The sequence below is a fragment of the Ochlerotatus camptorhynchus genome, unplaced genomic scaffold, assembly GCF_037179485.1.
Source record: "Ochlerotatus camptorhynchus isolate MF236.1 unplaced genomic scaffold, CSIRO-AGI_Acam_v1.1 ptg000209l, whole genome shotgun sequence".
Lineage (NCBI taxonomy): Eukaryota > Metazoa > Arthropoda > Insecta > Diptera > Culicidae > Ochlerotatus > Ochlerotatus camptorhynchus.
Window position 1 is genome coordinate 996,597 of NW_027040699.1, and position 143,834 is coordinate 1,140,430.

A 143,834-nucleotide genomic window follows, 5' to 3' on the forward strand; every position below is an offset into this window, starting at 1 on the left:
CCTATTAAATACGTGCCATCTACAAAGCAGGAAGTGTACACGCAGTACCAATATACATTTTATATCGGTACTACGTGTATGCGGGGCTTGTTGTAAGTGAAAGTAACCTCGGAATTGACGTGAGTGACCAGTCATTCTGAAATGGGTAACTGAATCTCAACAGAGGTATCACCTTTCAACTTCCGAGCTAAAATTGCAAACATTTTTCTTCCATAAAAAACACTGCCGGACAGTGGAAGTAGGATTGTATATACATACATACATACATACATACATACATACATAGGACTACGTCTGTGATCTCTATATGGGGGTACACGTTGTGAAAACTAAAAATGGATCATGTAACGAAATTATGAAAGATTTTGAACGTTAATAACTCAGCTGCTCCTGGACCAATTTCAATCATTTTATCACCAATCGATCAGAAATATATTGACTGCTAAAGTGGTAAATGTCAAGCATTGTTCAAAAGCGTGGAAATAACTAACAAATCCACCAATTACGTACAAGCATATACTTACCTTACCAATCAGGCTAAGGCCTTGTTGTCCTCTGCTGTCCGAGAAGTCGTCTCCACTCTACTTGATCCATCGCCACAGTTCGCCAGCCTCGTAGTCTGCGAAGGGTCCGCAGGTCACCTTCTACTTGTCGATCCACCTTGCCCGCTGCGCGCCTCTTCTTCTTGTTCCTGTTGGGTCGCTTTCTATAACCATTTTCTCTGGGTCGTCGTGCGGCATTCATACGACGTGCCCAGCCCACCGTAGTCGCCCAATTTTTGCAATGTGGACGATGGATGGTTCTCCCAGCAGCTGGTGCAATTCGTGGTTCATTCGCCTCCTCCACGTTCCGTCATCCATCTGCACTCCACCGTACATGGTACGCAACACCTTCCGTTCGAAAACACCAAGGGCGCGTTGGTCCTCCACGAGCATAGTCCAGGTCTCGTGGCCGTAAAGGACCACCGGTCTAATCAGCGTCTTGTAGACAGTCAACTTCGTGCGGCGGCGAATTTTATTCGACCGGAGCGTCCTCCGGAGTCCAAAGTAGGTACGATTCCCTGCCATAATGCGTCTTTGAATTTCTCTGCTGGTATCATTTTCGGCGGTCCAATCCGTCTAGCTTCAGCCTTCAGTCTGATGTACGTTTCCGCTATCATCTCAAAGTTCCTTGCCATAATGTCAATGTCATCGGCGAAGCCAAGGAGCTGGATATCGTGCCACTCGTGTCTATCCCAGCTCTTCTGATCACACCTTCTAACGCGATGTTGAACAGCAGACACGGAAGTCCATCACCCTGCCGTAACCCCCTTCGAGATTCAAAGGGACTCGAGAGTGTCCCCGATACTCGAACAACGCACATCACTCGATCCATCGTCGCCTTGACCAATCGCGTCAGTTTATCCGGAAGTCCGTACTTGTGCATAATCTGCAATAGCTGATCTCGATCGATTGTGTCGTATGCGGATTTGAAATCGATGAACAAATGATGTGTGGGCACGTTGTATTCGCGGCATTCCTGCAGAACCTGCCGAATCGTGAAAATTTGGTCCGTGGTAGCTGGGGCACCCATGAATCCCACCTGGTATTGCCCCACAAATTCTCTTGCATATGGTGACAGACGGCGGCATAGAATTTGGGAGAGTACCTTGTAGGCGGCGCTCAGCAGTGTGATCGCGTGGTAGTTGCAGCAATCGAACTTGTCGCCCTTTTTGTAGATTGGGCATACGACACCTTCCATCCACTACTTCGGTAATATCTCCTCCTCCCAAATCGTGGCAATTACCCAGTGCAGCGCTCTAGCCAGTGCTTCACCACCGTATTTTAATAGCTCACTTGGTAGTTGATCTACACCAGTTGCTTTGTTGTTCTTCAGCCGACCGATCTCCTCCTCAACTTCTTGAAGATCAGGGACCGGTAGCCTGTCGTCTTCTGCGCGTGCTCCAAGGTCTGTTTCCGTGCCACCTTCGTTTTCTGCTGCTTCACCGTTGAGGTGCTCGTCATAGTACTGCTTCTACCTCTCAATCACCTCACACTCGTTCGTGAGAAGGTTACCGTCCAAGTCCTTGCACATATCGGCTTGCGGCACGTATCCTTTGCGCAAACTATTTAGCTTCTCGTAGAACTTCCGTGTGTCGTTTACGCGGTACAGATTTTCCATCGCCTCGCGATCTCGGTCTTCCTGCTGACGCTTCTTCCTTCGGAAAACCGAGTTTTGTCTGTTCCGCGCTTGTTTGTATCGCTCTACATTCAATCTCGTGCGGTGTTGCAGCATTCTCGCCCGTGCTGCATTCTTCTCCTCTACTAACAGTTTGCATTCTCCGTCAAACCAGTCATTTCTTCGGTCCGGGATTGCAGTACCTAGTGCCACTGCAGCAGTACTACCTATGGCTGAACGGATGTCCCTCCAGCCATCTTCAAGAGAAGCTGCGCCAAGCTGCTCATCCGTGGGTAGTGCAACTTCCAGCTGATGCGTGTAGTCCTGGGCAACTCCGGCGTCCCGGAGTTGCTCAATTTTGGGTCGCGGCGTTCGACTTCGACGTGTGTTATGCACCGTCGAGAGTTTTGAGCGCATGCATACTGCAACTAGGTAGTGGTCCGAATCTATGTTCGCACTGCGGTACGTGCGGACGTTGATAATGTCGGAGAAGAATTTCCCGTCGATTAGAACGTGATCGATTTGGATTTCTGTGTGTTGGTCAGGTGATCTCCAGGTGGCTTTGTGGATATCCTTGCGGGGGAAAAAGGTACTTCGAACTACCATACCCCGGGAGGCTGCAAAGTTCACGCATCGTTGGCCGTTGTCGTTCGAAACGGCATGCAGGCTGTTTGGCCCGATTGCCGGTCTATACATTGCCTCCCGTCCTACCTGAGCGTTCATGTCGCCGATGACAATTTTGACGTCCCGTTTTGAACAGCCGTCGTACACCTGCTCCAGCTGCGCATAGAACGCTTCTTTCTCGTCGTCGGGTCTCCCTTCGTGTTGGCAGTGCACGTTGATGATGCTGTAGTTGAAGAAACGGCCCTTAATCCTCAACTTGCACATCTTCGCGTTGATCGGCTGCCAACCAATCACGCGTTGGCGCATCTTACCCAGCACTACAAAGCCGGTTCCCAGCTCGTTGGTGATGCACAGCTCTGGTAGAAAGTAGCCGCTCGATGCCCGCTTTTCCATACCTTTTGTCCCGTCCTGCAAAGTTCCTGCAGTGCTACGACTTCGAAGTTGCGTGGTTGAAGTTCGCCATAGATTAACCTATCGCAACCCGGGAAGCCGAGCGATTTGCAGTTCCATGTTCCGAGTTTCCAATCGTAGTCCTTATTTCGTCGCGTAGGTCAGTGCCGATTGTTCCGATCCGTATTTCTTTCTTCGGTATTTGCAACTTTGTTTTTTTTTTCAGGGCGGCTTGTTGGGCCTGCCCCAACCCCCTGTCTCGCCGGAGGACCATCGTGCACAGCTCTGTTTAGAGTCCCACGCTGGCACTAGGACGGTGATCAGCCGCTCCTAACATGGAGAACAGACGCCGTTTTGAGCCGCACCTCCATGGTGAGCAGACGCTCAGGTTTGGTGAAGCATTTCCTCTATCACCGTACTATGGTTACCGCGCCAGTGTTCGCGTCGCACCTCTTCACTTTGCTATTGCCGGACTGGCAACATTGCCCAGACTACGCCACCCAGCTGTGTCCATGTTTCAGCTGGTAGTCTTTTGTTATCATATGACTCGAGGAGGCGTGAAGTAGGAACTTGTGACCAGGGCTAGGTATTCCGCTCCTTCCAGGTTGTCAACTCACCATTTTGTAGCCCATGCCCACGTACATGCATATGCTGCTTCCCCAACACAGTCATCAGAGAATTCTCGATGAACATTTCAAATGGTCCTATCTGCTTTGATCGATTCTCTTCACTTTCTCTTTTCATAACCACTGCTATGCATACAGATTTCGCGCTAATTCTACCACATAGTTTGATAAAGGAGGTTGTTATCTAGCACCCAAAACGTCAAATACAACAGGGAAAGGTTTTGCAGCTGCGTTATTGACGAAAGAGAAAGTCGATGAAGAGAATCGATCAAAGCAGATAGGACCCTTTGAAATGTTTATCTAGAATTGTTAGTGGCATTCGCCTCCGATCTTCGGGTGTGTGCAAATAGGGAGGATTCAATTGCGTAACATTTTGCACACTCATCGCTATATTTAGAACCACGCGCCCCCAAAGACCACACAAAATGTTCTACAGAGGTGTAATCTTGTAACCAAACTTGAAAGCAGGGGAGCAGGGTTTCGTTAATAACTCGACGGCAAACACATTCATTGATACGTTTGTTGTTCTTGATGATTGAAGAGCATAGCAGAAATAGTGCGAAATAGGTTAGTGAAGCCATGGTCATCAAAAGAGGAAATCGATGAAGAGAATTTACTTTCACCCCTCTGCTTCTAAGCTCATTAATTCAGTCGTCGTCATAGCAATGAAAACTAGCATCGCACTGCTTCTGGTTCTTGGGTTACACTTGTTGGTTGCAATTCTGCTGTTCGACATTTTCGAAGGACCACAAAAAAACATGAAATTGCACTATTTTCTAGGGATGCCTAAAAGTCCAATTATTCGATTAACGATTAATCGTAGAGATTTTTCCATTTAAATATTTATCCGCGTAACCGACATCCCTTCTAATGTCTACTACTGATTTAGCGCAGTAGAGAAAATAAATAAAAGTACTAATTTATCTGAACAGGCATAGAGAAGAACCATGACGTGAAGCAGGATCATAAATTCGCCGAAAAAAGTGTTAAGCGTCTGTCTGCTAAAGGCTAAGATTTGCCAACTTGTTGAAAGAAGGAGTTTAAAGAGAAAAACTAAAAAAGAGAGGAGCTTTAGCTGGGTGGACACTGATATTCTATTGGCCGTTTCTATACAACACATAATTAAGCGTGGAAAGCCACAGCAGATGAAGTGTATGATAAAATACCCAAAATGGGTGAGGAATGATTTTCTAGCTTACGAAAAATGATTATTTATCATGTCCGATTAACAACCGACAAAACCGTAAAAAGGGGCGGAACCTACGCTGATATGACCATAATTGTTGCTTTCGTCAATACAGTAGCTGACCGAAGATCCTCCCATTTGATGGTATCGTTAGCATCTAGTGTTTCGTTCAATGTCCAGTGCCGTATTATTTATTGAATCGCATCACAGGCTTTCCCTGTGGTATCTTTGCATCGCTCAGGTGAATCACATTTCATCGTCATTATTATCTTCAACATTTTGAAGACGACAACTATGACTCGCCGCTCAAATTCCTATTCCTACACAAAACACAAGCTCCTGCTGCAGTTGATAAATAACATTTATTATATAAGACCACGTAGTCCTATGTCACCATTGCGTACAACCCCATAGTCCTTGTAGTTTTTATTTTCTAAAATTTATACAATTATGAGCATAGAGGGAATATGTCATCACCACATCGATTCTACGCCCAGATGGTCAGAAAAAAGGTCTTGTGGATATACGGAATGGGGCCTCCCTTAGCTCAGTCGGTAAAGTCACAGCTACAAAGCAAGACCATGCTGGAGGTGGCTGGGTTCAATTCCCGGTCCCAGTCTAGGAATTTTCCGGGTTGGAAAATTTCTCGACTTCCCTGGGCATAGAAGTATGATTGGACTTGCCATACAATTATACCAAAGCAAAAATGGTACAGGCATCGAAAGCTCTCAATTAATAACTGTGGAAGTGCATCTGGAACACTAAGTTGAGAGCACGCAATAAGCTAATATGCGATATGCAATAAGCTTGAAATGCGAAGAAGAAGAAGAAGAAGAAGAAGAAGAAGAAGGATATCCGGAATAACCGGGAAGAGAAAATGGTCCATTCCTTTAACCCATAAAAACCCGGAACCAAACTTTTTATTTTCAAAAATTTGTATCCCATCCACAGGACCTCTTTTAGGCCATCAGCGAAAGCAAGTTTTTTTTCAGATTGCATATTTTTAGATAAAACCTTCACGAGGTTATTTTCTAGACCCAATGCATTTGGGGAAACAAACTTTGTTCGAATAATACGCTAACACAAAAATTACAAAATTATTCAAAAAATCTTCCGGCGACCACATTACAGAATCGGTTCATGTCACGAAATATTGCAAACTCTGCATACTTTTCATGCAAATCTGTAACACAATCATACATTTCCCGGTTGGGTGCAAGGATTGAAGGCAAAGCCTTCTTGCGTTGATTGTTTATGGCTTTATCGAACGTGTCTTTGAAACAATCTACAGCATCTCCTCCACTCTATATTCTTGACGATGTGTCAGCCCGACTCCTCACTTCTAAAACCACCCCTCTCATCCTCAAAAGCAAACAAAAAACCGCGGACAGGTCGCAGCCGTCCGAGAAAAGTGTCGTGTGCTATTTTCGGACCAGGAGAAAAATGACGATATGAGCTAAAAATAGAAAACCCCTCCTTAATGGCCCACGGTTGTTTATTTTGAAAATGTCTATACGATCCAACTCGGTCTGAAAAAGGTGTGGATAATTTTATTCGCGATGAATAATTTCTGCCGCGAACCGAGTTTCCCGTTGTTGTGCTATACCCTCATACCTATACCTACATCGGAATAACACGAGTTGCAAATTACGTAAAAGCAATTTAAATGAGGCAGAAATGCGGTAATGCGGGGTTGTTTGTGTTGCTCCACACTCGGCTATAGAGAGGCAGAATATTACTGCATCGGTCAAGTGTCAGCAAATTAAACAGCAACACAAACCACTCGCATTCATCCTCGGTGTGGACAGGTTGACGAGGATGTTTTTTTTTCTTCAGTTTTTGCCGGTCGAGTGCGGTGCCATTTAAAAGTAGTAAAACTATGCAAAGGATGCTCTCGTTAGGGGAAGTATTGTCACTATTCCCGTCGTTATGCGAGAAATGTTGAACTTTATTGAAAAATAATTATTTGCTCAATGCTCTCAATGTAATCCCAGTACTGTTGACCTAGTTTGCACCTGTTGGTCGTTTACCTGTCATCATCGACGAGCAACAAGTTCGCCTCCGCAAAACGAGTGACACCGCTGCAAAGTTACTCATCACAGTAGGTCATTCCACAAGTCACATACTTTTGACCACATTTTTGCACCAATAAACATTTTTCCGAGCGTAACCAAAGTAAAAAAAAGCAGCTATCGACTGCATCTCTTCAACCTCAGGTGCGCGAACGTACATGTGCAAATCATCACCAAAGTCACGGAAAGGATAAACGATTTCTAAGCTCGTTCGTTCATTCGTTCAAAGTTGCTAGCACCTCCAATTAATTAGCTGTATTCAATTTAAATTCCATTGCCCGAGACAAATGCTACCTGGCTTGACTCGGTGGACTGTTCGGAGAAAAATGGGGTCCTATTTATAAATGATAGATTTCCCGTTATTTTGCGCCATCCAATCGCTCATCACTCATCCAAGTGTGCCAATGCAAATGTCCTCCCGGTGTGATCGGGACGGGAGCTGGATCCAAGTGTGCCAAATTTTAAACAAAATTCAAATAGTTTGCCATGCTCCGCCATTTTTAATAACAAGCTTCCCGCTTGCTTTTCCAACGGATCGCCGTCGGAATAGCACCCGTTTGGATGCCGCCAAGGGAGAGTAAAAATAATTTTTCACACCGCGCGTTGATGGAAGCGAATATCTGACGCTGAGTTGAGGGAGGGACTACTTTGAAAGTGGAAAACATTGGTATCTATCTTTCCTACCTGTTTAATTTATCGCCATGATGGTTAGCACACGGCACACAGCAGCGTGGTTGATGTGGATCTTTCAAATCGAGAACGAGTGCTTGGAGATAGTAGGAAAAAAATATTCATCAATACTTTCCTCCGCCCACAACCGCAATTATCGGAAAAATGTGTTTGTATACGCTATAAATACCGAAATGATGTGATAATTGACATATTGGTTGTATTTTGTTCTACTGATTTTGCGTCTGGATAAGAATATGTTTAGCAAAATTTCTTAAAGTTAAGGCTTTAAGCAATACTAACATTTAAAACTAACAAAAATGACACTGCAACACGCAGTTTTAAAGACCTACCCGAAGTGTACCTCCTTACCATCATTGTATCGATTCTGACACCGGGTTGACAGTGAATGGCCCGCCGCAAAATTTTAAAATCCAGATCCTTGTAAATTTTTCTAAGCCCCAAACTCTTGAACATTTTTCAAACCTGACATCTAAAATATTTCTCTTTTATTTTTGTAAAGTTTAAAGTCCCAGAAACTTTAAATTTTGTTGTTTGCCCAAGATAAATGTTTTTCAAAAACATTGGATTCCTATTTTAAAATACATTTTTTTTTAATCGAAGCAAATACACCCCAAGTAGCGAAAAAATAAACGAATTTCACATTTTATCGCTCATAATTCCACAAAACTTCGCATAATAGGGTGTCGTTTCAATGATGACAAATTAATTCCTTAATATTCCTTGATTTTCCAACCGTTTCCTGAAAAAACAGTGTAGAAGTGATAGTAATAAAGGAAGTCCAAAAATCACGTGAATCTACACTCAAAATAATCTACACGTTGAAGCTACGTGAAAAATCACGTAAGCTCTCAATTTTTCCTCTCCTCTAAATTTTACGTGACTCACGTAGAATGTATGTGATGTCCCTAGAATTTCACATGGAGTTCCTTTTTAACACACCTACATAATCAATGAAATGTACGTGATTTTCCCATAACACTGAGTCTATGTTCATTTCACGTAAAGCTTATGTGATTTCAACATCTAAAAAAAAGAGTGGTACGTACACTCAGAGCGCTGCAAATCATGGCAGCACCATGATGTGCTTTTGTTCGGTATTCGGTAGTGGCAAGATGTAAGTATAACTATATGGATTATTTTATTCTATTTAACAAAAACAAACTGTCTGTTTCATTGTGCTCAACAGAATGATGTCAAGCTGTCCATCAGTTTCTTCCTCTAAGGAAAAAAATATCTCGGCTCATCTCTATGATCGTCCAGATTGTTTGTGCTGTGTATCGAATGAATATTTAAAAAATCAATGTGGTCTATTAAGAATATTTGAATAAATTAAAGAAATATTATTAAATTATACAATTATGAATACAGCAAAGATTGTATCTACATATTAAAGAAATATTTGTACAAACAGTGTCAAAATATTGATACTAGAATCCTCCAATGAATGTCACAAACCAAATCACGTAGCTTCTATAATCCTGTGACGGATAAGCTTCATGAAATGAGTGCCACTACATGAGAATCACGTAGCTCTTATGTGAAAAAAACGATGGAAAAAATCTAGATACGTATGTTTTCACGTAGCAATTACGTGAAAATTTTTCTGAGTGTACAGTTTTTCTACTGTGCATTACTGTAAAATTATAACTTTATGGTTGGATTACTAAGTAAATTATAAAACTCGTCATTTCAGGGCCCGAGGAAAACAACCCGCGATACCCGTTAGAGATGTCTTGGTGAGCCGAGATCTCGAATATTTGAATTTAATTTATGTGTTTTTAAAACGGATAGATCTGAGGATTTAGTAGTTAGTGTCATCTTTTTTTTTTTTTTTTTTTCCTTTGTGTTCCCGTAAGTCGGAACAAACACCGTTCTTTTCAGTTGCTGACTTAGCAGCTTTAAAGCTGTAATTTATTAAATTATATAATTAGGATCAAATTCAAGGTAAGTAAATTAATCTAATCTTACATTTTCGGTATTATTCTTCCTTTTATCTCCTGATCTTCGGTTAACCTAGGAAGGACGAGTCCAAAATAATCTACAGGCAAGTACAAATCAATTAAGGTCCATTTTAGGTTAACAATTGAATGACAATAGGGTAAGTATTAATTTTCAGGTAACATACCTCGTAATCATTAATTTTCCACTCACTGCGTGGCACTATTATAGCGGACTTTTAATAATTAGCGATCTGTATAAAAAATCTATTAATAATCAATTACTTATAACTAATAAACTCACTTAAAACCTACGGATATTCAATTCACTTAACTAAATTTACAAAGAACTTATGCAGAAGTGCAAAACAATTCAAAGCTGCTCACTATTCGATGTCTATGTATTGTTTACTACCTCTGTCATTCCGTTCACTTTATCCGGCATTGGCGTTTCGCTCGCGAGGGTTCGGTCAGTTGGTTCACCAACAACTCGCCGCAACGAGGGGTATCGGCGACATTCCCCGACCCGTGAACCACTTCCGTATCCGCAGCGACTTTTTCTGTCCTCTTGTCGTTGCACTTAACGTCCAGAACTGCTAGCTTCACCGCAGGTCTAGCGAACACTCCCCTAGCTGTCTGCACCGTAGCACGCCTCACCTGCCCGGATTTGTCCGGAAAGGTCTCCAAAATACGTCCACGCTCCCATCGATTCCTCGAATGCTCGTCGACTATCACGACTAGATCGCCAGGTTCCAGCGGCTTTACCGCCTCGAACCATTTCGTTCGCCTCGTTAGCATCGGGAGATATTCCCGCACCCATCTGCGCCAGAATTCATCCACGATGTGCTGCGCAAGCTTCCAGCTGTCTCGCAGGATGTTTCCGTTTACAGGATCGGTTGCTGGTTGCTTGATGCCGGTTGATCCGTACAGCAGAAAGTGGTTTGGCGTGAGTGCCTCTTCGTCTGGTGCTTCCAAGGGAACGTAGGTCAGTGGACGGGAGTTGACAATAGCTTCCGCATCCAACATAATCGTCTCCAACACCTCGTCGCTCGGATGTCGTGGACTATCCAGAATAGCCTTCATCGCCACCTTCACGGACTTGACCATACGCTCCCATGGTCCTCCCATGTGCGGAGCTGCCGGAACGTTGAAATGCCACTTGGTATTTGCATTGGTGAATGTGGCGGCGCAGTCCTCGATGATGTTCTGGATCCTCTGTTTCTCCTCTGATAACTGGCGATTGGCACCAACAAAGTTTGTGCCATTGTCCGAAAATACCTCCAACGGTGCTCCCCGTCTGGCTACAAATCTCCTGAACGCCATAACGCAGGCGATCGATAAAAGACTGTGGACCAGCTCTAGGTGGACAGCCCGTATAGTGAGACAGGTGAATAGACAGATCCACCTTTTCACCACGCTGCGACCCACTTTGACTTCGAAAGGCCCCATGTAATCCACGCCGACGTACGTGAACGGCCGAATAAATGGTGTTAGGCGTACCCTCGGCAGTGGCCCCATCAGTGGTGGCACAGGAACTGCTTTCTTGACCTTGCAGTGCTGACAACTTCGGCTAACTTTTCGTACCAGCACCCGAAGGTTGGGTATGTAGAACTCCTGCCGTAGTTCATTACAGACTGTTTCTCCGTTGGCGTGCAGGAACCGTTGGTGAAAGGAATCCACCAAAAGGAAAGTGATACGATGATCTCTTGGCAGCACAACGGGATGTTTCGCCGCGTATGGAATGTGCGGTGCGCATCCGATTCGACCTCCTACCCGAACGACCCCGTTTTCATCCAAAAATGGAACCAGCGAGTGCAGTGAACTTCGTTTTCCAACGCTGTGACCATTTGTTAGCTCGTGAACCTCCTCCGAATACGCCTGCGCTTGAGCCTGGCGCCAAAGTGTCTCCTTTGCTTTTACGAAATCATCTCGATCGAGGCCTTGCCGTCGACTTTCTCCGTACATAGTTTGCTTCCAGATCCTTACCGCACGGTGAACGTTGGCCATCGTTCGGACTAGACGACTCCATCTCGAAAAGCGTTCAACGACAACTACCTCGTCAGCCGTTTGATGTACGGCTACCATACGAAGTTCTTCACTTGCCGCATCCGTTTCGGCCACTAATACTGCTGATTCTCTTGGCCACTGCTCTTTTGTATCTCGTAGGAATGGTGGGCCTTGAAACCAACGGTTATCTGGATCGAACGATGGCCCCGAATTCCACTTGGTGGCATCGTCAGCCACGTTGAGCTTTGAGGGTACGTAATGCCATTCATCCACATTCGTGAGCGAAAGAATTTCACCAACCCGAAAAGATACGAACTGATGGTATCGGCGGCTGTCCGATCGAAGCCACGCCAGAACAGTAGCTGAGTCCGTTCATAGAAAACGCTTCCGAATGTTGAGAGTGAGCGCCGAACAAACGTTTTGCAGCAAACGTGATCCCATCATGGCAGCCTGAAGTTCCAGGCGAGGAATTGAGAGCGCTCGAAGTGGTGCGACTTTAGTCTTTGCTGCTACCAACGAACACCAGCTACCTCCGTTGACCGACAATCGCAAGTATACTACGCATGCACATGCTGTGACACTAGCATCCGTGAACACGTGGATTTCTATTTCGTCAACTTCCTTCGGCAGAAGATTCCCGAAAAAGCAACGAGGAACTTCCACTTCATTGATTGTCTCGTATAGTTCGATCCATCTATTCCATAGATCGTGTAGCTGCTCTTCTATGGGCTCGTCCCAGTTGGTACCCGTTCGCCAGATCTCTTGCATTAGGATTTTGCTTTGTACGACGAAGTGCGCAACGAATCCCAACGGATCGTACAGCTTCATCACGGTCCGTAGAACTTGCCTTTTCGTTGGAACCACCCCGTTGCTGCCCAAAACTTCCTTGAGCCCTGTCTGATCGAAGGTGAAATGATCCGCCGAAGGGACCCACACCACTCCTAAGACGCGTTCGTAGACTTCATCCTTATCTAGGTTCAGCGACTTGCAGGCTGACGATTCAGTCTCCCCTAGACGATCGAGCACATCCTGCGAGTTAGACAGGATTTTGCCGAATTCAAAGCCTGCTGCTGCGTGGATGAATTGCACTTGTTTGACAAGCTGTACTGCTTCCTCCACCGAGTTGACACTGTCGAGGAAGTCATCCACGTAGTGGTTCTTGATGATCGCGTCTACTGCTCTGGGATATAGTTCCGCGTAGTCGAGAGCGTTTTTGTTCTTAACGAACTGCGCCGTGCACGGAGAGCTGGTTGCCCCAAACATCGCTACATTGATTACGTAGACCTGCACTTCATCCTCTGGACTGCTACGCCATAAGAAGCACTGCGACCACTTGTCTGCCTCCCTAATCAGGATTCTCAGGAACATTTCGCGGATATCGGAGCACACCGCAATCTTGCCTTCCCTGAATCGTAGCAAAACTTCCACGAGTGATACGAGAAGATCCGGACCCTTTAGCAGCATGTCGTTGAATGAAACACCACCGACCTTTGCAGCAGCATCCCACACCATTCTGATTTTGTTCGGTTTCTTGGGGTTCGTTACCACCCCTAACGGAAGGAACCAGACTCGCTCAGGGTTCGTTTTCTCCAGCTCTTCGGACGACACCTTACAGACGTACTGCTTCTGTTCGTAGCTCTCGATTTGCTCGTTCACTCTTCTGCGCAGCTCTGGATCTTTTGCCAACCGTTTCTCCAAACCTCTCAACCTGCTTACCGCCATTTGAAAGCTATCCGGGAAGTTTACGTTGTTTTTACGCCAGAGCAAACCCGCCTCCATACGAGTTCCTCTCCGTACCGTTGTTGCTTCTAGGATGCTGCGTGCTCGTTTGTCCTCCTCGGATTCAAGCTGCTTCGTCACAACGGCGTCCTCAACGGCGAAGAACTTTCGCATTGAATCGTGTAGATTGCTGTTACTCATCTCCTCGCAGGCATGGACGTTCAGCTGTTCAATTGAACCTTCGCTTCCGTTGTTTCTCCCATACACGCACCATCCCAATCGTGTTTTGGTTGCTACTGGTTCGCTGCTATTGCCTTCACGATTCTTCAGACTAGTCAGCAACCGTACGTGCTCAAGACCGATGATCATGCCCGGTTTGGCGTTGACATAGCTGGCCACGGGAAGCCCCTGCAAATGCGGGAATGTATTTGACAGCTCTGTGTAGTGCAACGTTTGACTTGGAAGTCCTAGCTCGTGTACTGTTCGTACGTTGCTCAGTTGAAAAGTTTCCTTCTTCCCAGCACCGGATATCTTCACGCTCAACCTCTTCGATGTCTTTTCGTGTCTACTGATCTTTCCGGTCCAACTCAGCCACAGGTTGTCTGGTTCACCTTCGATACCTAACTGTGCTGCGATTCCTTCTTCTAGCAACGTCGATGACGATCCATCATCCAGGAACACGAAAGTTTCGACTTGCTTCCCATCCCCGTATAGCGTAACTGGCAGATAACGGAACAGAGAGAACGATTTCGTGTGGTGATGATTATGGTGAACAGTCTCGCCTGACTTTGCGCCGTCGGCAGCATCGTTGCGACTACTGTGCAGCAGCATATGGTGTCGAAAACGGCATGCATCCACCCCACATTCCTTTTTTGAGCGACACGGCCACTTACGATGCGGTATCAAGCACAATCGGCACAAGTTCTTCTGCCGCATTGCCTTCCACCGGCCTCCGATGTCCAACGACTTGAAACTGAAACAGTTCAGGATCTGATGGCCGTCTTTCTCGCAGTAGGAACACGCTTTTGACGTACGTTCTCCTTCTGGACTCTCCTTCTTCAATACACTTGGCGGCTCATTCGCGTGGGTGAACAGCTTCTCCTTTTGCTTCGTCTTTTCCACCCTAGGCTGTTTTTGGTAGTTTTGGGCAGAGTCCACTCCAATGCTCAGTTCGGAAGCTAGATTCACCAGTCCCGACATGAAGTTGTTAAACGTCGCCAGGTTGACGTGAACGAACGCCTGCTTGAAGGATCCCCACTGCATCTTCAGCGAGGTGGGTAATTTATCGATCAACTCCTGTAGCAGCATCGGATTCGATAAATGCGCTTGCTGATCTGTCAGAATAATGTGATCGACGAGATTCTGAATAACAAAGCCGTAAGTGACAATGGTGCTCAAGTTATCCGACTTCGGTGGCGGAGCGTTCCTCACCTTCTTCAGAAGAGAACTTATCAGTATCTCTGGCCTTCCGTAGAGCTTATGCAACGTTTCCATCACGTACGGAACAGATGCGGGTAGGAGCAGACGACTTCTAACTGCCTCCAATGCTGAACTTCCCAAACTGCGCTGCAGTCTGGCTAGATTCTCGGCGTCCGTGTATCCGCAGACCTCCGTCGTGTTCTTGAACGAACTATAGAAGATAGGCCACTCCTCCGGATCCCCTCCGAACTTGGGTAGCTCTCGTGGCATTACCTGCCGAGCTGCCAATTGGGCACTAGTTGGTCCTGTCGAATTGACTGAATGATTGATCCTAGTCCCGTCGATTCCCAGCGATGTTGGTACTACTGACGGTGTTACTTCCGACCTCGTTACTGGAAATGCAATACTTGTTGCTGGATACGGAAACGATACTGAATTCCCGGGGAAAACACCAGGATTGCTTGGAATTCCCGGAAACAAACTAGCAGTAGTTGAAGTAGGAAGCAACGGTGGATATCCGGGTGAAAACTGGAACATGGGGATGTTCTGAGGCATAACATCTCTGATCACGTCTGTTTCTAATGAATTTTACTATTCTAAAACCACTATCGCAATTATTATAATTATGATAGTGTTTTTAGAATAGTATAATACATAGGAAACAATGATTTTCCAAGAATACGTGCAAAGGAGCAAAATATTAGTAAAAGTTTACTTGTTTCCAAGCAAATATTAAACATTTAATTGAATATGTAAATCCACCATTAGTCGAGCAAAAGCCCCATACCGCAGCTATAGAAACTATACATTGTAGCTGAAAGATTTTGAACCCATGCTACACGGATCATGTTGTTCGTAATAATCTTTAAATTTTGTTGTTATATTATTTGGTATGGCATTACAACCAATAACTCAATGAAGAAAGCCCCTGATTTTCCAGTAATTAAAAAAAAAAAATCAGGTGCACTGCCTACCTGTTTTTGGCAACACGACCCCATCAGCTTTTAATTTCCTCAGAAATTTACTGGTGCTTTCTGGAAATTGTTTCATTAAATACCACATGAACGTCTAACACATGAAGAATGGTCCAGTACCATCTCAAATTGAATAAAGCATTCGATACATTTTATAGAATGCAAAAAAAAAGCATAAATCGTGTGTTGCCAAAAACGGAAAGGCACCGCATTTTACTAAATTCACAAATTTTAAACTTGGTAAGCGTCAGGTAATCAGTTTAAGCAGTAATCGCGATGTTACTATCACAGACAAACAGACGTAACTCTTTGAATAAAATTATCTTCAAAACATAGTACCGCCAAACATAGGACTGCAGTAAAGACATCTCGTGGGCTTCTCGCGGAAAACAAGCTTGCTCGCTGATTCGCAAACAATGTTGCATGCAAGAAAAACCGAATACATAGAAACGTCAAAGTGATCCGATGCCAGCGCTGCGGCGAGTAGTTCGCGAAAAGGATAAAAATTTAAACCAATCGTTAAATGCGCAAACGATGATCCAGAAGGAAGAGCTACGTCTGTTTGTCTGTGTTACTATGATGATTGACGCTATGTATCTGGCCACCACTTAGTGCCTGTGGAATTGATTAATGTTAACCGTGATTACCGATATTGTCACTACCGAAAACTCCAAACAACTGTTGCAATCATGTTGATTGCAAAAGAGGATGACCCTGAGGGTGACCTAGTTATTACTGTCGCTGGTGATTGAAAACTCTTGCAGGTAATTGGACGGAGTACTACTATCTGCAGGATGGATCCGAGCAAAGTCTTTGAATTCTAATCCGGCATCTGATCGTCTAGTCCAATGGATATGATAATTTCATCCTAATCAAAGCCAAGATTAACGACTGTCAATAAAGTGCGAAATCTACGAACTTTTCAGTCTCGGAGCAGTTAGTATTGCATGACATGTTGACTTTTCCGAAGATGGGAGAGCTTAATATCATGCCGCAGACCTGCATGGGAGAACAAGACAGTGGCCTGGGCAACAGTTGTACGTGGCATGAAGATGGGTAATTATGGTGTTTTGTATCATTCTCCCAGTTCTAGTGACCAGCGTTTTGTTGAAGTTTTAGAGAACTGGCTTGAGACATTCCTTGATTCTAGTAAATTAAATATATTGGCTGGTGATTTTAATATTAATTGGCGTGATAACCATAATTCGAATCATTTGAAGCGTTTAGCTGAGTTTTTTAATTTAAAGCAAACGGTTAATGAATATACGCGTATTTCCAGGCACAGTAGAATTTTAATTGACCACGTTTATTCCAATTTTGATTCCATTTGTTCAGTTACGGATACTGATTTGAAAATAACCGATCATGAGACTTTAGTGATTAATGTCTTAGACCATGTTAACGATAACGATAATTTTGTAAAATTGAAGTGCTGGAGGAAATATTCGAAGCAAGCTGTTTCAAACCTTGTTGAGAGGAGCGTGGATTTTCCAATCGCAGCCGGCAACTTAGATGAATCTAAAGCTGTTCTAACGCTTTAAAAGCGTTTACTAATCAACTAGTTGAGCAAAAGTTTGTTTCTTTGAAGAACTTGAACAGCTGGTACAATTTGGATCTTTTGCGTCTTAAACGGAAAAGGGATCAATGGTACAAAAAGTTTTGTAGATCTAATAATGACAATCATTGGACTAGGTACACAATCGCGCGTAATAAGTATTCACAATCGATAAAGAAAACTCGTTGTGAATATGTTCAAAGGAAGATTGATCAGCATCAAAACAACAGCAAAGAGTTATGGAAAATTTTGAAATCTTTATTAAAACCTAGTAATTGCAAACCGCGGTCCATAACTTTTAATGGCACATTAGAACAGTCAGAACAAGTTATTTCAGCTAAGTTTAATGATTATTTTGTAGACAGTGTTTCATTGATTAATCAATCCATTGAATTGGTCGATGAACCTGACGAAATAAAACAGCCAGTTAATAGTAGTTGTAGATTTGAAGTTTTTCACCCAATCACATTAGATGAACTTAGAGTTATTTGTTTTTCATTAGGAAAATCGGCTGGAGTAGATAATGTTAATGCTAGAGTTATTCAAGATTGCTTTCATGTCATTGGCCACATCTTGCTGGACCTTATTAATGAATTATTACAAACTGGACATGTGCCACAAATTTGGAAGGAATCCTTAGTGGTCCCTATTCAAAAAGTTGCTGGAACGATTAAAGCCGAAGAGTTTCGTCCCATCAACATGTTGCACACATTAGAGAAAATTTTAGAACTTGTTGTAAAAGGCCAGATGTTAGAATATTTAAATAGTAACTGTTTGTTGATACCGGAACAATCGGAATACCGGGAGGGCCATTCTTGTGAAACAAGAATGTTGCTGTTTGTTGCTGTTTTTTTGGATCTTAAACGCGCTTTTGAAACAATTTCTAGGCCCTTATTGTTAAGATCAATCAAGCGCTTTGGAATTACGAGTACTGCATATAAATGGTTTGAAAGCTATTTGTCTGACAGAAATCAACGGACTGTTTTTAATGATTCTGTTTCCAGTCCCGTGGGGAATAACCTTGGAGTGCCCCAGGGAAGTGTATTAGGGCCCCTGTTATTTATTATGTATATTAATGACTTGCGACGTGTTTTACGATTTTGCAACATTAATCTTTTTGCAGATGATACTGTGTTATTCATTGCAGCTAAGGGCTTAGATGATGCCGTTTTACACCTGAATGAAGATTTGCGTTCTCTAAGTAGATGGTTGAAGTATAAGCAGTTAAAATTGAATACAAGTAAAACTGAATTTATGGTAATTTCGCGGAATCGAGTAAATGAGAACGTATCTGTTGTAATTGATGATGAGACTATTGATCGCGTTCGTGAGATTAAATATCTTGGCGTGATTATTGATGACACACTTAAGTTCAACTCTCACATTGACAATGTCATCAAGAAAATTGCCAAGAAGTATGGAATTCTATGTCGACTGAAAAACGATTTAACTTTTGCCAGTAAAATACAGCTATACAAATCAATCATCTCTCCACATCTTGACTTTTGCCCTTCCATTTTATTTCTGGCCAATGCAACACAAATATCGAGATTACAGCGTTTGCAGAATAAAATAATGCGTTTGATTTTGAGATGTAATAGATTCACTTCCTCAACTTTGATGCTAGACGCCTTACAATGGTTGTCGGTGAAGCAAAGAATTGTATATTTGACTATGGTGTTCATTTTTAAAGTAGTAAACGGTTTGCTGCCTCGATATTTGTGTGATCGAATTGAAAGAGGAAGTGACTTTCATAGATATAATACTAGAAACGCGGTTGAAATAAGAACACCACATTTCTTGACTTGTGCTTCACAAAATTCATTATATTATAAAGGAATAAATGTTTTCAATTTGATGCCTAGACATAGCAAACGTTCAGCAACACTTACAGAATTTAAAAGACACTGCATTTCACACGTTAAAACTGTCTTTTGAACAGTTATCCAGTGATTTTTTTTATGAATTGACAAATTGTGTATCTTGACGAAGTTATCTCTAACGGATTATTTTATATGCATAGCTGTCATAACGACTTTTTAATAATTATTGTAGCACTGAAAAAACTATTTCTGTTCGCCACGAGGGTGATGATGTCAAATGTCTTAGGGAAAGCCGGAGTCTACAAAATCTCTTGTCCCGATTGCAATAAAATCTACATTGGTCAGACGAAAAGGTCTTTGGAAACAAGGTTTAAGGAACACATCGCAGAGGTAAAAAAGGCTAACAAAGAGATGGATAAAGGACTTCATTATGCATTTAAATCCAAGGTTGCAGAACATATCTTCACAAAGGAGCAAAATTTGACAAATGATAACATTAATATCCTGCGGAGTGTATCTTCGCCTTGGAAACTAGACGTAGCAGAAAGCTTAGAAATACTTTAAAATAGACCATCAACATTGCTTAATGGAGATCAAGGAAACGGATACTCGAGACTCTTTAGCATGCTACCTAAATAGTTATTAATTGTTTAAGAGATTGATAATCTTATGGCATGATCAAGCAGCTGTTCTGTGGGCAACACTGTATTCTGCAGTGTGACTTAGTAGCCATGATATTTGTGCTCTATTCTTCGCACCAGAAACACCAATGTTGCCTGCTGAACAGTTGAATGAGCATAATCATAAGACATTAGTGACTTGAATCATTAATAACTTTTGTTCCTTACATTTGATTGAAAAGTAGTTATTAACAAAGTTGTAGCTGAGAAAATTTGCTACAATCACTGCTATCATTTTTAAAAGCACAGTGATGTGGTGAATTGTTAGATAGATATTAACAAAAACATAAGTTTTCCCATAGTAATTCCCATATAAACTTGAAATGGATTGTGCAAAGTCAGTTTCTTACTGAAGTAGTTCAAATTTTGGGAGGCTAAGCAGGACCCACAGGAGCACTGTGAAGCGAAAATTTCAAATTTTGCATCAGTCTAATAAGCAATTATAACGGAATTAAAAGGCAATAAATCAACACACTCAAAGCTCTTCACAAATATACCTATATTGCAATTAGTATCATAAATACAGTAATGTATGTATTGCTTCATTTTCGAAAAGGGTGAATACTTCCGTTATGGTTGTGTGTTCTGTTATGTATTCGGTTGTGGCATTTGGGAATACCATTTATCAAGGTGCGTTGAGATGGAGTCAGGTGGCCGTTATGGAAGTACTGACCCTAAACAAAATATACCTTAGATAGGAAACTAATCACAGAAAAGTGTTACTGCTAACACTTAAGGGAAAAATTTCCCCTACCTGTTAGTAATGTTAGTACAAGTGGGCGAGCTACCAGTTGCGCCAAACCGACGATGAAATGCATTGTTTACCATACGTCCCTTCGAAAAAGTAATCGGAAAATATTACTTTTAGGCTGAATCTCGTGGGAAGAATAGGATGCGGGGGGTCCGCATAGGAATTCAACTAGGCCTTAAATATGTAGAATAAATCTCCCCATTTTGTTTATTTATTGTTAGGGGCTGTTCATTAACTACGTAGACATTTAAGGGGGGGGGGTTGACATTATCTACGGCCCATACAAATTATAAAAATTATGTATGGACAATGGTCTACGCTGGGGGAGGGTGATCAAGAATCCCAAAAAACTGTCTACGTAGTTAATGAACAGCCAATAGTGGAAGTTGTTATTCAACCAGTACAAATAGTAATCAGATCTTTGATCATATGTTTGCTAATAAGAGAATTTTAGTGAAGAAAGAAAATTCAATAAGTAATGATAGGATGAGGCTGGTCAGGAACTTGTTAATTGTTTATAGTAGGAGTTCGGATTGTTATGCAATTGTCTGTATCTGGTAGGGGGGTATTGTAGCTTCTCAGTGGTATTAGGCTATTAACACTCCGAATACGGTGGTTAAAAAACTTTACGCTGACTACGATGCCTCCAAGAAATGTGTAACGGCAAGTTTGCATTGACATAACAAAGCCATTTCCTGATGAATTTAAAAAAAAATGTGGTACTTCTAGAACTACTACTTATTTTGATCGTGAAAATATTTAAAATAGATTCGTCTACTTTCTTTTAGAGTGAAAAGTGCGTTACACATTTTTTCAAGGTGTGTTTATGGGTTTTGCAAGTGGCTTAAGATCTATAATTCAGATTAATGAGCACAAATGTTCATTATTATCCAGTAAACAATAATGGCTCCTATACCCTAGTAGCACGCTTATCACAAATCGGTTGTGGCAACTTCTATACAACTTTTGTCAGTCATAAACAAGTTGCTGCAACTTATTGTGGCGGAAATGTGCTAGTCGGGTATATGGATCCTGGAGCCAACAGAAGATCCATAACATCCGTAAAAGGGGTCAATCTATGAATCCTAGAGCTCCACGGTTTTTTTTTTTTTCGAAAATGTTTTTTGGAACTGTCATATATAAATTTATTTTGGGTCGTGACATAAACATGTACCTAGAAGGCCTCCAGAAGATCTAGAACATCCATAAAAATTCTCAACCCACGAAACTGATCCTAGAGTTCCACGATTTTTTCGAAATCATTTGGAACTGTGATATAAGAAATAATTTGGGGTCATGACATAAACATGGACCCGGATGGCCATGGGGCCTTCCTCTGGTAGGTTCGGAACATCATGTAAAGACGTCAAATCAATGAAACTGATCCTAGAGCTCCACAGTTTTTTTCAAAAGTAGGAACTGTGATATGAGAATGAATTACCTCTCTTCGGTCCCAAGCTAATCGATGCACCCCTCGAAACATATGAAAATTCACGAACCCCTCATTTTATTTGTCAAACTTTCATAGCGAATCAAAACAAACATAGTGTAGTACTAGAATGGAGTACGTTCATCGGTGTGCTTGGCACCGATAGGCTATTTTCTGTGTGAGCCAATTTAAAATCGTTAGTTTCCACCCGTTGGTACCAAAGCTGAGCCAAAAAGTTGAGCGCGTTTCTTCGGGACCTTAGGGTCTTAGAGTTCCCTCTATGCTTTAACTGCATATGTGTGTCCACGCACATTTAGCAACATAGTTGTATTCGTGCAACCTGGTGATGTGGAGATCTAGCCCTCACGTGTATGTTGATAGAGGGGAAAATGTAAACATTTCAGAAGATGATGTAAAAAACACGGAGTTCTAGGATCAGTTTCATGGATTTACCACTTTTACGGATGTTCAGGATCTTCCAAAGGACGGTCCCATGGTCGTCTAGGTCCATGTTAACGTCACGATCTAAAATGGTTTCTTATATTACAGTTCCAAGTGTTTACAAAAAAACCACTCAGCTCTAGGATCAGTTTCATGTATTGACTTTTTTAAGAATATTCCTGATCCTCCGGATGACGATCCCTTGGCCATGTTTATGTCACTACCCTAAATGTTATCTTATATCACAGTTCAAAGTGTTTTCTAAATCACACGGAGAGCTCTAGGATCAGTTTCATGGATGAACCACTTTTACGAATGCTCCGAATCTTCCGGATGACGGTTCCATACCCATGCGGGTCCATGTTTGTGTCACGGTCGCAAATTATTTCTTATATAACAGTTCCAAATGTTCTCGAAAAAAAAAACCATGGAGCTCTAGGATCAGTTTCATGAATTTACCACTTTTACGGGTGTAACGGATCTTCCGGAGGACGGTCCAATGTCCATCCGGGTCCATGTTTATGTCACGACCCCACATTCTTTCTTATATCACAGTTCCAAGTGTTTTCGAAAAAAAAAATCGCGGAGTTCTAGGATCAGTTTCATGGATTGAACACTTTTAGGGATGTTCCGGATCTTCCCGAGGACGACCCCATGATCATCCGGGTCCGTTTTTATGTCACAACCCTAAATTATTTCTTATATCACAGATCTCAATGATTAAAAAAAACCACGGAGCTCTATGATCAGTTTCGTGGATTGATTACTTTTACGGATGACCCGCATCTTCCGGAGGACCGTTCTATTGTTTCCGGGATCTATATATAGGAACCATGACCTGGCTGATTATGAACATTTTTGCTCTTTAATCTATATTATAGATCTAAAGCCACTTGCAAAACCAATAAACACCAAGGGGTAAGTCACTCAGCACATTGTGCCGGAATTATATTCTACACAGCTTAGGCACATCCATCGGCACATTTTTGGCTTTTCTTCGACACAATCTCGTAGGCATTAGATTGTTGTAAAATAAAAAAAGGGGGCACTGCTGGAAAACTCTCATTGAAGTTGTTCAGAACATTACGTGCTGTTTGACTGTATGTTCAGGAACATCTTCTAATTGAATATACCAGAGGAACTCAGACCAGCAGTTCACTTATAGATCTAGAATTTGTGGACTTTGTATTAAATGCAATGGACAGAGGTAACCAAGTAGAAGCTCTATATACAGACTTCAGTAAAGCGTTTGACAGAATTGATATCCCAATGCTGATTTTTAAATTAGAAAAAATGGGAATTGAGATGGAGCTCATCACCTGGATTAGATCGTATTTAGTTGATCGCCAGCAAATTGTAAGATTCAACGAAAAAACATCTAAGCCAATTTATGTCACGTCAGGGGTTCCCCAGGGATCGCACCTAGGTCCTCTTCTTTTTATTTTGTACATTAATGACGTCTCTCTTATTTTAAAAAATATCAAGGTACTTATATACGCTGATGACATGAAGCTATTTTTAGAAATAGGAAGCGATAACGATATGAATGTGTTTCAGAATGAAATAAATGTTTTTTACAGATGGTGTAGTAAAAGTTTATTGAAACTTAATATCAAAAAATGTAATCTTATAACGTACAGTAGAAAACTAAACAAACAAAATCTTTGTATTACATTAGGTAATGAAAATGTTCAAAAATGTGAAAATGTAAGAGATTTAGGTGTTATTCTAGATTCTAAATTGACATTTGTGGACCATTATAACACAATAATACATAGAGCAGGCAATATGCTTAATTTTATAAAACGTTTCGGTCTCCACTTTAAAGATCCTTATACAATTAAATCACTTTACGTTGCTTATGTGAGGTCAATTTTAGAATATTGTAGCGTTGTTTGGTCACCCTATATGAAAAAGCATGAAGAACGAATAGAGTCAATCCAAAAGCAATTTTTATTATATGCATTACGTAAGTTAGGTTGGACGGCTTTTCCTCTCCCGTCATATGAAGCACGTTGCTTGCTGATCAGCATTCAAACATTGAAAGAACGTCGGGATTACGCAAAGATTTCTTTATTAAACAATATCATTTCGCAACGCATTGACTCAGCTGATCTATTGTCAAGGTTAAATTTGTATGCACCTTCCCGACAATTACGCAATCGACAGTTGTTCGCAGTAGATCGCCATCGGACCAATTACGCTAAATTTGGACCGGTAAATCAGATGATGACTGTTTATAATCATCATTGTGAAATGATTGACCTAAATATGCCCTCAACAGAATTAAAAATATATTTCAGAACCCTGCGAAGTCATAGAACATAAGTCTTAATGTTAATATGTAGTCTACGATTTGATTGATTGACGAATAAATAAATAAATAAATATTCATAATACGAAATGTAGGTTCTAGAGTGGACTCAAGAGGAAGAGGCAGTTAAGGGTATTAATGGGGTCTTAATACCCTTAATTTAAATAATGCTGCAACTCACACAAAACAATCCAAACGCAATGTTGACGTAGGACTACGTGATCTTATATAATAAATCTTATTTGTTAACTGCAGCAGGAGCTTGTGTTTTGTGTAGGAATAGGAATTTGAGTGAAGTTCTCTCTATTCTTTAGTATGACGCGCTTGACATAGATGACCCACAGCAAGCTACTGATTCCGATCAATAGCGGTGTGGTTTCTTCCTCCTTCTATAGATGCTCGTGTGGGCTGCGGATGGAATTCAACTTTGAAACCTGTGTTAGGGAAATCGCTTTTCGCAGGTAAACGATGATAATTTTAGCTATTAGAGCAACAGTTGCACATTCGTGCAATTTCCAATAGCGACAATTTGAAAAATTGTTAAGTCTTAAATTTAACAGATGCGTAAAAATATTTCTGATCAACTGGTGATAAAATTATTGAAATTGATCCAGGGGCAGCTGAGTTATTAACCTTCAAAAAATTTCATAAATTTCTTACATGTTCCATTTCCGGGTTTCACAAAGTGTACCCCCATATAGAAATCACAGACGTAGTCCTACGTCAAAAGTCTATTCATTACCCTCTAAAGTCGGTCTCCAACAATGCTCCCCACCAGTTCCAACTCTTTCCAGCCGAAAGACTAGGTTTCTGGTCTGTCTTTGCGGGCATTATAAAACACTAAAACACAGGACTTTTATTACCCTATGGATCGCAAAACACCAAAATTTCTCACACCCGCCACTTCCCGCGTCATCCTCAATCCAATTTATCCTTGCGATTTCAAACCAAAACATTCAAGGTGTCAGAAATACCGGGTTGCCGGGATGGGTATTTTACAAACAATCGCAGCTTGCTCTATGACCGGCACAATCGGCATACTTGCGGAACACTGAAAAAAAAGATGACCCAAAATTGGTGTGCGGAGTGACCTACCCCTTGATAAATACACCTTTTAAAAAGCGTGTAAGGGAACATACATAAATGATGCTCCCTAACGACTCTTTTCACTTTTAAGAAAGGAGACGAACCTCTTTTCAATCTTATTACTATTTATTATAATAATCTCCAAATCAGAGCTGGTAAATATCACGGCCGTCATGTGACGATGAGAAAACAGGTCCTCTCACTATCACGAGATGAAACTACCTATCATTAGCTTTCTTGTCATTCTTCAATGATCAAGCACTCATGAGAATTAATTTTTATGCGGTTTGACATCACCATTTCTAACTGATTTAGATGAATTTAAGCAAACAACCGTATGTAATCGGTTGAGTGAATATATTATTAAAATTTCTTCGGTACAAGTAACTTAAATAGCATTAAATGACCTTGTAATTACGATGAATTGACAAACTTACCGTTACACGTTTTTCGGAGGCATCGTATTCGATGTGTTAAAAGGCATTGAAGTTTTAAAAAATTCAGAGAAGAATAACTATAAAATTCTGGTAAACATCCTAAGGGAGTTCTGACCAGGATTCCAAGCTAATTCTGAGATAATTTCCTAATTAAGTAAATTTCAAAGGATTTATGGGAAGAAGAAAGTTCAGAATTGAATTCCTAGATAATCCTTAGAATAATTCCATGAGAGCTGAGAATAGAATATCGAGAGAATTTCCAGGTGATTCTAAGTAGAATTTTATAGGGATCGTGAGGAGAATACCAAGTAAATTTGAAGAATAATTCCAAGAGAATTTTGACGAGAATTCAAAGATAATTACTAACAGAGTCAACAGGGTGTTGTGAGGATAATTTCAAATATAAATAGACTCACGAGGATTCCTGGATAGAGATTTCTAGTCTAATACTAGGATTCCCGAGGAGAGTTTTGATTAAAATTTTGAGAATATTTTATAAGGAATTGAATTGTGGGGATAGCATTAAATTAAATCTAAGGAGGATTCCAAGGAAATTCTTAGGAGAGTTTCAAGGGAATTCCGTCGATAATTAGTTCCAAGGGTATTTCTTAAGAGTTTAAGGAGAATCATATGATGATTCTAATCAAAACTCCAAGGTAATTAAGAAAAAAAAAGTTTGTTGATTTTAAATAGGTTAATATTAAACCATTTCGTGCACAGTTATATCCCCGTTTTCTTGGTGCGCTGCCACCCTGATTACTACTATTTTAGTTTAAACATCACACAATTAGCGAACTCCCAACTAAGCAGCCCTAAGAGAAAGCCCCCAACGATTGAATGATTACTGTAAGTAGTATGAATAAACTAATATTTATTGTTATTCAATCCTTGCAATAATAGTGAATAACACTTAGATCATGTTTTTCATACTTAAAATTTCCTGTAACAAAATGTTTATGCTCCCACATTCCTCAAAACAAGCAAAGAAAACAGCTTCCCAACCGCTAGCCGAAACACCTTTCCACCGAGTGTGAGTGGTGGAAAAATTCTGTTCGTTCCCGTGTGCACCGGTGAGTTTCGCTTTATTTTTAGCCCGTCGCCGCACTTTCGATCCGGCCCCGAAGGCTGAATATGATCCGTCTGAGAGCATGAGTGGTAGCTGTCCTGCCATGCACCGAAAGGTGAGTATGACCGGCCGACGGACGTACGGCCGTGTGCGTTGCTATTTTTCGGCTACCTCGCACTACTTGGCAAAACAAATTCTGCATTCCAAAACTTCTCACCATAGCCGTAACGTGAAATGCTAAGCCCGGTGCATTCCATAAATTATGCGTTGCTTATACTTTGAAAGAAGAGCAGGCCGTTGGGAAATATATTGCATAGCTCCATGGCTTGCTGTGCGCTGCTACCAAGTGATGAGTCAGAGCGGGGAAAATACGACTTCACTGAAAGATAGACATTTCCATTAACTATTAATCCTGTTCGCAAAAAAATATATAAAAGCTAACAGAGCGATTACATCACTCCATCGGGTCAAAAATAACTCCACCGACCAGCTCGTGGACGTACAATTTACCTGCGCTTTCTAAAATTAGAATGATGGAAAGGCGAAATCTCTTCCATGAAAAAAAAAAAAACTCAGATCAAGGAAAAGTGAAACCCATATCCATTTGGACGAGAATTACGATATGCGTTGCTTCCTTCTGCTTTGATGTTTTTTGGTGATTCTACAGGTGATTTTTCCATTCGACTTGAAACCTGCACTGTAGGATTAAAGTACAGTAATCCTCCGAATACCGCGGTGGGTGTTATTTCTCCATCCAATTGAGCTGATTTGTATGAACTTTTTACCTACTGAAAATCAGCTCAGTTGGTTGGAAGATAGCCGAGAAGTTGCGTGAACGGCACCATCCGCCGCACTATTCGGGGGATTCCTGTATAGCACGAGCAGCACGGGAAATCGCCGTGGGTGGTGAAGAACCAGCTAATGTGAGATTCCACAGCTACAGCCAAAGCCTATTTAGATTAATCCAAGACATTTCTCATTTTCATCCCACAACCTCTCCCCCTCCCGCCCCGACACACTGGTTTTCAGCGTTCGTGTTTACTACAAATCGTTTCGATGTTGGTAGGGAGGATGTGTCACCCATTATCGAGCAAAAGACTCTTCTACCCTTCACCGTAGGATAAAAGGTTAATGCTTCCGTCGTTGTCGTCGTCGTCGTCGTCGGTCGGGAGCAATTGTTTACATATCACTCGCCAAAGTGGTGGTTGGAGATCGGTTCTCCGGGGTTTGACATGTGAGGATTACCAGTTAGTAATGTCAGTAGTAGCGACATTCGATACGCGATTTCAGAGCTCACGTCCACCGAACCGATGGCGGTGATGGGGAATTAGTCACATCAAAATGTCCATACATGTGATGGTTTTCGCTAGACAGAAGGGAAATCGTCATGCTCTCAGGATTTAAATTTATTACCGGTGTGGTTTTCGTGGTATACTGGTATACAGCGAATAGCAAATAGGATTGTGTGGTTTCTTACATTTACTCACCTTTTTTCCGACTATGGTGGACGGTACAGGAACTTATTGTGGGAACATTCGTTTGAAATATAATCTAAGCTAATTGCTGCATTAATTTTGAAATATTTATGAGAATTCAAAAATTCTTTATTTTGCATCGATGTTTTGGAAATAATGAATATGTTTCGGAACATTTAATAATTTTCTAAAATAAAAAAAAAGGTGACACCATCCTCAACATGCGTTCTAATGTTATTTTTACAAAGTCGCACTTAAGAATTCTACAAAATTTACAACACCTCAAATTACGATGAAGGCCATATTAAATGGGTTTAAATATTTCGAAAACCCAAATAGAGATTAAGGTCAAATTTGGGGTGAAAATCGGGTACCAAAATTTCAAACACCTAAACAGCCCTCAAATCGCGATTAAAGCCGTATTTACGGAGTATGCTGAGTTTAAAGGTTTCCTAAACTTCTCTATGATATCCTTTTAACACTCCAGCGCCCATAGCCACCTATAGGTGACACCTGTTTTTTTTTTTGCCTATCAATACCCAATTCTTAACTAAACTTGATAAGACTAGTTGCAACTGATAGCTATACTAATCTACTTTCATTTGCTCTTAAATGTTTCAGATGGGGGCCACCGTGGATCTGTTCCCAGTAAAAAAAAGACCATTTTGTATCTTTAATTGTAACAGAAAAGCCAAATTACTTAATAATTCTAGCTGAACTTGATTTGCATTGCCGTCAGAAGTGCTTGACATTTTTCAGCTAAATATATATACAACAATGGGGCACATCAAGTTCCGGATAATCCGATTTTTTTTTTTTAAATTCAAAATTCCCTCAATCAGGGCATCAGAACAAAATATGATTCATAAAATATCTGCAAGAAATTACATGGCCGTACGAACGTTTTTGTATATATTTGGCCAATCTTTTGATGTAAGTTAAATTAGGGTGGTTCCTAAGGTTATTGAGCTAAACTTATTAACTTTTAATTTGGTTGAGGAGATAGATCACCATAATGTTCGACAAATTTATAGAACAATTTATTTAAAGAAACTTTGCTGAAGATACAAAATTACTATGTCTAATACTTTTCGTGTTGTACTGGTTTTAAAAATGAAACGTAGGGCGACCCTTTAAAATCAGTTTTTATTTACATTAACGTTTATACACAGATTTCTCGTAAATACTTTTTTCTAGACTTTTAATGGCGCATATTTTTGCTGAACAATTTTAATTCCTATCTCTTTCTGTGGGAGAGTTATAAACATTATATTTTGAAAAATATGCTATCACCAGAACGTTATAATTCAAATAAGAGTTAGTGGATGTTAGTGCTTATTAATGCATTTGATAGATCATGCGTTCATTGATATATTGTGTAAAAACTAAGATAGACGATCATATAATTTAAGTTTTAAAAAGGGTGCATTTTTATGGTAACCTTTAATAACATTTCAACTTAAGGAGGTAGCAACTTGGATTCTTGAGGAAGAAATATGCGCACTAGATCTTTCAAAACCATGAGGTTTTACTGTTTACTCATCATATTTCATCATTACAAATTTTGAGCAATTTAAAAGACCTTGGCCGTATAACTTGTTTCCCCCGCACTCCCCTATATGTTCAAATCAAAATTCTCTTTCTCTAGGATATATAAATGGCAATTCTCTAGCAAAATTGAAATACGAATTGAAGCTTACTAATTACTTTTGCCAAAAAAATAATGCTTGGAGATATTAGGCTCATTTTATCTTGATCAACCTTAATTGTCCAAAAAACAGTTTCTTCGTATTTCTGTGCATCAATATTCTTGATCACTCAGAAAATCACCACATTTAAAATTTAACAAATTTAAATAAAGCCATGACCATAGATTTAATTTTACCCCACAATCCTCTATGTAGTCCACCATAATTTAAATTAATGTATGAACTACTGAATTTAAAAGTGTTAACCGTGCAACTACTTTCACCTTATAATCCTTTATGTATTCTTCCCTGCAATCCCCTAATACTTCATGTTTTATAAAAGTATAATATTCGAAAACATAAACATTGTATTTTTTGTTTACTCATATTTTTCGAAAACTAACGTTGTAAAAAACATTTTCACCAAGAATTAGGGAAAAATGGGGTGAAGAAGCCCAAAACATACACTAGGCTCTTCGGCGAATGAAGCCACGCGCAATCGATTCCCCAGCCTTTTTACCTTCGGAAAAGTCATTTTTCATGGCCTTAAAACAGCGTCCTGTTGAAATATTGAATTTTGTGCTATTGTTGACCCGTTTTTACCGATAGTGCAACGGTTTGATAACAGTCTTTTCTCCTTGATAATTGTCTCCAAGTAAGCCATGACAAGCTCACACAGGAAGGAGGATAGGGGGCCCCTTTTGTCTGCTCGTATAAGTTACCTCGGAAAGAGAAGTAATACTCTTCCATACAAAGGCGGGTTACTTTATCGGTTCCCTTATATCCACATGAGGGTTAAGCTTAATGAAAAAAAAAACATTACATATAGAATAGACTTTATCGGATCAGATTTGAATCGGTAAAATGAACCGGATTACAAAAATCGGGTTATGGGTGCTCAACTGTATTTTGTAGGAAATCACACATCGCAAAATTAGCATAATGAATGCATAGCATATTAAATTGCATTTACCGGTTCAAAACCGAATCTGTAAAATGAACCGGTTCACAAAAGCACAACAGTGGTGCCAACAATTTCCAACAAATAAAAAGTAGGGCGTAGGAGGGTTAAAGAGCTATAAATTTCTTTGAGAACGTTTTAGATATCTCCAAATTTATCTGAAGTTGCTTTGCAGTTCCTGATGATTCCTAGAACATCCTTCCCTGAAGTGTATTTCTGAAGTTCCCCGTAACATCTCTGAAGCTTTGCTAAACTCCTCTGAGGTTCCCTAGACTACAATTTAGTTCATTCATCTTCTCTGAATTTTTCTGGGTTTGTTTTTAAATCCACTTATCTTGGATAAAATTTATTATACTTCTTAAAAAATATCTAAGTTCACTAAACTTATCGAAATTCTCTACATATCTCTTAACTTCTCCGAACTTCTGAGATGGTCAGGTAGCTTATGAAAAGCGCAGCATACTTCAGAGATCCTATGTATGCTAGAGATGATCTGCAAACTTCAGATCTGTATCAGAAGATTTCGGGAGGATCCAAAGAGCTTCGGAGGTGCAGCCCTGGTAGTATTTGATAGAATTGTAGTGACTTTAGTGACTAAAATAATGACTTTAAAACAATAAAAAGTGATACAGTTGATCGGAAATATTATAAATATATAAACGCTTTGAGAAATATTACAAACTCATTACCCTCTATGAGCATTTTTCAAACTTCTTTAAAATAAAACAAATGATTGGAGAATCCTATACATTTATTTTCGAAAAATGAGTATTAATTGAATTATCAAGAGCACGGTTCATTTCTAACCTCCATTTTCTCACACAGTACATCTTTATTTGCCTCTATTTTTTTTTTTTTGAAACAAATTATTTACTAAGGTGAATTCAGGTTCAGATCGCAAATTGGAATTCGGGATGTTAAACATTGAACATAGAAATTTATTAGGGAGACAAAATGTGGCGCAGAGAAAAATGTTCAAGGTCTCAAACTTAGACACATTTTGACAATTTTAAAGATCTCGAATATGGAAACTTCTCAGAGATAAATTTTAATAACTGTGGAACCTAGGCAGCTGTTTTAGATCATAGTCTTAGAAAAATTCTCATTATTTAGTAACGAGCAAAATTTCTCCACTTCAAAATATCACGGACATAGAACATTTCACGTGCGTTTATGATTTAAAATCATGAATATGAAAAAAAAAAGATTCGTGGATACAATATAGAGATATTGGATATTTTAAATCTGGAACTCAGAAATTCCCGATCTCTAATAAAAACAAACTCAGAGGGCCTGGAATAATTTTCGATATATAAAAATGTAAGTTCACAGTCCTAGAAAAATTTGAATGCTTCTGAAAATAGAAAAGATTTCATGATCACGGACACATACATCTTTCTAATATCTTGGCTTGAACATTTCTGGATTCCGGACTTGTACAAAAATATAATTTGATTTACTTAAAAACGAACTCAAGTTTCTGCTACATAGTGTTTCGATGTCTGGACAGATAGGGTTACGGTATGTAATGTGGGTCTAGTCCTTTCATTCGGCCTATCACGCAAATAAATAATTAATTAAGGAATATTACACAAAAAATAAGGAAAATATTGATCACTGATGGTTGATAAATGTGTACCACACACAAATCAATTTATATCACAACATTTCAATACATTTTCAGCTCTCGTAAGTAATAAAACTGGTTGAGAATATCACAATGTTCGGAGTTTTTAGCCGCCATGACTTATAAGGTTAAGATGGGAAGGTTGACTGACGATCATCAAATGGCCTGATTATGGCATTTATTGATTGGAATTACCTGATAATACACACTAGACGTAAAACTTACAGTTGCTGTTTGAATATTTTATGTTTATTTTAATTGTTTAACAACGTTTTCACAAGTAAAACATGGACCCAACTTTAGGGACACATTTCTTTTCTATGTTCCTAACTATGGCCCATGAAATTCATTTGACAGCATATAGCAATAAGAGTAACGTCAACAATGTTGTTTTGCATTTGGATGATAAGGAACGAACAGGAAGGGAGATTTTTTCTGCCAAACCTGTATAATGAACATCACAATGTTCTGATTTAGATATTCTGCGGTCAAAAGACGATAAGCGAAATTTTTAATTTTTAATTTTTAAATTGAGTGATTTAATGTAGTTTTCGTAAAATTTTCTCTAAGAAATGTTTTGAGGAATGAAGAGCATTAAGTTAACAGTGATAGTGATAAAAAAAAATACATCAGAAAACGTTACCAAGAGCGTTTTTTTGAGGATCAAACAAGATAGGACGAAGTTGCATCCATAAATAGACCCAATTTGGGGACAATAGACCCATATTACATACATTTCCCTCGTGAGTTATTGTCTTAAAAAAAGTAAGTTTTTCAACTTTTCGTGGTTTCTGATAGCAAACGACATGATAAGCATATCTAAGCATACCATTTAGCAGTAGAATATCGTTTGCAGGTAAATTCATTGATGAGTTATGATTAAAAACGTAATCGATGGCTGCATATTAGACCGAGGTTAGGGACGTATACCCTACTAATGCTACCGATCTTCAACGATTTTTCAAAATTAAGATCTTTGAAAAAATCTTTAAACATTGAAAAGTTTCCTAGACTATTTTTCAATATCCTAGACTTGGAAAACGTTCAAGATAAAAAGCCGGGATATTAGAACCACAGTTTATTTTTTTTTCGAAAGCTCAGAAAATGTGTGAGATCAAAGGCAATTAAAAAAAATGAAATTGTGTAATCTTAAAATGTTAAAAACTCTATTGTAAAAATATGAATGATTGCTCATAACACACATTTACCGTATGCGTGATAATGTTTGCACCATTGAGCAATGTCAAAATTAAAAAAAAATCTCAAAAATTTCGTTTTCGAGTTTTTTATTTTTTATTTATTCAACGGGGGGATGTTTCTCAGAGTCTTAAACTATGTTAATCATCGATCGAGTTTCCACTTGCTGGAGTTACGGCCTCCACATGCTTCCGGAATGCACGGCAGGTTCTAATAATGTAGTCTGGATCCATTTCTCTCCAAGTACGGGTCAATGTTTGTCTGAGACTTGCTGTACTCGGGTGGCGTTTAAAACAGGCCTTGGCCTTCATGACGCGCCATATTGAGTAATCCAGCGGATTAAGATCAGGGCTGGATGGTGGCCACATATCCTTCGCCCAGAACGGAAGATGTTCCTGCAACCACTTCTGAGTGCGGTTCGAGGTGTGGCACGGAACCCCATCTTGTTGAATTACAACATTTGGCTTCGAACCGTACTGTTCTTTGATCCACGGAAGAACATATTTACTTGAAATCCCGATTTAGAACCTCCGTGTTGACCTTGTCGCCTTCTGGAATGAACACCGGGTCCCTTTTTTGCCATCGGAAGCCACTAAAGGGTGATACGGTCAAAATTTGGTCAAGGGAAAACGCGTGTAAATCGGTGAAATCGTTTGTTTAAAAAATCAAATTAAATTTCTTTTTCAAGTTCAATTAGTATAAAATTCAGGAAAAATATTCAGTTAGGCTTCCGCTTTTCCAAATCCGAATTGCCGGGCCTTACGCTTGACCCCTGCCATCAGATTTTGTACAGCCACCTTGTCCACCTTCTTCGCCGCAGAAAGCCAGTTTGCCTTGAACTGCTGCTCGCCCTTAGCAGTTTTTTGGTCTTCTTTAGGTTCCGCTTGACAATAGCCCAGTATTTCTCAATTGGGCGGAGCTCTGGCGTGTTGGGAGGGTTCTTCCCAGACAACCAGAATGCACGTATATTCAAAGTTGTTTTCGTGATATACAAACATATATACAAACAAACAAGTCGTATAGAATGCAAATAAATGGCTTATACGTACAAAAGTGGAGGCCATATACGTGCATATTTTCGTTTAATTTTAAACGAGTTGATTTAACATCATATGCGATTTGATCTGTAATAACAAATCCATTTTGAAAAGTCTTACGATGTAATCCGATTAAATTTGTGATACAGTACGACGGAAAAAAAGTCATCGCATATAAGTCGGAAATTTGCATTCTATACGATTTAACTTAAACATAATGCGAGGTATGCCATTCTAATATGCGATTTTGACTTAAACTGTAGCAATTTACGATACTGTCTGTACATTGTTATACGACTTCTGGTTGTCTGGGTTGTCCTTGGGAACCACCTGCACGTTGTTGGCGGCGTACCACTCCATTGCCTTTTTACCGTAATGGCAAGATGCCAAATCCGGCCAAAACAGTACGGAACAACCGTGTTTCTTCAGGAAAGGCAGCAGACGTTTATTCAAACACTCTTTCACGTAAATTTCTTGGTTGACAGTCCCGGAAGCTATGAAAATGCTGCTTTTCAAGCCACAGGTACAGATGGCTTGGCAAACCAGATATTTCTTTGCGAACTTTGACAGTTTCATGTGCTTGAAAACATCTGCTACCTTTCCCCTTCCTTTTGCCGTATAAAACTCCTGTCCCGGAAGCTGCTTGTAGTCGGCTTTGACGTAGGTTTCGTCGTCCATTACCACGCAGTCAAACTTCGTCAGCATCGTCGTGTACAGCCTCCGGGATCGCGCTTTGGCCGTCGTATTTTGTTTATCATCGCGATTTGGAGTCACTACCTTCTTGTAAGTCGATAGTCCGGCTCGTTTTTTGGCTCGATGCACGGTTGTAGACGATATACCCAGCTTATTTGCGGCATCTCGGAGAGAGAGGTTTGGGGTTTCGCTTGAAACTACCGGCAACTCTCTTTGTCGTCTCAGCGGCTTCCGGTTTTCGATTTCCCCCCGATCCAGACTTCCTGGCTGTCGACAAACGTTCCCCAAACACTTTAATTACATTTGTAACGGTTGATTTGGCAACTTTTAGCGATTTTGCCAACTTTGCGTGCGAGTAGCTCGGATTTTCGCGATGCGCGAGCAAAATTTTGATACGCTGCTCTTCTTGCTTGGACGGCATTTTGACAACTGAAGAGTGAATTCCAAAATCAAAATAGGAGCAACATTCTACACACACACACCTTCAAAATGAGGGGTGTTCAGGTTTTTTAAATGCAAAATTGAAAGAAATACGTCAAGTTGATATTGACCAAATTTTGACCGTATCACCCTTTAATCCAAACACCATAACGCTAGCAGGATGCTTGGTCAGATACACGTTATTGTGCTCGTCGGCCACGTATTTTACCGTAAGAGAACTGATATACCGGTCGGTTCTGGAATTTGATACGGGATCGACGGTAAACATGCTCTCGTCGGTGCACAGGATTACCGGATTTTTTCGCTTAAGGAAGTTCAAGATTTTCTTGCATCGTTCGACTCGTAGCTCTCGGATGCGGTTGGTAATCATGTGAGTTTTTTTCCGTGCCCTCGACTTTGCCTCGCAATCTTCCTTTACGATCTCCGTGTCGTAAAATCACTGATCCCGTGTTCCTTTGCCATTTTCCTTATTGAACGCACTGGATTCACCCGAATCTTCCTTTTGATAGCAGCGATAACCCTCGGAACCCGAGTTGACCTCGGACGACCTGTGGCCACCTTCGCGGATAGTTGTCCTTTCTTTTCTCGGTTTAAAACCCTTTTGACGGTCCACCGGGACACTCCCATGGCGATTGAAATGCCTTTTTGCAACATTTGCGCGTGGAACAAATCACGAATACGCTGTCACTTCGTCATGGTGCAACGGTGCAACTGTCAAACTAAGTAAATCATTTTCTTTTATACACAGCCTACTACGGGATGAGCTATAGGTTACGTGCATGCAAAGAAAACCAAGGAATTGTATGCACAGGTGAAACGGGAACCTTATGTGTACGATGGTGCAAGCATTATCACGTATACGGTATGTAAATCGGAGAAGGTCAAGTTTTTCGTTATTTAGCGTGGAACTGCTCTATTGGTATCAAGTTAACCAGAATTCGGTCAAAATATATACACAAATATTTTGAGATTGCAATCGAATTCCTGTTTTAGATTCCTCGTTCTCCCGGTTTACCCGATTCAGTGGCCACCCTGCTAATTTCTAGATCAAGGAGTTGAAATAAAAATTATAATATTAGTGATTCTGTTAAAACCATTGAGCCGATGGAAATTCTTTTTACGCTTATTGGCCATCAGATGTAACTACTGTTGTTTGTGGTGACATCTGTCAACAATCCTATCAATCCCTTTCACAGACTACAAACTAGAGTAGCTTTCACTGCAAAACATGTCTGGTTTATCTATGTATACTTTTAGATTCGAAGTCCGTTCTTTTTGGCATACTCGGGACAAAAAATTTGTTCTAAACCCCGACCCTAAAAGGATTTTCCGCCGGGCTTTGAAAGTATATTTTGTGTCGGGCTTTGAAAGTATCTTTTGTGTCGAGTATACAAAAAAGGAGCAACTTCGGATGTTAAAGTAAGTGCATAAATAAGCATTTTCAGTGCCAGGTAATCTAATCTGAAGTAGGTGAGAGAGAAAGCACAAATCGTGTGTCATCAAAATACATGGCATGTTGAGAGATTGAGCTCGTGTGTGTGAGAAAATTGTGTGAGTAACAAAGTAGCTTACTCTCTTGGTAGTAAGGTAGAAAGTAAAGTGTATGGGAATGAACTGTTTTATTGATTTTACACTAAATTAACAAATAAATTTAAAGAAAAAGTTCCAAATAAGCTCGATATTTAGTATCACCAGTGTTGCGAAAGTTCGCGATATTTCACGAAGTTCTCCAAGGGAAAAGTTCGCGAGTCATAGTGATTTTTGCGAACTTTTCCATCACTGAGTATCACTATGTACTTGCCCACGTAAATTCTTGATAACTGCTTGCGAATATTGGAAATAAAAAAAAATCTCTTTTCTCTCATACTGGATTTCAACTAAACCTACCAAGGAAATAGCGCATTCTCGGAGAAAAGTTTTCATGGGAACCACTCAATTAGACAGTTAACGTTACCGTCTGTTCGCAACTATTCTAGCCATATTTTACACGCTGATTTTGAATGAATATTTCTAAAAAAAATGTTATCAAATTAAGCAATTCTTTACTCTGTGTGTGTATTCCCTCTAGCCCCCACTGGCCGGCATTGTTATTATGGAAGAACTCTCTCTACAATGTCGCATTTATGGTCATTGTAGACAGCTTTAGTCCGGGAGTTGCAGATCCAGCAACCCATTTCAGAAGTCAGAGTCACGCCCATTCCGAGGTTTCTTTCATTTACAATAAGCCCCGCATGTATGCATCACCGTTATCAAATGGATATTGGTCTTACATACACGCTTCCAGGTTCGAATATATTCTTTTCAAACCTGGCACGTATTTAGTTTGTTTTTTTTAATTGTAAAATGTATTTGGACTGGTCTCACCATGTTAATTTGATCCTCCAATCCATGGGTTCCGTAATTTTGATTTTCTCTAAGCTTTGCATCTCATTTCGTGATGCACCTTTAACGAACACAAATTTTCTTGCATTGTCATGGTCATCTGGGAGGAGGTTCGCGTGAAGTGCTTTTCCCAGGAACAGTTCGCGACCACCAACTGCCACCCGTCCAGTATTGGGCGTATCCAGCTCGCAATCTCCGACACCGGCGAGAGACCAGCAGCCGAGCACTTTTGCAAGCGGAAAACTTGCTGATTCACGGCAACCCCAAAACTCGCGACGGACACATAATCAACACGTTCCCGGGCTTATTCACCAACCGGACCGATCTCTCAATAGAACTACACGCCAAAAGTGCAGCATCCGAACTCGGAGAACCGGACTCCCGACACCGAACAATGGAATTGAATCTGCGTTGTATATTTTGGAGGTTAGATTCAAGTTCAAGCGAGCCACTCAAGGCAAACACAGGCAAAACACGATATATCACTAAATGATAACTGTATGAACACTTGCACCTAAATTTCAGCAAACAAATCAACAAATTTAAAGCCAAAATGTATTTAATTCGCTGACGAAAAATACGCAGCAAAAGAAAAACACGTCAGCTTTCAAGCGCGGCCTACTGCGATCTCAAATTAAGCAATTCTTTACTCTCAACGTAAAAGAGTGACTTGTCTGAATTTTAAAAATAGTGACTTTAGTGACTTTTTACAGACTGACTTGAAAATACTGACCTAGCCACTAAAAAGTGACCTGCTACCAGCCCTGCAGGAGTTTAGTGAGCTCTGGACAAGTGCAGTACATCTTAACAAGGACCAGCGAACTCCTAACAAGGTTGTGAAAAGTTCTAAGAAGGGATTTCAGGAGCTATAAAATATTTCAAATACATTCTGGAAGCTTCAGAAACGTTCTTAAAGCTTTGCGAACTTTCGGAAGATAGCATAAAAACTGTGGCCTTAAATAATCAGAGCATAAAAAATAGCTTCTGTTACCGTTTCCAAGATACTTCTTCTTCTAGTTCTTTCTTAACTCTCCTTATAATGCGAAGGGGGATTAAATTGACAAAAAAAGGACATTTTGTTGAAAAAACTTGCTTTTTAGTGACCGACTTAAGAAAAGTGACCATTGTTGGCGAAGAATGACCTACTGCTGACCCTTTTTTTTATCTGATATGTTTTCCGTCGATCTTGATTTCTGTGCCACCAATGCTACCGATTGAATCACAATAAACGATATCAAAATAACTAGCACTTTTTTATGCCAATTTGGTGTTGTTTAATTTCTAAAAACACGGGTATGTTTTACACACCATCTGAAAGAGCTTCGTTATCTGAGTACAACGATATTTTATCGATCCTATTCATCTTCATCTCGATTATTAAATCAAGATTAAAACATTTAATTTTTGACGCCAAATATATTAGTTGACAGTTCGCTCCCATACAAAGTTCCACCGAGGGGCGCTAAGATGGTGATTTTTGCTAATGTAATCGCACTTATTTAAAACAGTTCCAGTGCACCAAAATTGATGAAATTTTGAATTTTGGTTCCATTTGTAATACAGATTACGAATATTAATTTACCCCAATACCCCTGAGCAACCCAATTAACCACTTCATTCGAGCAGTTAAAGTGACGTTTACTACCACTCGAACTGTGAAATAAAACATTATTTTGAGATTTTTTCTTCTAGAACCACGAGAAAAGTAGCCAACATTTGTGCGTTTCATAAAAAAATAGAAATTAGTTGGTCCAGTTTTGTGGAATTGCTGGTAGAAAGTCACGCCAAAACTGCTTGACAAAGTGGTCAATTGCACAATTTTTAGGTGATAAGGATTTAATTTGATTGCAAATGCAGCAGGTTCAATTGTCGCTGGCCCTTGTCGGAATTTACGAAGAAGCAGCTCTAATCTCTAATTCGATGGTATTTCTGGTTACTTCGATTTGCTTGAAACAAATGTCTCAAGTTTGACGACGGTGAGGAAGAAAAAATTGCAATTTTCTTCACTTTCTTATGGAAACAAGCGTTCAACAATTTATGGACTAACTTAGAAAGCACCGAGATGAATGTATTGGGATTCCGAGATCTTCCCTACATGCAGGCGATCTACGAATTCCTTTGATTGTCTGATGGTTAAGTTTGATATGATCACCGCCTCCTTTCAAAAAAATTTCCCGCCTTTGTGTCCCAGTCTTATTATCCTCATGGTTCTGTGCTACTTGCTCCTGCCCAGCCAGCCTTTGGTGAACCGTCCGAGAGTAGTATCTGAAGGAGGACTAGCTCCCTACCTAGATCATTTCAATCGAAATTGTTACCGATTAACCTTGAGCCCGCCACGAATAATTGGAACCCAATACTAACTTAAATTTACTGCTGTTTAAAATGTAAATTCAAAAAATTTTGATTTTCGATTCCGCTCAGTGTCACACACGACTGAGCCTAGTAAATAAACGAACTTGTTAAAAAAAAACAACATAGGTCCGTAAAACTTCTGATTAGTCCGTAGAATTCTCTATATATCCGTAGAATATCCGAAACGTCCATAGAACTTCCCAAAAGTCTATGGAGTTTCCGAGAAGTCCATAGAATATCCGATAAGTCCCTATAACATCCGAGCAGGCCGTAGAGCTTCCGAGAAGTCCGTAATACTTCCGATATGTCCATAAAAGTTCCAAGAAGTCTGTAGAGCTTCCAAATAGACCGTAGAACTTCCTAGAAGTCTGCAGAATTTTTGAGAAGTTTGTACAATTTCCAAAAGCCCGTAGAATTTCCACGGATCTTCCGAAAAAAAAACCCTTGAACTTCCGAGAAATCCGTTTAATTTCTGTGTATTCCGTATTAGAGAGGGTCTAGTATAAGAGAGGAGCAGACTGGCTGGTCTTGAGCCAAACGAATTGTCAAAGCCGTTGCCAATCGAGCACTTAAAATGACGTTTACTACCACTCGAACCTTGAAATAAAACATTATTTTGAGATTTTTTCTTCTAGAACCTCGAGAAAAGTAGCCAACATTTGTGCGTTTTATAAAAAAAATAGAAATTATTTGGTCCAGTGTTGTGAAATCGCTGGTAGAAAGTCACGCCAAAACTGCTTGACAAAGTGGTCAATTGGCAGTGCTGCTAGAAATCACCTAGGCATAGGTTGCCAAGGCAGTTTGTTTTGAATCCGCTCCTCTCTTATACTAGACCCTCTCTAGTCCGTATACTATCTGAGATGTCCGAGGCATTTTCGAGAAGTCCGTATAACATCCAAAAAGTCCATAGAACTTCAGTTGTTTTGTTTTGTTCAATGCACGATTTTTTTCACATCGTTCATTGAGAGGGTAGGGGCAATGATTGCATTACGTAACAGTGTTAACGGAGGTCGAGGAAAATGTGAGAATTTGTGACAAGGGGTTAATTTTGGCCAATTTTCGCGTGAAGTAATTAATGGATGCAATATAAAAATATCTAGCACTATGCCAATTGCACCATTTTTAAGCAATAACGATAAAATTTGATTAGCAATGAATTCGATTCTCGCTGGCCCTTGTTCAAATTTACGTAGAATTAGCTTTTACCGCTAATTCGATGGCATTTCTCGTTACTTCGATTTGCTTAAACAAATGTCTCAAGTTCTGTTGGTGCGCCTACTGTGATGACAGTGAGCAAGAACAATTTGCAATTTTCTTCGCTTTCTTACTGAAACAAATGTTCAACAATTTATGGACTACCTTAGAAAGCACCGAGATGAATGTATGTACAAGTGCAACCACCACTCAGCCACCATTTCAGGAGACGCTGTGTGTTGGTGGCACGTCTCCTGCCTAGCTTTTCCCGGTGGAGTGAACGGGCCCACCGTGATCCGCGCGTGAAAGAGAGCGGAGTTTCGGGTGGTGTTTTTGGCCGTAAAAAGAAGTAGCGTGCCGTGTGCAGCCCGATACATAGACTACCGAGTGCACGCTACCCCATTCAATCATTCGAATTACGACGCGGTTGGTAGTCGGAGATATTTTCCCGTTTTCATTCGAGGCGTTTAGGACACAGCGATAGTGAGTAGGTTTCCGGTGGTGTTGGAATTCCAATAAGGTTTTCGCGATTCCAAATTCCGTCCAACCGATCGAATCCCATCCGACGGCGTCAAGGCTCGATCAGTCTTCAAGGATCTCTCGTCTCGATACCATCGGGTGCAGCTTTGCAGTGCAATTTCGCAACTCTTGTGTGGTGTAGCAGTCAGTTTCTTGCCCTCCAAAGAATCAATCAAACGAACCAACGCAGGTTGGAATTTGCATAAGGAGAAGAAACTTTTTTGTGCGATTAGTGATACGCTGAGAGTGAAAACTATTCTTCTGGAAGAACGGAACGGAACGGAACAAAGTAAAGTGGCTTGAGAACGAAAACAAAGTGACCATCAAAGACCCATTTCAAGGGGAGCAAATGGGGACAAGTGAAAAATAAAAGCCCGGTTCAAGGCAAAGTGGCAGAGTGTTTACGGCAGATGGAAACGAAACACTTGTGCGCTTTCTAGAAGAATCGGAATTCGGAGCAAAGATGGAAATCTTCAAACATTGTTCGATATATAGAGAGAGAGAGAGGACGAGTGTGTCCAAAAGGTGCTATTTTTGAACGGATGTGTATTAGAAAATTCATAGCCTGCTGAGTTGAGTGAGCGCGGTGCTGAGCTGGAGGTGGAGACGCACGGTGCCTCGATCGAAGCAAGCGACTGTTTGAGAGGAGCGTGTGCAGTCCATTCGTCAGGTGGCGGTGGAATTATTTTCCAACTGTTCCAAAATTATGCAACCTCGATCTCGAGATGATGGGTTCGGAAGTGGTGAGATTGTGGCGTTGGAGGTGGTGGCACCAGCGAGTCGAAGTTGGCCAGGCGTAAATTAAAAATGATGCACCGGAGGAAAGCTATTTTTAGCGCCGTTGAGTCGGGTGAGGTGTGGACTTTTTTGTTCTATATGAGACGGTGTTGAATGTGTGAGAACTAGGTGAAAATTTTGAAATTTTGAAGTGCGTGGGTCCTAAAGATATGCCACAAATGCGGGCTATTGTGTACTGAAATTGGTTGATAGAAATAGCAGTGAATCAGTGGGAAAATTTATTTAAAAATTTAAGGTAGAAGCATAGTGAAATTTGTATATTTCCAATAAATGAGTAATGTTTTAAACATGAAATAACCAACCAAGCCTCTTGGAAGTCTTATAAATTCATGTTTATTTATGAAATCACAATGTATATAAATGTTTGCGAAAAGATGCTAGATTTGGCATACATTTACTCCACTATTACACAATTTTAACGAAATATAAATAAATAATTGAAAAAGTTCGCAATATTGGGTTACAAGCTTGAATCAGCCAAATTTAACATATTCGGCAACGGTTAAAATCGTAGAAGCTGTTTGAAAGAAAGTTTCTGTTATCTTAAAAATCATTGAATTTCATCAGTTTCCCGGTTTTCAGTTCTAAATCTTGACTGCTCACGATACAGATACAGTGACAGATTAAAATAATTGGAAAATTTTAATTTTAATTCAATATACTTTTCGTATGGCATTTATCAAAACATGACATGGAAAATGCTATGTATTTTGCATGAAATATATAAAACTCAAAGCAGACAATTTCTAGCAAAGATTCAATGTAGCCTTGGGATCCTGGCAGAGTAAAAGCTGGTGACCGAGCGGATAAAAGATTTTATTAATTATTATAGATATTATCGATAGAATTTGCTAGGAAAACTCCGGCGAAGCAAAACCAGAGAAACATCATTACAGAACTCTGTATCGACTCCTGGTGAGCTAACAAGCATTGTTTTGACAGCTCAGATGCAATTAGTGAACGATAACCGCTCAATGCAACTTTACGAAGTAATTTGAACCAGGAACTCTCAGAAGTCCAGAAATGCTTTTAAGTTCAAGAGCCATCCTTAAATCTCGGAACTCAGGAATGCTGGAAACCCTACACTGAAGTTGTGTATGGTGTATAGGAGCTTCTCAAATTCTTTGAACAGACCGATACGAAGCTTATTGATAGTAGTGAAAGTTGAGCTACTGGAAGTCCTAAAATCCCAAGTGCTCCAGAAAATGCTAGAACTAATGGTTCCTTGGATAATTCTGTAAAATTTCAAATAACTCCAAACTCTCGCAATTCCAAGAACTCTCAGACTCCCGCAGCTGAAAAAAATCCATCAAGGGTCGGAAGTCCAAAAATTCCCACAACTCTTCGATCTAAAAGTTTTCTGCATTCTCAAAACACAATAAATTTTAGAAACACCCGGACAGTACCAGGAACTTTCGAAACGTTTGGAACTTCCGAAACGTTTGGAACATCAAAAACTTTGCAAACTTCGTTAACGTCAGAAGTTACGAAAAGCTCTGAAATTTTTAGCTAGAATTTTCAAGGACTCCCGGCAACTAAAAAAAAAAATCATGTCCCGAAATTCCGAAAACTGGTCGGTCCAAAAGTTTCCTGTATTTTCAAAACACCATAAACTTTAGAAACACCCGGACATTTCCATGAATTTCGAGAACTTCAAAAACTCTCTAAGCATCGATAACTCCAGAAAATTTTGAAGGACTGCGAAACATCCCGCCCAGGTTACATTTCAAGTTTTAAAACCTTAATAAAACCCAAATTGTTACTTGGGCGGCTGCTGAAAAAAAATCAGTAAATTTCCAGATGTCTTTGGTCTGAAATATTTCTGCATTCTCAAAACACCATAGACTATAGAAATCCAGGATAGTTCCAGGAACTTCTAGAACATCAAAAACACTTGAAACATCGATAACTTCAGAAGTTACGAAAAGCTCTTAAACTTTTAACAATAATTTTCAAGGACTCCGAAAAATCCGGGCAGCTGGAAACAAAATCCTTTAAGTATCGGAAGTGCCAAAATATTCTTGAACTCTTCGGATTCTAAAAACACCATAAGCTTTAGAAACACCCGAACAGTTCCAGGAACTTCCGGAGCTTTTCTAAATTTTAGAACATCAAAAACTCTTCAAAGTTCTATAAGTCTAGAAGTTACGAGAAGCTCTGAAACTATCAACTGGAACGTTCAAGGACTCCGAAAAATCCCGGCAACTAAAAAACAAAATCCATCATGTATCGGAAGTCCAAAAAATCCGAAAACTCTTCGGTCTAAAAGTTTCCTTGCATTCTGAAAACACTGTAAGCATTAGAAACACCTGGAGAGTTCCAGGAACTTCCGGAGCTTTTGGAACTTTTAGAACTTCAAAAACTCTTCAAACTTCGATAAGTCCAGAAGTTACGAAACGCTCTGAAACTTTTAGCTAGAATTTTCAATGACTCCAAGAAATCCCGGTGCGAATAGTCTGGTTTTATTTGGACCGCCATCCCAAGTAACATTGCAGGTTTTATCGAGGTTTTATAGCATTCTACAAGTCCAAATCATGATCTACAGAACCCTCATAAAACCAATATTGTTACTTGGGATATGTACATATCCCATGTAGACTGAAGACCATAATTTATACATGTAGAATGCTTTAAAACCATGATAAAACTTGCAATGTTGCTTGGGATGCGCTCAAATATCCTACAGCTTCAGTCCAGTCCCCAAAGATTTCGGGAAAGTTCACTTCAGTGAAGACTATTGAAGCTTCAGGGCAGATCCATTCATCTCCAACTTTTGAGCAAACCATGGGACAGTTCTGAAAACTTCAGGGCAGTTCCATGAATATCAGAAAAAAAAATGCGGAAACTTCAGAGATATTTTGAGAACGTTAGGTAAATTTCGAGAACGCTAATACCCCGGACAGACTAGGACTTATATCATGTAATATAGGCTGTCTTGCAATGAACACTCATACATCTAGTTTTCACTGGAAATCCAATGTATGAGTGCTAATTGCAAGACAGCCTATATTACATGATATAAGCCATAGTCTGTCCAGGGTATAAGACTTTCAGGAAAATAGCGATCAGCTCCAAATATTAAAGGATATTCCAAAGAACTTCAGAAAACTTTAACAAACTTAAGAATATTTCCGAAAAAAATCATTGAAATCCAAGAAATTCATGGAAGTCCACAGAACTTCAGGCAAATTCTATTAGAAAGAGCTTGAGGGAAGTTCCGTGAAAAACAGGGGAAAATTAGAGGTCCTTAGGGTAGTTCCATTAACTTCAGAAAACTTTTAAGAGTTTTAAAGAAGTTCTGAAATGCCAAGAATATTAGGGAAGTTTCAAAAACAAACTGTGGGAACGTAAATTAAGTTCCGAAATTTTTTGGAAAAAATTTTAAACTAAAAGGCGGTTCCATTAGCTTCAGGAAAACTGCAGGAACTTTAAAGAAGTTTTCAGAACTTCGGATATATCCACAGAATTTAAGGGAAGTCAAGAGAACTTCAGAGAAGTAGAGAAGACTTCAGGAAAATTTAGTAAACTTAAGGTACAAGAAATTTACCGAAGTCCAGAGAACCTCAGGCATGTTTAGAAATCTGTAGGGCAGGTCCATTATTACAAATCCTTAGAGTAGTTCGATTAACATCACGAAAATTGTAGGAACATTTAAGAAGTTCTGAGTAATGTATGGAAATGCCAGGAGTTTTAAGATAGTTTCATAAACAAACTGCAAAAACTTTTGAACAATTCTGGAACCTAAAAGCATCCGGAAAACTGCAGGAGCTTTAAAGAAGTTTTTAGAACTTCAGGCAAATCCACAGAATTTTGGGGAAGTCAAGAACTTCAGAGAAGTATAGAGGCCTTCATTACAATTTAGTAAACTTAAGATTCAAGAAATTCATGGAAGTCCAGAGAACTTCAACCAAGTTTAGAGATCTTTAGAGCAAGTTCCATTAATTTCAGGAAAATTGCAGCAACATGATCAGAAGCATAAGGGGCCTCCCTTGGCTCAGTCGGTAAAGGCGCAGCTGCAAAGCAAGACCATGCTGGAGGTGGCTGGGTTCGATTCCTAGTCCAGTCTAGGAATTTTTCGGGTTGGTAAATTTCTCGACTTCCCTGGGCATAGAAGTATGATTGGACTTGCCACACAATTATACCAATGCAAAAATGGTACAGGCATGGAATGTTCTCAATTAATAACAATGGAAGTGCATCTAGAACACTAAGTTGCGAGCACGCAATAAGCTAATATGCGATATGCAATAATCTTGAAATGCGAAGAAGAAGAAGAAGAAGATCAGAAGCATAGCGGAAGCTTCAGGGAAGTTCCGTCCATATGAGGGAAAGATTAAAGGTCCTTAGGGTAGTTCCATTAACTTCACAAAAATTGTAGGAACTTTAAAGAAGTTCCGAGGAATTAATGGAAATTCCAGGAATTTTAGGGAAGTTTGACGAACAAAAATTCGGGAAGTTCCGAAATCTTTTGGAACATGTTGGGAAATAATAGGCGGTTGCAGTAACTTCAAGAAAACTGCAGGAGCTTTGAATAAGTTTTAAGATCTTAAGAACAGAGATATTCACAGAATTTAAGGGAAGTCAAGAGAACTTCAGAAAAGTAGAGGGAACTTGGGTTAATTGTTCAATCTTGAAAGACGTTTCACGTAGTTCTGAGAACCTAGGTCTACAAATCTTAAGGGATTTTCCAATGATTTCAGGGAAGTACCCAATACTTTATGAAAGTACACATCAGTAAGGGTAGATTCCAAAAAAATCAAGACAGATTTATTAACTTCTGGAAAATTTTGAGAACCCTGAAGAAGGTCCGAGAATTTCTGGAATTTCCATAGAACTCAAGAGAACTTGATATAACATCAGTAATATAGAAGTCCAGGGACTTCAGGAAAGTTAAAAGGTTTTCAGGGCAGTTCCATTTATTTCAGGACCGTACGAAAAACTTCAGGGAAGACATCAGGACAGATCAGAGAACACAAGGGCAGTTCGATTAATTCCAAGAAAATTTCTGGAACTTTCAAGGAGTTTCAGAATTTTTGAAATTTTTTACAAAGTTTCGACGGCTTCAGGAAAATGCCGAAAACACTTGTGAAGTTAAAACAACATCAAGATAATTTGAAAACCCCTTTCCTTAAGGGAAATTCCATAATTTTCATGGCAGTCTCGCGAACTTGAAAAAAGATTCTGGATCTTCAGCAAAGATCAGAGAACTTCGGAGCCATAAATTTCAAGAAAATTGCGCGAACCTTTATGATGTTCTAAAATCTTCAGGATAGTTAAGAGAACTTCAAAGAATATAAGAGGTTTTAAGGTAAATTCGAGTACTTCGAGAATGCACAGAGCACTTCAGAGCAGGTTCCATTAACTTAAGAAAAAAGTTCGAATCAATGGACGCATTGCTTTAATTCCAATACAAAAAAAAGGGAAAACTTTAGAAAAATTGCACGAGGAGTTCCGAGGAAAAATTACATATTTCAAGAATTAAAAAATGAATGATGTATAGGCAAATTCAAATAAGTACCAAAAACTTCAGGGAACTCCAGAAAATCTATTGTAAAATACAAGATTTTAGGGAACGTTCCGCAAGGTTCAAAGAAGTTTTCAAAACTTTGGGAAAATTTCCCATAGTTGCGGAATCTTTTCAAAAATGCTGAGAAATTCAGGGAACCTTACAGAATTTTATGAAGTTCAGAGATCTTTTGGGCAGTTCAAATAACATCAGGAAAGCACGTTAAATATCAGGAAATTCTGACGAAGTTTTAAGATAACGAAGAATTAGTTTAGATAATTTAAGAGCAGTTCCATGAACTTCAGAAAAAATTCAAGAACTTCATTGAAAATCTAAGAACTACATTAATTATTTCGTTCTAATTTCAAGAAAATTGTGAGAACCTTCAGAAAGTTCCGGAAAGTTCAGGGAAGTCAAAATTACTCCAGGGTGGTTATGAAGTTTCAGGAAAACTCCGAGAACTTCACAGAAGTCCAGAAAACTTCAAGAAAACTCCGGGAACTTCAGGAAGAAGTTCAGAAAACTTTAAGGAATATCCGAGAACTTCAAGGAAACTCCGAGAACTTCAGAAGAAGTTTCTTGCACATTCGAAAAATGCGGGAGGGTATTAAATGAAGTGCCATATGGTTCAGGGCTGTTTCAAGAATTGGGGGAACCTCAGGGAAGATCATTGTAGTTCCATTAATTTTTTGGAAAATTACGGAAAATTTTAACAGGTGTCCAAATTCTCAAGCAATTTAAAGAACTTCAGAGATGTTTATAAAAGTTCAGAAGTATTTTGAGAACCTCACAGAAGTTCAGGAATTTTCAAGGCAGTTAAGGAATTCTTAGGATAGTTCTGTTAAATTCAGGACAGTACCAAGAGCTTTAGAAAATCGGAAGAATTTTAGAGCAGTTTCAAGTACTTCAGGGCAGATCAGAAAACTCTAAGGCAGTTCAATTAACTTCAGGGAAATTACATCCAGAAAAATATTCGGGGCCTTCAGAAAAGATCGATGATCAGCAGAGAAAATGAGGAAACTTTAGGGAAGTGCAGAGAAGTTTAAAGATATAAATATATTTAAGGAAAATTCCGTGCATATCAGAGTAGTTTTGAAAACTTCAAAAGAACATCAAGTTCAGTTTGATCAACTCCAGGAAAATAGTGGGATCGTTGAGAAGAAAATGTTTGGGAAGTTCAGAGAACTTCGAGGAAGTCCAGAGAAATTCACGAAAGTTTAGAGTTTTTTTTAAGGAAATTACGTGGATTTCAGAGTAGTTCCGAGTACTTAGTGAAAATTCCGGGATCTCCATGACTATACAACCCACCTGACGTATAGATGGTGGAAAGTCAGACCCCTGCTTTTGACCGAGCTAGGTCGATTTCTACCCATGTTCATGGATTACCGAGATAACGACATCAAAACAATGTTGACAGTAGTTCAGGGAGCTTATTTACAAGGAAGTAAAGTTCTTTTTTTGGCATCGCTATGAGTGTTAGTTCTCTAACAATGACCAGGATTTAAGTATTACAGCACCAAGTGCAAATTTTACAAGAGATCCAAAATCACTTAGATAATAAACTGAAAAACGGCAACGAAAAACGAAAAATTTCGTCCTTCCGTTTCAAATTCTAACATCTTGTAAACAGGCCCCTGAATTGTCAAAAAAGTGAGGTTAAATCATTTCGTGCAATGATCTATATCAATTGACTTTGTCGATATGACAGCTGTTATTGATTGCAACTATTTCCAGTATTGTGGAATTTGCAAGACATTCCAAAAACTGTCAGAACATTGTAAAGCATGCCAAATTCCAATCATTTAAAAAGGGTTAGAGGCACCAATCGGCCAACTGCCTGGTAGCGTTACACTTACACGTATCAATCAATCAAACCCCTCAGTACGGACGCCTACAGCTTCAGCCCGGTTCACACCACTCCAACATCGCACTGTCCTGGCCTGGTGCCAAGGCACGACATCGAAAATCTCTTAGATCCCTACAAATAACATCCCGCGCCGCGTACATTTTCCACCGTTCGGCCCATTTATCTTCCCCATGGAATGTGCCGTTTTTCTTTTTTTGCCCACCGCACTACAGTTACCGTCGTCGTCGTCGTCCGTGCGAGGAAAATCGTGCAAAACATTCACGTGTAGGAGTGGGATTGCTTCGAAACGAAGATCACGAAATATGCCGCAGCTCCCTGCTCGGATTCGACCAATTTATTTGACAGTTTGGCACGTGCATGTAATTAAATATGTTTTATTCAAAAAGAATAAGACGATTGAAGTAAATTAAGCGTAAAGTTGCTTTACAAAAAAAACACACATTCCAAGATAGCCACAGTTGACAGGAAGCTTGCAGTGATTGACTGCTCAAGTGCATTGTTTGCATCAGATCAAAGCAACCATACGGTTGCTGCACCGTGCAATGACCGATCACAGGTGTTACGACTCTACTCACTAGACTAGAGTGAAAACCCATTACCTCACGCGAGCGAACCTCGGACAACATAGTTGCAACCCGCACCACGTAGCGATCCGAACGAAACGCGTGACTTACATTGCGCAAAATTTTGACGGAAAACCACCGTCTAGTGCTCAATTTGTCTTATTTTTAGCGACGACGTTGCATCTGTGCGTCTTGCACTCCCTGATTGCAGCGGGAGTTCATTATTGTTGACATAGTAGGCTGCGCCTGCGCATCCTTCCATTTCGGACCATGGACTGTAGTTGGCGGAACCAAAGCACCTAACCTACTAGATGTAGCCATTGCCGGCTATTAAAAAAAAAACTTCAACCATGACTTTCTTCGATTTGGCTAACTCGTCTAATCTCCGTCGCCACTGTTATCTAACAGCTCTCGTCTAAATTCATCCATTCGGGTGCAATTGATTAGCTGCATCTCAGGCAATCGTCAGTACTTCCTTCGCGGTGCTCTCCAACGGTTGTGCAATGTAAAGCACGCACAAACTCGCCCAGTGTTCTCTGCCTGCCTGTTCTACACCTCTCACTCTCTCTCTCTCTTTAGTTGTGCATGTGAAAAATTCCAAGCCACTACAGACCGGACAAAAAGATTAGTTCTCTCCACTCTCCAGAAGAATAGTTTTTGCACCCCGAGAACGGAACTCGAAACTGAACGACCCCTCGGCTCCTGAAAACCGTTCCGATTGCGTGAAACCTGAACCTTTAACGCTGTGAATACGTAACCGATCACTGTCTGCTACTGCGAAATCGAAAAGAAAAATAGAAACTCGCCCAATCTAGGTCGAAATCCGAGTTCTCCTGCATCTCCTTACGATCTATTCTCCTTTCGTCCCATTTGCAGCTATCACATAGAAGAATCATAAGAATAAAAGTGCGTGAGTGAGTGAAAAATTTCGATAGTTTTTCAACAAATTCTAGAAGAGTAAATACTACCCATCAAAGCAAGAAAAAAAAAAACATCCAAGATGCCTTTCAAGCCAGCTGAGAACCCAAAGTGCCCCAAGTGCGGCAAGTCGGTGTACGCCGCCGAGGAGCGAGTCGCCGGTGGACACAAATGGCACAAGGGATGCTTCAAATGCGGTAAGTACAGCGTGATTTCAAAAGAGCAAATCGGCGGAAAAATAGGGTAGGATTACGCAATTTTCTTTCGTATGATTGGAAAAGTCGTTCAGTCGATCGTCGTGCCGCGGATTGCCCGGTTCGGCTCGGCCGAAACCGGATCGCGTGAACGCGCGTGCGAATCTTTGTTGACATGATGTTTTCCTCGATCACGGGGTGGTAAATATAGACCCGCGTGACGTAGATTGGGACGTGTTTACGTTTGCTGCGAAGGTACACGGGAGAAGGGTGGGAAGCGGCATTACGACGACAAGGGTTTATGTGTGTGCTCAAGTGATAAAATGGGGATAAGGAGGAATGACCTTCTGTGTGCTGTGGGAGTATCTTTGACACAAAATAAAGGCAAGCATCTTAAATCTCCAAGTAGAATCAGAACGTATTAAAACTTTATCTCTTACTTTAAAGTATTATTGTAACTGTTCCTATGAAAGTTTTCAAAACATTGTGTTTTGGTAGAAAAAGCATTTTAACCGATTTTGAGTGAATCAATTATTAGTAAATTCATTCACTCAAGTGAGCAGCGAAATAGCTAAAACAATAATTGAACAAGTGTAAATTTTACCAAGCAGATGATTGTACATACATATACTCAGAATTGACAGCAGGTGAATGAATTAGGCAAGAAACTGAAAGAATGTGAAAAATGTTCTCCTCGAGTGCAAACTCGAAAATGATAGCCTAATGTACTTAAAATTAGCGTCTAATTTAGATATAAAATCAGCGAGAAATGGTTTTTGCCTTAGATTCTTCGCAATTAGCCACGGTAAGCTTAGCTTAGAGGAACTTCAATTGCAACTGGCTCAATTTTATTTAATTGCTGCTTCATAATAAGGACATTCACCAGTTTCGATGGACCATTAACCTTGAAACCGAAGTTTATCAATCGATTCGCGAGCTTTGGACACAAGTTTCTTAGTTTGTTGGTTAACAGAATCACTTGTCGAGATGCTTGACGTTGCATTCTCCCAGTCGGAATCGAATTCGAACGATACCAGCTGATCTAGTCTAATCTAATCTAACACGCAGAGAAATGGTTTTTAAATTCAAATGGATATATTTTTGACTCAGGGCTTAATATATTTTTAATATTGTTTCAAATATATTATTCGGTTAATTCTAAGAAAAATATTTTTGAATCAACAAACCGGTTGTAGAGTCAATAATCTGTTTGTTGATTCTAAAAACCATTTTATTGATTCAAAAATATGTTTTGTTGAAATAGTGATACAATATGTTTGAATCAATAACAAAATACATTAGGCCCTGAAACAAAAATCAATTTTTCTGTGTGAATACAAACGCAGCCAGTACGAGAAAGCATCCTGGAAAATGATTAGGTTAGATGAGGTCTAATAGTTTTTCTTGTGTAATTGATGTTTACAGCATATCTGAGATATGATATAAACATCAATACGGCCAGGCCTACTGCGTTGTATTTGCCGCAAAGATGATTCTTGGAAATGAATGGGAACATTTATTTAATCTGTGGCAACAGTGGCGTAACAAGGCGAAATGGCGCCCATGGCAAGTACTGAGATCGCGCCCCCCCCCCATGAAAATGTACTGAATCATTGAAGTATCAACCGATTATCTTTAACCTATAAAAATAAGTATAACCACAAAATAAATCACATTGTATATTTTCAAGCATGTATATTAACAATCATGTACATTAGAAGAAACTGACGTCTGCGTCCGTTCTAAACGTGTATCTTCCTCGCCTTCGCTGCGGCAAAAGCATCGATAATGAAGTTAAAATCAATCTTCTCGACCTCTTCCCGTTCAACACTCAGCAAAGCAAGGTCGCTCAGCCGATCCTGTCCCATGGAGGCTCGAAGATAGTTTAAAATCAATTTTAATTTGCTGAAAGATCTTTCGCAGCTCGCAATCGAAACAGCAATCGTTAATAAGATCTGAATGGCGATTCGAAGATTCGGGAACACGCTCTCATCTCCGTATTGCACGATGAACAGCAGAACATCTTCAGGTCGTGTTAGTTTGACGTTCGTCCTCGTACTGATCATCATTCTGAAGTCCAAAATCTCCTCGTACAGCTGCTCACCATCAACATCACGGTTGTAAGTCTGGCCGAAGTTCTCGCACTTTGTCTTCAAGATGTCCCTGCTGATACCGGTACATAATCCCTCGACGTCGAGAAGAAAGCCAAACTTCGCATCAGTGTCGTGCAAACGAGTGAATCTGTCGTCCATCTCGGTGTGCAGGCGGTCGATCGTCTCCTTCATAGCTCGTTCGATTTCCTGCGTTGTTTTCAATCCAGCATCTTTAGATGTTTCGCCAGCCATTGTTTTCTTTCGTCTTGGTCGCCTTTCCGTCTCAACCTCCCACTCTTGACAGAGATTAAGCCCAACCTCCAGAGCTTTACTCACTAGTCTTTCCCTCTCGTTGTAGAAATGATCTCGTAGGCTTTCCAGGTCTAACGCGGCATCGTGGAAGTTCATCGCCGGATCTTGCAACCTTTTCTGGACTCGGTCGATCGGGAGAAGCACGTTGGTCCAAAATCCAAGTAGGGTCAAAAATTCAGGAGTCAACATCCGGTTGTAGAGCTGCCTCGCTTCGCTCCGTGTGTCTGTGGTCTCCGTGGCACCATCCATCATGGCTTGAAGGACTTGGAGTATCTCGTCGAGGTGGTTGTTGATGGGCTTTACCGCTTCCACCCTTGCGCTCCATCTGGTTGTTGACTCCGATTTCACAACTTTAGGAACAGCAATCTTGAGTTTTTCCCAGCGCTGAGTCGAGGAGGAAAAGAATACGTAGAGAGCTTGAATGGTCCCAAAAAAAGTCACCATCATAACGTCCTGTTTGGCTGCGTTGACACCAACCAAGTTGAGTGAGTTATTGTCGCAGTTCACGAAAACTGCCAGGTGATTCTTCTCGATGATCCTTTGTTGAACACCACTTTTGTGTCCCGCCATCACAGCAGCGTTGTCGTAGCACTGCGACCGGCAATCCTGGAGGTCCATACCGTCTTTCTCCAACTGGCTCAAAATGGTCCCAACTAAGCTCTCAGCGTCTTTCAGGTTGATCTGGATGAATCCTAGAAAAGATTCTGCAACACGTACCGTTTTCTTTGTAAAATCCACGTCCACATATCTAACTACTTCTGAAACTTGCTCACGGTGTGCTTGATCAGGGGTCGAATCAAACATGATACCAAAATATTTCGCTTGACGGATCGTTTCGAGCATATTTTCGCGAACAGTAGACGCCATCAAATGGATAAACTCGTTCTGTGTGGCTGCCGAGAGGTAAGAAGTCGATCCTGGACGATTTTTGGCATTTTTGAGGTGCGCTTGCATGACAGGGTCGAAGGCGGCGAGAAGTTTCAGGAGTCCAAGAAAATTCCCGACGTTAGAGGCGTCGTCCGACTGGAGGGATTCTCGGTGTCCTCGCAGAGCCAGGTTTTGCGTCGCAAGAAACTTGATGCAGTGAATAAGTCGTTCCAGGATGTCTCGCCATTTTGGTTTCTCCACATCAATCTCTGACTGCAGCTCCACATCGATCAATCCTTTGTTCTCGGCCAAAGTCCGTTCCATTTGTTTCCATTGAGTGAAGCATTCACGATGATTCTTCGACATTTCATGAACAGTCATGCGCTCAGGTGCTTTCCAATGATTGAATCCGCATTCCTGCTCCAAACTCGACTGAGGGTTTGATCGAGAAAAGAGCAAACAGCAGATGCAGAAAGCTGATTGCTATGCTGGAGAATAAACTAGCCAGGACCGAGTCACCTTCTCCCCGTTCGCCAGTGTCCTTTTGAACCAGGATTTGTTCATCGACCGGTTGTTTGTTGGTGCAAACGGCCCCTCGTCGTTCTGGAAATAGGTGGAACCCAACTGGACTATTTCCACTCTCAGAGAATCAGCAACCTTGACTTTTCCGGCAGCACCGTGGAATTCCAGAAGTCCAATGTCGTGCCTATTGATGACATTTGGAATGACGGGTCCCCTGGGATCTTGAGCAGCGTCGCCAGCATCTCCAACCGTGGAACTGGCAGTGTCCGGTTCAGCGTGATCTTCAGTGGTTTCGGTGGATCTGTCTGATGTTTGGTCTTCCGGCTCCATCTCTGATGCATTAGAGTTCAAAGCAGCCAAACTTGACGACGATGAAAGGGGATCTGTAGGAGCGGGCTTTCCGAAAAAAATCTTCAGAAGCTGACTTGACTTTTTGGCTTCCTCTGTCTCCAACTTGCGCCTTTTCCGCCCCTCCGCACCAGACTCCTTTTTCTTTACAAGCGTACGTTTCATCGCCGTTTTCTATATGCTCTATAATATGCATATGTTTTTGATTAGACGAATAATTTTCAAACCTGACATTCACGAACTACGACCCTTATTATTCTTACCTCACATTTAACTAAGTTTTAGGTTGACTAAGAGTTATTGGCGTTCTTGTCGAGTGCAGATGACAATCTGAAGCAAAAGTAACAGCGTTAGTGATACAACGAGGATATTACGGAAGTAGAATTTTTATTAAGGACTGTTGGACGTTACTGTACACAACGTTTTAAAACGTTAGATAAGATAAGTTTAAAAACGTTTTCAAAACGTTCAAACCGTTTAAATACAATGTGAACAAATCAAAATGTTTGATTTCCAAGTTCATAAAACTTTTTCAACACGTTTATGTAAAACATTCTCATATCGTTATTGACTATCGTTCGACTACATTTTAAACGTAGTTGAAACGATTTAATAACGTCAGTGAGACATTCTTCTCACATATATGGTATTTCATTATCACGATAATACCCAAACATAAATACTTACTTGCAGACATTAATTAACAAACATACTTCATGATCAATTGCTTACCTCGGAGCTGAAAAGCACGACGACGAAAATATGCATTGGTAATGCTTCTGAACAATCTGGGCGCAAAAGTAAACAGAGTTTCTCTGCTGTTTTTATTGAAGCGACATCTACATGAGAGGTCGGTATGGTAGAAGCCTTTCGCTCACTGCTTACCCCCAGTTACGACTGCTGGTATCAACCGCGATGCGGGAGATTTCAAACCGCTTATAAGAATAGGATCACAAATCTCGTTAGCTTACGCGCTTGCAGCGCATTGCGGACTGTCGATTTACAGTCATAATTATCAGCATGTTAATATTTATGAGAACAGTCGATGGAATACTGAAAAAATGAGTTAGTTTTTTTCGCGATAATTTTTTATGACCTTACACACTAAATATCCGCCGATCAACGATCCCGGCGGGGGAGCAATCCGCCCAAACGAACCTTTCCGCAACGTCGGGCGCCGCTCATTCGCATCGGGCGCACTTTTCGTTTTCCGTGGGCGCGCTACGCGCCCAAATGTCATTCGCCGCGGCGCCCCCTCGACTGCGAAAATTTCTAGATATTATTAGAGTGGGTTTTTTTGTGATCGCTTTTTGCGCCCAAAATGGTTTTGTACCCAAAAAATTTCCGCTGCCAAGGGGCGCCACGGCGCCCCCTCGACTGCGGCGCCCACGGCAAGTGACACAGTGGTTGGTTGTCGATGGTTTTTCTTCAGCCGTTGATCTTCCATTCCAAATTCATATTAGTGTGACTACTGTTTTCGTGTAAGTTGTTATTTGGATCAATCTGTTGGATGTCTTCGGTTACTTGAGGTGGTGGAATGTAACTTCTGCAGCAACAGCGTACGTGCAAGTGATGCGTTCTTTCGTCTTTCTTTGGCATTGGATTTATAACGAAGTTGGTTTCGTCCACATTCCACCATGACGCTGGCTGATCCAGGAGATACAACATTTGCCCGTGTTCTAACTGACTATAAACGTACTCAAAATATCGCTCAAATCGGTCGGCTCTTTCAAGCGCTTCTGGTGTCCACTTCGAGATTTCAGGATGTCTTCTTAGGAACTTGTTCATCCATCCTGTCGATGGTATGCCTCGTTTTAAAGTGCTGCGTTCAGGATACGAGTTCGGAAGCTGCTTCAAGTATCTCCTTTGTGGTTTGGAACATCCAGACGCAGCGCATAGAAGAATCCAATCGGCCAGCTGCTGTTCTTGTGAAGCACTTAAAACTGTATCTTTCCCAAGCCGCTGGCAGTGAATCCCCTTCAGTTTGTCGCTTAACGTCGATTTCGGGATTTCATACTTTTTGTGGGCCACATACGCTGACAATGAACCACTTTTGACCGCATCCAGAGCCTTTTGCAGTGTCTCAGGGGAATATTTTATGGGTCTTATTTCAAGCACCTACGGTGAGAAGAGAACATGATGCATTTTGAATTAAAATGAATATCGACCTACCTTTGCTTCGGTAATCAATTCAGTTAACTCTGTGCGCAATTCTAACCCATTTTTGTGTCCTCTGATGTGTTTCCGAGCAATCTTCAGGAGCTTTCCACGGAACCTTTGATTTGACTTTCGTGGGGAAGGTAATTAGAATGTAAACTACTAACTAGGTGGGGTGAAAAGTTACCTTCTTGAGAATGATTTTTTTATTCAATATAGTCCCCTTTTAGCTCGATACACTTATTCCACCGATTTTCCAACTTCATGATCCCGTCCGAAAAGTAATTTTCCGGAAAGTCTGCAAAATAGTCCTCCGCGGCATCGATGATTTCCTCACGTGAGCTGATTTTTTTATTGATGAGCCATCTTTTGAGGTTTGGGAAGAGATAATAGTCTGATGGAATGAGATGCTAGAGCAATTGGAGCCGTAAATCATTGATTTTAGCCGTGGTTGCGATTCTCTTGTGCACCGGCGCATTGTCTTGCAAAAACAAAATTTGTCTTCGCTTCATGTGAGGCCGTTTTGCAGCGATTTTGGCCTCCAATAATGCACAGTAATACTTGCTGTTGATAGTTTTTTCCTTTTTCGAGGTAGTCCACGAAGAGTATGCCATGAAAATCCCAGAAAACCAACGCCATAACCTTTCCCACCCATCGAGCCTCCCTCGGCCGCTTTGAAGCACTCGTGCCGGCTCCAGTTCATTGCCGGGCACTGATTCTGTTGTCTGGGGTGTAATAGTGGATCCATGTTTCATCCAACAGTTACCAATCGACGCCAACAGTCCGCCGATTCCGCATCAGCAAGTCCAAACATTCTCTTTCGAAGTGCTCTCGCGTTCGTGTTTTTGGTCAGGAGTGAGCTTGCGCGGCACTCAGCGGCAGAATAACTTTTTCATATGCAGAATCTCGCCCAAAATATGGTGTGTGTGCGCTCAGTACTAATCTTTGCGGTATCTGCTAGCTCGCGCATCCTCACTTTCCGGTCAGCCAACACCATTTCATGTATTTTTTGACATTGTCCTTTGTAAACGCATCGGAGGGCCTGCTGATGCGGACTTGATCAGTAGTGGAGTTGTGGCCACCATCTCGAAATCAATATTTGACGGTGTAGAGTAAGGTGGGGCAAAAGTTCGACCTTAGTGGTCTTTTATTTTTTTAAATATGTTATTTACAAAATTATAACAAGAAAAGTATGCTGCTTTATTCAGCACCTATTAATCTCCCTACTGAGAAAATATAGGGTTATTCAAGTAACCATTTCAGTGTTAAAATATTATTGCATAAAAGCCCTCGAAACGAACTTTTGCCCCACCAAAAGGGCAAAAGTTCGACCTTTCAAATTACATCAGTTATGCATATAGTCGCATGGTACAATTTTAATGTTTCTCAATCTTAACTCTCTACTTAGTAGGCTGTGCTTCCTTTAAAAGTTTCTTGCGTTTACTGGATGTTTCTGTGCTTGCTCCTTAGCCTTCAGTTCCATTTTTTTCCTTGAATGGTGTACTGGTAATAATAATCGTTGACCTCTCTTCCGTCTTTGTTGTGGCCCCACTCGTTTCGGCAGGGGCCTGATTTCAACAAATGAAATCGGATCGGACGACTTGGTGCACATTGGTATGATCGACGTTGAGCAATTCTCTGAGCACATTGTCTCTAGAGATTCCAGGACGTTTCGAAGGGAAACCAGGAGCGGCTTCAATCTCTCACTGCACTCAGCATGTTGGTTGGAAGCGCAGGAGGATGTCAAATCGATCTCGGCGGATTTTGTATTGGGCATTGTAGAAGGAACAGATATCTGCTGAAGTGTCACATTTGATTTAATGCTCAATGGCTGATTATCGATTTTCGAAGCGGTATTTCGTTTTACAGATCTCTTCTCATAATTTGAGGTAATGTTATCGGATGATTCCACGAGTGCTGCCATCGGTGAGGGAAGCTCCGTTGCATCTGTACAGACGGAGGTTGGGGCAAAGTATTGGTCTGTAAACACTCCAGGGTTGATAGGTACAATGCCACACATCCTGAAAGCGTTGACGGCTTTTTCAATTGGTGCACATCTGCAGTAAGCCATCCCAAACAGTTCAGCCACTTGATATTGGGTAATGACCCTTCCAGGATGACACACAAGCCAATGATTACAAGCTTCAGCATATTTGGTCTTGAGGGCCTGAAAGAAACAACGATCCAACGGTTGGAATTTGTGGCTACTGTGTGGTGGGATAGACAGCAACATAGTCCCATTTTCTCGACAGTAGAGAACTGTTTCCAACGTTTGATGCGTGCTGTGATTGTCCAAAATGAGCAAGACCGGATTCTCCTTCGTTTCGTTGATGTGTTTCTGAAAATGCTGTGTCCACTGGAAGAAAAGATCCGAGTTTATGTATGCTGAATCAGAGACGAATGAGTAGCTCTGGCTTTTGGCGCTTTCTCTTGAAGATCAGGACCGGTGGCAAGTAATTCCCAACAGCACTCATCGGCTCTCCTCTCTCAGCCGAGCTTATTTTCCCAACCGCTTTCTTTCCGGATGTAGATACGACTTTCGGGACATTGTTGGGCACTGTGGACATTCCTGTTTCATCCATATTGTAGATCCGATCTGGTATAAAGCAATACTTTGTTGTCACATCGCTTAGGTTGTCGAAAAACTTGTTCATCTGCACCCGGTTGAAACCCATCATCCTAGCAAGACTGATTTGTTGAGAAGTTTGCAGCGACAAGCTGTGTCTACAAAGAAAGCGTCCATTCTTTACCAGCTATCTTGGATTCCGGATGAAATCCATGTGCGACCTTGTTTGCCTCGGCGTACTGAAAAACTGCTCTTCGGAGATCCATCAGCGATAATCCGTAGAAGGAGTCATCGAGATTCTTGCAATGTCCCGCTAGTTCTTTTTTTTTGCTCTTCGGTAAAGATTGATCTAAACCGACCAAATTTTTGCGCACCGTAGCCCTAAAAAGGAAACACAACAAATTAAACTACGATTTGCCGTTAACAACTTAGATCAATTTACCTTCTTCAATCTTTGGCGCAATGCAGCTTCCGTAACTCCGAAACTTTTGGCAATAGCGCATTTGGATTCGCCATTAGCAAGCCTTTGCTGGGCGATTTCCAGCATATCGGAAGAGCACACCGATTCCGCTCCGATTTTCGTTTGTAAGTCCTGTAGAATACAAATGCATAGTTATTTTGACTCGAACTTTTGCCCCACTAGCGATTCGAACTTTTGCCCCACTACGCATTCTTGAAGTTTACACCAAATCGTGCAGAGTTATGAAAATATTTTGAAATTTGTATCACAACTGCTTAAACAAGGCAGAATTACACTTTTCCCAAATCTACAGTTTTGTTTACTAAAGCACGTTTGCGATAAACAAAAATATTACATTTTTCTTGAGAAAAAACAATGTTACCTCATTATTCCAACCACACGCAATCTAAACAAGCAATGTTTACATCTGAAGGGAAGCTGTCAAAACATTTACTAATCCATGCCAGTGTTGCCAATTTCACGGTAGGCTGTGTTGAAAAAACTACGTTCATTTATAGTTTGAACCTAGATCAAAAAAACTACAATCGCAATTTCAGTAAAAATCACGTTCAGTGATTTTGTTACATTGTGTAATGTACCAGAAATGAAGAAATATGTATGAAATATGTAATTTGAAAAATCTCTGAATGCTAAATGCAGGGCTGTTACAAGATTTTCTAAATTTGATACGCGAAATCCGCTTTTTCTCAAAAGAAATCCGCGACTTCAAATACTAATCCGCGACAAAAAAAACTGTTTTCATTGCCTTAAAATGGCATTTGTATACTACTACATGGCATTTCAAGCTTATTGCTTATAGCATATTAGGTTTTTGCCTGCTCTCAACTTAGTGTTCTTTGAAATACTTTCACATTTTAATTGAGAGCTTTCTATGCCCAAGAAAGTAGAGAAATTTTCCAACCCGAAAAATGAATAGACCGGACGGGAATCGAACTCAGTCGCCTCCAGCATGGACTTGCTTTGTAGCTGCGCCTTTACCGACTGAGCTAAAGGAGTATCGTTTGTAACCTTTGATATTTTTTTAAATAACATTGTATCATCTTCAGTTATTTATGTATAGTATAAATTGTGAGTAATTAGTGAACATAATAAAATACCCTTACATTATGAGATTCTAATAATGAATAATATCGGCCTAGATTTGACGAAACATTATTTTAAAAAAATAATGCATTTTTATTTGAAATGCAAATTTTTCCTGAAAATTAACCTTTGCGTCTCTGACGTATTTTGCTGTCCTAAATGTTGTAGTTAGTTTGGCTCTAGTTTTCTAAATTTTTTACCGATTCAAACCAAACACCCTGCACATAATCGAGAAATTACCAGAGTTTGATGAGACATTTTCATGATTTTTTTTTTATTTCTAATATGAACCTAGCCCTTTTCGTTGTCAAATCATAACTGAATCGTATATATGTGACTTTGTGGATCATGCACGACTTACTACTATGTATACCGGAAATTATAGGTTTTCCAAATCGTCCAGGACATCAGTTGATTTGTTCTACTAGATCAACCAAGACTGCAATAATGTGTGTAGTATCGAAAAATATCCAATAAGATTCAAAGTGTTTATGTGGATCATGCATGATCTATTTCCGAGTAATCCAGATGGTCAAGGTTCTTCAAATCGTCCTGGAGTTCAGATTATTTGATCTACTAGATCAACCGAGATTGGGACAATGTCTTTAGTATCGAAATATTTCCAGACAGATGCACAGTGTCAATGTGGATCATGCATGAACTATTGTCATGTATACCAGATGTTTTAGGTTCTCCAAATCGTTCTGGAGTGTAAATGATTTATTCTACTAGATCAACCATGACTGGGATAAAGTCTGTAGTATCGAAATACGTCCCAACAGATTCATATTGTCTATATGGACAATGTTTAATTATTTCCACGTATACCAGATGATGTAGGTTCTCCAAATCGTCCTGCAGTTCAGATGATTTGTTTTACTAGATCAACAAAGACTAGGATAGTATCTGTAGTATCGAAATATCGATTTGGAAATCCTAGAACATTTGGTATACACGGAAATAGGTTGGCATGATCCACATAGACGCTGCAAATTTGCTTGGGCATATTTCGATACTACAGACATTATTGGAGTCTTGGTTCATATAGTAGAACAAATCAACTGAACTCCAGGACGATTTGGAGAACCTAGAATATCCGGTATACATGGCAATTACTCGCATATTTACGATTCGTTTATGATTTGACAACGAAAAATGCTATGTTCATATTGAAAAACTTCAAGGGACATCCCTGTGGGGTTGTACGCAATGGTGACGTAGGACTATGTGGTCTTATATAATAAATGTTATTTGTTAACTGCAGCAGGAGCTTGCGTTTTGTGTAGGAATAGGAATTTGAGCGGGGTTCTCTCTGTTTATACTCTTTAGTATGACGCGCTTGGCATAGATGGCCCACAGCGACTCACGAGCTACTGATTCCGATCAATAGCGGTGCGGCTTCTCCCTCCTTCTATGGATACGCATTAGACTGATACAAAATTTGACTTTTTCGCTCCACAGTGCTTAAATGGTTTCAAATTGGGTCCTGATAAGCCTCCCAAAAAAAAAAAAAAACTTCAAATGGCTTGTGCGAAATCTGTTTCCAACCAAATGAGTTGTAATTTGGTTGGAAACAGACTTCGCACAAGCCATTTGAAGTTTGCATGTAAATTACTATGGGAAATCTCAACTTTTTGTTCATTGCCTTCTGGTCTTTTTCCATATTGAGCTGCGAAACAGTTCGATAGCCATTCTTATAGAAATTTTTCTCAGCTACAACTTTGCTGAAAATCGTTTCTATGTAAAACGAGACAGGAAAAAGATATTAATTATTTAAGAGATTGGTAAACTTATGACATGATCAAGCAGCTGCTCTGTAGGCAACACTGTATTTTGCAGTGTGACATAGTAGCCATAATTTTTGCGTCCTATTCAACGCCCCAGAAACGTCAATGTTGCCTGCTGAGCAGTTGATTGAGCATGATCATAAGACATCAGCGCATTGAACCATTGATAACTTTCGATTCTTGCATTTAATCAAAAAGTGATGTTGAGCAAAGTTGTAGCTAAGAAAATTTCCTACAAGTACAATTGAAAGTTTTTGAAGCAGACCGATATGGTGAATTATTAGATAGACATGAACAAAAACCTTGGTTTTACCATAGTAATTCCCATACAAACTTCAAATGGTTTGTGCGATCTCAGTTTCTCACCAAATGGGTTCAAATTTTGAGAGGTTAGTCAGGATCCGATTTGGAATCGTTTAAGTATTGTGGAGCGAAAATTTCAAATTTTGCATCACTCAAATGCGCATGTGGGCAGAAACTCACGTTGAAAACACGTTGCAGTGTTTCGTTGTGTACTGGAAAACAATGTTCAACGCCACGCTCCGAAAACACTGCTGCTTCTGCTGCTGCTGATGCCGACGAACGGACAGCACCACACACGGTGATTGAAACTGAATTTAATCAGCGGTTGTGGGCCGCCTTGATAGCTAGCTACTTGCAGGGAGCCTTTCGTTGTGTACTGGAGACCACCACCACTCACCACGCGGTGATTGAATAAACACCGTTTGGTGAGACCGGATGGAATTCAACTTTGAAATCTGTGTTAGGGAAAAAGCTTTTCGCAGGCAATCGATGATAATTTTAATTATCATAGCAACAGTTGCAGACTCGTGCAATTTTCAATTGTTAAATTTAGAAAAATGGTTAAGTCTTAAATAGATGCGTTGAAATATTTCTGATCGATTGGAGATAAAATTATTGAAATTGGTCCTTGGGCAGCTGAATTATTAACATTCAAAATCTTTCATAATGTTGTTACATGTTCCATTTTCGGGTTTCACAAATATATAAATCACAGACGTAGTCCTACGTCAAAAAAGGATAATGTCTCACATTGGACAGACCTCAGGGAATTTTCGTGTAAATCCTGTGTGACTTATGGAATTGAGATCATTTCTCGATTATTTGGGTGTTTGGTTTGAACCGGTAAAAAATTGAGAGCCAAATGAACAACAAAACTGATGACAGCAAAATAATCCGGGACAGAAATGTTACAATGAATTCAACAATTTTTGTGACAGCACATCAGTTTCGTAATTTTCACGACTGAAAGTTCGAATCCGCGACAAATCCGCGAAATTCGCGAAATCCGCGCCTGTTGTAACAGTCCTGTAAATGGTTTGTAGGGTTTTTTCAAGAGTAGTTCGAACCACGATCAGTATTTTTACCATTCGAACCAAGAGCATTTATCCTATACAATTTCATGCATTGGTAGACATATAAAGCTCTCAATTAATATCTGTGCAAGTGCATCTAGAATAGTATGAAGTTGAGAACCGGCAAAACGCTCGCAACAGAAGCGAAAAATTTCTAGAAGAAGAAGAAATGGTAATGAATGTCAATTTTGAACTACTCGATGGATTATATCATTCAAGCAGTTTCACATGACGTTTCCTGCAACTCGAACTTGGCCGTGGAACAATATTTTGATATTTTTTGTCTTCTAGAACATTGAGAAAATAGGGTCTTATTCATTCTAAGCTTGAAAAATCTGCAATTTATTGCTTCATTGTCTTAAAATCGCTAGTAGAAGGTCGTCGCTAAACTGCTTGACAATATGATTAACTGTGGAAATTTGTATGTGAAAAGTGATCGAAATGGGCCTGAATTTCCATCGAGTTAGCAGTAATTGTTTTCAGTCCAAATTCCATACATACGACGGGTGATGTACGCCCAAGTAACAATTTCGGTTTTATAAGGGTTCTGTAGACCATAATTTAGACTTGTAGCATGCTTTAAAACCTCCATAAAACATGCAATGTTACTTGGGCGTGCCTGAAAATAATATCTTACACGCTCTCTTAATTATTTCCCAGTTGAGTACTTCATGAAGCACCATGCTGCTCCATTGCACTTGGCTAGCCTCAAGGAGCGACATGATGGATCACTTTCTGCGCTATATTTTTCGAATATTCAAATTTGCACCACAGACACTGCCGATTCCTCACTTTCTTCATTCACACTTTGTTTACCCTAATTGCGGGTGATAGAAAACTTGATTGATTGATCGCGGTATCTGTCTCTCTGTCTAATCTAAAATTACGTTTTGCTAAAAATAACCGCCGCATAGATGTTGTTATGTAGCACACACCGCCATTCAAGCGCCACAATCCAATCCATGCACCGTGCGCAATTTTTCCTCTGCCCGAAAGTGTAAACAATGTTCTACAATGTGTAAATTATACATCAGGCTCGACGATTTTTTTTTCTCTCGATGCCTTGTTGCATCATCGACTGCAAACCGGTGCCGGATTTTAAACGTCTGGACCGTGTAACCGCAGCAAACTTCACACATCTCGTTAGGTGATTGATGGAATTTTAACCAACAAACCAAAACCCACCCACCCACCGTGCACCGCCGCAGAGCCCAACGACGACGGCGATGGAGACGCATGGTGCCAAATAAATTTCTCTAATTGAGAAATTCTTGGCAGCTCGCCCCGCTTGGATATATCGGCAGTGCGAGCGCGATCAGTTGACCCCATTTCGTGCACCACCGAAATGTTAATTAAAACTAGATGCGGTGTTTTTCGTGCTGTTACTGCGGCTTTTTTTTTTTTATCTAGTTCGTTTATTTGGGAGGCTCAATCGCGTTAGCTTTACGGAGCCGATAATTCATTGTTCACTGTGTGTAACAAAATTCACTTAATTCTATGTCTAGTAGGAGTTGGGCCGATTACTCGCGGCTTACTCGAGGTTAGAAGGGTACATTTTCGAAGGATAGGATCAGGGGAGGAGCTTGGGGTAGGGTTTCGTTGTCTCATCAGAGCGTTGTCGCCAGTATGAACGGTAGTGCTGTTCTAGCTTCGTCCGGAGTTCGACCGGCTATGGTGGGTGACCAGTGGGCGACGATGAGACTCATCGAGACGGGGGGACAAGACAAACAAAAACTAATAAAGAGAGACAAAAGACAAAAGGAATTAAATTCTTATACTAGACATTTGAAGAAAAACATAAACGGACTGCATATAGCAGAGATCACGGGTTGCCAACACGTCTCTGATAGGAACATAGGGTTGTCTTCCTTGGGCCTCGAGGGTATTCAAAAGTCGCTCTCTGGCGGCGTCATTATCCGTACATTGCCAAACTGCGTGTTCGATGTCATCGTAACCGTTTCCACACCGACAGATGTTGCTGTCCACGAGGTTTATTCTATTGAGATGAGCATCTAGCGAGTAGTGGTTGGACATAAGTCTACTCATCACGCGAATGAAGTCACGACTTAAGCCCAAGCCTTTAAACCACGCTCTCGAAGAAACATTAGGAATAATTGAATGTAACCACCGTCCAAGATTTCCAGTGTCCCAATCGGTTTGCCAACTCGAAAAGGTACTCTGACGCACTAAATGGTAAAATTCATCGTGTGAAATTTGCCTGTCATACAATTCGCCTTCCTGCGCGCCCACCTTTGCGAGAGAGTCCGCCTTCTCATTGCCTGGGATTGAGCAATGTGAGGGGACCCATACAAAGGTAATCATATATGATCTTTCGACCAGCACACACATCTGCTCCCTTACCTTTGAAAGGAAATAAGATGAGTGCCTACCTTGTTTCATCGACCGAATAGCCTCAATCGAACTGAGACTATCCGTGAAGATGAAGTAATGGTCTGTGGGCATATTGGAAATCATCCCCAATGCGAAGTTGATTGCTGCCAGCTCAGCAACAAAAACGGAACAAGGTTCCTGAAGTTTGCGGAAGGCGCTAGAGTTTTCATTGAAGACACCGAAGCCAGTGGATCCATTGAGACGGGACCCGTCTGTAAAATATCTTTTCATGCAATTGACTTGTTGGTACTTTTCAGTAAAAATACGTGGGATAATAATAGGTCGAAGTTGATCGGGAATCCCATGAGTTGCTTGTTTCATGGTCAGATCATATTCAATTGAGGAACTGCGATTGGTGAAGTGAACACGGTCTGGAGTATAACAAGGAAGACACATATCTGATGATATGTAGTGGTGGTAGATTCTCATAAATCGAGATTGTGTGTTCAGCCCAAGAATTTCTTCAAAATTAGCAATTATAAGTGTGTTCGTCACTCCGCATTTGATTAGTATTCTGAGAGAGAGCTCCCAGAAACGGTTCTGGAGGGGTGTTACTCCTGCCAGAACCTCGAGACTCATGTTATGCGTTGAGTGCATACAGCCTAGAGCAATACGCAGACAACGATATTGAATTCGTTCCAATTTTATTAGGTGACTTTTTCTTGCCGAGAGAAAGCAGAAAGAGCCGTACTCTAGAACAGAGAGAATAGTTGTTTTATAAAGCGTTATGAGGTCTCCCGGATGAGCACCCCACCATGTGCCGCAAATTGAACGGAGAAAGTTGATCCTCTGCTGACATTTTTGCTTCAAATACGTAATATGGGCATTCCAAGTGCACTTTGAATCAAACCAGACCCCAAGGTACTTGAAAGACAATGATTGAGTAATGTTTCTGCCCAAAAGATTAAGATGCATTTGGGCTGGGTACCGCTTTCGAGTAAACACTACCAGTTCAGTTTTCTGCGGCGAGAATTCGATCCCTAGATTCATAGCCCAAGAAGACAAGTTATCTAAGGAATTTTGCAATGGTCCTTGCAAGTCCACGGCATGTGGACCTCTTACGGAAACCACACCGTCATCTGCAAGTTGTCTTAGCGTGCATTGTTCTGCCAAACAGTTGTCGATATCTTTGACGTAAAAGTTATAAAGAAGAGGGCTGAGACATGAGCCTTGGGGCAGGCCCATGTAGCTAATTCTGGAAGTTGTCAGTTGTCCAAGGGAAAAGTTCATTTGCTTTTCTGACAACAAATTGTACAAGAAATTATTTAAAATTCCAGAAAGTCCACATCTGTGCAGATTGTCTGACAGAATTTCAATGGAAACTGAATCAAAAGCCCCCTTAATGTCCAAGAATACTGAAGCCAATTGCTCCTTGTGTGCAAAGGCCAGTTGAATATCTGTGGAAAGCAGCGCTAGACAATCGTTTGTTCCTTTGCTCTTGCGGAACCCAAATTGTGTATTTGATAGCAAGTTATTTGATTCGACCCAGTGATCGAGTCTCCGAAGGATCATTTTCTCCAACAATTTCCTAATGCACGAAAGCATAGCAATCGGACGGTATGAGTTATGGTCAGACGCTGATTTGCCAGGTTTTTTAATGGCTATTACTTTGACCTGTCTCCATTCAGGCGGTACAATGTTGTTTTCTAGCAAGGAATTGAATAAATCTAGCAAGCGTCTTTTAGCGATATCTGGGAGATTTTTCAGAAGATTGAATTTAATCATATCGCTTCCCGGTGAGGAGTTGTTCGATGAAAGAAGAGCCATAGAGAAATCCAGCATTGAGAATGGTCTATCCAGAGAGCCGCCGCTAGGAGACGCTTCTCGAAGAATATTTTGTGCTGGAACTGAGTCCGGACAGACCTTTTTAGCGAAATCGAATATCCATCGGTTGGAGTATTCTTCACTCTCATTGAAAGATGAGCGGTTACGCTTGTTGCGGGCCACCCTCCACAAGGTGTTCATTGAGGTTTCTCGTGAGAGTCCCTCGACGAAATTGCGCCAATAACCGCGTTTTTTTGCTTTGATTAATTGTTTCAGCTTTGTCTCAAGCTTTGAATATTCCTCGAAGTAAGTGGAGGTTTTGTGTCTACGAAAAGCTTTGAAAGCATCAGATTTTTCTACATACAATTTTGTGCATTCTTCGTCCCAACCAGGTGTGGCTGGTCTCCTTTTAAAGGGTGCACTTGGAACTTTTCTTTTTTGTGCTTCCAGTGAGCTTTTGTAAATCAAATCGGCTAGGAATCGATATTCTTCCAATGGTGGAAGCGCATCTATTGATTCGACACCGATTGTCACCGCCGTTGCATATTTCTGCCAGTCGATGTTCCTTGTAAGATCAAATGGAACCCGAGATGGTTCTGCAGAGTGAGGGCCACACTTTATTGAAATGATGATTGGCAAATGATCGCTACCATGGGGATCATTGATAACCTTCCACTGACAATCCAATGATAGCGATCTTGAACACAAAGATAGGTCGAGTCGGCTTTCTCGAGCCGGAGGTTTTGCTATACGTGTCGCTTCACCAGTGTTCAAAATAGTCAAATTGAAATCGTCACATAAATCGTAAAAAATAGCCGCTCTATTGTCGTCATATAGATCGCCCCACCCAGTACCATGGGAGTTCATATCACCCAGAATTAATACTGGGGATGGAAGAATCGAAACTAGATTCCAGAGTTGACTACGGCTAATGGAGGTTCTTGGTGGAACGTATACTGAAGCTATGCAAAGATCTTTGTTCTTCACATTTATTTGGCAAGCAACGATTTCGACGCCGGATAGAGCAGGAAGGGAAATTTTGTAGAAAGGGTAGCACTTTTTGATCCCTAAAAGTACTCCTCCATAAGAATCGTCTCTATCCAGGCGTATAATGTTAAAATCGTGGAAGTTGAGTTCTTTATCGGAAGAAAGCCATGTTTCACAGAGAGCAAATATATCACAATCAGAATTGTGAAGTAAAAATTTGAACGAGTCTAGTTTAGGCACTAGACTACGGCAGTTCCACTGTAGCACAGTGATCATATCTTCAACCTCGTTCGACGAATTATCCATCGAAAGATATGATTGATGCAAGGAGGGGCCATGAAACAGTCAATTGCTTAAGATATGATTCTAACGTTGGAAGCAAGGCAGAAACTAAGCTTCTTAGAGGGTCTTGTATGTTGAACATGTTTAATATGAATTCCACAATGTCCGAAAAAGCTAGCAAACCTCGTTCGGACTTGGATTTCTTTTGAGAAGTTTGAGGAGCAGCTTTTTTATTTTTTTTATCTTTGTTGGGCAATGGCGGAAAATTCTTGCTGCATCCAGGGATTGGATCAACAGGAGCCTTCGGTTTTGTTTTTTCATCCCCATTACCCTGGGAATTTGGCAACCGTCTGGAGGTGACTTTAGTTTTCTTACGGCGCACTTTCGGGGAGGGGCATTTTCTTTTTGAGGAACCGTCTATTTTTGAAGGTGCGTGTACCACCGTAGAATCACCTTCATCGGATGAGTCAGAGTCCGATTCTTCAACTGACAAAACCGAAAATTGGTTTGCATCTTGGACGGCTGATGCAGCCTTCAACATTTGAGCATATGTCTGCTTGGAGCGTCCAGAGATTGAACGCTGCACTTTATCGGAGTGCTGTTTGTACATCGGGCACTCCTGCAAGGGGTGAGGATTCTCGCCACAGTAAGCGCATTTTACTGATTCTTTGTGGCAAGAATCCTCTTTGTGGTTTTCACCACATTTGCCACAACGAGTTTTGTTGCCGCAATGGCTGGCCGAGTGTCCCAGCCTTTTGCAGTTGGTACAATTATATACCCTCTGTACAAACAACCGCACCGGAAAAAAAGCACCATCAATTTTAACAAAGTTTGGGAGAACTGAACCTGCGAAAGTCACCCGGAACGAGTCTGAATGTTTATAAACTTTTTTACCGTCTAGCAAAGATGCTGAATGCAGTTGCCTTACATCCAGTATCTTCACTAGCGCGGTAGCGAATGTCGAGTTTTTAAAAGTTCCCGAGGCATGTTTCAAGTCCTCGACAGTCAGACTCGCGTCGGAGACCACGCCTTCTATCTCCACATCTCGAGAAGGGATGTAGATGTTGTACTCAACACTAAACAACTCGTGATCAGCAATTTTATTTGCCACATCATAAGTCGGTGCTTCTACACGCAGTTTATTGAATCTCTCTTTATGTACCAAGATTCCCGGATACTTACGCAGCAAATCTCTCGTTATGTCGAGAGTTTTCAAAGGTTTATTTTTGGGCCGAAAAAAGACAACCCATGGTCCTTTCGAAGACGGTTCATAGTATCTGGTTCGCGTAACGTAGGCATCGGAAGATGCCATAAGTGTTGCGCAAAAGCGGTGCGCAACCACTTAAGAAGGAAAAAAAAATAAAACCTTCACTAATTAATTAATTTTAATTACTAGTAATTAAATTTTTTGCCCGACGTACGAACAAATCAAAAAGAAAAAAAAAAAAAAAATCGAAACAAAAAAAAAACTTATATCTACTTGCAAAAAGTTGTCTCACTATGACCCATACTCCCCTACCAGGGGTGAGAGACAGAGTCACGCGCCACGAGGCAAAATTAAACTACAATAGGGAGGCAATGGACTTGCAAAATGTATTGTCTAATACTTATGCCGGTTGTAAACAACCTATCAGCCGTTGCAGCTAGATGGTCCGTTTGCTGCTGCTGGTGGTGATGATTGGTGTTGGTGGGTCGGCACGATGATGAAAAAATGGCTTGACGACCGGATGGATTACCGGGGTGAACTAAAGCTGGATGGCAACTCCAAGGGGCTCGGCCCATGGAATTCCACTTCCTCTGTTGCACACTGGTCACTTGGGGCACCCAATGGGGGGGTGAAAAAACCGCTCGGGCGGAAAAACACCGAAAAAAATTAGATGCCGCGCGACTGAGACCGGGACGTTGTTAACCGACTGAGTGTTCAACTAGGAATGAGTTACTGCGGCTTTGTGCATTGGCACAGGGCACGAGTTTTCGGCTCATTAGTGGAACGCTTAACGCAAAGTAGGAGGGGACGAGGGTCGGGAAGGCAAGTGGGTGCGAATCCATCCATACACACATCTGCCAAAAGTCAATTTGCGGCAAATAATCACGGCGTGAGCGGGGCACACTGGGATGAATTTCGAAGAAAGTGCTCAAAATGATAAACAAACTAATCCTTTCATTTGATGTTCTGCTTTCCCCAACAGGAATGTGCGGCAAGATGCTCGATTCCACCAACTGCGCAGAGCACGAGAACGAGTTGTACTGCAAAAATTGCCACGGACGCAAGTACGGACCGAAGGGATACGGTTTCGGCGGTGGTGCTGGCTGTCTATCGATGGACACCGGTTCCCAATTCCAGGCCGAAGGGTAAGTTTCAGTCCATTTTACGGGTTCTTCTTTTCAGTTCTTGTCCACAAACACGTCCAAACGGGTGGGATTCTCCGTTGGATACCTACCGTTTTGATTTCTGTTTCACTTTTTTCGGTTGATTTTCGTGCAAAAAAAAAAAACAAACAAACATTCGAAACCAAATTGGATCCGTTCGGGGCCTTTCCTTAGACTTTCACTCTCTCGTCGAAGTGCTAAATACTCTGCTGAGAAGCTGCCACCGGAAAGTGGTGTGTTTACATTTTCGTTCATTAGAATCATTCCAGCTCCATCCACTATACTGCAAGAACGGTTGCAAACCACGATTCGACTCTATTGGAGTGATCTTGTCTGTTTTGTTCTTCATTTGTTTATTCTGTTATGACGTTTCTGTTTTTTAAGTTTGTTTGATTCGTTTTCGTTATGTTTTAGTTTCTTGTTAGTTTCAAAATATCGAGTATGTTTCTGGTTTGTGAATCCCCTGTTTTCTTGGACGGAGTCTGGTGATTTTTTTTTACAGACAATTCAAAACCAAAACAATTAATAAACAGAGGTCCACGTGGTTGTTCAGTAGAAACAAAGGAGCATGGTGACGAAAACGACGGAATTAGGTGGAATAATTGAAATTCGTATCATTTGCTCGGCCACTCAAAATAGGAGAGAGAAAGCGACCGCCCTCTATTCATAGAACATTAGCAATAGGAAAGTTAGTAATCAATCTTATTCATTTTAATTACATCAGCAATTTGCATAAATTTAGAATGGCTTGCACCTCGGGTAAACATGTGCAGGTAAAAATTGATCAAAATAGATAAGTTTAAAGTGGTTTGCGCCTCTGCTAAACATGATCAGAGAAACATTTAAAAACATACATAAATGTGAAATGGGTAGTGTCGTTTACGGAAAATTTAAAAAAAATAAACATGATCCAGGAAAAATTTATATATAATGTTATATTTTAAATGGCTTCCGCCCCTGATAAACATGTTACGGAAACAATCAATCAAAAATGGTAAAATTGAAGTAGCCTGTGCGCCTGATCGGGAAAAAAATGTTAAATAATACCACTGAACTGTTAAAAAGTTCATCTGATTGAGGTTAACCACTAACGGTGCAAATCCTGATTGGCGGACAACAGTTGGCATTACTTAGTGGCGTAAGATACAAATTTTGACATGATGATGCTTTAAAAATTCTTTCACGGTGAGGTGTGGGAGAGAAGTTTGGTATCAAATAAATAATGGATGGGTTTATGTACAAGACACGACCGCATGGTTGACGTAGACAACGTTAACATGTATAGTGAACTTCTCGTGCATTTTTCTTGATATTGATTTACAGTAGAAGTAACTTATTTCTTCAATTTACTCCATTTCCTCTCCTTGACATGTCAATTTCCTCACCCTTATTAGTTATTTTTCCAATTTTTTTGGACTTTCCATTAGGGATATTTCCGCATACGAAACACTTGTCTTTAATCCTCCGTTATAAAATATATTCCCCGTGCACACTTCAGTGTCCATCCCATCTCCGTTGAAAATTTACTATGGATAACACGTTTAACCAAACGCTTGATCGCAGTGGGATACCTCCGGTGGGAAATCGTTCACACCCAAGTAACATTGCAAGTTTTATAGAGGTTTTATAGCATTCTACAAGTCTGAATTGTGGTCTACAGAACCCTCTTAAAAGCAAAATTGTTACTTGGCCAAGCACGTATTGCACATCGCAGTCCAACCCTCATAAAATCCAAACGGCGACCAACGGGTAGTGGTCCGAGCTCAGCTCCTGGAAGGCCACAGGTAGCTAGATGTTGTATCCCATGTTGCTGACGAAGATGTCGATGGTCGCATGGACCACAGACCCACTCAACCGGGTGGGGGGTATTTGGAGGCGAACCAGCCTCAGGCTGAAAACCTCCTAAATAAAGATAAATCAATCAATCAATCAACCGGGTGGGAGTGTCTGGAGCCAAGATGGTATAGTGGCCCTCTTTCAGGTCTTCATTCAGGATGGTGCCATTTCGATTGCTCCGACCGTTGCCCCAAGCTTGGTGTATGCGTTCAGAACGCCAGCGATGATGAAGTTCCCGCACCTATGGGTGAGTTTTATGATGTCTTTCCGGAGGGCCATGATGATCGTAATTGAGCCAAGTGATGTGCTCACCTCCACTCCGATGGCTTCGACTGTTTTCAACTGGAAGTTTGGTAGCAGCCGACAACTGATGTTCCGTCTTGCAGCGATGGCCACTCCCCGAGCAGGTGCGGTCACGTCTGACGAGCCGAAAGTCGTAAAGGAATACGTTCAGTTCGGGCTTCAAGTGCGTCTCGGTGATGATAACAATGTCAATCTCCTCGGTGTAGCTCTCTATGCTTGTTCGTCAGCGAGCAACCGTTCCCATTTGCTATTTTCATAGCTTCACGGTCCATACTTGGTGACGAGAGATAAGGCAGTATGAAGCTGTTCAGATTGAGCTTTGCAGGTGCGTAGGATGACGATCATCTCTGCAACCAGCGTTACTAGTTCGTCGGATGTAAACGGAGATTCGTCAACTGAATCGCCGGAGGCAACACGGACATACGATTGTCCAGGCGCCGAGGCAGAAACTTGATTTGGCAGAGCCGCTGCAGCAATGAGGCGATGCTGAGCTGAGGGGGCTGCCCGTTGATTGTTGAGAGGTAGCGGTGGGAGATTTGGGACCAGGTGACGAGGCTGGATTGCCGGGTATTGTTCATCCGTGATGGCTTTTAGTGTACGTCTGTTTTGATGCCGGCCTGGCTGGTTGCTAGTAGCCACCTTCTCCCTGATGTATACCGTTCGCTTGGGGCAGTCCCGGTGACACGGTGACTACCACTGCAATTCACGCACTTCGGCTCGGTATCATCAGCTTGAGAACAGATCGCCGTCGAGTGGGCCATAGCACACTTGCCGCAGCGTGGTTTCATATGACAGTTCTTCGTGCCACGGCCGAAGGAGAGGCAAATTGTGCATTGGGTCACATCACGATGTTGTGGTTTGTAGTAAAGAGCCTGAATTTATAAAGAGACGACATCTTATCCATTTGACAGGTCTTCTGCTCGATTGGAATGACTTTTCATATGACTTTGACAGACAATCGATTGTTCCAATTTTGACATGTCGCCTCTTTATAAATTTAGGCTCTTTAGTTTGTAGGATTTCCAGTAGATAATGATCTGAAACAGGTCACGTATGTTGCTCTTCAGCACAGCAAGGGTGGTGGAGCCCTTCGTGAATTGGACCAGGAACAGTTGGTCACGATAGTTTGTATTGGGCGTAGGCCGTCGATTCATTGGGTGAATGCCTCTGATTTCAATCTGAGCCTCACCAATTCATCTTTTACGGCAGCCGCTTCGTACGACGGCAGTCCCCGTAAAAAAAAACCTTCAATGGTTTCACCGAAGGCAAATCGTGGGTGTAAAACTTCACCGTACTGTTCTTCAGTAGGTCACCGAACGACTTGTACTGCTGTAGGCTGGAGCACATGATCTTTGTTCCTACGCTACAGATCTTGAATCGCGGGAACAATTTGAGTTTTGCCAGCTCATCCCTAACCTTGGTAACGTTCTTCAACGTGGTAAACAGCGGGGGGAAATCCGCTCCTTTTTGGCAATTTCAGCGGCGTCACCACCGCCATTTTCAACTCCGAGCACCGAGAATTTGTTGCTCTGTTGCAGCCGATTAGCTGCGTCATCCAAGGCAGCACTGGCGTACATTTTGGACTTTTTACTAGGGCTCTCCGATGCAGGAGTAGTATGTTGTGCCTGTTGATGACGACGTGAACTGAACAATAAAATTAATTAGAAGAAACTCAATACCGGAGCGAACGTACGAACGAACAAACTATACTGCTAGATGGACTAGCAACTAATGACCATGAGCGGAGGAACGACAACAGAGCTCTTATATAGTTTTACAGGTTCAAGCAAAACGATGCACAACCAAATGGTACTCGATTATGACGACTTGCTTTGGGGAGCACGTTTATTTCATGTAAACAGTGAAAAAATTATCACTTTTTAGGTGTACATTTTTCAACTAATTGTAAAATCATTTATTGTAGCAGATTGTGAGAGCTATTTCCTATCGATTGGTGTATTTGGATTTTATTTTCATCTATAAATGACAAAGTTATAAACGTTCAAAACCTTACACCTTTTCGTGACGGTCGCAATTTTAGATTTTCGATTTACTTCCAGTAAATTCCTTCCCTTAAGACGTAGTCTACGTCAAAAAGATCGACATCACTTCGGAAAGCACTGAATCACTTGAGAAAAGCTCGAAATCACTTCGAAAACTACTGAATAACTTAAGAAAATAATTGAATCATTTCAGAAAGTAGTTAATCACTTCATAAAAATTCAGAATCACTTCCGAAAGTACTGAATCACTTAGGAATGTATTGTATCACTTTAGAAATGTTCGGAATTACTTCTGAACGTACTGAATCGATTCAGAACAATTTGGAATTACTTCAAAAAGTACTGAATGACTTCAGAAATGTTAAGAGTCACTTCACAAAGTATTGAATCACTTCAGAAAGGATCGGAAACACTTAATAAATATTCGAAATCACTTTGGAAAGTACTGTATCATTGCGGAAAGTTCACTTTGAAAATAATTGAATCACTTAGGAATGCACTGAATCACTTCAGAAATGTTCGGAATCACTTCGGAAAATACTGAATATCTTCAGAAATGTTCGGAATCACTTTGGAAAAGTTCATGATCACTTCGGAATGTAATGAATTATTTCAGAAAGCACTGAATCACTTCAGAAAGTATTGAATCACTTTAAGCTCGGAATCTCTTCGGATAATATTGAATCACTTCAGAAAATTTCGGAATCACATTGGAAAGTACTGAATCATCCCAGAAAGTTTGTAATCATTTCCGCAAGTACGGAATCACTTTGAAAATAATTGAATAAGTTAGGAATGCACCGAATCACTTCAGGAACATTTGGAATCACTTCGGAAATACTGAATCGCTTCATAATGTTCATAACCACTTGGGAAAGCACTGAATCATTTCAGAAAGTACTGAATCGCTTCAGAAAAATTCGGAATCACTCCTGAAAGTACTGAATCACTTTAGAAATGTTTGAAATCACTCCGAAAAGTACTGGAAAATTCCAGATAGTTTGTAATCACTTCCGAAAGTTCTGAATCATTTCAGAAAAAAATAAATTACTTTTGAACAGTTTGAAATCAATTCTGAATGTAATGAATCACTCCAGAAAAGCTCTGAAATTCTTCGGATAATATTGAATGACTCAAGAACATTTATGAATCCCTTAGGAAAATAAATCTTTCCAGAAAGTTTGTAACCGCCTCCGTAAAAACTAAATAATTCCGGAAAGAACTGAACAACTTCACAAAACTTCGGAAAGTACTGTATCAATTCTCTCAAGTTAACAATCACTTCTTCAAGAGCCGAATCACTTTGTAATAACTTAATCACTTCATAAAGATTTTTATCACTTTGGGGAGCAAAGAATCATTAAAAAAAAGTTCAAAATTTCTTCTGAAAGTACTGAAACTTTTTAGAAAATCTCGGAATCAGCCTGAAAAGTACTGAATTACTGCAGAAAAACTTCAGAAAGTACTAAATCACTTTAGATAGTACAGGCATAATTGAGCATGATAATGATTAACCGCTCGCGGTTGCTACTCCGTTTTTACCAGATCATCTAACAGCAGGGTTCTGCATTTTCAAAACAAAGAAAAGAAAGTGAACTCTCCGCAGCATCGCTTCATTTCGAGCAATATAATTTCATTTGAAGCAAAGGCTTGTTTCAATTGACGCAATCAATAACTCGAAAACTGCTTCCTTCGTTTTTTCCACATTCACTTCAATTCGGAGCTCAGTGGACTTGTCACGACCTGACGACGCAGGCATCAAAATATAGTATCCGGATAGTATTCGCACGATATCGGTTGCCGATAGGGATGACATCCGGATTATGTGTAGTAATAGTATATTATTTTATATTAAATGAAAATTAAATTGACGAGGCCATTCTGAAGTCCAAGATGGCAGTCATTGGATCCAGGGAAAGTCTCAAATACCCTACAATATGGGTATTTTCGGAACGGAGACAACGCGTGGCTGCCAAAAATCGATATCAGATACCACTTTGGAATCCAATATGGCAGCCATCAGGGTTCAGAAAGTGTCAAATACCCTACAATATGGGTATTTTCGGAATGGGGACAACGTGTGGATGCCGAAAATCGATATCCGATGCCATTTTGGAATCCAATATGGCGGCCATCGGGTTTCACAAAAAGTGACATATACCCTAAGATCTGGGTATTTTCGGAACGAGGACGACGCGTAGATGCTGAAAATCGATGCTCGATGCCATTTGTAGGCTATTTGACACTTCTTCTGAAATCGGAAGCCACCATCTTGAATTTCAAGATGGCGTCGGATATCGATTTCTGGCTTCTAGATGTCAGCCCGATTCCAAAAAAAACCCACATTGATCGGTATTTGACAGTATTTCAAAGTTTTTTTTTCTGAACCAAAGCCAGCATCATGGATTTAAAGACGGTGTAACATCAATTTTCGGCATCTACGTATTATCCCCATTCTGAAAATAAACATATTTTAGGATGTTTGACACTTTTCCGCAAATCGGAAGCCGTCATCTTGGATTACAAAATAGCATCGGATATCGCTTTCCGGCTTCTAGACGTTACACTGATTCTAAAAGAACGTTTGTATGGGTATTTGATAGAATTTACAACTTTTTCTCAAACCGTAAGCCACCATCATGGATTTCAAAATGACGTCGGGTATTGATTTCCAATCTCCAGACGTCACCCCGAATCCAAAAATACCCATATTGATGGGACGGCATCAGCATTTCCCATTTTTTCTGAAATAGGAAGCCGCCATATTGGAATTCAAAATGGCGTCGGATATCGATTTCCGGCCTCTTGACTCCATCCCGATTCCAATGGGGTATTGGGGTATTTGACAGCATTTCCCACTTAATCTGAAATCGGAAGCCGCCATCATGGATTTCGAAATGACGTCGCATATCAATTTTCGATATGTAAACTTCATACCGATTACAAAAACACTAATATTGATGTATATTTGACTGTATTTCCACTTTTTCGTAAATCGGAAGCCGCCATCTTCGATTTCAAAATGGCGTCAGATATCGATTTTCATCCTCTAGACATCATCCCGATTCCACAAATACCTTTATTGATAAGTCCCCCAGTCATCCCCACAGCATTTCCCACTTTTTCTTAAACTGGAAGCCGCCATCTTGGATTTCAAAATGGCGTCGCATATCATTTTTCGATCTCTAGACGTCACCTCGATTCAAAAAATACACATATTGATGGGTAAAGAAACCTATAAATTTGACATCCACGTGCACAGATCTATGCGCATACGCTTAAATGAACCCAGTGAACAATCAACAAAAGTCATAAAAACTGCGCGAATTTAGATCGAACAGCTTCGCTTCAATGAAAAAGTAAGTTCATTTGACAGTGAAAGAAGAAATGAGCACGAGTCAAGCCCAAAACAAACAGCATGAAAACTGATCGAAAGTGGTTCTGTTGATGTTGACGGGGATCTGCTCGAAGAGAAGATAGAATGACTTTCAATTGAAAGTGATGGTTTATACGACAAACACAACAAGAAACAGTTGTGTCCTCAGGTTATTAACGAAAGAGAAACTCGACGAAGAGAATCGATCAATGTTACTTAGAACCATAAGTAACCATACAATGTTAAGCTTTGATTTTCGTATTAGTCAAGAAACAGTGCTGCCATTTATTTGGTCAGGAACTCTGTTTAAGTTTTAAAATAGGAAAAAGAGTTTTGATTTTCCAAAACCCAAATTCAATTATTCCACTTAATTCTTCGTACACATACGATCATGCTCCAGGGAAAAAAAAGTACCGCTATCTTCGCAACTGCTGTGAAATAAATATATACACTCTAGGACTGCATGTTGATTTTTCTCCATTTCTCTGTTTTCCATTTTTCTTGTTACATAAAAAAAATATGCGACACCTTCAACTACCACCACCACCACCACCACTACCGCCAACCACAACCACAACCACCACCGCAAATGCTACTACAATATTATTTAATAACAATCCACTGACTATCACCAACCAACCAACCAACCACCACTGCCATACGTATTTTCGTGTCAATATTGCAGCAAGTAAAATCCATCCAGTTACTGCCAGTTGTTAGAAGAAAACACCCTACAATAAACAAAAAAAAAATCGTCACCCGAAACCCAAAACAACAAAGAAAAGTTTAAGAACCAATACATTTAGGAGTGAAGACCGTCTCTCTCGCCCGATAGGGGCCCAATTTATGTATGTTTAATTCTATTTTGTAAAATCTCCGATCAACAAAACTGATCAACTTCAAAATACATCAATCGAATCACAAAAAGATGAAGATGAACGAAAGCAAGCTCAACTTGAAAACACCCTTCTCCCCTTTGTTTGGCAACACTGCAAAATGTCACATTGAGCGCGCACACACACACAACAACAACAACAACAACACCAACAGCAACGATCATGACGCGACAAACGCCGTTTGCCGTTCATAGGAAGTGAGGTTGATTTTTCTCTCTAGTAGTTTGCTTGCTTGACATAAATACCCTAAGCCTAAGAAGATGAAGAGCTTTTGTTGGTTTGATATAGGAGTGAGATTTCGTGAAACGTCTTTGTAAAATTTAGCAACACACTCATACATACATACATACAATACATACATAAAGCAAATACATTATAGGGAAAAGTTGGGCGAAACGGAATCGAATTCAGTTTTGCAAATATTTTCTTACTCGTTTTTGTCATAAACTATTAATGGCAGTAGTGTTCAAACGAAGGCTAAGTTTGGTAATTTTGAATGATGAAAAGGATTGTGCTACTTTTAAAAACTAGTGTTAAACTATATTGAAATCAAGCAGAGGTTTAGTTTGTAGGAAGCTTTCTGATTTGCGTAAATTAAACGGATTTTTTTGACGAAATTGCCCTTATGTGTAAAACTAAAACTACAGGAAAAAAAACAGAATTTGAATAAAGTCGATTTTCAGTAAACCATTTGTGACTAATTTCATTCGTTTTGTACAAAACCAACCGTCACAAGAACAGAAGGATTTTGAATATTTTTGTGAGTTTCGGGGAATATATAACGCGTCAGAATTGAAAGGAAAAAATTAAAACACACTTGTCAAGGTACGGCACAGTTTTTACACGAAAATCACAAACTGTTCACATTTGTCTGAAAAAAGAAATGCACGCTTTCGAATACAACGGCAGTTAACATGATGCTCGAAAACACAAAAACATTCAAAAACCTTACTCGCCATCTTGTTGTGTATGACTCCATCCAAGTAACCCTTGACAGCATACGTGACAATCGTCCAGAGAAAAAGAAAAAGTGGTGTCCTGTGTATTCAAAACTCCCAGAGCGATTTTATGTGTGTGAACAAACAAAAAATACACTGGACCATGTCTGAAGGCTTGATGTGTGTTGAAAACGATGTAAACAACCACCAAATTGAACCAAACAAAAAATACGTGTAAGCAAAGCAAGCCACAACCCGAAACGTCTGGCGTCTCGTTTCTCCCGTCTCGTGTACGTGTATTTTGACATTTGATCGGTGAGATATTTTGTTCCTTGATGTTTTTTTTTTCGTGTTTTAATTTGTTGTAACCTAATGTCTCCTCGAGAGCGCTGTGTTAGTTTTTTTTTTGTAACCCCCTCCACTCTCCGAACAGAAAGCCCCCTTTTGACAGGTGACCTACCGAGTTTGTGTTTTTGTTTGTTTTTGTGTCTTACCAACTGCAAAAAGGGTTTTTTTTTTCTTTCGCTTACGCTTTCACCTCACAACTTCACACACAGCATGCACCCCCACCACTCACCATCGCTAACTGTCACGTTGACATTTCTCGTTTCCACTAACCATCCGATCTGTCATTCCCCTCAACTTCCTTCGATTTCCTCCCGTAACCTGACATACTACGATGGTTTCGGGAAACTTTCTCTCTCTCTCTCTTTCTCTAGATCCCCCACTTCAACATTTCTTTTGTAATTCTATCCTAGAAGGGATAAGGAAAGTGCCCTGGAGTCGATATTTGCATTTCAAACAATTACATTTTACGAAACCACATTTATGGAAAACCAAATTTATCGAAGAAAAAAAAAATGACGCTAGCGCCATTCGTGAAAGAAACCAAAACGGGGGACTTGTCCTTGTCCCGAGACTAAATTAAGTACGCCAACAGAAAAAAATATTAAACACTCATTCTCGAAACCGAAGCTTGCGTGGCCAAACTGATAACTTAACTCACTTTTGTACTTAATTTCTTCTCCGTTGTTCTCTCTCTCCTACTCTCTATCAAAAATAAAAGCTGATATTTTTTGTAGCTACGTAGAGCCAATTGAGACACACACACAACTGTCAATAAAAAGAACGACCGAAATTCACTAATTCTCTCTTTCTTTTTTCTTTGTTTCGTTTTTATATTATCTCATTCTCTTCACCATCCGTTCGCACTTCCGTCACTGACACGCGCACGCACACCCACACCCACATAAACAAAACAACAACCGTACCGACAATCGATGATGCGGGCCGAACCCCATGTTACACAAAACACATGAACACTTGTCCCGTTCCTTTCGAACAACCAAACAAACCGAAACAAAACAATTCAATCCGACCACCGCAAACAGAACTAACGGGCACGTTGAGCCGAAACCGATAACAAAAGCACCCGAAGGAGAAGGTTGCCCTCGTTGTGGTGGATTCGTTTACATGGCCGAGCAAATGTTGGCACGTGGAAGAGTGAGTTGACTGTTTTCTTTTCTCGTTCTCTTTTTACCATAATATATAGTGAATGCCTTTTTTATCGTAGTTAAGTTTAATCTAATAGTTAGCTTTGCTTTTACTAGACTTATTTTTTTTTAATTTCCAGCGCTCAATAATAACCCGCTTTTTTATATTGAATTTCAATGTGAAAATACATTCATGAACTTCTGATGACAATTGTATGACAATTTGGCTGTTCAGAACATCATATTTACAATGTAATATGATGTTATATTTTCCTAAGTAAGACTCCGACATCATCCACGCCGTTGAAAAATCACTTAAATTTGAGTAGGATTTGCCTCATTTTTGCAAGAACTGAACTTACTCAAATTGAAAATAAATTGTTCTTAAAAAAATTTAAACAGTGATCAAATTTGAGTGAACGAAAAGAAGTGAGTAATATTTAAATACAATTTTGAATAAATCCAGCTGTTGCGAAAATGAGAGCAACTTCAGGACGCGATGCTTCAAGATTTCTGCGCGATATTTTATAAAAATCATCATCGCTGGCGAGATTATTTCACAATCTTTCAAAATCCAAGACAAAATCCTCCAAAGAACCGTGATGGGATTTTCTGGAATAATCGTAGACGGAATTTTCTCAAAATCCTTGAATCCTTCAGAATCCTGCACAGGGTTCTCTCATAATCACAGATGAGATACTCTCAGAATCCTGGACGGGATTTTCTTAGAAACCAGGCAGGATTTTTCTCAAAATCCCAGATGCAATTCTTTCGGAATCCTACATGGGACTGTCTCGGCCAAATCCCCCAACGAACCGTGGTGGGATTTTCTGGAATAATCGTGGACGGAATTTTCTCAGAGTCCTTGTATGTAATACCTTCAGAATCCTGCACAGGGTTCTCTCATAATCACAGATGAGATACTTTCAGAATCCTGGACGGGATTTTCTTAGAAACCAGGCGAGATTTTTCACAAAATCCCAGATGAAATTCATTCAGAATTCTACATGGGACTGTCTCAAAATTCACGTTGAGATTATCTCAAAATTCTGACGTATTCGTCGATGGAATTATCTCAAAATCCTTGACGTGATTCCCAGAATTTCCGACATGCTTCACTAAAAATATCCTAGATTTTCTCAAAATCTCCGCAATTCTCTCAGAATCCTCGACTGTTTCTCAAGGTATTTCAGAATTCAACAGAGGATTACCTTAAAATCCTTGACGGGATTCTCCTTTTCTCAGAACCTTTAATGAGATTCTTTCAGAATCCTACGCGGAATTGGCTCAAAACTACAGATTGGATTATCTCAGAATCCCCGACGGGATCTTCTCAACATCCCAGATGGGATTCTCTCAGAATCAAGACAGAATCTTCTCGAAATCCCAGATGCAATACTCTCAAAATTCATGACGTGATTCTTTCAGAATCTTGGACAGGGGTTTCTCTTAGAATCGTAGACAAGATTCCTCCAGAATCCTACACGTGATTCCCTCAGAATCCTTCTAGAATTCTCGATGCGAAACTCTCAACGAATCTAAGACTATTTTTTTCAGAATCTCAGATGCAATTCTCTAAGAATCATAAATGGAATAGTCTCAGAATTCTTGTCAAAAATTGCTAAGAATTCTCGACAAATTCACCTGAACTCCTCGTCGGAACTCTTTTAAAATCTTCTCAGCATTCTTAAAGTGCTTCTTACAAAATCCTCGGCGGGGAATTACCTTAGAAACCTAGACGGTATTCTCTCAGAATCTGACACGTGATTCTCTCAGAATCCTCGTAGAAATCATCCCAGGTTCCCCTGAAATAATCCTAGACGGAACCATTGATGTGATTCCTTCAGAATCCTACACGGAATTGCTTCAAAACCACAGATGGGATTGATTCTCTCATAATCCCAGATGCAATTCTCTCAGAATTCTTAACGTGATTCGATCAGAATCCTCGACCGGGACTTCTCTTACAATCCTAGACGAAGTTCACTCAGAATCCTAGACGTGATTCTCTCAGAATCCTACACGTGATTCCCTCAGAATCCTTCCAAAATTTATAACTCGGTTCTCTCAAAGAATCCTAGACGGAATTTTCTCAGAATCTCTGCAATTCTCTCGACATGACATGCGACATGCGACAACTCCCGACGAAATTCTTTCAGAATCCTCTCAGCATTCTGGAAGCACTTCTTCTTCTTCTTCGAATTCCCTAAGAAACCAAGACGGGAGTCTCTCAGAATCTGACACGAGATTCTCTCCAAGAATCCAAGACGAAATCTCCTCAGGATCTCCTGAAAGAATCCTTGGCGGATTTTTTTCAGAACCCTTGATGTGATTCTGTCACAATCCTAAGCGAAATTGTCTCAAAACCACATATGGGATTCTCTCAAAATCCAGACGGGATCTTCTCAAAATCCCATATGCAATCCTCTCAAAATTAACGCGATTCTTGCAGAATCCTCGATGGGGGTTTCTCTCAGAATCCAAGACGAGATTCACTCAGAATCCTAGACGAGATTCTCAAAGAATCCTATACGCGATTGCCTCATAGCCCTTCTTGAATTCCCGACGCGATTCTCGCAAAGGGTCTTAGACCGAATTTTCTAAGAATCTCCAATGCATTTCTCTTAGAATCATAAATGGAATAATCTAAGAATTCTCGTCAAAATTTTCTCAAAATGCTCAACAGATTAGCCTTAAATCACCGTCGGAATTCTTTCAAAATCCTCGCTGCATTCTTGAAGCGCTTCGATCAGAATCTTCGACGGGGAATTATCTTAGAAATCTAGATGGGATTCCCTATGAATCCTACCTGGATTTTTTTCAGAATCCTCGTCGAAATCCTTCAATAATCCCCACCGGGACTTTCTGAACGAATCCTAGACGGAATTTTCTCAGAACCCTTGATGGGATTCTTTCAGAATCCTACGCGGAGCTGTAATCTGCTCATAATCCCAGATATCATTATCTCAAAACCCTACAAGTGATTCCCTTTGAAATTTTCTCAGAGTTTAGACGATATCCATATCAAAGACCCAAGCGCAGTGACAGCGGAAGCGGAAAAGCCCGATCTGAGTAAGCCTACTTGTCGGATTGAAAACTGGTTAAAGCCAAATCGACTTCGGTTAGGCATCTTAATGTCATTTGTGACAACTGTCAAACTTTCCGTTTCCGTTCCGCTTCCGTCCATATTGCGCTTGGGCCTTAAGAGTCATAAAAAGTCTCTTTCAGAAACCTCGACGGGGGTTACTCTGCACATCTCTCAGAATCACAAATGGGCTCGTTTCGGAATTCCCGTCAAAATTTTCTCAGAATCCTCGACAGATCCTCCTGAAATCCCCGACGGAATTCTCTCAGCATTCTTGAAATGATTCTTTCATAATCCTTGACGGGGATTATCTTAGAATCCTCAGAATTCTCGACGAAAACCTCCCAGGATCCTCGATGGCATTCTTTGAAAGAATCACATCAACGCGGGATTGTCTCAAAACCACAGATGGAATTCACTCAGCATCCTAGAAGGGAACATCTCTGAATTCAGACGGAATCTTCTATTAATCCCATATACAATTCTCTCGTAAATCGTGAGGGATTCAAAATACCCATTAAAATTCTCAAAGTTCTGACACCCCGATTTTCTTGATGGAATTCTCTCAGAATCTTCCTCCAGAATCCTCGATGGGATTTTCTCTAAGAATCCAAGACGTGATTCTCTCAGAATTTTGGACATGATTCTGTCAGAATCCTCAATGGATTCCTTCTAAAACTCCCGACGCTGTTTTTCAAAGAATCCTAGACGGAATTTTATCAGAATCTCAGATGCAATCCTCTAAGAATCATGAATAGGATGGAATTCCCGTCAAAATTGTCTCAGAATCCTTGAATACTTCTCAGCATTCTTGAAGCAATTATTTCAGAATCCTTGACGGGGGATTATCTTAAAATCCTAGACTGGATTCTCTCAGAATCCTACACGGGATGAAATTCTCTCAGAATCATCTTTCAGAAGCCTCGATGGGCGTTTTTCTAAGAATCGTGCTTCTATCAGAATTCTAGCTGTGATTCTTGTAGAATCCTCAACGAAATCCTTCTAGAATTTCTGACGGGATTCGCTCAAAGAATCCTAGACGGAATTCTCGGAAGTCTCCAGAGAATTTCTCAGCATTTTCGATGCAATTCTTTCAGAATCACAAATGGGATGGTCTCAGGATTTTCATCAATTTTTTTTCAGAATCCTCGACAGCTTCTCCTGAACTCTCCGACGGGATTCTGTCAGCGTTTTTGAAGCAATTCTTCCAGAATCCAACACGGAATACTTTCAGCAAATTCTACACAAGATTTTCTCAGAATCCTTGATTAAATTCTCCTCTGAAAGAAACCCTAGATGAAATTTTCTAAAACCCTCGATGTGATTCATTCCTACACGGTAATGTCGGTAATGAAACCACAATAGGGATTTTCTCGAAATCCAGACGGAATATTTTAATAATACCAGATAAAATACTCACATCTTCCTACACATGATTGTCTCAAAATTCCCGTCGAAATTATTTCAGAGTTCCACTGTATTTTTTCGTCACACTCAATGGAATTCTCACAGAATCCTTGACGTGATTAAATCAGAATTCTCGAAGAAGGTTTCTCTCAGAATCATTGACAAGATTCCCTCAGAATCCTAGAAGGGATTCTCTCAGAACTATACTCGTAATTCTCTCAGAATTCGAATTCCTAGAAAGACGAAATTTTCTCAGAATCTCGGATGCAATTCTCCCAAAATCATAAATGGAATAGTCGATTTTTCCAGAACCTTCAACGGGGGATTATCTTAGAATCCTTAGAATCATAATTCTATATAAGATTCCCTAAGAATCCTAGAAGAGATTCACTCATAATTATAGACGTGATTATATCAGAATCCCCAACGGAATCCTTCTTGAATTCCTGACGCGGTTCTGACAAAGAATCCTAGACAGAATTTTCTCAGAATCTCCAATGCAATTCTCTCAGAATCACAAATGGGCTGATCTCTGAATTACCATCAAATTTTTCTCAGAATCCTCGACAGATTGTCCTGAAATACCCGACGGAATTCTCTCAGCATTCTTGAAACGATTTTGTTAGAATCCCATTCGGGATACTATTATAATTCTAAACAAGAATCTCTCAAAATCATCGATGAAATCTTCCCAGGATCCCCGAAGGGATTCTCTGAAAAAAAACCTTAGATGAAATTTTCTACCAGCCATCGATGTGATTCTTTCAGAATCCCATGAGTGATTGTATCATAACCACAGATGGTATTATCGCAAAATCCAGACCCAATATTCTAATAAACCTAGATAAACTTATCTAATAACCCTACACTCTCTGAAAACGCCCGTCGAAATTGTCTCAAAGATCCGCCGTATTTTTCGTTATCCTAGACTGGATTCTCTCAGAATCCTAAACAGGATTCTATCAAAATTCTTGATTATCTAGTAATCCCAGATGCAATTCTCACAAAATCCTTGACGTGATTCGATCAGAATCCTCGACCGGAATTTCTCTTACAATCCTAGACGAAGTTCACTCAGAATCCTAGACGTGATTCTCTCAGAATCCTAGACGTGATTCTCTCAGATTTCTACACGTGATTCCCCCGGAATCCTTCCAAAATTTCTAACTCGGTTTTCTCAAAGAATCCTAGACGAATCTCTCGAAATCATAAATGTGATGGTCTCCGAGCTCCAGTCATTTGTTTTTGTAGAATCCTCGACAGATACTCCTGAAATTCCCGACGGGATTCTTTCAGAATCCTCTCAGCATTCTGAAAGCGCTTTTTTCAAATTTCCTCGACGGGGAATTATCGTAGAAACCAAGACGGGAGTCTCTCAGAATCTGACACGAGATTCTCTCAGAATCTGACACGAGATTCTCTCAGAATCTGACACGAGATTCTCTCAGAATCTGACACGAGATTCTCTCAGAATCATCGACGAAAAGCTCCCAGAAACCCCGACGGGATTCTCAGACAGAATCCTTGATGCGATTCTTTCAGAATCCTACGCGGGATTGTCTCAAAACCACATATGGGATACTCTACGAATAAAGACGGGATTCTCTCTACTCGTGATTGTCTCACAATTCCATTTGAAATTTTGTCGATATCCTAAATGAAATTAATTCAGAATAGGGATTTTTCTAAGATTTCTCTCAAAATCCTCAACGGAATCCACCCAGAATTCAGAACGCGGTTCACTCCAATAATTCGAGATGAAATTTTCCCAGGATCTATATTCTATAATTCTGTCAGAATCATAGAAGGGATGATCTCAAAATTCCTGTCAAAATTTATTTGAATTTGAATTTGAAGAATTTGAATTATTGTCAAAATACTCGAACGATTTTGCTGAAAGCCCCAACGGAATTTTCTGAGAATACTTGACGCGATTCTTTCAGAATCCTCGACGAAAGATAATCCTAGACAAGATTCTATCCAAACCCTCGACGTAATTCTATCTGAATTCTCGATAAAATTCTCTAAAAAATCCTAGAAATCGGCTCAATTGCTATTATGTGTTTAAGGGCTGTGAAAAATGTTGCCATTATACAACGAAGTCGGCGAAACATAGAAAGTCTGAAATCAGCTATCAAGCCTGCTAAAACCATCATGATGACAATTGGGTTCTTTAATTTTGAAAAATATATTGGTTTTTATATATCATCTGAAAGAGCTTTGTTTTCTGAGCACAGCGATATTTTTCTCGATTTTTAAACCAAGATTTAAAGCAAAATAATAACTTTACTGTTTGACACAAAACTGACAAAATGACAGCTCGCTCCCATACAAAGTGACACCGAGGGGCGCTAATAAGGTGATTTTTGCAAATGTAATCGTTCTTATTTAAAATAGTTCCAGTGTACCAAAATTGATGACATTTTGGGTTTGGGTTCCATTTTTAATGCAGATTACGAATATGCATTTACCTCAATACCATTAAAGAACCCAATTTCATATAATCGTTGAAATGCGGGCCAATCATAGAGCATCCATTTGGTCGAGCTTAACGTTGGATTTCGTTGCCCGTTTGACGTATGAAATGCATCTCAGTTAGCGAGCGCCATTCGCTTCAGATTGGCAAAAGTTCTCCTCATTTTGTGCGAAACAATAAAGGAAAACATCGACGAGAGCTTTTTGCAATCTTAAGGAATGTCTCAGAGAAAACCATTTTTTCAATGTTTATTTACTCAGCATTCAGCAATAATCGAACAGTATGTTTTATTTTGCAAAAATCCTTTACGTCTATCCTGAAAGTCTCTCTCTGGACAATCTTAGATCTATTCAAACGAATTAGGCTGCAAATTTACATTGTCCATTGGGGCCTCACTAGAGAGTTCAACAACTCGTTGTTCCGTTTGACATCGGCTACATCTAGATGTGCGCAGAATTTGCTTACGAGCGTGCTTTAAATCGCGTGCTCATGGGCAAAGCACAACACGGCACACATTTTGCGCGCATTCTTTCATCTCTCATTCGTAGAAACAAGATTGTGCAACGGACTTGTATAGACCTGATATGGAGTCTGTTTCGGATAGCCCACGAATGACCTTTAAGGTAACTCCTATGAAATTAGTATAACTTCAAAAACAATTTAAAAATTTTAAAAAAATATTTAGAGAGAATTTCCAAGCTAAGTAGCAAACCAGTCTATCCCATCGTTTCTGAATGTAATTTCACAATCAAATTTTATCCCGCATAGAAATCGCTTATTTACCGCCCTGCCTTCGATCCGCATCTAATCGCTTTATTTTGCTGCACTCTAACCGCTTAACCCGCAGGGCTACCACCGACGCTGCTTCAAGTGCCAAGTTTGCAACCGCACCCTCGACTCCACGATTCACTGCGATGGTCCAGATAAAGAAATCTATTGCCGAGGTACCAAAATTAAAAAAAAAAAACCCGTGTAGTGGTAGTAGAACTGTGATGTAGTTGTTGGGTTAAGCTTACCAACCGCAAGCCAACTGTACTAGCCGCATTCTTAACGTCACTAATCCAAACGTGGCACCGGAAAGTCACGGTGTGTGTGTATGTCTGTATCCATGATCCATGTTTTGTGCTATGTCTTCTTTCCGCAGGCCTACCATAAGGGATGCTTCAAGTGCGGCGAATGCAAGAAGGGCCTCGACTCGGTAAACTGCTGCGAGGGTCCGGATCGTGAAATCTACTGCCGAGGTTTGTTCGTTTGCTCTAAGTGTTGTTTTCCGTTACATGTTAAACGTTCCATGTGTTACAGTTTGCTACGGCAAGAAGTTCGGTCCCAAAGGGTACGGCTACGGTCAAGGCGGTGGAGCCCTGCAGACCGACGGCAGCGACATGAATAGGTAGGTTTAGGGTTTTTGAAACTTACACGATGTCCGGTACTGTCACTAACTGCTACGTAGTCTGTGTGTCGATGTCGATGAATCGATGCCAATTTTCAAGGTTATTTATTTGCGCAGGATGCTACGCCAGTAGATTCGGTTCACGCGGGTACGGCCACTCGGGTATTTCCTTCCTCGGGTTGATGTGTGACGCTAGGGACCTAGAATTTCAGAGGTACAGTTTCCGTTATATCGTCTCCGTGTCGGCTAGTGACTACCAGCATCCTTGTAATTGTTAAACTTCAAGATTTCGCAGATAGATTAACGAACCTTCTTTGCGATTCTCAACAGTGAATTCACACCGAAGCCATCGTCCGCCGATACGTCGGCCATCAAGGCTTTGCCCGGACACGGTTGCCCACGCTGCGGTGGTGTAGTCTTCGCTGCCGAAATGGTCCTGTCCAAGGGTCGTGAATGGCATCGCAAGTGCTACAAGTGCCATGACTGCACCAAGACGCTGGACTCGATCATCGCTTGCGACGGTCCGGATAACGACGTGTACTGCAAGACCTGCTACGGCAAGAATTGGGGACCCCATGGTTATGGATTCGCATGCGGATCCGGTTTCCTGCAGACCGATTGCATGTCGTAAGTTCGATGTTCAGGGTTTAGGAATGGGTTATCTCAAAAGTGTTGTTATCGTTGCAGAGAGGAGCAGATGGCCTCTCAGAAGCCAATGGTACCGAACGATACGACCAGCATCAAGGCTCCAGCCGGTCAGGGTTGTCCACGTTGCGGTGGAATGGTATTCGCTGCCGAACAGCAGCTAGCCAAGGGTAGCATGTGGCACAAGAAGTGCTTCAACTGTAGCGAGTGCCATCGGCCGCTGGATTCGATGCTGGCCTGCGATGGACCGGATAAGGAAATCCACTGCCGTGCCTGCTACGGAAAGCTGTTTGGACCCAAGGGATTCGGATTCGGACACTCGCCCACCCTGGTGTCGACCGAAGTGCAGGCTGCTCCGGTCTAGTAAGCTCCTCCCACTCTCCTCTATCCACCACTGATCACTAAGAAGATTTTCCTCCTCCTCCAATTCCAGTACCGAGTTCAACCCGACGACCGGCATAAAGGCCAAGGACGGCAAGGGCTGCCGGCGCTGCGGATGCACCGTATACGAGGCCGAGAAGATGCTCAGCAAGAACCTGATTTGGCACAAGCGATGCTTCAGCTGTTTCGACTGCCGAAAATCGCTGGACTCGACCAACCTCAACGACGGACCAAACGGAGAGATCTACTGCAAAGGCTGCTACGGCCGAAACTACGGTCCACGTGGCGTCGGTTTCGGTATTGGAGCCGGTGCACTAACGATGGTATAAACCACAACAAATCACTCACCCGTCAGATAGATTCGTTGATTTTCTTTTTTATTTTAACTATTTAAATTATGTGTATTTCTCGAGCTTCCTTCCTCGGAAGCTTTCAGACTTGATCGCCGATATTCCCTTTAAACCCTTTTTTGACGTGTATAGTAAGAGCTCTGACCAACCAACCAATGCGTAAGATGTAGAGAAGAGCTTTGCTGCTCACCCAAAAAAAAAAAAAAAGATTCTCCAACCCGCCATTACGAAACTAACCTCTACCATCCAGAAAAAAATCCTACTACGTTCAAACGCCTTAAACAATAGGGAAAAAAATGAGCAGTTCAAAGCGTCCAGATTTAGTGATTTACAATTGCGAACGACCAGGCCTCAGAACCTGTGATCACCGGATTGATAACCAAACAAAACAAGAATCTCTCATATCAAACAGAACAGCAACCAAGGCTGTCAAACACAAACGTCATATCAGCCATTTTGTCCATACACTCGAAACTATATTTAATCATGTGCGCTGTAGAAATCTATCTCACCTCATCCCCAGAAAGCCAAAATTTAAACCGAATTCCAAATAATTGTTTTTTTTTTTTATGATGTAGCGTTAGTAGAGAGAGGAATATTTGCGCTTTGATGAATGGAAAGAAGCAGTCCGCCCCGCTTTCGATGAAAACTGGAACTTTTATTTTATACTGCTCTAACGCCAAAACAAAACAGCACAAACTTAGTAGGCTTTAGATAGATAGTTGAATGAATTGAAGAAATGCAAGAATAACGATCGAATACAACACTGTAACGCAACTGTGCTTTACCGTGCGGCTTTTCCTTCTCGATTTTTATACAAAAGGGGAAAAGTTAAAACAAGGTGACGAAACGGCGAAAGGAAAGCACCTCTTCCCCCTACCCCCGTTTTTTTTTAAATATCACATTTGATTATCATCATTACTGTAATAGTCTGTTTTTTATTTGCTAATTAATAATAAAAAAAAACATATACAACGCGCTAGGTTAGGTATTACTTACGTAACGATGCTACTTATGTAAAGTCAAACACACAAAAAAAAAGATATTTATTCAATAAAGAGAAACGCTAAAACCAAACGCGTTCACGGTCGTTTGTTTTGGCGAACATGAAAGAAAACTTCAAATTTTATAATTCTCCCGCAAATTCAGATCGCAACCATATTTGTTCAAATTTGGCACAGTTTTTTGGGGATCTCAATACAAATCGAAAGAGCATACATACATACATTCATTTGTACAACATCACATTTAAGATAAGACATAATCAACAATAGTACGCCACAATACTCGGTTTGCGGCTGCCGCTCTCCATCCTCGGTCATGCCCAATGCTCGCTAGATCACGCTCTACCTGGTCCGCCCATCGTGCTCTCTGCGCTCCACGCCTTCTTGCCTTCTTCCGGATCAGTAGCGAACACCAACTTTACAGGGTTCTTGCAACATGCCCTGCCCACCGCATCCTTCCGGCTTTGGCCGCCTTCTGGATACTGGGTTCGCCGTAGAGTGCAGCGAGATTGTGGTTCATTCTTCGCCGCCACTCACCGTTCTCCTGAACACCGCCGAAGATCGTCCTTAGCACACGTCGCTCGAAAACTCCGAGTGCTTGCAGGTCCTCCTCGAGCATAGTCCATGTCTCGTGTCCATAGAGGACCACCAGTCTTATTAGCGTTCTGTACATGGTACATTTGGTGCCGGGGTGAATCTTTTTTTACCGTAGTTTCTTCTGGAGCCCGTAGTAAGCACGACTTCCACTGATGATGCGCCTTCGTATTTCACGACTCACATTGTAGTCAGCCGTCGGTAAGGATCCAAGGTAAACGAATTCCTCCACTACCTCGAAAGTATCCCCGTCTATCGTGACGTTACTTCCTAGACGAATCCTGTCATGTTCGGTTCCGCCTACTAGCATGTACTTTGTTTTTGACGCACTCACCACCAGTCCGACCTTTGCTGCTTCGTGTTTCAGGTGGGTGTATAGTTCTGCCACCGTTCCGAATGTTCTTGCGATAATGTCCATGTCGTCCGCAAAGCACACAAATTGACCGAATTTCGTGAAAATCGTACCCCGGCTCGTAGCATTACACCTTCTAGAGCGATGTTGAAGTGTAGGCATGAGAGTCCGTCACCTTGTCGCAGTCTCCGGCGAGATTCGAATGAACTGGATAGTTCACCCGAAACCCTTACGCAGTTTTGCACACCGTCCATCGTTGCTTTGATCAGGCTGATCAGCTTCCCAGGAAAGCCGTTCACGGCATTTCTGGAGGATTTGCCGTACGGTGAAGATCTGGTCCGTTGTCGATCGGCCGTCGATGAAGCCGGCTTGATAACTTCCCACGAACTCGGTCATTTTAGGTGATAGACGACGGAAGATGATCTGGGGTAGCACTTTGTAGGCGGCATTCAAAATGGTGATCGCTCTGAAGTTCTCAATCGAAAGAGCAGTGAGGAGCAAAAATAAAACAACTGGTTTATTGAGTCGTTTATCACGTCCGGTTGTATTGGTGCGATTTGTGAGAGCGTGTTAGTGAATATCCGAGGAAAATACATAACAAATCGATGTCAAACTCATTTTGACAGATATACTTTCATACAGTTTTTAGGTTAGTCAGAGGAAAATAATAAATAACTTTACACGGCAATAGATACCCAGTAGTGTGCGTGCGTTAAACGTCACTAATGTCTACACTCAAAAAATTTCACACGTTTGATCGAAGTGTTTAAACACTTGATTTTTTAAATGCACAATCACATTAACTTTAAGTGTATTTCACCTTGGTTCAATGTGTTAAACACGTTAATTTATGGTGTTTCAAACTTTGAAATGTTGAAAAATTTCACTATCTATTCAAGTGTATTGCACATTGAATCACACTACTGTTAAAAACAGATGGATTTAAAGTGTTTTGCATTTCAATACGATGCGAATTGCTTGCTCAGAAAGGTAAACATCGAAAACAAGAGTTGTGACTTTATCCTATCAACCCGCCTCATATATGAGAACAACCGTGGCACAGTGAGATCGAACGAAGTCTCCGGCAGCAGCACACCCCCAACAGTCCATGATCGAATCCCAGATCAGACCCATTAAAAAGATATGTGAAAGGGCCTCTGGAAGTTTTGTTTATATATTTTAGAGTCGGTAAAGTAGAAGTCGATAAAGTAGAATATTGTAGAATATTAAACTATGATGTGCAAAGCTATTGATATCACCATATGAGGCACATAGAATACAAGTATGTCACAATTCAAATCCATAGTGTTCAGGCATGGTTCATATGAAATGGATGTGTTTCACAATAAGCGCAAAATTAAGTGTGAGACACATGATGATGACGTGTGGAATTTTTTGAGTGTATAAGAGGAAAGATGAGTGCTAAGATGAGACTGTCCAAAGAAAAAACTTTTCATTTTCGTGTTCACTTTAAAAAATAAACACAATCCCTTTAATCCACGAGCCCCTACTCTGTATGTTAGTATATTACGCTTTTGCTGCCCCCTCAGTATAGAGTCGTTGACGTTTGTGCGCAGGGATGCCAGATTTCATTTTGAATACATTTCATATTTTGTGAAGCTTTCGAAAGAGACGACATTTGGGAATTAAAGTTGATTTTGAAGCACACAAGTGAAGATTTTGACTTCATATTTTGAGCAGCTTCTTGATAAAGGTAATTATTAACAAGGAATTAACCAGAGGGGGACAAATTTCAAAAATTTTCATAGCCTTGAAAAAAAAATCAAGTCTGAAATTTTTAATGTGTCTAAATTTTGAAATTGTTTTTAATTCTGAGATCTTAAAAATTTCAAGTGCCCTAGAATTTAGAAAATTCAATATATTCAAAAATATCAAAGTGCAAGAATCTTAAAATGCTAAGATGTCTCAGACATTTGATTTATTTCAAATTAGTAATGGTAAAATGTCCAGCATTTCGAAAATGGGTAATTCCATCTCAAGTAACCAAGCTAATGCATCGACCTTCTCCGATTTCAACCAACCAAGAAATCCTAAGCTTTATGCCAATCGGCCAACCGGCTTTGGAGACTTCCCACCAATTTTCGGTTTTACATATCTCTGGAACCAATAAAGATGCAAACAACATTGGGTACCCTTTTGGTAGCATTTTAAACGTAATCAAATTTTGTGATCATATGGATTGTGATCATCATCGTGGACGACGAAAGATCTTCGTTCGTTGATAAGAACGAAGAAGGCTGCTCTCAGAAGATTTCACTAAATTCCGCACACTGCCGCTGAAATGCTACTATGTCAGACTCAACCCCAAGTATAAGCGGTTAAGTTGTCTCTGTGCTCAACGCTATCAAAGGAGGATTCAACGGCGGCTAAAATCACACCCGAAATCCTTCTGGAATTTCATAAATGAGCAACCCAGGGAAGTCGGCTTACCCTCTTCCATGATTTTTAATGGTGGCAATCAACAAGACATTTGCAACCTGTTCTCAGCCAAATTTTCTAGTGTGTTTGAAGACGAGCAACTCTCCGCTAATCTCATTACTTCCGCGGCCAGTAATGGTCCTTTGGTCAACCAAAAGCTCAGCTTTGTCGACCCCACTACAGATACGATTTCTAGAGCAGCATCTAAACTTAAGACTTCAGCTAAGGCTGGACCCGATGGTGTTCCGTCGATTATTTTTTAAAAGAACATCACTAGTCTTTTAGATCCACTGCGCCGCATATTCCAGCTCTCTCTTTCCAGCAGCATCTTTCCATCTTGCTGGAAGACTGCGGATATGTTTCCTGTTCATAAAAAGGGAAGCAAACGCGACGTAAACAACTACCGGGGAATCACGTCGCTGAGTGCTGTATCAAAACTTTTGACGTTGGATAACGTCTTTCGGCAACATACGGGGGTACACAATTGAAAACAGTCATTTTGGATGCGTTACGAAAAATTAAAAGATTTTGAACGATAATAACTCAACCATCTCTCGATAGATTTACGAGATAATGGCATCAATCGATTCGAAATATTTCTAGCATTTTGCTGAATGTTTCAAAACTATTGATTTCATTCTGTAAACTATTGAAAAATGGTTAAAAGTAAACCATTGTCTAAAGATGGTGAAAATCGATTGATTTTTTTATATTATTATACTTTCTCCAACCGAGACATCAGATGCGAGTATCTGACACCTCTGATATTTTCTGTTCTACTATATAAGCGTCCAACAAGGTCGCCCGTTCCATCATTGTCTATCCGATCGTCGACCCAGCAGCAGAGCAGCAGATCAGCAGTACCAGAGCAGCGGAAGCAGAGCAACGGCAGCAGAGCCTGGGGGCGAAAGGGCAACTACGCCGAGTGCGTTGGTGCCAGTGTTCCGGTATACTGGGCCGCCGTCATGGAATGCCCAGCTACTGCAGTTCTCAGTCGGTCGTATTCACCGTCTGCTCCGCAAGGGCAACTACGCCGAGCGCGTTTGAAAAATGGCCCTTTTCAGGGCCACAACATTATCAAGAAAGAGTTTAACGATTAATTTTCTAATACCTTTCCGACACTTGAATATCGAAAGTTGAATCTTCGCAGAGCCATAGATTCCATTTTTATTGCATTTCTACAAAACTTATTTCAGAATCGAACTCGTCTTCACAGACTGTGTGAAGAAGAACGATGCATCATCGAGCACAACCCGTTCCGTTCCAAAATCGTCCTCATCACAACCTCCAAAACAACCATCTACCCTCTCGACATCTCGAGTGGATTTCCCGGTTCATCATACCACCTAGCGCTGTTGTACTGATTGGTAATAATATTTACCCGGAGTTCACCGCACTCGTGGTTGAAGCAAAGCGCCCGGCATGCAAACCGCTCATCAAAATCGCCATCGCCATCCGGTACCCATGCTCGGCATAACCATCATTCCAAAACCACAACCAAAACGGCCCTTTTCAGGGCCACCAATAATTCGATAAAGAGTTAGTTTACAAGACAATTTCTTTCCAGAATATCACAGTTACACTTAAATTTGGGGACTATACTGGGGTGTGGGAACGCTGGAAGGGGAGATGCTGTCTGTCTTCGAACTACCAACATCATTCCAAAGCTCCTCCAGGGCGACAGAGTAGAGCAAACCTAACAACATCAGCTCAACAAAACGGCCCTTTTCAGGGCCACCAAACTTTCGCAAAAGAGTTATTAAGGAATATTCCTAAAATATAATATACACAATTAAGTACAACACATAACAGACGTTATCCAACGCCAACCCTGCGGTCGCATCTAGTATACAACCCTTCCAACTTTTTGAATTGGTTGTCACAGAGTCCCTAAATGCGCATTGCAAGCAATATCTATGTATAGATCAACACGGATTCATAACTGGGCGTTCCACAACTACGAACCTGCTGTGTCTAACGTCTTACATCACAGACAGTTTGATTGCTCGGACCCAAACGGACGTTATCTACACAGATCTTACGGCAGCCTTCGATAAGCTGAACCACGAAATTGCGATCGCTAAGCTTGATAGGCTAGGGATCGGTGGAAATCTTTTGAGATGGTTTCGTTCATACCTCACGGAGCGCCAACTGACAGTAACTTTGGGTACTTGTCGCTCAGCAAGCTTCTGCGCAAAGTCCGGTATACCTCAGGGTAGCCATCTGGGACCTTTGGTATTTCTCCTTTACTTCGACGACGTTCACCATGTTATAACAGGGCCACGATTGCAGACGATCTGAAAATTTTTCTGTGCGTCCGCTCACTCGCCGACTGTCGTTCTCTCCAAAATTAGATTGACATTTTTGCTGACTGGTGTAGTGTAAACCGACTCGTGGTCAACTCAGCTAAGTGTACAATGATTACTTTCTCACGCAAGAAACAACCGATTATTTTCAACTACAAACTGCTAGGCACGACTATCGAACGGGTGCATTGTGTGAAAGACTTAGGCGTTTTTCTAGACTCAAAGCTGACATACTCACACCATATATCGTATGTCGTTGACAAAGCGTCCAGAACTCTTGGCTTTGTCTTCAAGATTACTTAGTACTTCACAAACATTTGCTGCTTGAAATCGCTCTATTGCTCTCTTGTACGATCTACGTTGGAATACTGCTCTGCAGTCTGGAGCCCGAACTACAATAATTGAATCTGTGCAACGACGTTTTATTCGCTTCGCGCTCCGTAAGCTGCCTTGGAGATACCCACTTAGTCTTCCAAGCTACGAGCATCGCTGTCAAACTAACTAAGTGCAGTAGCAAGAAACTCCTCGAGCTGGGTCTCAGGATCGGCTTATTACTTGGTAGTCCAAGGGACTTCGAGAACAAGATGTTCAGTGTATTGGTCACCGATTAGAGATTATTGCGGAGTATGAACTGAAAGATATGGATTTACGGGGAAACTATGGTTTTTATTGTGAAAAGTTTGCTCATTTCTGAATGACATAGCATCAAAAAAGTGCTCAGTTTTGTGTTTCCTGTCAAAATGCGTGGTCTTACTCCGGAACAACGAAAAAGTATCGTGCACAAATGTCGCACTAAGAGCGGACTCTCCTTGAGAAAATTGGCCAAGGAAGAGGGTGTAAGCGTCGGAGCGGTACGAACTGCGATTAAAAAATATAGAGAACAGTGTACGTTTGAAGATGCACCGAAGAGTGGCCGGAGGTCCGGTTCTGTAAGTCCGGATATCGATAAAAAGATCAGGGATGCCTACAAACGAAAACCAGCGACTTCCGTTCGGGATGTTGCGAAAAAACTAGGGACCTCGTCGAGTAACGTCATGCGTGCCAAAGAAAGACTTGGGCTAAAAACATACCGGAAGCAGAAAAAACCCAAAAGGAACCCAAAACAGGCCGCGTCCGTGAAACCACGGGCCCGCAAACTCTACGATTCGTTATTGTGTCGAAATTCTGGGTGTATAATAATGGACGACGAAACTTACGTGAAACTAGATTACAAAACGCTTCCCGGACCACAATTCTATACTGTTAACGAAGGCAAGGACATCCCCGAAATGGAGAAGGCAATTTTTACCGAAAAATTCGGTAAGAAGGTTATGGTTTGGCAGGCAATATGCGAGTGTGGTAAAACATCTAGTCCGTACATCACAACGGAGACGATGAACACTCAGAAATACGTTAAGGAATGCCTCCAGAAGCGATTGTTGCCGGTGATCAGGCAGCACGAAGGTCAAGTAGTATTTTGGCCTGATTTGGCGTCATGTCATTACGCAAAGGACACTTTAGAATGGTACAAAAGTCAAATTGTATGTTTCGTGCCGAAAGACATGAATCCGCCGAACTGCCCGGAGGCACGGCCACGAGACTTTTTGGGCTTTAACCAAAGCAAAGCTTCGAAAATTAATAAAACCAGCGGACGACATCCAAAAATTCAAAAAAGATTGGTCAAAATTGGTCAAAATGGTGGAAAGTACCACTGTGCAGAAGCTAATGGGTCATGTTCGAGGAAAAGTTAGGAGTCTTGGCTATGATTAAATATGTTGATTAAACGAGAGTAAAATATCATTTGAAATACAAATACAAATACAAATATGATTTGCCAAATAAAATTATTAAAACTTAAAAAAACATCACTTTTTTTTATTATTTTGAAAGTGTGCTTATACTTTCTGGAACAGTCTATATTTTATAGTATGGCTAAATTAAATCTTCGGCCTTGGTTTGCTTCAAGAAGGTTTAAAATCCGTTCCGATGGTCTTCTAAACATGTCGATATCACTACCATGACAAAACTCGTTAAATAGTCAGGGCTGGTAGCGATCACTGCTGTCAAAAATAGTGATTTAGTGACCATGTTGAAGAAAGAAGTGACCAAATAGTGACTTATAGTTGTCAAAATAGTGACTAACGGCGCCGGTGGTGTAGTGGTAAGCGTGATTACTTCTCACCCCAGCAGGCCTGGGTTCAATCCCAGTCGGCGCCGCCGGGATGTTCTGAGGCATAACATCTCTGATCACGCCTTCCTTCGGAAGGGAAGTAAAGCCGTTGGTCCCCGGTTCATGAGTTGATGGGTCGATAGGTAGGGTCCAGGTGTGGGAGCTGCGTTCCTGGCGCGTCGGTAGCATTGGTGCTCAGCACGGAAAACAAGATCGACGGTAAACAAACCAAAGGAAAAAAAAAAAAAAAAAAAAATAGTGACTAAAAAGTGACCCAAGAGAAGAAACGTAGTCGTTATGTCACTCACCAAATAAATGTTAGATACATTCATTTTTAATGTTACTTCATACGCGAAGTTTGCGATTTTCAGAGTTGGTTGGAAATGCTATCTAACATGAAGCTTTAGTGTGTTAATTTATGCGATAGATAATGGTCTTAGAGCACCGCCACGGGAGTCCCCATACGGATCCCTATCTCTATTTTCGAGCCCCATATAGCAACTTATGCCCGCACCGGTAGTAGCTAAACGGGGTTGGGAAATGAGAACGCAACAAAAATCAAGTTATGAGTTTTCATATTTGGCGCCCCACTAAAACTCTGCACTGGGTCGCTATTTTGTTTGCTTGTGACACTGCTGCTCTGCTTCGCACTTTTTCTGTTTACGTTTCGTGGTTAAGTTTACGTTTCGATTTGTTTCGCAGTGCATTAAATTTCATTTTTTTGAGGATGAATACCAAAGCAAGAGGAAAAAGCTGGACATCCGAAGAAGATACGGCGCTTTGTCTCGCGTGGTTGGATGTGTCCCAGGCAGTGCTGAGATTTGTCATTGTCATTGACAGACTTTCGCGCCATATTGACAGAATTGTTCGTCACATAGTCACTGACAGACTTGATCCTCAAAAAACCTTCGTCAAAATCTCATTCATGTTTTCGTCAATGACAAAGATTCTCCTGGTAACAAAAAGTGTAATTTCATACATTCTGTGTCACATTATTGTTAACCAAGTAGTTCAGGAGGTAGATGCTTATTCACATTAACGGCTTCATGTAATTGTGTTGCTCAAGTCAGTAAATTTCGTTACAAATTTAGTTAATATAAAAATCTACACATGTTCGTCACTGACAGCATTGTCATTGACAATTGACATGGTTTGCCTTGACTATGACTGTTAGTTCAAATAAGTGACCAAAGCAGAATTGTCAATATCACCGTGTATTGTCGAGATTTTGCAGCACTGGTCCCAGGACCCCATCACAGGAACAAATCAGAAGGCAGAAACATTGTATGGCAGAATCCAGCAAATTTTTGCAGAAATCTGCCGGGAGAAAAACTTTGCTGTTGACCCCGAGCGGCGGGGAATGAAAGGGATAAAGTCCAGGTGGTCAACCATAAACAGAAGCGTGAATAAGTTTGCTGGCTGCCTGGCACAGGTTCAATCCCGGCAACAAAGCGGTGCTTCTCCGGAGGACGTGTTGCAGCAAGCGCTTATGCTGTATAACACCAAGGAAGGAACATCATTCAGTCTGATGCACTGCTTCAAGATTTTGGAGGGTGCTCCAAAATGGATCCAACAAGCCACAGCAAAACAGGTAGGTTTTTCCAGCTTGAATATGTATGTACAAAATGATTTCTTTCATATTTTTGTTCAGAAATCAACAGTAACTGGGAGGCGTAAACGCTCAGCCACTCCTCAAGAAGCGGAAGAGGAGCAAGCAGTTGGATTACCATGTGACGAAGCGGAGAATACTTCCGGAGCTGGATGCTCTCGGCCAATGGGACAGAAAGCAAGCAAAACAGCGGAAGCGTCAAGGAAAAGCTTGGCGGATGCTAGTATGGCAATGGCAGATAATGGGAGAATTTTAGCTGCTTTGACAAAAAAAAACTCGAAGACAGCATCCAGAGAACTGTGGCTTACAAGCAAATGGTGAACCATGCTATAATGTCAATCGACTTGGATAAAATGACTGGTATGGCCAGAGAATTCTATATTCTGGAACAAACACGTATCCTCAACGAAACACGAAAAGCTGCTATGGATAATGTGGGACAATTTGGTTGCGGCCAGTCTTATGAAGAGATTCTTTTGGAAGTACCCATCAATTAAGACGACACAGCAATGCCTCCGGGTCCGCAAGTAAATGCCGATTCAAACAGCAACGATGCCACCAAAACCGTTCCAACCCCACCTGCTGATTCTGAGGATGAATATGACGTAGGCTATATTCATATCCTGGATGCGAGATCAAACGCAGATTCCAACACTGATGAGAGCATCTGGGTTCCCGAGGCGTGTGCCGAGGCGCCATCCAATTCAGAGAATGAGTCTTGCTCCGAAGATAGTTCCATTTTGCAGTCAGATTCCGAATGTTTTTTTTTCTTTGTTTCGTTGTGATGGTTATCACAGTATTTCATGTTAATCATGTGTTTTGGAATGTATGCTTCTTCTTACTTCTTGTTTTATGCTTCCACCCAGGGCTCTACAATTTCGAAGCTCTAAAATGAACTCGTGTTTTGTTTCTCTCATACATACGTGTTCGACGCTTCATTTCTATAACGCCTAGCTAGACTATCAGCAAGAAACGAAAATAAAAAAAGCAGGACGCTTAGAAGGAAAGGCTGGCTGTGGAACTTCTCGTCGTTGCTTTGCTCATCGCTTTCAATGTAACTAACGTCGATTTTCTAGTTAAACGAAACCTCATTATGGCTTTCAATCCCCTTTCACGAACACTCTATCACCGCTCTTTCAATTTGTTTAAAATGCGTTATGTCCCGTTTTCGATCATTTTGTTTAGATAAATATATGGATGGAAAATAAATTAAAAATATGACGTGTAATCTTCAAGTGTTTTGACGTGAGAAATGCTTTAAATGTGTTATTTCATTTTCCGTCATATACGTCATGAAACCTCTGTTGATGTGTTTCATGAAAGAGAAAACTATCAAAGTCGAGCGCTCTTTCGCTCATCCGTTTCGACGAAGCTTGAAAGGAAGACCAATCGAGCGACGGGAGAAAGAGAGACAAGCGATTGAACATTTGTTTGTGCACGCCGACTGAGGTTCTAGAATGCTGCGAAGCTGTTCGACTTTAACAGAAAAAGAAAGCCAGCAGTCTCTCGTCGCATCGATTTGGTCGATTGAAGCTGATATTGTGACGCCCTGCTTCCACCATATTAGTGATACAAATTTACCTTTGAAATCATGGAAATCAGCAATGTACGGTATTGAGAGATGTCTGGGCTGGGGGATATCCCCTATCCAACTTTATCATTTTACGTAACGAAGCATTACGAACATCACCAGTCTCATTGTGTCCCTACTTGATCATTCTGGTTCCCAGAATACAGAACGAACCCAAGGGGGCATCCATTGATTACATCTCACTCTAAGGGAAGAAGAGGGCTTAGAAATATATGACAAGCAATGCATAAAATATAACAAAAACGTAACGAATGGCAGAGGGGGATTAATTTTACCTCAATCTCGCATGACGCAATTAATGGATGCTCCTTAATACATTCGACACTTTAATACTGAAGCCACAATTCAATTAGGGAGGATATCGAGTTAAGCTGAGTTGAGACAAGGCATGTCAATTGATCAACTCAGTTGAATTCAATTGGCTTGAAAAGTTGAGCCTGGTTCAACTTTTTTTCAATTCAAGTGAGTTGATCAAGTCAGTTGAATGGCATGGTTTACACGTTCAATTCGCATTCAAGTCAGTTGAATTCAACTGACTTGCCCTATCTAAACCCAGCTTTACGGAAGATGTAATGTTATAGAAAATGAACTTGAACCTGGCAGGGACGATACCATCTTCAAGAGTACATGCTCATACTTTGCCAAGTTTAATAACCCCATATTCATTATCGAGTTTGGTAGACCAGACTGTAGTGGTATTTATCAATCCACATTGCTTTATTTTTACCAGAATTTATACTCTAGTTTTTATTGAAGCTGTAGTGTAGATTACTGGAACATATTTGAAACCTGAAAATTCATCACTTTAATCTTCTTCCTCATCTTCTTCTCCTTTCATTGCCCATAGATGCTCTATTAGGTCATTCCTCAATTGAAAGTGCTGGTTAGTATCATGAACAGCTTTGTACCGCGACAAAAATGTCTCAAATTTCTCCTGATTTTCTGGACCTATCCGATGGATGTCAGCTGTAATTTCATCGATGTTGCTTTCAGGGTTCGCTTCACAGATCGTTGGATCATCTTTTTCATTTTCAATGATCATGTTATGGATAATAATGCAAGCTGTAATTATTGATTCCAAGACATCTTTTTGCCAGAGCCTAGCCGGTGTTTTAATGATAGCGAACCGCGACATCAATACACCAAACGCTCGCTCGACATCCTTCCGGGCAGACTCCTGCATTTGTGCGTAGTGCTGAGAATATGAGAAAATAACATGTATCAGATGTATCAGAGTCTAATTTTTCTTTGATAAAATCTCGGATAAAATTATATTAAAAAAATCCTTGTTACCTTCTTTTTTAGTCCAACTGGAGAAGAAATTGTCTGTACCAATGTTGCTAGTGGTGGGTAAATACCATCTGCAAGATAGTAGCCAACGCTGTATTGTCGCCCGTTTACTGTGTATTTAGCCATTGTATATCTCCGAGAATAATGGAGAGCGGTCAAGAACATTAATGTCATTATTTGAACCTGGCATCCCAAAAAAGGCATGCCAGATCCAAAGATCGTAATTTGCTACTGCTTCCAGGACGATTGTTGGTTTTTTCTCTTTTCCGCAAAACTGGCCGGCCCATGCTGTAGGGCAATTCTTCCATGTCCAATGGCAGCAGTCTAAGGATCCTAGCATTCCAGGAAATCCACGACTCTTTCCAACACGCAACAACCTCTCCACATCGTCAGGTTTTGGGTAGCGTAGGTACTAGGGGCCGTAAATACGAACAGTGGTTTCACAAAACTCCACAAGAGATTTCAGCGCTGTTGTCTCTGCCATCCTGATGTATTCATCTACAGCATCCGCTGGCATGCCATATGCAAGCTGACGGATTGCGGCGGTGCATTTTTGAAGGCCAGTTAATCCTAGTTTACCAGCCGCATCTCGCTTTTGCACGAAGTAAGGATTCGCGGCTTCTATTTCTGCAACAATCTTTGTAAACAAGTTTCGGGACATTCGAAACCGCCGCCGAAACTGTGAATCACTATACGTGGGATTCTCGGAGAAGTAATCATGAAACAGTCGCTCAGCTCCTAGATGAGCACCTCTGTTGATATTCGGTTTTTTTCCAGGCCGAGATCCTCCAGCTCGATTTTTCTCGTCTTCTCCCAAAGCCCTTAACAACAGTTCATGTGACTGGTAAACATAATGATTTACAACTTCAATGTCTTCCTCGTCACTTAAAACGATGGAATCAGCTGCTCCCGGGAAACAATCTGCCGTCAATGCATTTGGAATATTCATGATATAACTACACAACTATTGCACATCGATCGACTGATAAAAATGAAATATTACATCAATATGACGATGTTCTTCGTGGGTATGTATATTGTTTTGAGTTTTAGCAATACACGATGAAAAGACATTACTCAAGTCACTAAACTCAAAATATGCATTACCGGTGGAAGAATGGGGTGCTAAGCTAAAATAGCTACCTAGATGGAGCCTTATTATAGGGATAGAGATAGCGCCTCCCGTGGCGGTGCTCTTAGAAGAGGGTAGGTAGATAGTTCCGTTAGAGTCCGGCAGTATGAATATTGAATAGAAGTTGAAAATGAGCGAAGGGCCATTAATGCGACAGTGCAAGTCAAACGCACACTCTTTGCTTAACCCGTACGATGTACGCGGAGATTGGAAGTATGTCTTCAAATCTACAAGCTTCATGTTAGATAGCATTTCCAACCAACTCTGGCCTTTTTCCATAATGGCAGGATGCCAAATCCGACTTTGGAAGCACGGCAACACGGAACAATCAACAATCAATACGAAACTAACGATTTTAAATTGGCTCACTACTTGACTAGCCTATTAGTCCCAAGCAAATCGACTAACGACCCCATTATAATATAAATTCCAGTACTACATTATGTTTGTTTTGATTCGCTATGAAAGTTTGACAGATAAAATTAGGGGTTAGTGGATTTTCCTATGTTTGGAGGGGTGCATCGATTAGCTTGAGACCGAAGATAGTACCAGAGCTGAGCCAAAAAGTTGAACTCGTTTCTTCGGGACCCTCTGGTCTTAGAGTTACCTCTATGGAACTATCGTGTTGCTTCAGGAAAGGCAGCAGTCGTTTTTCCAGACACTCGTTCACTTAAATTTCCTGTTTGACGGTCCCAGTTCCAATGAAATTGTTCTTTTTCTAGCCACAGCTACAGATAGCCTGCCAAACCAGATAGTTCTTAGCGAACTTCGACAGTTTCATATGCTTGAAAATGTCTGCGATCTTTCCCCTTCCCGTTGCCGTATAAAACTCCTGTCCGGGAAGTTGTTTGCCTTGACGTAGTTCGAATTTTCGCGATGTGCGTTTCTCCTCTTGCTTGGACGTCACTTTGTTCAGAGCGTAAAATTATTGGATTCAATTCATTGCTCTATCAGGATTCAGTCACTCACGAACAGGCGACTCTTACCGCTTGTCTTCGCTCACACAGCATGTAATTGAGGCATTTTTCCATAGAAATTGTACGCTCAATCATTCAAAACAAGGGTTGGGTAGCATAACGGAAGAATAAACGTGCTGACTGGAGCGCTCGTCTGTCAGTGACTCGTCTACTTCCCAATCATTCAGACTCTCACGAAGCAGTGAATTATGAGGTGAAAAGGGTAAAAATTACTCATGGAACCTGACTGTTTTGCGCAATGACATTGATAATTGAAGATCAAATGTCAAAATCAAAATAGAGACATCATTCTGCACGCACACACCTACAAAATGAGGGGTGTTCGACCAAATTTTGATCACAACACCCTTTTAGTCATTGAGAATATTATCTCTAGAATTCTTGGAGCATTCAAAAATAAATCAATAACTATTATGACTATTATGTGGTACCGAATATAGTTTTGTGCACAGTTGGTGCACACGATGCCTTTAAATACATCCAAACAATAGTAGCCATGTCCCCTGTGTCGATTGGGGACCTAATCTGATAAAATCCAATATGGTAACCAAAAAAATTTCCATTCCGAATGAAAGCTCTTCACTTCATAATAACGTGTTGTTTGCAGAAGGCTATAAATTCAACTGTTTCAAAAACTGTAAGGTCTCTTGGTGAGCGAGGGGACCATTAATTAGGGCTAAGGAAAGTGCCAATCTAAAAAGCAAACGGATATATTAAAATATGTAAAACCCATGTGTCAATGGTGGCCTGGTTTCAACGAGAATTACTCACTAGAAGAAACCCGAGGATCGAAGGGAAATTATCGGGATTACCCGGAGGGTCCCAACAAGGAATAATAATATGAAAACTAATTAAACATGAGTAGATAATATTTAGCACTAGAAGCGCCTCATATTTTTTGTTTGCAGCTTTAGGTAGAAATAAAAACTTCCATTCCGTCCTACTTCTTATATGCTTTTTTTCTGTTCCAAAAGAATTATTACCCATAGATCTTTTGTTTGAGCACGGAACCGGATTCAGTTTGCGATCTTGGCCTTCCGGTTCCGCAAATGGCCATTGTCATCGACAGTGAAGCAGGCACTTCGTTGCTTAAAAATTGTTTAATGCATGTCAATTGTTATCTTACGGCGACTATCTTTAATTCTAAATCAGCATGTTCCTTATTCAGTTTCTGAACTAGCTTACCTTTTTAAATCGTTACGAAGAACATTTTTTTTTTTTTTAAATCTTTATTTTAGAGATTTTTAGCCTGAGGCTAGTTCATCTCTTGTTACGAAGAACAGTGTTCAGTCTGAAAATAAAGCAAAGTACTGTTAGATTGGCCTCGGCACCAACTCTTCTATATCGCCTACCTGCATGTGTTCCTCCAGCGAGGTCTTACTTCGAAAAAGCTTCCCACAGCCGCCGCAATGTTCGTGCAGTTTTGCCCCAGCATGTTGCTGCACTTCATGAAAGACCACCTCCCGTCGCTCGTCGAATTCCAGTGGACAGTAGTTGCAGCAATACGGTTTGTGGGTGGCCATATGATCGTTGTAGAACAGTGCCGAGGAGAACGAGCGATTACAGTTCTTGCAAGCGCGCTTATATTTTTCCAGATGCGAACTACTTATGTGCTCCGTTAAAATGTCTCTATCTTGGAACGATTTATTGCATATGTAACATTTGCATGAGTTATTGGTGTCGTTCGGAGTAGCCACCGGCATTTGTTCCATGGAATCTGAAAAGTCTAGTTGTGTCTCTTCCTTTACGATAATATCCTCAAATTGTTCCATGCCATCGTTGTCCGAATCTGAATCTATTGCAATTACTTTACTAGGATTACTTTCTTCCGCTTCATCTGACGAATCTAAACTGATAGTCGTAACCGGGTGTATCTCCAAGAGAACAGTGTTCGCCTCGTTCAGAAATAAGCCATTGTTCCGGAATACCACCTTCTCCTGTGTCATCATTTTAAATACTTTTTTGTGACCCTTCCAGGCAGCATCAATCTTTCGCCAAAAGGAATGGGTCATATCGATTTGAATTACACAGCTTTCGCAAAAATATTGCCCTACTTGCGGTCTCTTCTTCGGAAAGTTTAAGTACTTTCTGGCCAGTGAATACAAGGTTTCATTGTCACCCGAGACGATACGCTCCGAAAGCTTGTACATGTCATTAACGGTATCGAAGCGCAGGCACAACTCACAGTTGGCAATCTGGATCAGCACGTTTTCCCTATAAAAATTCCAATAAACAAATAAACTACTGAATCATACCACGGATACAAGGTTCTCGATTTTACCGGAAAAACAACGTCGGTTCTCGGTACTCATTCTCATCCGCATTCTCGACAATTTCATCGCCGTCCTTCTGTACCGGAACGGCAAAGTGCATATTGCAGATCTGTGCCTCCTGCGGTTGAAACTGGGGAACTTCTTGCCCGGTTCCGACTTCGATGGCTGCCAACCAGCGGTTTACCAGGCGAGGAGCGCGCGGAAACCAGGTCGTCCATTCCTGGAGAAGATTTATACAACCGGGTACGACACAGGTTGGCATAGCGGATTGAGCAAAGGCCGAAAGTGCCGAGAATCGATAGAAACCGCCGCGCAACCGATCAACTCAGACGAGTCGTAAAACTGTAAACCTCTCTGTGAAAACGAAAGCCTACACAGTAAACAAACAAATAAACGCCAGAATGAGCACCAACACGCCCACTGAGAATAACTCAGGCTCTGAACCATTTGGTGGATTATTTTAACTTTTGGTTAAAATTTGACAGATATAAAGTTATCGATTGACCCTGCTATCCGAGCGTGGTTATTTCTGACAGACAAGAAGTTAAATGTTGACAACCGTGGCTGAGTTCTTCTCGAAGACCGGTCGATCGGCAGCTCAAGGATTTTCGAACATCGAGAATAACTTTCGAAATGTCACTTTTAACCACGAGTTAAATTTAACTCGGCAAATGGTTCACAGCCTCAGGCTGTCAAATTGATTAAATTTCAAGCAAAATGGGAATAGTTCAATTCAGTGCCAACATTTCAAAGGGGCGTAATTGCATTTGTAAACAATGGCTTTAGCCATCGTTTTCTTTCGAATAAAAGCTCACTCATGAAAAATAATGACACCAGTAGGTAGATGAATGTTTTCTCTACCAGCTAGCGTTGTAATTTTGGAGAGGTAAGATTTCATTCGCGAGAAATTGACGGCTAAAGTCATTGTTTACAAAAGCAATTACGCCCCTTTGAAATGTTGGCACTGAATTTATCAATGTATGGACTGTAGGGCTTCCCTAATAAAAAATTACCACAAACGAACGATAACCCAAATCATTGAACAATTCCACAAATGGTTTGGATGATACCCCGAATACGTCGTCAAGCAAATTAACCATACCATTTTTATTAGGGTTTAGTGAAAAGAACTGACTTTCGGTATTTTTTTCTTACCGTGTAGAATGAACACGAATGAACTCTCTCAACAAAAGGTTCATTTTCGTAAACAAAACTAGCTGTGCGAGAAAAGTCAGTTTGTTTGCTAGTGTTGGTTCCGTTAGCATCTTGAAGTCCAGGGAACATTAGGATTGGTGTGATACATCAGCTCAGCAAAGAATTCGTCTGTGACAGTCTCATCTAAAGACGTACAAAAGCGCCAGTGTACTCAAAGTACTCGAATAACATCATAAATAAGTAAAAATTTGCACCGCTTCCGACAAACTAGTGGCCATTTATCGCAATGCCAAGCAAATGTGGCGTTTCATCCTGCTTCGTGTACAGCTCCCATAAGGAGCACAAACTGTTTCGTATTCCGGCTGTTAGGAGCCGAGGCACTCCTACCGCTCGGCAGCAGATGATGCTACGTCGGTCCTTGTGGGCCACTAGTTGTGACCTAGACGATCCTCCTGCGCCGCACACCCTGATCTGTAGCCGTCACTTTGTATCCGGTAAGCCTGCTCAATTGGATGACGTGCACAACATCGATTGGGTTCCGACGCTTAATTTGAAGCATGACGACCATCCGGGAACTTCCTACAGTATCGGCCACGATGGATCTTCATTCGGAGATATAGTGGCAACGCCGGGACCGCAAATTAAGATCTACCCCATTCCTAGCGAAGTGTGCGAAATCGGCATTCCTCTGCCGACAGGAATCGAATCGACGTCAGCGTGCTGCGTTCCGGATTGCGTCAACCAGCGTCCGGAATGGGTGACCAATTTGCCTAACGATAGGGAACTTCAAAATCGATGGTTGACTGCGATTCAAATAGGAAGTGGTCAACCGGTTGTGGTGAGGCAGGGCGAAAAGAAAGGGGTTTGCAATATGCACTTCTCTGGCCAGCTGCTGGGAGCCACTGAGAATGGGTACCGGGAACCGACGCTGTTTGTGCGGTGAGCTATTAGGATTTGTGTTCTGGTTTGGGAATTATGGTTTATAGTTAATTCCGTTCCAGGGATAACGTACTGATGCAGGTAGTAGGCTGTCGGTTGTGTCTTAACTTCGATACGGTGGACAACATGTGCAACATGAAAATGAATCTGAGGGATGGACATTCTCTCCAGTGGATGGCCAAGACTTACTTTGGACAGTTTCAATCGGCGAAGGAGTACGCCGTAGAGGGCTTCTTCTGCGAGCGATGTACCATACAAATCGATATGGCTCACAGTTTCTGGCGGGAGCTTTCCGATAATGCCCGGAAGTTCAAATGGCTTCTGGTCAAGATGGCAAGCGAAAAGGTTGAATTCGGTAAGATTGTCGCTGTACCGACAGTTAAGCAAGATAGATTTATACTTCCAAAGCCAAGTGCCGTTGAGGAACGGCCAGCCAAGCAAACAACGCCCACTGTGCTAGATCCAAACCAAGTGAACAAACAGATGCCGAAAATTGATACAGATTCTTCGGAAGAAACGAATATTCAGGTGGAATGCGACCCTGGACTCTACGATTCATCATCGGACGTAGATTACGATATTCCGGAAAACCTTTTCGACGAGCAAAAGCAAGCGGTAAAAGTTGAACCCACGGAATTTACCGAAGAAGAGCCCTGTTTGACCGATCCGGATCCGCCGTATCTTACCAATCCACCGCCGATGACGGAACACCCAAAGCAGCTGCTATTCAAATGCTACCTGTGCGAAGCCAGACAGGCGAGCAAGAATTCCTTGATTCACCACCTCATGATGGACCATCAGGATCACAAATCGTTGCACTGCGCGGAGTGCAACGTGTCCTTCCAGAGAATTACCGTGTTCAACAAGCACCTTGGGATGCACGATCCGGCCAAGCGGTTGAAATGTTCCGTTTGCCCGCTGAGATTCCGGAAGAGCAGTGCCAAGGTCAAACACGAGGCGTCCCGGCACGGCTTGAACGTCCAGAACCAGCAGGCCACGGTGAAGGACAAAACCAAGAAGAACCAATGCTCGCAGTGCGACAAGGCCTTTGTCTACATCTCCGAGCTCAGGCGCCACGAGAAGGTGAGTTGGGAATGCTTTTTTAGTGTCGCATAGGAAAAAAAGAAGGGCGTCGAATGTCAATCGAAATACATAAATTAGGGAACAGACAACTTTTTCACTGTCAGGCACTCTATTCTGTAGTCTGTGAGTGGGAAATCACAAATCGTCTGTTATCAGGTCATGGCAATTCTTAATTAACATCCATCAGGTCATCGGATTCTAATATCCTGAGAAACAATCTTAGAAGAATTTCTTCTAGAAGAACCATAAGAAACTAAGGAGAAATTTTATAGAATCTTCAAAACGAATCTAAAGGTCTTCTAAGGGAAATCGAAATAATTGTCCGAGGGCAGCCAGGAGACATTTCCGGGAGAGGCCAGAAGAAACTACCGAAGAAATCAGAAGTCAAAAAGACTTATCTAGAGAAGTCGAAAAAGTATCACATTCCTGTGGAAATCAAAAGAAGCTATCCTGGAAGCCAGAAGGACTTCTCGAAGAAGCTTTTCTAGAAAGGCATGAAGAGATTTTTGGGAGAGTTCGAAACTATAAGAATATTCAAAGTCTGGTAACTTTCTGGTAATGATTCTGTCCGTCATTTCCTAGGATTAATTTCCTGTCTCCATAAAAATGTGAAATCTGTGCAGAACTCTTCGGGATTTCCCTCCAGAAAACTCTTGAAATTCACAATGCATTAATCTTAGTATTCTTAAAATTTTTCGCGATAATTTAAAATAATTTCTATTGATTATTTTGATCATCATCATTCCTGTATGCCATTTAGAATTCAAAACAGTATTGTCCCAATATTTCTTAGGATTTATTATCAGATTAACATAGGAATTTTACTCACAATTTCCTTGAAATGTTTTTCAAAATCCCTTAAAAAGGATCTTTCGGAATTCTCTCGAATCTCCTTAGAATTCGCTTGAACATTTCTTTCTTGAGAATCTTCTGATTGTAGTTCTCCTTGTAATTTTCTTTGCATCGGGGAAATGGCACTAATGTTGGCCTATGGATCTAAGATTGGGCCCATCGCTAAAAATCTGCTATTTATCAATTTTATCAAGATGAACGCATCATTGGGACGGTACTAATGGATATTTTTGGTCGCTATTGAAAATTTAGTCGATTGCTGAATTTATGTATGGGCCCAAATTAAGAGCATTTAGGCCGACATTACATTCATTTCCCCTACTTCTCAAAATTACCTGAAATTTCTAGTCAAATTCTATTGAAAATCTCCTCAGAATTCTTCTATAATTTCCCCTATAATTCCTTTACAATTCTCTTCAAAACTCATTTGGCATTCTCATCATAATTCTCTGTCAAAATCCTAAAATTTTAATCCAGTCCAAGAGCCATATATGTTTTAATTGAGATCTCTATAACACACCATATGTGTAACTTTTTTCCAATGACACCAATTGCTGAAATCAAAGTGGTCACCCTGTATGCAATCTAATGAAGTGCGAAGCTATCTCCCCCAGCACAGGCATCAACATTATCAAGCAACGTGTGAAATTTTCGCGGCAATACCACCAAAACATTACTAATCTAACACCTCCACATCTCCATCCCCCACCCAGTTCAGGCATCAAGGAGTGGTCATCGCCCGGTGCGAAATCTGCGATAAAACGTTCGCCTCGGAGCGTAACCTCACCCGGCACCTGAAGCTACACCGGGGGGATGAGAAGCCCCCGAGCCTGACGACCCGAACGTCGACCGAAATCCGGTGCAACCTGTGCCTGGTGGCATTGGAAGTGTCCAAGGACATGGTGACGCACCTGGAGCAGGTTCACCCGGACGCCGAGTTCCAAACCTATCCCTGTAAGCACTGTGAAGAGGTGTTCTTCTCGCCGACATCCCGGGCCAACCACAACAACATTCACTCGGATATTTACGCGTGCGATCTGTGCGGGAAGCGGCACTACTCGAAGCTGATGTTGCAGAGACATCGCCAATCTAAGCACGGTATTGCGATGGACGAAGACCAGTTCCGGAAGTGTCCGGTTTGCGGGAGGCGCTACATCAAGGGTACCGACTACTTGCGCCATATGCGAACCCACGAGAAGGAAACATTCATCTGCGAAACTTGCGGCAAGAAGTTCCGGGAGCGTGAGCAACTACGGATCCACGAACGGATCCATACGCACGAGAAGCCGATGGAGTGCGTGGCTTGCGGGGCCAGATTTGGTTCACCGGCTTCGCTGTCCCGGCATAAGAAGGTTTGCTCCAAGATTGAAAGGAAGTAGGCAGGTAAGTGACTGATTAATTTTGATCTCTTGTCGTAAGTATTTATTCGTATGGTATCACTCTATTGTGTAGGGTAAATTGTAATCACCTATTCGTTCGCATTATTTTCGTGATCTTCGAAAGCCTTGAAGCCTACTTCCCTGACACAGACATCATAATCAACGTGTGGAATCACGATTGAGGCAATCTTTCATTTCGATTTGTTATCCGTGCAGTCAGTCTACTGTAACTCGTCCGTCGATTCAATGGAAACACCACGATCTGGCAGAAACTGTCAACGACCTGCTCTCGGGTAAAATTTCGGTGGATGTACTTTGGTTCGTGCGGAAAATTACCTAAAAAGTTGACAGGCTCTTTTCAAATATTGCACGAGCATTTCGGACTTATCATACTTGCGGATACCTAAGAGGAAGAGGTGACAATTGGCTTCTTCCTCTTTTATTTCTATCTCTATCTCTATCTCTATCTTTATCTATCTCTATCTCTATCTTACGCACATGAAATCGGCCAATCAGGAGCTGGTTCACGTTTGACAGAAAAGTGGTTCATTTTCGCCCCCGTATTGTCACCTCTTCTCTTAGGTGGATACCTGCGATTGCAGCGCCACGGTGGCCGATTCTAACTTGGATTTGTCCATTCGGAAAGGGAAAAATAAAATTGATTTGACAGTTGGAGTGGAACGGTGGAACTGCTCTAATCAAGTGTCTGGGATTTAATTTATTTTTAAATTCCTGGCACATTAAAAATGTCTAAGGTCTTTGAACCTGGATAAATTTTCAAAATGTTTAGGTTTTGCAAATTTGTTTATGTAAGACTTTTGCGATAAAACGCCCTAATAAAAATTGTATGGTTAATTTGCTTAACGACGTTTTCTGGGTATCATCCAAACCATTTGTGGAATAGTTCAATGATTTGGGTTATCGTTCGTTTATGGTTATTTTTTATTAGGGCGGGCTTTTACAAGTCTTGCAAATTGGCAAAGACGGACTTGCGGGTTATATGTCATGTGGTCTAAAGTCGTTTGACAGTTCTTTCCAGTTTTACTGTTTTTGAATTTTGTAAATCAATATGCATGTTAGGGTAGGTCACCGTTATATGAAAAAACGCAAACTTAACCTCATCAAGCGAGAACAACCCTCTTTTTGCTTCCATTTGGGGTCCCATTCAACCGTGCAAAATTTCGGTACGATTGGTTGTAAGCCGGCTTTGCACATTTTGTTTGAAATTGTTATGGAAATTAGTATGAGAAAACCTACTTTTTTTCATTTTCATCCCTAGATACCACCAGACCTCTAGGGATCTAAGTAGAGACTAGAGATTTTGCTTAAACCATGCAACTAATCTTGTGACATTTTAGTCCAGAAAGTGCCTAACAACTTTGCCGAATGAAGTACGGTGCTAGAATGTCTCTAAACAAAGTTATAGCTGTTCAAATTTATGATTTGAAGTAAATCAAAGATATCTAATTAACAAGATATCCCACTGTTAGGGTACAACCTCTGGGAACACTGTCGTGTCCCCTTTGTAGCGGATGCTACCGAGATATTTTCTTATCTTTATAATCATAACTGGCACTGTTCGATGGCTCAAATTTCACCGCATGCGGGTACTCCTGAAAGGAGACCAGTCATTTGAAATAAAGAGTCTGAATTCATAAAGAGACGACATCTTATCCATTTGACAGGTCTTCTGCTCGATTGGAATAACTTTTCCTATGACTTTGACAGATAATCGATAGTTCCAATTTTGACAAGTCGTCTCTTTATAAATTCAGGCTCTTTAATTTGAAAGAGCTGTAGGAACAAGCCATTGATGCTGCAAAAGTTCGACAGCAGAAAAAGAAGTTGCTGAAAAAGCGATTGAAACGTAGGAGCGTAGTTGTAAATCGATCCTGACGAAAGTATTCGAACGACAAAGCCGTATGCACCTGAAACGTCAGATGTTGATTCTGCGTTTGACGATGGTTCACTGGCAGGAACATTTCCTGCGTTTCGATGGTTTCGATCGACCTGTGAAGGATTATCGTGGAACAGGAGCCGACATGGAGGAGCCGGATGTGATATGTCACTTGCTCCTCACATTGGGACCGGCATATTCCACCGTCTTGACGGCATTAGAGACCATGCCGGAAGATAATTTGACTATCGAGGAATAGGTGTGGAATCATGCACCCCGAAAGCAATCGAAGAAAAAATCCAAGTGTTTTTGCTGTAAGCAGAAAGGACATAAGCTTTCCAAGTGTCCTTTTAAGAAGAAGAATCGGAGCCCATAAATTCGATCGATTCGGATGCGACCCCGTACCAGTTATGGGAAGGAACTTACTTAAGGGTCCTGTACACCACCGGAGGTGCAAAGGGTCAACGTGAAAGACTTCCATCCGCAGCGGCTACTCACTTTTGCCTTAACCTGTGCCCAGGTCAGGTTCCTATCGACTTGCTTTATTTTCTTGTTGAGGCTCCGTCGCCATGAGCCCCTGGGTCTGCCTCTGCTGTGATGTCCTGCCGGATTCCAATTCAGCGCTTGCTTGCAAATTTACCCCGTCGAACTGTGAGGCCGACCCACCTCCACTTTCGCTCTCGAATTTCTGTTGCTATCGGCTACTGATGACATCGACGATGGAGCTCGGCATTCGAGATCCAGTTGTGAGGCCACCGGGCACGAATTATATATCGCTGGCGTATAACAACATAGATTTCATTCGAGTTGAAAGTTTGGATCTTGGTGCGTTGACTTATCTGGTTTGATCTCCATACTTTTCGTAAACTCGCAAAGGCAGCCCTAGCCTTCTTGATTCGTGTACCTATGTCGCTCTTGGTCCCGCCGTCCGACGCTATATGGCTGCCAAGATATTGGAAACTTTCGACCTTCTCCACTGCTTGCTCCGCTACCGTAAATTTGGAAGGGTTGCCCGTGTTGACAATCAACGATTTGCTCTTGTTGACGTTGATGGTGAAACCCCCCGCAGAGGAGCGTTCGACTAGGTCATTGAGCTTACTCTGCATATCAGAGCGCTGTTGTGCCAGTAGAGCAACATCATCAGCCAAATCGAAGTCGTTGAGATGCTCCATGGTGATGCCAAAGCAGCCAACGGGTCGGTACACGGTCACCATGATCTCGTCGATTACGATGAGGAACAGTAGCGGATGTAGGATGATGCGGAGCGTGACAATATAGTCCACACAAGATCTCCCGGCACGGAATTCTGCCTGGTGGCGCCGGAGAGTCAGGTCGATCTTCTCCTGTATCCGATTCAGGATAACTTTGCACAGAACTTTGAGAACAATACACAGTAACATGATGCCTCGCCTCAGTCGCACCCAGTCTGATCCCCCTTCTTTGGGAACTTTACTAAGACGCCCTGCATCCAGTCGGCCGGAAAAGTCGCGGTGTCCCAGATATTACAGAATAGTTGATGTAACATTTGAGCGGATAGCATCTCTGCTGATATGCGATCGACCCCTGGAGCCTTGTTGGATTTTATGTTTCGGATAGCTGCTTTGTTGGAGTAAATCGGTAACGCAGTGTGCTGATCACCTCCTTGGAGACCGAACGTCACCCCTAGCAACCTAAGTTTTCTTAAATAAACAACGGTGAAAAACTTTTCATTCCTGTTCAAGACTCCACTCAAGCTAGTCGTTAAATAAAATCCATTCTACTTTTAAACTTTGCTGTTCCGGTTCTTTCTAACCATCAAGAGGTTATGGGCGACTCACGCAAGGATTTGGTCCACGGGATCCCGCAGTTCTCGGGCACCGGTTTCGACAATTGGCAATTTCGAGTGGAGAAGTATCTGAAGTCCGTGAAGCTGTTGGATATCATCAAGAAGGATCCTCCGATGGAAGCGGCCGAGCTCACGAAGTTCCAGGAAGATGACGGTAAGGCGGCGTTCCTGCTGACGTCATTTGTTCATGACGATTTGCTGCATTTGGTGCGGGAAAAGGAGACGTCCAAGGAGATGTGGATGAGCCTTGAATCCGCCTACGCCAAGAAGTCCGTCTCGTCGCAGACATTCCTCAGGAAGCAACTTGCGAAGCTATGAATGATGGAAGGTTCGTCTGTGAAAGATCACCTGAAAACCTTCGAAGAGCTGATCCGACAACTGAAGCTGGCCGGAGCGAAGCTTGAAGAGAACGATATTGTGTCCCAGCTGTTTGCTACCCTTCCCGAGTCGTTCGATCCGTTGGTTACGGCACTGGAAAATCTAGGTGAGGAAAACCTAAAACTGGATGTTGTTCGCGAGCGCCTTCTTGCCGAGGAGCTCAAGAAAACCGACCGGGCAGCGGATTCCTGCCAAGAGAAACCTGCAGCATTCCAAGGATCGAAGCAGAAGCCTGGTAAGTTCACCGGAAAGTGTAACCGTTGCCAGAAGAAGGGGCACAAGGCCAAGGACTGTCGTGTGAAGTTGAAGACAGATGGGCGCGCTGAAGCTAACGCTGCTGCTGGAGGTAAGGCGGTGGCTTTTATGACCGGGAGATGCTCCCAAACAAAGGACGAGGGAGCAGTTTCCTTTAAGCTGGATTCCGGAGCCTCGGACCACCTTGTGAATGTGAAGCACTGTTTCGCCGACCTCACGAAGCTGAAGCACCCTGTCGTCATAAACGTGGCGAAGGATGATCAATCCCTGATTTCCCGGCACAGTGGCACGATCAACGGCGTCAACAAGGAAGGTAACTATATCAGCTTGAAGAACGTCCTCTTCGTACCAGATCTTCGAGCGAACTTGCTATCTGTGAAGAAGATGGCAAAAGCGGATCTTGATGTCACATTCACGAAAAAGGAAGCGATCATGAAGCAAGGTCGTGACCTGATTGCGAGATGTCCCATGCGGGGCGATTTTTACGAGCTCGATCTCCGTGTCGATACGGTGGCGGCCAACATGTGTGGAGCTGTGACTGGTAACCTGTGGCATCGTCGACTGGCTCATTTGGGGAGCAAGAGTTTGCAGACACTCGCGAAGCATGGCATGGTAACAGGTATTCCCGAGAAACCAGATAAATTGGATTTTTGTGATGTTTGTGTTCTCGGAAAGCAGTGCCGAGAACCATTCACGGGTACTAGAGTCCGTGCTACAAGACCTCTAGAACGAGTGCACTCCGATGTGTGCGGTCCAATTACACCAGCGGCTTGGGTACTTCTCGGTACTTCGTCACCTTTATTGATGATTACACGCACTTTGCAGTAGTATATCCCATCAAGAAGAAGTCCAAGGTGTTCCAGAAGTTTCGAGAGTACGAGGCCATGGCGAGTGCCGCTCTGGGACATTCGATTTCGAAGCTGACTGTCGACCAAGGGCGCGAGTATTGCTCCAATGACCAGCGTGATTGGTACGTTTCCAAGGGGATCCAAGTCGAGCCAACCGCAGCGTACACACCACAGCAGAATGGAGTGTCCGAACGGTTCAATCGGACAATCGTCGAAAAGGTGCGTGCGATGCTGATTGAAGCCCAAACTCCAAAGAATCTGTGGAATGAAGCGGTTCTAGCGGCGGTATACCTGACGAACAGAAGTCCAACCACCGCGGTATCTGATTGGAAGACTCCTGCGGAAATGTGGACTGGTCACAAGCCGGACGTTAGTAAACTACGTGTGTTCGGCTGTAAAGCATTTGCTTGGGTGTCCACGGCACAGAGGAAGAAACTGGATCCGAAAAGCAAGCCTGCTGTGATGATCGGCTATGCGCCGAACGCCTACCGCCTGTGGAACAAAGAGAAGAAGCAGTTATTCCTAGCCAGAGATGTCAAGTTCGATGAAAACAGTTTTCCGTTTGCCACCCAGATCCGTGACGAAACTCCTTTGGTTGTTGCTCCGTACGAGTTCGAGGATCAAGATAAGGAAGACGTGCAAACCCCTGAACAGTCCGTTCAACCCGATGAGCCGCTGGTGGCTCAACATGACGACATCCTGACTGATGATGAAGAAGGCGAGGTTGAAGACGACGGTGTTGAAGAAACCGGAGCGCTCCCTTCGCAACTAGACCGTGGTTCAAACCTCGAAATGGAAACCCCGAGGCGCAGCGAACGGGAGCGCAGACTCCCCGGTAAGTTGAAAGAATTTCTGGTTGGAAAAATTTTCACTGCCGCGCAATCCCATTCTGCAGATGTTCCCCATAACGTTTCCGATGTACTATTTGACGGTTCCGTTGGACGAGATGAGGCCGAGCGTTCGATCTTCGATGTCCCGGAGGCGTACAAGGAGATCGCTGGACGAGCCGACGAAGCTCTTTGGCAGCAAGCGGTCCGTGAGGAACTGCAGTCGCTAGCGGACAACCATGCTTGGCGATTGGTGAGATGCCCTGCTGGTGTGGTTCCGCTCAAATCGAAATGGGTCTTCCGAATCAAGCCGGACGAGCATGGCGAACCGATCCGTTACAAGGCGCGCTTGGTGGCGAAGGGATTCCAACAGAAGCCCGGAGTCGACTACAACGAAACATATTCCCCCGTAGCAAAGTTAGCCACGATACGAACCGTTCTTGCTGTAGCAACCCACCAAAGGATGCACGTTCACCAACTCGATGTGAAGACCGCATTCCTCTACGGTGAGCTTGAAGAAGACGTCTACATGGCCATACCCGAAGGAGTTGCAGCACCGCCGAACTTCGTTTGCAAGCTGGATCGATCGCTGTACGGACTCAAGCAAAGCCCCCGCTGTTGGAACAACAAGCTAAACGACCTTCTACTGGATTTCGGCTTTACCCGTTCCCGGCATGATTACTGTCTATATATCAGGATCGACGATCGAGGGGGGGTATACATAATCATCTACGTGGACGATTTGCTCATTGCTGGCGATCGACTGGACCTGGTGAAGGAGATCAAGCGTGCTCTTTCCAAGAAGCTCCAGATGACGGATTGCGGCGTGGTTAATCATTTCCTTGGAATGAAGATCCGATACGACCGCGCCACCGGATGCATGTACCTGGCGCAAGAAGCTGCTGTGGACCGTGTGCTGACGAAGTTCGGCATGCAAGACTGTAACCATGTCAAAACCCCAATGGAGAAAGGCTGTTTCCTGCCACCACAAGCTGCGAATCCTGTGTCGCATCCATACCGTCAATTGCTGGGCAGCCTGATGTATACGATGCTGTGTGTTCGACCGGACATATGCTACGCTGTTGGATACCTAGGGCGCTTCCAAGTTCAACCTGATGAGGCCCACTGGCAAGCCCTTAAGAGAGTGGTCCGTTACGTGAAGGGGACGAAGAACTTGAAGCTCCAGTACAAGCAAAACGACGACGCCGAGGCACTTGTCGGGTACGCAGACGCTGACTGGGCATCGGATGCTGAGGATAGGAAATCCGTTAGTGGCTTCGTCTTTAAGGTCTTTGGGAACACCGTGTCTTGGGCAAGCCGCAAGCAACAAACCGTTGCACTGTCGTCGTGTGAAGCCGAGTATGCAGCTTTAAGTGCCGCGGCCTCCGAAGGGCTGTGGCTGCACGGAATCCTTGAAGACCTGAAGCAAGTTCGACCGGACACGGCATTCAAGGTGTACGAAGACAGCCGTGGGTGCATTGCAATGGCCACAAACACCGAAAGCAAGCGTGTCAAGCACATCGATGTAAAGCACCATTTTTTGCGCGACCATGTGGCACAAGGAAGACTTCAAATCGAAGCAATTGATACAGCAAACCAAATAGCGGACACGTTCACCAAGCCCCTGGAACCTGGACGTTTCCGCGAACTGAGGACCCTCCTAGGACTGACCGATTCAGGGGGGGTGTTGGAGTAAATCGGTAACGCAGTGTGCTGATCACCTCCTTGGAGACCGAACGTCACCCCTAGCAACCTAAGTTTTCTTAAATAAACAACGGTGAAAAACTTTTCATTCCTGTTCAAGACTCCACTCAAGCTAGTCGTTAAATAAAATCCATTCTACTTTTAAACTTTGCTGTTCCGGTTCTTTCTAACCATCAAGATGCTTCAATCTCCTGCATTGATGGAGCCTCGGAATTGACGCGAGTGCTGCGCCGCACCCCATGCGGATCATGCCGAGATGGTTGATTGGCCGTCGAAACTTGAAGAAGATGTTCGAAGTGCTCAAACCAGCGTTTCAGTGGGGTCGGTAAGCAACTGTCCAGTCTTCACTGCCATCCTCGGGTTCATCCTTGCTCCACTCAAGCGTTGATATCGTAGAGGAGACGTATATCGCCAGTATTTACGGCTTTCTCCCCTTCGTCGGCCAGGAAGTTCACCCACGCTTTAATCAGGTTTAACCAGTGATCCACTCTTTCCTCTTGGTGCGTAGCTCAACCAGGTTGTTCTCTCTTGTTTCTATAAAGGCATTCTTGTTGGTCGTCCATTGTTCTTCTACGCTGCTACCTTCTGGAACGTCCGCAGCTCAAGTTCTTCAACAAAAGACCTTTTTACCGCTGGATCTTCAAGTCGGCGTGTGTTGAAGCGCCGCCCGAGTCTCTCCTCCCGTCGCTGGGTCCGCGCCATGCGTAGGCGGATCTCGCCGATTAGAAGGTGATGGTCAGACGCGATATCGGCGCTGCGTTTATTCCGGACATCAAGAATGCAGATGTGGTCGATTTGATTTTCGGTATGTCCATCACGGGAAACCCACGTGACTTTGTGCACTGGCCGATGGGGGAAGAGCGAGCCCCGGATCACCATGTCGTTATTGCCACAAAATTCTGCAAACAGCACACCGTTTTCGCTTGTTTCGCCGAGACCATGGCGTCCCATGACACACTCCGAGTCGATCTTTGCATTGAAGTCGCCAGTGTAGATATTGATGTCACCCTTTGGAACCTTATCCACGACGGCATAACATTGGATTATGGTAAGGTTACGAACCCGCGTTCTAAATCTGGCTACGATTATCCTCTCATTAATAGGCTCCCACTTGATGAGCACAGCACTTGCCTGGACGCTAAGTAGGAGACCAGGAGACGATGGCGAGGAGCGTTTTCACCAGAGTATAGTAGTACCTGTCCCGACGGCAGTTTGTGTTCTCCAAAGTTTGGCCAACGAACTTCACTCAGTCCCAGGATTTCTAGCTTCATGCGTCGCGCCTCGTTGGCAAATTATGCCAGTTTACCCTGCTGGGCTAACGTCAATACATTCCATAATCCAATTCGTGTCCGTTGTTTTGCGCTAAAAGTCTTATCGTTAAATCAGTTCGATGCCTTTCTCTGTTGGTTTCTTGAACAATTATAAAGGTTTCAGAGACAGTAGGTGGTTAGTCTAAGGTCTCGTATTCGCCATGATGGGGCTATCATCTTAGGTGTAGCTTCCGGAGAAGAGCATTTCTTATTCAGCCACTGGATGCCAGTCAGACAATGTCTGAGCCGCATCTCCATGGTTAACAGACGCTCGGGTTGGCGAAGCATTTCCTCTATCACCTTGCTATGGTTACCGCGCCAGTGTTCGCGTCGCACCTCCTCACTCTGCTATTGTCGGATTGACAACATTGCCCAGGCTACACCAACCAGCCGGGTCCATGTTTCAACTGGCAATCTTTTGTGATCATATGACTCGTGGAGGCGTGAGGTAGGGACTTGTGAGGACCGGAGCTAGGTAGCCCTATGGAAAGGAAGGAATGTCTAATGTCGATATGTCTAAGAAGCTAAGGAAGAATCTAGATGCTAAAGCGTGGAAAGGCTTAGTTGTTGGTTACGCCTGCAACGGGTATCGAGTATGGGATCCTAAATACAAGAAGATAGTGCACGCTTGGGATGTTGACTTTCTGGAGTCTGAGCATTTCCAGTCGGAGACTAAAAAGAAGCTGGTTGACGATTCGCTCTCGGAAAATATGGCTGATGAAGAAGACGTAGTTGAAGAATCCACCGAAGCGGATACGGATGAAGAGTATGACAGTTTTACCGACGAAAATCAGCCGGATGAAGCGGAAGTTCAGGATGAAAATGAACAACCCCAACGCGACCAGGGTGGCATGCCGCATATGCTCTGAACGCAACGAGTTGAGGATTTGCCGAACTCGATCGCTAAGGCGCAGAAGCGAAGCGACTGGAAAAGTGGAACGTGGTAATCAACGAAGAAATGGCGAGTTTGCTGAAAAATAAGACCTGGATGTTGAGTAAATTACCTGACCATAAGCCCATCACCAGTAAATGGGCGTTCAAGGTGAAACTTGGTTTGAATGGCGAACCTGATCGCTACAAGGCCCGCTTAGTAGCGAGATGATTTAGTCAGAAATACAGTTTTGAGTTAGCTTGTCAAGAGAGGATGGTGGTTCATCAGATGGACGTGAAGACGGCTTTCCTGAACGGAAGCCTAACTGAAGAGATTTTCATGGTTCGAAAGGAAAGAGTTTAGTGTGCCGTTTGGAGAAGTCGCTATACGGGCTGAAACAAGCCTCACGTGCGTGGAAAAATCGTTTTCACCGTTTGTTGAAGATCGTTTGGTTTTCAAGCGAAGTACCAATGATCAGTGCTTGTACACACGAAACATTGGAACAGACAGGGTGATCTTGGTACTGTATTTTTAAAATTGTGTATGGACAATTCTAGATAGAGCCAAAATTAGGGCGTAACAGTTTTTGCAAACAATGACTTCTCGCGAGGATTTCTAGGAATTCAAGGCACGCCCACGCAAACCAACAAAACCATCGGGTAGGGTAAGGCTTCCCCTATCCGATGAAGATGATGATTTGCGTGGGCGAGCCTTGACTTTTTAGAAATCATCGAGAGAAGTCATTATTTACAAAAGCTGTTACGCCCTAATCCCAGCTCTATCTAGAATTGTCTACGCAGAGGGAGGGGGAGGGGGGTAAGAATCCAAAAAAACTGTCTACGTAGTTAATGAACAGTCCCTAATTCCAACGTAATTTTTTGAATAGAATGCGTGCTTCTTTGGCCTATTGAAGACGGCATATTTTATTACGTTTGTTTAGCAATGATTGGGTAAACGTTGCATTTCCAGTGGCTAGTGTCAGTCACTCGAAAGCAAAACATATCACAAGCCTATCATGATGCGAGCTTAGATGTGTGATTGCTTTTTCAATTGTTTCTGTTGCGTATAAAGTGGTAATGATTGGAAATCGGAGCAATCTCAAGTGTTTGTGAACTTTGGATAAAAACCAAATCTCCAATACATCCGACGAATCAGTTAGGATTTCGGATAAGCGAAAACTGCTTCTTTGCTACGCATAAATACTTGCCCACATTAGCTTATATTCTTCGTCAATGTTTCCTAGAATAGCTTGGTACCTACTCACCTGGACTCCAACCGATTCACATCATGCTATCCGAGTTCTGATCGGGATTGGTGTCCTCCGACTGTCGCCACGCTTCATCCGAATCGACTTCCACTTTGCAAATCATACTCTGCTCGGCATCGTCGGTGACGGAATTGTCCATTTGCGCTCTACTGCTACTGGCCGTGCGTCTAGGCTCACCTGGTAGCCTCTTCCTGCGAGGCCGACAAGACGACCGCCGGATCTGTTGCCGGGCGGACCGAGCCTTACAGTACCGGAACAACCGGGTGCGACAGAAAGCTTCCAACTTGCGCGCATCGTACGTGTAATCGCCGAGTCGAACGATGTTCAACAGCAGGTGGGTCACGTTGCCAAACTCTCGGAATCCACGGTCCGATTTCTGACCCCGGCTGATCCCGGTCCACGTGAAGTGGTTCCAAAAGTCCCGCGTGAACAGATAGTCAACGATCGTGTACAAGGCATTATCGCCCTTGCCCAGACACGAATTGGGAAAGATTATTTTTGCAAAGTATTCCAACTGAAACCAAATGGGGGTTAGGCTTGAACTTTCTTCTAGAACTGAAGATGAACTTACATATTTCTGACAGAGCGATGCATCGGCCAGCTGAGTGTTCCACTCGTCCAGTTCGTGTTCGTTGCTGATCTTCTTGTGTTTCTCCGCCGTTCCGGTTTCCGGTTCCGCCGAGCGAGGTTGATCCGGTTGTGCTGAATTGCTGGGGGTACTACTCTGTACGCCAAAGACGGACGAAAAGCGATTCAAGTTCGTTCGGAAGCTCCGTTCAGCTGCAGCTTCCACGGCCGTCTGAACTAGCGTGTTCAGATCGCGCTTGAGACCGTGGATTTCGTTTCGAAATGCCTTGTAGGTAAGAGTTTCTATGGTGGGAAGACTAAGAGGATCAGTTTCAGGTCGAAATTGAAAGGAGATGCATACTACCTTTAGGAACCACTGGCACCGCGTTGATGGAGGGCCCTGTGGTGGGTTCAGGATTTCTACGCTTCGAAACGGCCTGAGCAGCCGCTTCTGCCGATTGGAATTGTTCAAACTTCTGAAGGACAATTACCGAGACGTCCTCCGATTCTACGGTGTCATCCAGTTGAAACCCATCCTGGCGCATTTTGTCGATCATTTCGCCGTTCACCAGTTTGGGCCACATCAGCAGGTCGTCTTTGAGCCATGCCGTTGGGACGGCCACCACTTTGAGTATCGGAGTTCCGATGAACTCAACAACGGCGAACATCTTGACTGCGGACTGACTATTATTGGAGAGTATTCGTTTCTTCGCAGGTGGAACTTCTAACTCCAGTTCGTCGTCAGTTATCGATGGAAATTCATGTACTTGTGGAGTGATGAGATGCGATTCTTCCTCAACGACAGGATCCTCTAGTTTGGAACGATCAAGCTCCTGGACCGCTACCCGATCGTTTGGTTCAAGCTTCTGGAATGTCAACTTCTCGACGGACATCTTCTGCCGAAGTTTTTGGTACTGCTCCGCCGCTTCCTGTATTTCCTGCCAGAAGCCGTGGGTCGCTTCCAGCCGAACTTTGCACTTTTCGCAAAAGTATTGTCGCTCTGAAGGCTGCTCGGAGTGCAACCATACGCCGAAGTGTTTGTTGGCCATCCAGGAGAGCGGCTGACCCACGTTGGGTGGCCGTTCGTTGACTTCGAACATGCTGTCCACGGAGTCGTGACGGAGACAGAGCCGGCACCACGCCACCTGCAGTTGGGCATTGTTTCTGGAAATTTTTATTTAGATTCATATTGTAACATTGAGGTAATTTGGGTTCAATTGCTCAAGGAAGTCAGGTCAAGTCTACGAATTTATCCGTAGAGTTACGGGTTTTTAGATTTGCTACGGATCGATGCACTGACCATTCTAAGGATTTTAGTTTTTTTTTTAAGTGCAGAAGAAATTCTACGGAAATTATGGCTCTCCCCCCGCTTATCACTGCATGAAAAGTTAACAAACCTGGTGGTGGAAAGAAAATGACCCAAATGTGTGCTTCCTTTGAACGAGCGTTGCTGTGTTTGCTTCCATACTTGACAAACAAAAATGTTTGTCCTATCAATCTAAACAATAAATTAGTAATTTGCGATCAGCATATCAATTGTAAAACCATGTCAATCGCCTAATCCAACATTTTCTTATGACTTTACAATTAAATTTGGATAAATTATTTGCATTAAACAAGATATTTTCTTCAACAAGGGAGTTTTACCCCCCTCCCCCTATAGCCTCTACAAGATAGCCTTGCCCTTCTGGCATCAACCGAACGAAATTACCTGCAAAACAGCGTCGGTTCCTGGTATTCGGTCTGATTTGGGTGCTGCTCTTGCTGTTGATGCTGCTGCTGAGATACATCGATGCCGGCGAAATGCGCATTGCAGATCTGGGCTTCGACGAGCGACCGTCCGGTACCGGCACGGATAGCCGCATTCCACCGGGAAAGCAGCAATTCATCCCGTGGAAGCGGGGTTGTCCATTGGACGTGCCGGTTGCTGCAACCGGGAATGCAGCAGGACATTCCACACACCAAATTTATTTTAATTTACCACTTTCTGGAATAAACGGCTGCAATTATTATTCTGCAGTGAGGGAGCAGATCTGTAAATTTGGCAAAACTTGGGATGTAAACAATCAAAGAGAAAGTTTGACAGCACGCTGCACGGTTGAGGTAAATACTCATTATTTTAGTTGATTTCAAGATGATCCTACACTCAAAATAATCGACACGTTATAGTTACGTGAAAAATCACGTACACAGCAAAAAAAATGTAATATCGATCAATGTAATTCAAGCTGATGTGTGAAATAATGATGTAATAGCAAAAAGCAGATACAATATTACATCAATGGATGTAATTTTGTTCGCAAAATCGATGTAAGGTACACCGGGGGAAGTGGATACAAGAAAATGCACAGTTCAACTTCAACTTGATGTGCAACTCTTAAAAATGCATCGATTTTTATTCTGTTGATTGTAAAATGAATGTGGAAGTGTTGTGCATAACACAATATAAAAATAAAATCATTAAGATTACTCGCTAGTGCTCACCAAAGATTTAAAAAAATTGACTCGATGGTCCACTTACCCCGGTGGTTCGGGGTAAGTGGAACAGCGATATGTTTGTAATCATAATTGAGAAATAACGATTGTGATTGATATAAAATGCATTTAGAATATCTCAAACACGCTTAAATGACTTATTTCTTATGAAATCATTTATAAGTACGTAATAAAAATTAAAATAAAGAAAGAAAACCCAGTTCTTAAGACTTTTTTTTTTTTAGACTTTATTAACGAGATTTTTAGCCCTTAGTTCTTAAGAAGTACACCGATGAAAATGGAAAAAATACAATACAAAGTTCGACTTCTACTTGATGTGCAACCTTCAAAATTGCAATATTTTAGGTTTCTTTACCAGTAAGTTGTAAAGTTAATGTGTGACTGTTTCATATAACATACACACAATATCTCATTGATTGCATTAGGGTCTGCTCACATATTACGTAACGCAAGAGGGTGTAGCTGTAGAAGGGTATCTGACAACGGGGTATATGTCATGAATTAGCTGATATGAAAAAAGTGACGAGCGAGTATGGGGAGTATTCAAAATCTCACCTTTCAACGTTAAATAGTTTATGAACAAGCCTTTATACACAAAAAATACGAGATTTTTAAAAGCTGACTTGCTCATGCATTTACATTGACGATATGGGGTAATTGGTTCATCGGGAGTTTGTTATCATTGAGATTGTGGAAGAAATAATATACAATTAGAATTAAAATATCTCCAAACACCTTCGTAGCAGATGTTGTGGCACGTTGAAGTCGATTAAACCTTTCAAGTGCTCCTGGTTCGTACTTCTCATCAGGAATGACTTTGTCAGAGAAGGGGAAAATCCCTGCTTTCTTGAACCCGCTGATAAGTTCGTCTTATCGAATTGGTTCCACGCTTGAGAAATAAGTGTAGAAAATACTGATACTGAATACTGAAAGCCTTGACTCCGTAGTTTTTGCGCTGCCAAGCAATTAATAGTTCGTCATACCTTTGCTTAAGGGATTTGAAAACAGAAAGATCCATGGGTTGAAGCAAATGGCTTGTGTGAGGTGGAAGTTTCAATATCACCACTTGCTCTTGCAACGCTTTTTCAATCAGCCTGAGACTGGTGTGGGACGAATGGCCGTCATAGATTAGAACAACGGGTCGTTCTTTCGGGATCGCATTTAAAAATTGACGCTCGAAGTAATTGTTAAATGTCTCAGTATCCATCCATCCGTTCGGCGTAGATGCGTAACTTAGGCCGGGAAACTCGTCCTTTTTCGAGGCCATCCAGCTGGTCCAAACGTTTTTCGCTTTAAATATGATCAGCGGAGGCAGTTTCCCACCTACTGCATTAGCACCCATCAATACAGAAATATTCTCCTTAGCAGGTCCTGCTGTAACGCGATGTGCTGCTGTCCCCTTTGCTCCAACAACTTTCACGCGCTTTGGGTCAAGACAGAAGATTGACTCATCCAAATTGTAAATACGATCGGGAGGCACTCCCCGAGTTATCTTCTGGAGCAATTGAAAATAATCAGCCATGATAAAAGGATCAATGCATCTCTTGCGGGCGACCTCGACAGCTTGAGGCTTCTTTTGAGACAAACCATGGCGTTTCTTGAAGCTGTAAAAATATTCGTCTCCAGGCATCGAATTCTTAAAGGGGTTTGGAACATCATTTTCTTTTAAGTACCGTGCAATAGCCTGCAGTACTTCAGACTTGGATAAGCCAAACCCCCACTTCTCCATGGTTTTAATGCATGAGGCAATTTTGGCTTCTTCGTCTATCGGAATCGCAGTGGATCTACCTCCCGTAATACTTTTTACGCCTCTTTGGCCATTCACTCGCTTGTATAGGGTTGATCTTGGGATTCCATAGCATCTTGCAGCATGTGACAAAGTCATTTGTTTATTTTTCACAGATTGAATGGCAGCATCTAACGTAACTTTAGAATATGTAGATACTGGCCTTTTTCTAACGTATGTCCGGGTCATTGTCGCTGAAATAAGATAAACAATAAAATAAATAATCAATTACAACAATTAGCATGAGAAAAACCCACAGACAATGGTCCATTTTTATGTAAACACAGCATGTCCCACTTCCCCAGGGCTATCAAACATTGGGGGAAGTGTATCATTGCAAATTTAATTTCTTTGATAGTTTGAAGCACTGAATATTTGTAGTGATCCCAACAACCACATCATAATAGTTACCAGCAATACGAAACAACTGCAAAAACTGGTGGTTGAAAACTATACGAAGCTTTTTATTACGATGTGAGCCAACTTTTTGCGGAACTGAGAATGGCGTATCAAGGAATTAGCTACGTTAGTGTACGTATGCTCTCGATATTATCGTAGTGTTGGTGTTAGTAGGTCACTAGGATCCAATACATCTTTATTATGCAATTATTAGTACAAAATTTCAACAGTAGAATTTTATAAAATGAAATGTTCCACTTACCCCGATGGTACACTTCCCCCGGTGTACCTTACATCGTACAACGTTATATTACACAACCGATGGATTGACCTGGTTGCAGCAGTTTGGATGTAACAACTTTTTTTTCTGTTTAATACCAACCGGTGGAAGCTAACGACTTTAAATTGGCTCACTACTTGACTATCCTATTAAACAAATACCAGGTCTGCGTGGGCGTGCCTTGAGTTCCCAGAAATCATCAATAGAAGTCATTGTTTACAAAAGCTGTTTCGCCCTAATTCCATTGATAAATAGCAGATTTTTAGCGATGCCCTAATAAAATGTGAATGTTTATTTTGCTTAACGATGTGTTCGTAATATCATTCAAACCATTTCTAGATAGAGCTGGAATTAGGGCGTAACAGCTTTTGTAAACAATGACTCTTCTCGACGATTTCTAGGAATTCAAGGTACGGCCACGCAAACCAACATAAGCATTCGATAGAGGAAACCTTCCTCTATCCGATGGTGATCTTGATTTGTGTGGGTGAGCTTTGATTTTCTAGAATTCTTCGAAAGAAGTCATTGTTTACAAAAGCTGTTATGCCCTAATTCCAGCTCTATCTAGATTTGTGGAATAGTTCAACCGTTTGGGTTATCGTTCGTGTATGATATTTTTTTTTATTAGGGTGGGCTCAATCTTAGATCCATAGGCCAACATTGGGCCATTTCCCCTATATCACTTCCGAGGGTATCGAGATTTGCCGATAATCCCTGGAGGGGGGGGGGATGTGCTATCAAATCAGCCTACTGATCATTCTTGTATGAAACTGGTTCCAAACATAAACAAACCCTGTAGGTTTCTTATGGCTTGTTTACGTTTGGAACCAGTTATGCGAGGTAGGCGACGATTGTTCGTATTTGACAGTCACCTCTCCCCCTTGGATAATTCTCGTACTCAATCGTACACGGAGATGAAAAACTACCCAAAATTAAGTACCTTTTCCTCAATTCTGGGGTTCAGCCCAATAAAGAGCAACCGTAACGGTACGCTGCTAAACTCATTTTAGCAGCCCTCATCATAGCGCAGCTACCGTATCGGGGGTTGCCATACGAGTAACTGAAATAGCAGTCGGCTTCTCGGTGAGAAGCGCGTTACCAAATTTAGCAGCGCGATAGCAGCGCGATAGCAGCGCGATAGCAGCGCGGGAGAAAGGTTGCTATTCGTAGAAATGTCAAAATGCTCACTACCGGTACGGACTACGGCGAGTAAATTGATAACCGCGATAGCAGCGACCGGTGTGGAGAAGAGTGACTAAACTGAAATGAGAGCGCTGTGCGCAGTTAAAATAGTCGCGCAAATGACAACCACCGTTACGGTTGCTCTAACCCAAAACGTAAACAAACCAGAAAATTAATTCAAAAAAATTCCGCCACTATTCAATTCATATTTAAGAACATTGAAGTATTTTAGGCATTTATATTGTTCACAATAACAATAGTAACTGTATCTCAGTATACAACATCCTAAATATGTGAAAAACTTTCAAAAATATATGAAAATTGATAACATTTTAATTTCATTAATTAATAAGCCTTTTTGTTAATCTTTCAATGGATAGGCCCTTTTTGTTAAGCCGTTGTGCTTGTCATCAGAAATGGTACGCCATTTGCTAATCCTTTTCGCAACGTCAAATAAATTCAAAACAAATCATCGGCCCTGCCTCAAGCAGTAGGCCTAGCTTTGGTTTGAAAATTTTCAATCATCGGCCCTTCTACGTCACTAGGCCTATCAATGAAATGAAATAAATGAATGGTTGGCCGTTTTAGTGTGTGGGCCTATAAATGAATTGAAAAATTTCGTTGATCGGCCGTTTCGAAAATCGAATTATTTTTAATGATTTTTCTCGATTATGCCGAAATTTTCTTACACGATTAGTAGCTATCAAGTGGTGCTAAATAATGGTATCAAAACCCGATTTGTTTACGTTTTGGACATAGGCCCATTTCAAATGTTACTCGAGAAATCGCATATAGTAGTTTCTATTTAACAGATTTAACACCAGCAAAAAAATATCTTCTCTTAAGTATATTCTACCCAAATTTAAGTTTAATTCACGTAAATTTAAGAATATGCAATTTACTCAAAAGTAACTTATTGGGCTGAACTATATCGTTGGGTCGAATCTCTTGTTCCTTTTTTGACAACAATAACGAGTGCAAGTGAGAGGCTGAAGTCAATATTAAGTAAAAAAGAACTCACATTTTGGGTAGTATTTTTTCTCCGTGTACCAATCTGGGGTCGAATCGTTGTAACTGTAAACAAAAATAACAACAACAATAACAATCGAATGTAAACATTATTTGCAGTGGTGCCAGAATTGATTAAAAAACTTGCTTATCATGGGGCGTTTGTTTGTGGGTGTTTGAAGTGTGTCGACGTGTGTTTCTCTTGGTGCTAGCACAATGTGGTAGAGTGACTTACCCCCTGGGAAAACCTCAAAAATCTGTCAGAAAATGAGGGAAATTGACTTAACTTTACTCATTTTGAAGCAGTACCAATAGACTGAGTGAATCCAAACTTTACTTTTCTCATATTCGGGAAGTTTTTCCTGGACAAACTGGAAAAATATGAGGCAAATTAACTTATCGCTGAACTACTGCATGTTGTTATTTATGAGTTAGCTAAACTCAAATTTGGGTTGTTCTCATTCGTTTCACTTTTGACCTACTCAAATTTGAGTGGTTCAGAAATAGCGTTTACCACTACAAATAACGAGAAGAAGAGCTTTTGTTTACAAACAACTTTAAATAATTTACAACTCTCGATGACAGACAGACCAGTTTGGTCCATCTCGTCAACTTTACATTTTTGTCGTAATATAAATTAGGAGAACAGTGTTCAATTTGTGGCGCGGCAATGTCCAATGTCTTTGAAGGTAGAAACGAGAAGCTCATCAAGCTCGTCCGGAAGCATCCGGAACTGTACGATCAACAGCACGCCAAGTACCATGACGCAAAACGCAAGAACCAAGTTTGGAACACAATCGGAGCGCTCATGGAGGAGGAGGGTAAGTGGGTACCTTGTATTAATTTGTTCGAGGATTGTAAAATTCATATAATCCAGAAAAATTATGTATAATGGCTGACTACCGTACTATGCTACTTCACTTTTTCCAGAGCACAGGTTTCGGACATTAGTGCGAACACAATTTCTAATTCATATCTGCTGTACTGAATGCACGGTATTGACGAGTGCACGGATGGATTTGAGTTCACTCACTCGACAAAAAGTGACACAACAGCGGGGCCCTGTTTACTAAAAATGAACATATATGTGTTCATTTTTAGTAAACAGGGCCCCGCTGTTGTGTCACTTTTTGTCGAGTGAGTGAACTCAAATCCATCCGTGCACTCGTCAATGCATAGACAGACAAAATCGTCTCCCCCTATTCTGCGAGTCGTTTGACTTTCTGTCACTATACTTCGTGAGGTGACAAAAGTCACCTCTTGTGACGTAACACTCTACTTATGGGGTTAACCTAAAGGAGGTGCTCTTTTAAGGACGATGTTTTACCATCAAAAAGATTCACAGTGTTACGTCTATTTGTCTTTGCTGATACCATCACCATGTCACGCTGTATGCTTTGGGCGAGCTAAAATTTGAGCTCTTGGACTTTCCCCGGTAATTCGATAGGCAACCAGCGTTTTGTTTAAATTAAAATTGTAATTTATTTGTTCAAAGTTAACTTCATAACCCATTCGATTTTAGGTTTGGCCTGCAAAAGCCGCTGGAAAAACATACGGGACCAATACCGCAAGAATGTAAAAAAGCACGGAACGAAAACACCGCCATACAAGTTCAGCAGATATTTGAGTTTTCTCAAGGAATTCACCGATGGTAACGAAACCGAAGAAAAATCGACCCAATCTGCCGCTGATTCGGACCACGACGATTTCTTCAATGAGTTGATCATGAAAAGCGAAACCATGGAACCCAGTGCTGTAGAAGCCCCGACAGACAGCTATGCCGACGTCACTGGGTCTGTCCCAAAGAAAGCAACCACCCGGATCGTCAGGAGAATTAAAAGACCTGAATGGAATCGGATTTCAGCCAAACCTACGTCCTCTACGACAAGTTCGCCTCGAGTGATGGAATTCTTGCTGCAGCAACTGGAAGCTACCCAGAGTCCAAGCTCGGTAGATGCATTCCTAGCTGGGATTGCCCCGACCCTGAAGAACCTACACCCCTACGAATGGAATCAGGCGAAATTGGAGATATTTTCAATCGTCCACAAGTACGAACTGAAGATGCTGACCGAAACGTCACCCTTGCTCTACCCGGATCGCCGCTCGGCAACGTGAATGGCGGTGGGAGTTTTCATTTGACTGCGATCTGCGATAATGTATTTTAGTTTTTAATCTAAGCTAATTACTTTTCGAATAAATTCCAAGCCTTGGGTCACGGTGCGGAATTTGAATCGAAAAAGTTCATTCGTTTTGAATTCCGCAATGCGACACTTGTGTTGGCTGTAAATCCGCGTTTTGATTTTCAATTAAACGCTGGTAGAAAAAAAAAAGCCAAAACTGCTTGACAAAGTGGTCTATTCGTTCAAGAACGAAGGATCCAGATTTGAAGGCATTAGGCATAGCCATTTTGACGACAAACTTGAAGAAGACTTCCGATGGCTTGTTGAATTTTATGCGGACGTGTGAATATTTAAGAAATGAAGATTTGACGTCACATTTTGAGCTCCTCCTTGAAAATGTTGATTATGAATAATGTAACCTAAATCAGTTTTTGTTGTTCAGAATAAAATTTGATAGACCTAAATGCAACTTTACAGTTTTGTCATAATATAAATTAGGAGAACAGTGTTTAATGTCTTTGAAGGTAGAAATGTCCAATGTCTTTGGAGGTAGAAACGAGAAGCTTATCAAGCTCGTCCGGAACTATACCACCAACAGCACGTCAAGTACCATGACGCAAAACGCAAGAACCAAGTTAAAAACGCAATCGGAGCGCTTATGGAGGAGGAGGGTAAGTGGTTAAAGGTAAAGGTTCGTATGATGGTTCAAGACCCCTCCTTCATCTGTAAAGGAATGGGGGCTCCCATACAAATGAAACAAAAAAATATAGCATCAGGGCTATTCTGCGCGGCGTATGAGGTGAAGTGATGGTGAAGTGACAATTGTCACCTCGGGTGAGGTGACTCTCCATTTGATTTGCACGGAGAGTCACCTCACCCGAGGTGACAATTGTCACTCCACAAGTGAGAGCGTGTCACCTCACCTCACACGCCGCGCAGAATAGGCCTGCATGCTTTTTTGAATCGCCGCATAAACTCAAGCTAATATTGAATCCCGAGCAAGGCCGGGCACACTCAGCTAGTGAACAGTAAAACAAAAAGGATTCTCACATAATAAATCTTCCGATGACATATTAATTATAGACGTTTCATTTATCTTATGGGACTTTTAGAGAGAACTGTTAAGTGTCTAATAAAAATAAATAAATTCGGAAACAAATTTGATCTAATTTTTTATTTTTAAAATTTTTTTGAATTGCATTATGATTAACCCGTTAACCTATTGTGTTCACAATTTTATTGTTATTTTACGAGCAGCTTAGATAAGAAACTAAAGTACATTATCGCAGTTTGGAGTTCACGTTTCCGAGCGGCGATCCGGGTAGACCAATGGCGACGGATCGGTTAGCATCTTCAGTTCGTACTTGTGAACGATTGAAAATATCTCCGATTTTGCCTGATTCCAGTAGTGAGGGGATAGGTTCTTCAGTGCCGGCGCTATCCCAAATAGGAATGCATCCACCGGGCCCGGATTCTGGGCCGCCTCTAGTTTTTGCAGCAAGATTTCCATAATTCGGGGCGAAAGCTCATCGGTGGAAGCGGCGGTCGTAGTGGTCACAGGTTCCGAAGAAAGCCGTTTCCAAGCAGGTCTTTTGATTCTCCTGATGACCCTGATGGGTATTTTCTTTGGGACAGGGGTTTCAAGGGGATCCGTTGTTGCGGAATTGAACGCACTGGGTTCCGGTTCTATGGTTTCGTTTTTCAAGATCAACTCATCCAAACGATCGTTGTGGTCCGATTCTTCGTTCAGGTGTGCTTCAGCAAGATGTGCCGCTGATGTTGCCGGCAATGTTGAAGATTGGGACTCTTGATCGACGTCGTCGGTGGCATCGACGTATTCCATGAGGAAACTCAGTTGTTCGCTGAATTTGTATTTCGGTACTGCCGTTCCGCGACTGGATAAGTGCTTTTTTACAGTCTTGCGGTGTTGATCTCGTATGTTTTTCCAGCGGTTTTTGCAGGCCAAAGCTAACAACGAAGGAGTTATATTTAACGAGGTAACTTTCGTATTTACGTTTGCCTATCATTTATGGACTCAGTGATGATTTCCAATCAAGTTCCCATACTTACCGTCCTCCTCCATGAATGCTCCGATTGTGTTCCATACTTTGTTCTTGTATTTTGCGTCTTGGTACCTAGCGTGCTGATGATTGTACAGTTCCGGATGCTTCCGGACGAGCTCAATGAGCTGTTCGTTGTTGCCTTCGAAGGAATTGGACATTGCCACCACACTGTTTTCCTTATTTAATTATCAAAAACTAGAAAGTTGTTTACAAACAGTACTTAACATGGGCCCGGTCGATACGAGACGGACGAAACCCAATGAGGTATAGAGAGAGGTACAGCAGATCTTGAAATATTGTTGATTAGGAAACCAAAACATCAAAGTAACGCAGTTAGTTACGTCACTAATTGCTTATATCGTACAGGGGTTTTACTCACAGAACTTAACCGATTGTTTTCCTCGATAATCCCAGTTCATTGGACGAAACCCAATGAGCTGGATTACCGAGGTGAAGCAGTCGGTAAAGTTGTGTGCGTAAACCCCTGTACGATACATGCAATTAGTGACGTCACTAATTGCGTTTACGTTGATTTTTTGGATTACTAATACAACCATATTTCACGATCTGCTTCACCTCTCTCTGTACTCATTGGACGAAACCGACGAAACAGATGACTGTCGGACTCGCGCAGGGATGCCAGTTGTATTTTTTAGAAGAATCCAACTAAAAATCGGGTAAAATTTGCGGGCAAGGAAAGGATTATGCACATATTATGTCACGCTCTGAAGGAGGGGGTTTGTAAGATTCTGTGACAAGCAATGCACAGTGATTCAGAAAAAAAGGAAGTCGCAGACATTTTTGATTCATTTCATGTCCGCAATCTTAAACACATTTCGTAGTTCAGAAAATTGTCATTAGTTTTGGATCTTGAAAACTGGTCATTAGACTGATGCAAAATTTGAAATTTTCGCTCCACAGTGCTTAAACGGTTTCAAATTGGGTCCTGCTTTGCCTCTCAAAATTTGAACTACTTTAGTAAGAAACTGACTTGGCACAAACCATTTCAAGTTTATATTTTTATATCTATCTAAAAATTATTAAAACAAAAGTTATTTATGATTTAAGTCACTGATGTCTCATGATTACCCGCATAAACAATAACCATAAGAAGCGCCTAACCAACAATTCGGGATATCATCCCAACTTTATGTGGTATGCTCGCACCATCTATGATATCATTAGTGTATGGTACCCGTTTATTAGGGTATGCTTATTCAACTGTTGGTGATTCTGATGCGAAGAATAAAACACAAATATCATGGGGCCGTTCGCAATGCTGTTGTATTTTATAAGGACTGTTTCAATTTGAAACTAGAACAGAAACGCACCTCTCGCAATGCTGAGTTGCAGTTTCATAATTCGAGCACTATTTTGCACCAGATTTGCAACTGCTCGACTATTCTGTTTTATTTCTGAGCGAGTTTGAAACACGAATGGAACTCTGTTTCAAATTTCTTTGTATGTGTTTAAAGATGTTTCGAAGAGCTTCACAAACAAAAAAACGGAGAGCTTCATAGAGGACAGTAAAGTTTATAAAACTTGATGATTACAAACAGATTTTAGAACTGTGCGTTGCGCTGATCGTGTTCCAGTTTTATTTTTGACAGTTTCAAATTATAGAATTGACGAGTAGTTTAAAACAATCTTGAAACTCAGCATTGCGAACGGCCTTAACTATGTCACACTGCAGAATACAGTGTTGCCCACAAAACAGCTGCTTGATCATGCCATAAGATTATCAATCTCTTAAAGAATTAATAACAATTTAATTTGACATTTGGCTGAAAAACGATATTCAGCAAAGCTGTAGCTTAGAAAATTTCCCAGAAGAATAGTTATAAAAATTTTCGAAAAGCAATATGGAAAATTGATGGAAGATAATGAAGAAAAAGTTTGGTTTTTCCATAGTTATTTCCATATCAAGTCAATTTCTTACCAGATGAGTTAAAATTTTGGGAGGCTAATCAGGACCTGATTTGAAACCGTTTGAGTACTATAGAGGAAAAATTTCAAATTTTGCATCAGTCTACTACTCATGCTCCAGAAGCTTGTAACTTTTCCTATGTCGTGAGTATTAAATGTAAAGTGTTAAATTTCTTAAAATAAAAAAAAATCTAACCAACAAAAAAAAAAATTTCGGATCTACATTTATTTTTCTGTGTCTAGGATCTTGAAAAATTGTCTATGTTTGAATCATCTTGATACCCTTGAAACTCTACAGGATTTTTGTAGTAATCGTTTTTTTAAATCATCTCTAAATACCCTCAGAGCTCATCTTTGACCTCTCCTCTCAGGTATTCCCTTATCATTTTCGCCATAAAACTGATAAAAATCTTCTTTATTGTTTATTGAAAAATTCAACTGACAAATACTGTCTAAATGAATAAAACTTAAACTAAATAGTTACGGTCAACGGTACGGAAAAGGCCAAGTAGCCGATGACGAAACACGTCAGCTGATACATTGAAGTCGAACATATAAAAAAAGTTGTTGAATTGCCGGCTGATTGCTCGAATTGGCTCGTGTTGTGTATAATTCCGGCTCCGTGGTTCCAAAAACAGAAAGTCGCATTGACGAAGAGACCTCTCAGGGGCATACATATTTAGCTGTGACAGCAGTGTTGGGCAGTCAATGTCACCTGTAAGCAGCTTTCCAGCGAACATAGCTTGAGCGACCGTCCGTCTCACCTCTAATGGCTCGATTCCCAGGAGACGGCAACGCTCCTCGTACGGTGGCAAGTTCGTTGGGTCACGCCAGTTGAGGAAACGAAGAGCATATCTCACAAACTTGCGTTGAACGGATTCAATTCTAGTGATCCAGCTAGCATGGAAAGGGCACCAAACAACTGAACTTGACTCCAA

The 143,834-nt window shown here is 41.6% G+C and overlaps 9 protein-coding genes across 18 annotated transcripts; 3 read left to right on the forward strand and 6 right to left on the reverse strand.

Annotated features, from left to right (window-relative positions):
* Positions 1-10,114: 10,114 nt before the first annotated feature.
* LOC135703105 (uncharacterized) lies at positions 10,115-11,692 on the reverse strand. The gene has a single exon (XM_065224208.1). It carries the CDS (start codon positions 11,690-11,692, stop codon positions 10,115-10,117), a length of 1,578 nt encoding a protein of 525 aa, XP_065080280.1.
* Positions 11,693-11,805: 113 nt separating this feature from the next.
* On the reverse strand, positions 11,806-15,100 carry LOC135703106 (uncharacterized). Its single transcript, XM_065224209.1, has 2 exons — positions 12,110-15,100; positions 11,806-12,054 (listed from the first exon to the last, which is right to left on the reverse strand). The coding sequence occupies exons 1-2, from the start codon at positions 15,098-15,100 to the stop codon at positions 11,806-11,808; spliced, it is 3,240 nt and encodes a 1,079-aa protein (XP_065080281.1).
* A 27,725-nt stretch (positions 15,101-42,825) lies between these two features.
* Mlp60A (Muscle LIM protein at 60A) lies at positions 42,826-95,840 on the forward strand. 9 transcript variants are annotated; one of them, XM_065224287.1, is made up of 10 exons: positions 42,826-42,916; positions 52,563-52,801; positions 74,004-74,166; positions 84,928-85,039; positions 93,142-93,238; positions 93,300-93,387; positions 93,521-93,601; positions 93,718-94,014; positions 94,075-94,395; positions 94,466-95,840. In XM_065224287.1, the coding sequence occupies exons 2-10, from the start codon at positions 52,687-52,689 to the stop codon at positions 94,740-94,742; spliced, it is 1,551 nt and encodes a 516-aa protein (XP_065080359.1). In that variant the 5' UTR covers positions 42,826-42,916; positions 52,563-52,686; the 3' UTR covers positions 94,743-95,840. The 9 variants fall into 9 exon arrangements, with proteins under 9 accessions (XP_065080359.1, XP_065080350.1, XP_065080357.1 ...); XM_065224278.1 differs by lacking the exons at positions 93,142-93,238; positions 93,300-93,387 and adding an exon at positions 92,845-92,941 and having other exon boundaries at positions 93,505-93,601; XM_065224285.1 differs by lacking the exon at positions 93,521-93,601.
* An 11,660-nt stretch (positions 95,841-107,500) lies between these two features.
* LOC135703107 (uncharacterized) lies at positions 107,501-109,046 on the reverse strand. The gene is made up of 3 exons (XM_065224210.1): positions 108,667-109,046; positions 108,101-108,224; positions 107,501-108,002 (listed from the first exon to the last, which is right to left on the reverse strand). Exons 1-3 carry the CDS (start codon positions 109,044-109,046, stop codon positions 107,613-107,615), a joined length of 894 nt encoding a protein of 297 aa, XP_065080282.1. The 3' UTR covers positions 107,501-107,612.
* Positions 109,047-111,341: 2,295 nt separating this feature from the next.
* Positions 111,342-112,804, reverse strand: LOC135703064 (zinc finger protein 26-like). The gene is made up of 4 exons (XM_065224173.1): positions 112,488-112,804; positions 111,559-112,420; positions 111,476-111,497; positions 111,342-111,402 (listed from the first exon to the last, which is right to left on the reverse strand). The coding sequence occupies exons 1-3, from the start codon at positions 112,739-112,741 to the stop codon at positions 111,477-111,479; spliced, it is 1,137 nt and encodes a 378-aa protein (XP_065080245.1). The 5' UTR covers positions 112,742-112,804; the 3' UTR covers positions 111,342-111,402; position 111,476.
* Positions 112,805-113,832: 1,028 nt separating this feature from the next.
* On the forward strand, positions 113,833-118,059 carry LOC135703068 (zinc finger protein 28-like). Of its 2 annotated transcripts, XM_065224178.1 has the most exons (4): positions 113,833-114,573; positions 114,636-115,656; positions 117,222-117,891; positions 117,961-118,055. In XM_065224178.1, the coding sequence occupies exons 1-3, from the start codon at positions 113,921-113,923 to the stop codon at positions 117,885-117,887; spliced, it is 2,340 nt and encodes a 779-aa protein (XP_065080250.1). In that variant the 5' UTR covers positions 113,833-113,920; the 3' UTR covers positions 117,888-117,891; positions 117,961-118,055. The 2 variants fall into 2 exon arrangements, with proteins under 2 accessions (XP_065080250.1, XP_065080249.1); XM_065224177.1 differs by having other exon boundaries at positions 117,222-118,059.
* A 10,943-nt stretch (positions 118,060-129,002) lies between these two features.
* Positions 129,003-131,672, reverse strand: LOC135703065 (uncharacterized). The gene is made up of 4 exons (XM_065224174.1): positions 131,348-131,672; positions 130,001-130,800; positions 129,641-129,939; positions 129,003-129,583 (listed from the first exon to the last, which is right to left on the reverse strand). The coding sequence occupies exons 1-4, from the start codon at positions 131,587-131,589 to the stop codon at positions 129,083-129,085; spliced, it is 1,842 nt and encodes a 613-aa protein (XP_065080246.1). The 5' UTR covers positions 131,590-131,672; the 3' UTR covers positions 129,003-129,082.
* A 5,708-nt stretch (positions 131,673-137,380) lies between these two features.
* On the forward strand, positions 137,381-139,263 carry LOC135703066 (uncharacterized). The gene is made up of 2 exons (XM_065224175.1): positions 137,381-137,608; positions 138,310-139,263. Exons 1-2 carry the CDS (start codon positions 137,458-137,460, stop codon positions 138,900-138,902), a joined length of 744 nt encoding a protein of 247 aa, XP_065080247.1. The 5' UTR covers positions 137,381-137,457; the 3' UTR covers positions 138,903-139,263.
* A 782-nt stretch (positions 139,264-140,045) lies between these two features.
* LOC135703067 (uncharacterized) lies at positions 140,046-141,198 on the reverse strand. Its single transcript, XM_065224176.1, has 2 exons — positions 140,978-141,198; positions 140,046-140,875 (listed from the first exon to the last, which is right to left on the reverse strand). Exons 1-2 carry the CDS (start codon positions 141,126-141,128, stop codon positions 140,205-140,207), a joined length of 822 nt encoding a protein of 273 aa, XP_065080248.1. The 5' UTR covers positions 141,129-141,198; the 3' UTR covers positions 140,046-140,204.
* Between the last annotated feature and the right edge of the window lie 2,636 nt (positions 141,199-143,834).

Bases quoted from the DNA above. Each gene is read 5' to 3' on its own strand.
- LOC135703105 (XM_065224208.1), bottom strand. From the start codon at position 11,692: ATGGCCAACGTTCACCGTGCGGTAAGGATCTGGAAGCAAACTATGTAC.
- LOC135703106 (XM_065224209.1), bottom strand. From the start codon at position 15,100: ATGCCACGAGAGCTACCCAAGTTCGGAGGGGATCCGGAGGAGTGGCCT. The intron at 12,055-12,109 runs GTTTGTTCGGCG...GAACGGACTCAG, and splicing joins GATCACGTTTGCTGCAAAAC to CTACTGTTCTGGCGTGGCTT.
- Mlp60A (XM_065224287.1), top strand. From the start codon at position 52,687: ATGCCTTTCAAGCCAGCTGAGAACCCAAAGTGCCCCAAGTGCGGCAAG. The intron at 93,388-93,520 runs GTAGGTTTAGGG...CTACGCCAGTAG, and splicing joins GACGGCAGCGACATGAATAG to ATTCGGTTCACGCGGGTACG. The intron at 93,602-93,717 runs GTACAGTTTCCG...GATTCTCAACAG, and splicing joins AGGGACCTAGAATTTCAGAG to TGAATTCACACCGAAGCCAT.
- LOC135703107 (XM_065224210.1), bottom strand. From the start codon at position 109,046: ATGAATATTCCAAATGCATTGACGGCAGATTGTTTCCCGGGAGCAGCT. The intron at 108,225-108,666 runs ATTAACTGGCCT...TCGGAGATATAC, and splicing joins GATGCGGCTGGTAAACTAGG to AATGGCTAAATACACAGTAA. The intron at 108,003-108,100 runs GTAACAAGGATT...TCATATTCTCAG, and splicing joins CAGTTGGACTAAAAAAGAAG to CACTACGCACAAATGCAGGA.
- LOC135703064 (XM_065224173.1), bottom strand. From the start codon at position 112,741: ATGCCAACCTGTGTCGTACCCGGTTGTATAAATCTTCTCCAGGAATGG. The intron at 112,421-112,487 runs GTAAAATCGAGA...GAATTTTTATAG, and splicing joins GAACCGACGTTGTTTTTCCG to GGAAAACGTGCTGATCCAGA. The intron at 111,498-111,558 runs GTAGGCGATATA...CTTTATTTTCAG, and splicing joins CGCTGGAGGAACACATGCAG to ACTGAACACTGTTCTTCGTA.
- LOC135703068 (XM_065224177.1), top strand. From the start codon at position 113,921: ATGCCAAGCAAATGTGGCGTTTCATCCTGCTTCGTGTACAGCTCCCAT. The intron at 114,574-114,635 runs GTGAGCTATTAG...ATTCCGTTCCAG, and splicing joins GAACCGACGCTGTTTGTGCG to GGATAACGTACTGATGCAGG. The intron at 115,657-117,221 runs GTGAGTTGGGAA...TCCCCCACCCAG, and splicing joins AGCTCAGGCGCCACGAGAAG to TTCAGGCATCAAGGAGTGGT.
- LOC135703065 (XM_065224174.1), bottom strand. From the start codon at position 131,589: ATGTCCTGCTGCATTCCCGGTTGCAGCAACCGGCACGTCCAATGGACA. The intron at 130,801-131,347 runs GTAATTTCGTTC...AAAAATTTCCAG, and splicing joins GAACCGACGCTGTTTTGCAG to AAACAATGCCCAACTGCAGG. The intron at 129,940-130,000 runs GTAGTATGCATC...TTCCCACCATAG, and splicing joins GGTGCCAGTGGTTCCTAAAG to AAACTCTTACCTACAAGGCA.
- LOC135703066 (XM_065224175.1), top strand. From the start codon at position 137,458: ATGTCCAATGTCTTTGAAGGTAGAAACGAGAAGCTCATCAAGCTCGTC. The intron at 137,609-138,309 runs GTAAGTGGGTAC...ATTCGATTTTAG, and splicing joins AGCGCTCATGGAGGAGGAGG to GTTTGGCCTGCAAAAGCCGC.
- LOC135703067 (XM_065224176.1), bottom strand. From the start codon at position 141,128: ATGTCCAATTCCTTCGAAGGCAACAACGAACAGCTCATTGAGCTCGTC. The intron at 140,876-140,977 runs GTAAGTATGGGA...CTTCGTTGTTAG, and splicing joins AGCATTCATGGAGGAGGACG to CTTTGGCCTGCAAAAACCGC.